We start from the raw sequence: 144,179 nt of genomic DNA on the forward strand, positions 1-144,179 counted from the left end.
TTTATAGAATCTCTTATTAATTGAAATTGGATTTTAATGGCTCACTCTGCCATGGGTGTGGAAGCAGTTTGTCGGGGAAAATTTTTTTGCATTGCTAATGTAATTTCCATGCTTGCTATTGCATTTCTTGCTATTACTGTGAAGGGTTCTGAAAATAGATTCTGTGTAAAGCTTGTGTGCTTTATTTTTCTTTGCTTTAGAGCACATGTAACATTATGAGCCTACTCACGCAGCTAATTTAATTTAAAAGTCACCTGTTAGTTACATGTATAACATGAATACAATATAAAACAGTCTCAATAAAAGAAAATAATTGAATAAATATAAATGACATAGGGTTTGCTATATCTGTAGTAATAAACAATAAAAGCCATTTTTAGTAGTAGAACACAACTACACTACTATATTACAAATTACTTATTGCATGCATGTTACTAGCGTATTTGCTGTTTATTAGTACTTATTAGGCACTTATTAATGCCTCCAAAATTCCCTTTACCACATCTGGCGGGGGGGGGCGTGGTTTAGCGAAGTCTGCAGCGGGAGAGAGAATCAGGAGACGAGCGGTAAGTGAGTGGTTTGGGCAAAAACTATCAACACCTGTTCCTTGTTTCAGTAATTGGCGCGGAGAGAGTATAAAACGCCAGGAGAGACAGAAGCAGTCGAGAGAGAGACGGACTGCTGACGTGAACCGGAAACGGAACCGGAACCGGAACGAGTAAACCGAAGTGTTGTGCGATCGTGTCTGTGTTGATGTCAGAGTAAAAGTCACCATTGGTGTTTGTGATGTTTAAGTTATTTTGAGTTAATAAATTCGTCAGCAGTCCAGCCGACCCCTTTGTCCTCTTCCTTTCCTCCCACGAACTTACTACACTGGTGCCGAAACCCGGGAAAGGAAGAAGGAGTGACGCCGCTATGCAGAGTCCTTCCTCTACGCCATTTGCGGACGTTATTTCATCCCTCGCGGCCCCATCGGCTCGCTGCTGGACTTAATAAAGGATCAGGAGCGGCGATTCCACGCCATCCTTCAAGCCCAGCAGGAGGACCGCGAGAGGTTCTGGAGCTGGATCGACTGGGCGGTTCGCGCCGAGGCCACGGGACCGCCCGCGGTTCCCACTCACTTACCCCTCCACAAAATGGGACCACAAGACGACCCAGAAGTATTCCTAGAACTGTTCGAGAAATCAGCAGGAAGTGTGCGGCTGGCCCCGCGACCAATGGCCAGTCTGACTCATCCCCCTGCTCTCGGGCTAGTCCCAGGTGGCCGCACAACAGCTACCGGTGGCGAACCTCCTAGTCTTCGACGACCTAAAGAGGGCCATCATTCAGCGGGTCGGCCGGACCCCAGAGCAGCATCGCCAGCGCTTCTGTTCCCTGGACCTGGGGGAATCCGGTCGGCCCTTCGTGATGGCCCGGCAGCTCCGGGACTCCTGGCGCAAGTGGCTACTGGCCGAGGGAAGTGACGTGGAGCATGTCATCGACCTCGTGGTGCTGGAGCAATTCATCGCTCGGCTACCGAAGAAGACAGCCGAGTGGGTCCAGTGCCACCATCCCACGTCACTGGACTCGGCCATCCATCTAGCAGAGGACCACATGGTGGCGTGCCCAGGGGTCGGCGAACCATTAACATCTCTCTCTCCCTCTCCCTCTCCCTCTCCCTCTCTCTCCTCCCCGTCTCTCTCTCGACCTGTCCCTCTCCCTAGGTCCCGTCCACCCGGCCCTCCTCGTGTCCCACCTCGGGGGTTGGGCGGGATTGACCAAGGGCATTTTGTGAATCCAAGGAACTAGATTACGCAAATTTGCACCGGGAGAGAAAGTACTTGTATTACTCCCAAAGTCAAGCTCTAAATTAATGGCTAAGTGGCAGGGACCGTTTGAGGTCGCACGACAAGTCGGAGATCTCGATTATGAGGTAATACGGTCCGATAGGAACGGGTCCCGTCAGATCTATCACCTCAACCTCCTAAAAAATGGAATGAGGTGGAATCAGTGATGTTGGCAACGGTGATTGGTGGGGAGGATGATCTCGGACCAGAGGCGAATATCAAACCACAATCCCTCGCCCTGGCTCCAGGTGGAGATCACCTCTCGCCGCCCCAACTCACTGATTTAACGAAATTACAGGCAGAGTTTGCCGACGTCTTCTCGCCCCTACCGGGCCGTACTAACCTGATTCAGCACCATATCGAGACCGAGCCGGGCGTGGTAGTTCGCCGGCCGTATCGCTTACCTGAGCACAAGAAAAAAGTAGTTCAGGCTGAATTAGGTGCTATGCTTGACATGGGGGTAATAGAAGAATCCAATAGTAACTGGGCGAGCCCGATAGTTTTAGTTCCGAAAACGGACGGCTCAGTCCGGTTCTGTGTGGATTACCGCAAGGTGAATGCTGTGTTGAAATTCGACGCGTATCCAATGCCGCGGGTTGACGAGTTGCTTGATCGGCTAGGCACGGCTCATTTTTATTCGACATTGGACTTAACAAAGGGTTATTGGCAGATCCCCTTGTCTCCATTATCCAAAGAAAAGACAGCTTTCACAACGCCGTTTGGATTACACCAGTTTGTTACCCTTCCACTTGGGTTGTTCGGGGCACCAGCTACCTTTCAGCATCTCATGGATAAGATTCTGCGGCCCCATGCTGCATATGCGGCTGCCTACCTGGATGATATCATTATATTTAGTAATCACTTATTTAGTATTTAGATCACCTTGAACTTAAAAGGCTGAAGAGCTACATACCAACAAACCTTTTAACAAACAAAAAAGAAATGTTGGGAAAAGTGCAATGATACTTTAAATATGAAAAATGTTGTGCTCTTTGTTTTGATTTCTGCACATCTCTCTTTCTCTCTCTCTCTCTCTCTCTCTCTCTCTCTCTCTCCCTCTCTCTCACTCACACACACACACACACACACACACACACACACACACACACACACACACACACACACACACACACACACTCAGAATCATTCTCAGGCAAAAAAAAAAAAAAAAAAATTGTCCGCGCGAGCAAGTATATATCTCTCTCCTGCCCCTTTAAAAAATCTACTTGCCCCAGACAAGCGTTAATCGAGCCCTGTGGTTCCCCCACGGTTTACTTTGGCCCTACACATATTATAAGTTGAGAACTTCGTGTCTTCTTCACTCACAGTGAATAACTTCCACACTGACAACACATAAAGATTGTGTGCGTAGGTGTGACATCAAATCCGACCGACTGAGAATCGACAGACTGAGCCCGGTCTGGGCAAATCATGTGGAAAATTGGCTAAATCCGGGTCCTGATCGGTGGATCGGTGCATCTCATAATAGTTCACAATATTACTGTTTTTACTGTATTTGGTAAAGTAAATGAAGCATTGGTGATATACCAGTGCCTTTGGAATTTGCTGAAAAATACTGTAGAAATACATTGGTTGATCTAACAAGCAATTTAAACTTTTGTCAGATTTCCCTTACGTCTCTACCAATTGTGTTTGAAGTTCCCTTTTATTCTCATTAACGGCTTGTTAACTATTGGGAAGATTTGTACTTGTTGTGGATAAATATTTCACTATTTCTTACATACATGATAACAGATAGGCTATATAAATGCTCCCATCAGAATTGCTCTCATGCTTTATTAGCATGCATCTCAGTGTGGCGTCCAAGTTTTCGCTCCTCCAGATGTGTTTAATTTCCCACCTTATGTCTGGGAGAAATTCAATTTCTCTCTCTCTCACTCGCTTACTCTCGTCACATACTTACCAGGCTGACAGGATGATTCTAGTCAGTGTATGGGATTGCTGTGATGCCTAGTGCTCAGTCTGTGAATGGAGATCAATACTTGGTTATATGAGTCTGGTCGTGGCTCTAGAAATAGCCCTCAGCAGAGAGATGTTCCACAGAAAAAGCTTTGTTAGCCACAGTGTCAGCTGCAATCTCCAACACTGTAAAACTCCCTCTCAGGGCCAGTCGTAAAGAAGCTTCATAAAATAAAGAAAAGAATGTATCCAACTGATTGTCCAGTCCTGAAGAAGAGCCTTGAATTTTATATTGGGGAATTGTTCCTTGCAGGTTGCATTTCATACTTGTACAGCTCAATAACAAATTTTCACATTCACACAGTATAATATGGTTGTCAGTAGTGATGAAATGATTAGTCGTCATTATTGTCAACAAATAAATTTGTTTTCGAATAGTTGTTTGGTCAGAACGGTTGCCAGCAAGTTACTTTATTTAATTTTACAGCATAAATACATATCAGAGATGGGCACTTGAGTTAGTGACTTGGACTTGAGTCGCACTCGAGTCACATTTTTATAGACTTCAAACTTGACTTCGAACTTGAACTGAAATGACTTCAGACTTGATAAAACTCTAGGAAAAGGACTCATGGATATTTTAAAAGCAACTCGAGTCTTTCATCCTTAAATACTTATATAACTGATTTTTAAAAGACCACATCTGCACATTGGCATCCATCCAGACCGCAAGCCGTAACAGCAGCACCATTTTAAGTGAGCAGTGCGTCAAAACAGAGGAGCAGATCACATAACAAACGCTCAGGGTCATTTATGGTAAACATCTTTCAGCACTATATTCTCTAATATTTTTATCTAAAGCCAAACGTGCTTTGTTCATGCTCTTTAAGTTCTGTGCGCTTTCTCTCTCTCTGGACACGTGCCAGCGCCAAGTTTAAGAGCTGTGGATGACACGGTTATTTTAGCAACAACAGAAACACAAAATTATAGATTATTTTCACTAAAATAAAGCAGAATACAACAATGCTGCAAATACAGTTATTTTTCTATCTATCTATCTATCTATCTATCTATCTATCTATCTATCTATCTATCTGTCTGTCTGTCTGTCTGTCTGTCTGTCTGTCTGTCTGTCTGTCTGTCTGTCTGTCTATCCTAGGACTCAAGATGTTTCTGATCTTCAATTAGCATTATTAATCTGTAGGCTTATATATATATTAGAGCTCGACCAATATGGGTTCTTTGGGGCCTATACCGATATTAGGGAGTAAAAAAAGGCAGATACCGATATATTGGCCGATATTCTTTGGGTATATTATAGTACAATTTACAGTGTGTCCAAACATTTGACTGATACTATATATAGAATACAGTATATACACAAACAGAATATATATTTATACATCACCACATTTGAGTGTTCATTGCAAAAAATGTGTTTATCAAACAGTTATAATAACATGACAGAGATATGTAATGGAGGCAGGGCATTTAACAATTTAACAATAAACTTTACTATCCAAAATAAGTCTTACATCAGTGCACTGAACAGTAAAGTTGAAGTTTATTCAACATTAATTAAATTAAATTCCATTCAACTTTATTCCGTTGAAGTTTATTTCACTTTGGAAGATTCATTCACTTTTTTTTGTTTTGTGATATTGTCTTCACACACAGACAAAACTTACTAGAGAAGTGTGAAGTGTGACATAATATAGGGGAGCGCAGGGCACAAAGTAACGCGGGGTTAGTAATTTAAATATTTATTTTAACATAGTATCATTTAAATTCTGGCTTAAAGGATTAGTTCACCGAAAAATTTAAATTATGTCATTAATGACTCACCCTCATGTCGTTCCAATGATGGGTGGCTATCCCATCGATAATGGCTTTTTATAGTTGTGGTGCACGTGCTTAACTCAGAGTCAGTCAATTTAGAGTTGATTAAACCAACTTATTTCAGCTGTTCTGTAACCGAAAACTCAGAGTTTCCCATCTCAGGGTAAGTCAACTCAGAGTTCAAGTTTAAACTCAGAGTTGGTTGAACCTCCTTAGTGAAACGGGCCCCTGCTCCTGACCAGGTTAGGTTCATAGAGTAAGTTACCATGGTAACTGACTCTGAGTATAAGTTAGCTCTCTTTCAGAAATGGGCTTGACTTACCCTGCTTTCTCGGGTTTGACAAACCTCCCATTCTTAAAGAGAAAACCTAGAGTTTCCCTCATTTCAGGGTTAACATACTCCGAGTTTTCACTCAACCTCCTTTGTGAAACAGGACCCTGGTGTATGTGGCAGCCTGCTTAAACATATTCCAGTCAGTGGTGTCGTAACAGTCTTGAAGAGCCTCTGACGACCCTTCCGGCCACACTTGTATGTGTTTGTGAACTGGTTTGGTGACTTTAATGAGTGGTCTGTATGCAGGCATTAGCATGACGTGATGTGGCACCAAGGTGTGTGTGTGTGTGTGTGGGGGGGGGGGGGGGCTCCTCTCTGTGTGGTGTAAACGAAGTCCAAAGTGTTTTTACCTCGTGTTGGAAAGTGAATGTGTTTGTGTATTTTTGGTAACACACTCTGCATGGTTGAAATCCCCAGCTAAGATGAGAAAAGCATCAGGGTGGGCTGTCAGTTCATTTAGTGCCTCACTCCTCTTGTTGTTGTTGGAGCTGGGAGGGATGTATACAGCAACGAGCAGTATGGCTGAATATTCCCTCAGTAGATAGAACAGCCAGCACTTAATAATCATTAACTCCACCAGGGAGCAGTGTTTGCAGATCACTGCTGCTTGGCACAACGCATCATTGATGTAAACACCAAGCCTGCTGCCATGTGATTTACCTCCCGCGTAATTTACCTCTCAGAAACCTCCGCGCTTACCCTTCTTCTGCTTCCTCTCATGCCACATGTGGCACCTCCACTATGGGCGGGATGCAGCAGTGGTGGTTTGTGATTGTGAAGGCCTCTGGAGCAGACCGAGATCCCGCAGCTCTTTGGTGTGGGCAGAGTTTAACTCTAAAAAAGCGGTTCTGCCGACATCGAGCAGAAACTCACGACTGTATGCACGCTTAAAGACAGGTAGATGTGATGAAGATATACAAAAACACTGCGACTCACAAAACAAAAAACACGAAAACACCATTCTGACGGGAGAGAGAGAAGCCGCTGCGTGTGATGAGCTTTTATCTTGTCTTGTTCGACTCAAGAAGGAGAATTTTGGGCCAAGTAATGTAATCCATTACATGTAAATCCATGATAGTTCAAGTTCAAGTTCAAATTCTTTATTTGTCCCCAATGGGGCAATTCATTGTGCAACAGATAGTATGACAGATCACACACAATCACACACACAGTACCAATACAAAAATTGCCTACCATGCAGGCATGGTTAAAATAATAAGAACAATAAACAATCAATAAATAGTAAATCACTAAGTTATCTGTGGTTCTTTCTAGAATTAAGATACAGAATGGCTGCAGGCACAAAGGAGTGTTTATATCTGTTGGTTCTGAATTTTGGGAGTTTAAAGCTTAATCCCGATGGCAACATCTGAAATTCAGCCTGTAAGGGATGGGAATTATCTAACAGGATAGATTCAACCCTTCTTAACATCTGCTTCTGATAAAGTTCCTCCAAACCTTTCTGCATAGAACCTGTGATGCTGCTGCTCACCTTAACCTCGAGAGGGAATTTTTTTGTTTTAAAGTGATGGACCCATACCAGCAGATTAAGGAGAAGGTAACAACTGACTCAACAAAAGACCTATAAAAAAGGGTCAACAGGGTCTTATCCACAATAAACTTTGCCTGCTTCCTCAGGCAATACAGGCGCTTCGGGCCTTTCTTGCAAAGCAAACTGGTATTTGAGTCAAAGCACAACTTATCATAGAGACATTCAGTTCAAGAAAAGCATCCTGACACCATGTAACAAAGTGATCAATGACCAGACCTTGTGAAGTTTACTCATTGTTCAATAAGCTGACAATAACCGTATCATCAGCAAACTTCACATAGTATCGGTCCTTAATCATAGAGCGACAATCATTAGTGTACAGAATCAGGGGGCGTCATGCATTCATGATTTTTGAGGGGGCACCTTTGGGGGGGGGGGGGTATAAGTCATTCTACGAAAGCACTGTATAACTGATATAGGCTTATTTTTTTTTATTTTTTTTCCTTTTTATTCAAAACAATTCCAAACATGCTTAATATATCAGGAAATATCTTGTTTCTCAAATATGTGTAGGTAAACGCGTTTTGCACCTTTATAGATTGTTATTTTATCAATATATGGAAATGTAGTGTAATCTATTAACTACACATAAAAACCTGACTTTTTACTTAAGTGCCATATCATGCCATAAAATATTTTTAATACGACTGAATTTGCATTTAATGTAAATTTTAATAAAAATATTGTAAGTTACTTATTTTAACACTTTCATTTTACAGAGAGTAAAGAACATTTACATTATCAAAAAACATTTTCATTCAGTCTAGCCAGAGTTCAGGCACTCTGAAAAACTCCCATTCAAATCACTGAAGCACTTTACATTATGAAACGAATATCTTACTTACATTCGTACGCACATCTGCACTTTTTGTTGTTTCTGATGAGAGAATTCGCTAAATAATTCAGTCAGCGAGCAAGTGAACAAAACACTGCGTTTCAGTGATGACTCTTCTGGACGTCTCTGATTGGCCATTGCATCCATAAGCGCAACAGAATAGTTTCTGATTGGTTATCATGAAGCGTTGTACGAACGCGTCTGTCTCTGGCTCAGCGCCAGCCAGCGAACGCAGATTTGAATTTAGCAGCTGATGCTGTGCACTGAACGATCTAATCTCACCGCTGTGATTGTATCAAATAAATAAAAAAATAATATTTGGCAATTTTTTGTTGTTGTTGTTGTCGTTTGGAAGCTGCATTTAAAATCCACTTGGCTCAGAAATCTGAGGGGACACGTGCCCCCTCACTTCGAATGGGCATGACGCCTCTGTACAGAATATATAAAAGGGGGGGAAGAACACACCCTTGTGGTGAGCCAACTGATGTAAGGGCCCAGTCAGAGAGATGGGCGTTTACTCTCACTCGCTGGGATCTATTTGTAAGGAAATCTAATATCCAGCCCACAAGGTTGGCCTCCAGTTTAAACTGATGTAAGAGCTTCTCAACCAGCAGGTGGGGCTGAATGGTGTTAAAGGCTGACGAGAAATCCACAAACAGTAGTCTGGCATGATATCTATTGCCCTCAAGATGATTAAGAATGAGGTTGAGTAATGTTACAGTTGCATCCTGGACCCCTCTGTTTAGTCTATATGCAAACTGTAGTGGGTCAAGGAGGCAATTCGTCATGAGTGACAGTTCTCTTTTGAGCAGCTTTTCAAAACACTTCATCACAAGTGACGTAAGGGCAATGGGTCTGTAACCATTTAAAGTCTTAGGGTGACAGTTCTTTGCGACAGGAACTATAATTGACCTTTTGCATAATTCAGGGACCTTCTGTTGACACATAGATTGATTAAAAATATAAGTAAAAATACGGCCTAGCTGTTCCGCACAGCAAGAAAGAACCCGGCTACCAATATTGTCTGGGCCCGGACTTGTTTTGGCTTTGCAATATCTAAACTACTACCATGCTGCCGGTCGCTGCGTGCGCATGCGCCCAAGGGTTTTGGGATGGACGGCCCGGCATCCTGGCCAGTCGGCCGTGTAAACTGGTGCGGTTCTCGTCCGGACCGCGAGTCCGGCAGCTCACATCTCTGGTGGCGCGGGAGTCCCTCAATGCACCCTTCCTGGACCCACGAAGACACCAGTGTGCATGCACGGGGAAGAGACCGGTCTCTCGAGGAGAGGTGTGTTGGGCTTTTAAACAGCAGCAGTGATGAGGCTTCATTTCCTTCAGGTGTGCCCCATCACACGCTGTCAGCCATCCCATCCCCAGGGTAAGTCAACTCAGTGTTCAAGTTTAAACTCAGAGTTGGTTGAACCTCCTTAGTGAAATGGGTCTACCAGTCAGAACGTGGTTGAACCTCCTTAGTGAAACGGGCCCCAGACCTCCAAAAGTACTCTGAGGCTGTCACTGCCTACATCAACAAGTGTATTGATGATGTAACAGTCACAAAGACCATCACTGTCTGGGCCAACCAGAAGCTGTTGATGACAGGGAAGGTCTACAGACTCCTGAAGACGCAGATTGCATGCAGATTGCTGCCTTCGGAGCTGGAGATGAGGTGGGCCTGAAGACAGCTAGGGCCAACCTATATCTCGGCATCAGAGAGGCTAAGAGACAGTACTCCAGTAGGATAGCTCAACATTTCAGTGACAGCAGAGACACTTGGAGCCTGTGGCAGGGGATACAGACCATTACGGACTACAAGCCCCCACCATGGACCTGTGACAGCACCATCTCACTGCTGAACAATCTGAACGCCTTCTTTGCTCAATTTGAGGCACAAAACGGTAGCACTGCACAAAAGACTCCACCTCCTCCCGGTGACCAGGTGGTGATGCTGACCCCAGACTGCGTGAGGATATACTTCAACAGGATCAATGCATGCAAAGCTCTTGGTCCTGATAACATTTCTGGGCATGTACTGATAGATTGTGCAGTGGAACTCACTGATGTCTTTACAGACATTTTCAACATCTCGCTTAGTCTGGCTGTTTTTCTCACCTGCTTCAAAGCTTCCATTATCATTTCAGTCCCGAAGATGCCGTCTCCAATCTGCTTCAATGACTACCATCCAGTTGCACTTACCCCTATTCTCATTAAGTGCTTTGAACGGCTAGTCATGCACCACATCAAGTCTGCTCTCCCCCCTCCCTGGACCCCTTCCAGTTTGCATATCATTCCAACCGCTCGACCGATGATGCCATTGCCACTACCCTCCACTCAACACTTACACATTTGGAAAAAAAAGACTCATTCATCAGAATGCTGTTCATAGAATTCAGTTCAGCATTCAACACAATCATCCCTTAACTGCTCAATCACAAACTGGTCCAGCTGGGGCTCAGCACTTCGCTGTGCAACTGGATGTGGGACGTTCTGACTGGTAGACCTCAGGCAGTACAGGTCAGCACCAACACATCCAGCACCATCACACTGAACAATGGGGCCCCCCAAGAATGTGTGCTGAGCCCCCTCCTCTTCACTCTGCTGACCCAGTTTCCCCCCGCAAACTGAGAAGAGCCAGAGCCCTGGTCCCTATCATGTAGATTTAAACAGAGAGAGTGTGTCTGAACCCCGAACATTATCAGGAAGGCTATTCCAGAGTTTGAGAGCAAATGTGAAAAAGCTCTACCTCCTTTAGTGGACTTTGCTATCCTAAGAACTACCAAAGGTCCAGCGTTTTGTGACCTTAGGGAGCGTGATGGATTGTAACGTGGTAGAAGGCTAGTTAGGTACGCAGGAGCTAAACCATTTAGGGCATTATAGGTAAGTAATGATAATTTGTAACTGATACGGAACTTAATAGGTAGCCAGTGCAGAGACTGTAAAATTGGGGTAATATGATCATATTTCCTTGACCTGGTAAGGACTCTAGCTGCTGCATTTTGGACTACCTGTAACTTGTTTATTGAAGCAGGACAACCACCTAGAAGTGCATTACAATAGTCCAGTCTAGAGGTCATAAATGCATGAACTAGCTTTTCTGCATCAGAAACAGATAACATGTTTCGTAGCTTGCAATGTTTCTAAGATGGAAGAATGCAGTTTTTGTAACATGGGAAACATGATTTTCAAAAGACAAGTTGCTGTCTAATAGAACACTCAGATTTTTGACTGTAGAGGAAGTAACAGTACATCCGTCTAGTTATAGATTGTAATCTACAAGATTCTGTGTAGTGTTTTTTGGTCTCATAATTAATATCTCTGTCTTATCTGAATTTAATTGGAGAAATTTATTTGTCATCCAATCTTTTACATTTTTAACGCACTCTGTTAGCTTAGATAATTTAGAAGTTTCATCTGGTCTCGTTGAGATATATAGCGGAGTATCATCAGCATAGCAGAGGAAGCTAATTCCGTATTTTCTAATAATATTAACAAGGGGCAACATGTATATTGAAAATAGAAGGGGACCTAGGACGGATCCTTGTGGCACTTCATATTTTACTGATGATAAATGAGATGACTCCCCATTTAAGTAAACAAAATGGTAGCGATCGGACAGGTAGGATCTAAACCATCTTAGAGCCTGCCCTTGAATACCTGTATAGTTTTGTAATCGATCTATGAGTATGTCATGATCTATGGTGTCGAACGCAGCACTAAGATCAAGTAAGACTAGAAATGAGATGCAGCCTTGATCTGACGCAAGAAGCAGGTCATTTGTAATTTTAACAAGTGCAGTTTCTGTGCTATGGTGGGGCCTGAAACCTGAAATTCTTCATACAGATCATTTTTGTGCAGGAAGGTGCTCAATTGAGCAGACACAACTTTTTCTAAAATTTTAGACATAAATGGAAGATTTGAAATAGGCCTATAATTTGCCAGTTCACTAGGATCTAGTTTTGGTTTCTTAATAAGAGGCTTAATAACCGCCAGCTTGAATGGTTTTGGGACGTAACCTAAAGATAACGATGACTTAATGATATTGAGAAGCGGTTCTTCGGCTACAGGTAACAACTCTTTCAGTAATTTAGTGGGTACAGGATCTAATAAACATGTTGTTGGTTTAGATACAGTGATAAGTTTATTTAGCTCTTCCTGTCCTATATTTGTAAAGCACTGCAGTTTATCTTTGGGTGCGATGGATGAAACTGAAGTGTTAGATGCTGTAGAATCTACATTCGCTATTGCATTTCTAATGTTATCTATTTTATCAGTGTAAGGGAAACAGGTCAATTTTGCTCAAAGGGAATTATTTAAGATTTTAAAGGGAATTTGAACAGAATCACTGTTTCACGGCTGATCACTGAGACGCCCTGTGAGTATAGTGAAAACACTGTCAATTAGCACAGTAACAAGATAAGTAGTTTAAGACATTAACTTGTAAGCACAAAACCACAAGATACTTCTCTTTTCAATATGAATAAGGCTTTATTAGATAAATCTAAGACATATAAACTAATCTAACACATGAACGCACGGACTCACACATTCACACAAGTTGCAGGAAGATCGAAAGTTAGGGAAAGATGAGTTTAAGAGAATGGAAATGTTGAATCCCAAGCTTACAGCAATACATTAAATTGCACAGACATGAATAACCATCAATCACTTAATTAACCCTCGCATTGAGTTCCTCAATGAGGTTAAAATTATATTAGATACACCAGTACAAATGTCTGTAGGTACATTGCCTGTGTAAAGGTGTCCCTTTGTTGTCGTTGAAACTGATTGGCTGGAAGTTCAGTAGTCGTTGAAGTGACGTCTTGGGAAGCCCGTTGTTGGGCGTTGGCTGAAGATGCAGAGTTGTGTGGCTAGTTGAAGTTGAACTCGACGTTACAAAACTTAACTCAGAACACGAAACTCTCAAACGGAAAAGAAAAGAAGTAAAGTTTGACGAGACTAGGTGGTGTTTCTTCTCATCGTGGCCAAGTAGCAGCAAGCGTGCAGGCCGAAGCACGCTGGAACCGCGCTCAAAGTGATGACTAAAAGCATGGCTAAAAGCTAAAGCTAGGAAGCAAAGCTTCAACCTAAAAGCTCAAAAGCAGGCATGACTAATAGCATAAGCATAGCTGAACACTAAAAGCAGACATGACTAATAGCAGAAGCATAGCTAAAAACTAAAAGGTGGCATGACTGATAGCAAAAGCAAGGCTAGAAATAAAAGCAGGCATGACTAATAGCAGAAGCCATAGCTAAAAACTAAAAGCCAGATTTTATGGTGTCCTGAGTATTTAAACTGGCCTGTTGGCCACACCTCAAATGATGTCTTGACCAATCAGATATTGTCTTGGCTCGGGGGTATCATAAATCATATGTTATATTACCAAGCATGTGGTCCGAATTTTCCCGCTCTTGCAGGGTCTAATTTTGGACATGATTCCAAGAATATGATATATTTGACAAATAACTGATGGTCAGGACTATTTCAAGCAAGCAGATTCGATTACATAGATACTAGACATGAATATGTATCCTTAAGCTATCCCATAGTTATTAAAAGACATACACAATAAGCAGTGTTGGGGAGTAACTAGTTACATGTAACGGCGTTACGTAATTTAATTACAAAATGAATGTAACAGTAATCAGTTACAGTTACTAAGAAAAAATGAGTAATTAAATTACAGTTACTTATGAAAATTGTAACGATTACAAAGAGGATTACATTTGAATATTTACACACATCCACATACAGCTTATTTCTTTCCCAAATTGCACTAAGACATATGGCCCATAATCTCCGAGACGCGGAAAACACATTCGTAGAATCCAGTCATAAAAATGGAATTCAGCCTATAACGCGGACGCAATATGCCACATTTTGGACGAATAAATCCAAAGTAGGTAAGTACACTTGAATCAAAACCCGATATGGACTGATGTCTGTGAATATTAAGCCGCAAAAAGACTGAATATGAATCCTGCACGTTCTGCGTGTCTGTGGAAATCAGGCGCTGACTGGACATCGGGAGAACCGGGACTATTCCCGGTGGCCTGGCAGAAGATTTGGCCTTCTACTTTAATATTGTTATTGTATAATTGCAGGCCGAGTATACTAAAGCGATTATTTCCAAATCCGCCATTCAATAATTAAATCTCTAATAAATCATGAATCGGTTAGTCGTGACTGGCAATGGTTGGGCTCGCGCGCTCTCCGCGCCTCCGCCGAACGGTTTGGATCAGACTCCGAGTAATCAATGCGAGAGAGAGAGAGACCGGAGTTAACTGTGTAAGCGCACAGCTGGAGCAGAGAAGCCACACTTCTGTTCAGGGTTTCAGGTGCAGGTCAGTTTCATCTGTAAATATGCTAATGTAGTTTTGTCTTTGTTTACTTAGTCAAGCAGCAGCAGTACATTGCTCGCAATCACTCAAAATACTGTATAAACGACGTCATTATTATCTTTTGTAATGTTACAGTAGTAAGTTAGCAGACAAATCATCATATTTTATCATAGGTTTAGGGGGAGCTAGTGGATACAAAAACACAACCCTTAGGAAAATTAATGTAGCCTATGGTATATGGCACTAACCCTGGTTTAACTATGGAATTTGTAGTAAAAATAAATACAAGTGGTAATTCATTTGCCTTCAGTATTAAAGTCATGAGAGAGATGGATGGATAATGGAAGTGAAGGTGCAGTTCAGGAGAGAACTCTTAATTACGTTGCATGTCCCCAACCTAAGGAGTTAAATCTTTTTCATGTCAGGTCCAAAAAAAAAAATAGTGTTGTCCATGTTTCAGAATGGGTTGTGGGTGTATGAGTGTGAGATTTCCCAGCCTATTTTTTTCCCCAGTCCGCCCCTCATGGAAATTAATCTCTAGAACAGTCACTTCATGAGCATTTTTTACTTATTTTGAGAAACTATCATCATATCATATACAAAGAGACAGCAGTGTTTCAGAAAGACACCAATGTTTCAGGAGTTTAGTACACAAAATAGGACACATGCTTATTAGATAACCGTATTTGAGTTGATGTATATGCTTTTATTTTTTTATTAACTATTTTTCCCCAAACCATTGTTAAATGCAGTTAGATGCCTGTAGTTATGCAAAGATTTGGTTTCAAAAACAGTATCTATAAACTATTTCTTTTGATTTTAAATCTGCTTTGAACTTCAGATCAATCTCTAAGTAAAGTCTGATTGTGTGGTGGATGTGTTCAAATGTGATCATCTTAATTTAAGTGATGAAGGATGGTGAAAGTCTGACAGTATTGAGCACTACTGTTAAGGTTAAAGCTGCATGGTGTAAAATGGTTGAAGATGATTAACAGTTGCAAATTAACATTCATTAGAAATTTATAAAAGTAATCAAAATGTACTCAAAAGTAATTAGTTACATTACTTTATTAAAGTAATTAAAAAAGTTACACTACTATTACATTTTAAATAGGGTAACTTGTAATCTGTAACCTATTACATTTCCAAAGTAACCTTCCCAACACTGACAATAAGTGATTATAACATGATAGTCAAATGTGTGGGTTACATATAAATGAATATGGAGTTAAGCGATGGACTGATATTCATTTAGAAGTCATTTTGGAGTTCATTTTGGTCCATATATATGTACAAAAGACACTTTCTTTGTCATTATCTGACAAAGATTTCCGTGGAGACCAGAGGTTCAAAGGCCCTCCCCCCTTAGGAATTTCAGTCTGGTTCTGCTAGGTGGGGGAAGTGTTTCAGGAAGTGTCTAACTCTCATGGGTTTACATGTGATGTCCGACCTTGCATCTCACTTACGAACAACAAATTTGACAATCTCTTCTGCGAATTAAAATTGTCAATAATTGTTCTAGTGGTGTTAATGTTGAAAGCTGTTCTGTGAAAGCATTGGTTGGTTGGTTGGTTATCTTGCTTGGGACTTGTGGCACAGAATGTTTTATAACTTCCTGTTGCCTTACTGAGGAATTCGGCTCGTGTTTCAGCCACAGCCCTGATCGACTCTTTAATTTGTCTGGTTCGAGTCATTTCTGCTACATCAGTGAAGAAATTCATAAAGTCATTACTATTAAATGTTGGTGGAATATTTGAATCAGGTAGCGTCTGGTAATTGGTTAATTTAGCCACTGTGCTAAATAAAAACCTTGGATTGTTTTGGTTATTTTCTATGAGTTTGTGCATATGCTCTGCCCTAGCAGTTTTTAGAGCCTGTCTATAGCTTGACATTTTTCCATGCAATTCTAAAAACATCCAAGTTAGTTTTTCTCCATTTGCGTTCTAGACTACGAGTCACTTTCTTGAGAGAGTGAGTATTACTGTTATACCATGGCACAGTACGTTTCAATTTGATGGGGGCAACAGCTTCTAATGTATTAGAGAAAATAGTGCCCATGTTGTCAGTCATTTCATCTAATTCATGTGTATTTTTGGGTACAAATAGCAGTTGAGATAGATCAGGTAGGTTATTTGCGAATCTGTCTTTGGTGACTGGAACAATAGTTCTGCCCAGACGGTAGCGCTGAGACATATAGTTAATATCAGTGATACGCAGCATGCACGATACAAGGAAATGGTCTGTAACATCATCACTTTGAGGTACGATATCTATAGCAGTAAGATCAATTCCATGCAATATAATTAAATCTAGTGTATGATTAAAATGATGAGTGGGCCTGGTGACATTTTGCTTGACTCCAAAATAGTTTATTAGGTCAGTAAACGCAAGTCCTAGTGCATCATTTGTATTATCAACATGAATAGTAAAATCTCCCATGATTATCGCCTGATCAACTGTAACCAGAAGGTCTGAGAGGAAATCTACAAATTCTTTTAGGAGTTCTGTATATGGCCCTGGTGGTCTATGCACAGTAGCCAGAGCAAGAGATACATTAGATTTCTTTTGCATGTCTGACAGTGTAACATCAAGCAGAAGTATTTCAAATGAGTTAAACCTGTATCCTGTTTTCTGGGTAGCATTGAGAATAACACTATATATTGTTGCAACACCTCCGCCACGACCAGTCTGACGGGGCTCATGCTTATAACAGTAGTTTGGTGGAGTGGACTCATTTAGACCAAAATAAACATTTGGTTTTAGCCAGGTTTCAGTCAAGCAGAGTACATCAAAACTATCATCTGTGATAATTTCATTTACAATAACTGCTTTGGGTGTGAGTGATCTAATATTTATGAGCCCAAACTTTAAAAATTGTTTTTGTTCATTTACTTTAAATGTTTCTGGTTTAATCACGATAATATTTTTTCTAGATCGTACATAAAATTTATATTTTGACCTCACTATTCGGGGAACAGACACAGTCTTAATAGATTTTACAGCGCACATACTTTTATCATTTAAGCGGGTGTAGGACAAAATTCATCATAATAGTTATTTGAGAATTGTCTTACTAGTCACATGAAGCGAAGTGTCCTGGAGATGTTGTCAGAGAGCAGCTCCGCTCCGCCTCTGCTGGGGTGCTGGCCATCAGCGCGAAACAGCCTAGGACGCTCCCAGAAAAGATTCCAGTTATTAACAAATAGCAGTTTCTGTTCTTTACACCATGACAACAACCATTCATTTAAAGCAAAAAGTCTACTGAACCTTTCGTGTCCTCGTCGATACGTGGGCAGTGGTCCTGACACGATGATCATCGCCGCGGGCGTCGTGCTGCGAACCGTCTCAATCAGGCTCCTGAAGTCCCTCTTCAGCGTCTTCGTCTGCCGCAGCGTGGTGTCGTTAACCCCGGCGTGAAGCAAGACTGCTCTGGGGCTCTCGTCGGCCTTCAGGATCGTGGGTATCTGCGCAGAAACATCGAGAACACAAGCACCAGTGAAACAATGAGTGTGCACTACGGGCTAATGTAGCACGGACGTGTCGGACGATGGAGTCTCCGATGATCACAGCGTCGTGTCCCGTCTTGCGTAGGGGAGCGAAGCGGTTCCGGGTGGAGATCTCGAAAATCGGAGGGGGAGAAGTCGTCGCCCAGGGCCTGGCTTGCGTGCTCCGCTGTGGATGCTCCCAGGGTCCGTGGTGTCCTGGCGCCGGAGTGAAGACTTCTGGGAAGATCGCGTCCTGGGTGCACCGGGCCTGTGCAGGGAAACACACGGAGTAGACGTGGTGGGACTGTTAACAGCATGCTGTATACTTACCCCGGACTTGTGAGCGTCAGCCCGGGATGATTCCGCTCACTCAGCTGGGCCTGCCTCACCTCCAGGTCACGAATCTGCTTCTCCATGGCCTTGAGCTCGAGCTGCACCTGCAATCAAAGGGAGACATTCATCCGCCATTAAAGCAAGTAACAGTGAGTACCGCAATGGTAATGTGTGTGAATAGAGTATTAGCAATGTAAGAGCGTTAAGCAACAACCACACTTGCTGATGCTAACGGGCTATAAGCTAATAGCGGACCCAAGAGATCAAAATAAAAATAGTGATAATGAGGCGCTCTGATTGTTTTTGTTGTAGAATATAATATAAACGGAAACAATGGTGTATAAAATTGATTTTTAAGATAAAAATAGTTGATAAAAAGAATATAGTGACGGAGCTCAAATGCAATACAGACACCAACAACAAACATGATTGTGACAGTTCGGTCACAGGGGGTTCAGGAGGTTGGCATGGGGCAGGTAATGAGGGAGCATGGAACCAAGGTGGAGTGGATGGAGGGAGGAGCCAAGCAGGAGCCCGGAGCAGGAGAAGCCAGATGGTCATCCAGAAACCAACCAGGATGATGACCCACGGTGGAGTCGACGGCGGGAGGAGCCATGGTGGAGTAGGAGTCGACAACACCAGGGGGTTGAACCAGAGCGTGAGACTGAGGGTGAGCCGAAGGGCTGTCAGGCACCAGCAGAGATGGAGCAGAGGAACTGACTGGTCTAGGAGGAGGCAGGAGAGGGAGGCTGGGAGGTAACACAGGAGATTCAGGGTTGGACTGAACCAGTGGAGATACAGGAGATTCAGGGCTGGACAGAACCAGCGGAGACACAGGAGATTCAGGGCTGGACAGAACCAGTGGAGACACAGGAGATTCAGGGCTGGATGGAACCTCACTCACTCAGGCTGGTGTAATAGAAAGTACAGAGCAAGCGGTCTGGGAAGTTGGTAAGGCACGCCAGATCGATAAAGTCCCTGGTGTGGTCCTCCAGTGAACGGTCCAGTTGCTCCAGGCTCAGGAGTCGGACTGCCAGGATAGCCATTCATGGAGAGGGAGAAAACAAAACAAAAAAGTAAAATCACCGCTAATCACAGTTTTTGAGTCCGCTATTCTGTAAGTGCTGGTGTGTAAAACAAGGCGCACGACGAAGGAGAGATATATAAAGAGTTATTTTAATGCTCACGGAGAAAAATTAAGTCAATTAGAATCACGCACTTCCTGGGGGTCGGGCGTACTGCAGACTCAAACTGAGCTTGATGACGTAGATGTCACGTGAGCAACCTGTAAGTCTTCTAAACGTTGTGCCAAGAGAAATCTGAATCACCCACCGAATCTTGCAGAGAAGGCTAGCGTGAACATGCCTCCACGTCCACCCGATAGCCTCATTGACAGTAAAAGATTGCCTGCGAGCTTCTCCTCTTGTCCATATGGTAATTTCTCTACTGTGCGACAGAGAGTCGCTGGTTATGACACAATTGTTAGCCTATTTTTTACAAAAACTGCTTTTACAGGACCATAACGTAAGATACAAGGTAATGGAGCCTTTTATACATTTTCGTGTTTCTTTAGAAATAATTAATGGACAAATGGAGTCTTTAAACGCCTCAGGTGTAAAATTATTCGCTGTCAAAGTGACGCCAAAATGAATGGGAGTCAATGGAATGCTAACAGCAGGTGGGGGTCCGCTAGCCAATGGCGGTGCCCAGGGGTGCTTCAAAAAAATATGAAACCCTGCCCCCCTGCAAAATAAGGATTTTGGAGGTGCCGGATCTGGATCCGGCTTGTTCCGGCACATATTATACCCTGGCCTACTTGATAACTTTGATTACACATCATTACAACAACACTTACCATATTATTGCAGACAATGCTGTATATCGCACACCCAGCCTTGACTTGAGTGGAAAAGTTAAATCATCCGTGGCTTGTTTCCACATGAGCAGAGGTGTTTTTTTCGAGTCTAACTTGCAAATGCCAGAGCACTGATTCGTCAAACCTGCTTTCCTGCAATCTATGTTCTTCTGACTATTTTGTAGTTAGTAACGAATTTACTTAGGGGAAATTTATCTGAGTAAAAGTATACATTTTAATTAGGAAATGTAGTGGAGTAAAAGTAAAAGTTGCCTGAAATGTAAAAACTCAAGTAAAGTACAGATACTCCCAAATAATATTTAAGTAGCCTTCTGTAACGAAGTGTTTTTACTTTGTTACATTACAACACTGCTATTTATCATATCATACGTCTATCCACATTCCCTTGCTTAATTTTTATATAGCATATCTTTACATATACTGTTTATTTTCTTTTTGTCTAATGTGTATTGTTTTTGTATATTTAATTTTAAAATACTTGTTTTTATTTTGTTATCTGTGTCTTGTCACTTGTCATCCTGTCTGTGCACTGAAAGCTTCTGTCACCAAGACAAATTACTTGTTTGTAAGTACAATAAATCTCTTTCTTTCTGATTTCTAATGGTAGCAATGCTAGTGTTCAGGATTTTTTTTCTTATTAATGTAATAAATGGATCAAATTGGTCTTTTTTATTTTGAGTGTCACAGCTGTCCTATGATGGCGCTGTGGTCCACTCTCATGCTCTCTATCTCTTTCGCCTCTTTCTGTTTGTCACTGCTTTTGAATATTCCCTCTCCACCAAAATGGGTGAAATTGTGCAGAACACAAGACCTGTGCAATGATTAACCTGATGGATTGTACAACGAGATGAGTCATATACTGTTGCTGATGGAAATTCTTCTACATTTTCCATCTCCCTTAAGCCTTTAGCTCACCCCATGAAACTGACACAATACTCTGTCAAGATTTGTTGCCACAGAGTGAAATCAAGGTGGAGGGATATTTTATTTTTATTGCTGTGAGAACAGATGCAGGTTGGATTAAAGTGCTTTAGGTTCTAAATAAAATTTTCTCTATGGTTTAGATACTTGGATGATTGTCAAAACCAAATCAAATTTTAGTCTATAATCTGATTAGAGTTTATTTTTAACAACCACAGTGAGAAAGAATCTGGTTTTGCAAGACGTAACAGAGATATTAGAAGTTTTTTAAAATAGTCATTTTCAGCATAATTTAATTTCAGATCACTTTAGTGAGAAAGTGTGTGTGTGTGTTTGTGTATATATTAAAAAAGAGAGAATTAAATATGACATTTTAATATATGGCATTTATGTGGCCAGTCTATATTATGAATACTTGTTGTATTCAATATGATACACAGTAAAATTTCTTAGAAAAAAAAATGTAAAAGAGAGAAAAAAAGAAGATTTAGGGAGATTCAATACATTTTGAATAATTTACTGCCATTGTGTAAATAATTTGTAATCATGCAATCCATAGAAAGTAACTGTAATCTGATTAATGATCTTTTTAAAACATGTAATCTCATTACAAGTACAACATTTTTTGGAATCTGATTACATAATCCAGATTACCCATCACTATATATGTGCAAAAAAAAAAAAGTCTTTAGAGTCTTTATTGTTCGTCTCATTGCCAGAAAATAAACGTGACACCATTTGTAATATAATGATGTAACATTCCAGCAATCTATGCAATGTAGTCTTTTAGTCTGAGCTGTAATGTTTTTTTTTTTTAAATTCAACTCTTCATGTTTGATGTCTTCCTGTGAAGTGCAAACCTAAACACTCTGCCTGAGATGTTTGATGTGCCAAATTTGAGCCCCACTGGCTCAGGAAGATTTACTGACAGCCACCCTATTATTCCAGACATGATTCCATTCTAGATGACAAATTACAGGCCATCAAACTACATCAAAGAACACAGATATCCACATCTTAGCAGCGGAAGTGGGTGGTTTTGCTTTTATATATCTCTGTTGCTTGAAGAAGCATCTGTAATGTGTTACACTGCTGTACACAGATGTTGCTTAAGGGGGTCATATGATGCGATTTAATTGTTTCCTTTCTCTTTGGAGTGTTACAAGCTCTTGGTGCATAAAGAAGATATGTAAAGTTGCAAAGACTAAAGTCTCAAATCCAAAGAGATATTCTTCATAAAATTTAAAAGTCAACCACACCCTCCTAAAACGGCTCATTCTAAAATGCCCCCACGTCTACATCACGATGTAGGAAGATTTGCATAATGAAGCCCAAATGTTCACACTAAGAAAGATGGCATAACTTCTCGGTGTTGCCGCCGCCGCCGCCATGTTGTGGAGACTCTGTATGTTTCGTTGTAAAAGCGAAAAACAACTTTGTTTGCTCTTTTAAAAGATGACACAACTAGAAATTAGTGGTGAAGTTGTATTTACAACACTGTTCCAGAACAGTTCAACTCAAATATTCAGATGTGTGCAGTGCATTTTATGGGAGACTGTTTGCTAATCCTGAGAGTGAGTAAACTACAATACCTCACAGCCTGTAAGTAAGTTTATATATTTAAAGGATTTGCCACTGAGGATTCAAACACAAGTTTTGAGCTGTGCAGAGTAGCGCTTGTTGTTTGACCCAACTGGATGCAACAAATTCCTCATTTATAATGGGTCTTAATGTTTTTGACTCTGCGCTCCGGGACACATGGCATCACAGTATAGTAAAGGGTGTAACATTTCCATCACATGCTTGAGGTATTCGGCCAATCACAATGCACTGGATAGCTGGCCAAACAGAGTAGAGCTCACTTTTCAGAATGATGTCTCTATAAACAGGGTGCGATTTGTGAAAAAAACAGAGAGGGGGGGGGGTGTTTTGAAACATTTTAATTCATAAATATAAATCATGAGAACATGAACTATATGACGTCATGCGCTAATTAGTATGTTTATGACATAAGTGCGTCGTTTTGTATTGCCTCCCTATGCTCACATACTGCAATTTAATTTAGCCTTTTAATTTAATTCTTAAACTGTTTTTATTACTATATTTTAAGGTTTCTGTTGTCAGACAACGGAATGAATATTACAATGACTGAAACGCGGTCCATTAAGACTACACAACCAGCTCTCAAACATTAATCTGGACTAATGAAATCAAATATACATATACGATAAAGTCAGTGGTTGTGTTTTGACTGATGTCGGCTATACTTGCTTGTAAAATAGAGTTAGAAGCAACAGAATATCTTTTTTTTTTTTTTGAAAGTGCTGTTCCTCTCTGCGCTCGCTGAACAAAGCAGATACAGAGAGAGAGACTCGCGCTGGGAAAGAGAGACCTTGCGCTCGTACGGCAGCACCAGAGAGTCTCAGAAACTAAATAATGATTGTCCAAAATGTCGCTAGATCAAACTGGGTGGCGTCTGTACTTCCCGGTCAGAGAGCACCTGTCCATCAAAAGCTCACTATCCAATCAGAGTAGATCACTTTTAAGCCCGCCCCCATGAGAGGTTTGTGTCAAAACACCAAATGAAAAACTGCGAATCGTAAGCGAAATCTGTGGCAATGAATTCAGAATCCACGATTAGCGAAAACAAATCTTTGAAAAACATTAACAAAGAATGAAGTATATTTGAAGAGCCTGTTAAATTTGTGCGACTGAGTTCATTTCGTTTTCATTGTTTTTTTCTTCTGTTGTAATGGCATATTTTTGATATTTTCTGAAAAAGTTACGTTCAGTTTTATAAGGTTTCGTTCATTGTTATTGAAACTAATGTAATTCCATACAAATCGCACCTTGTCTATAAAAATCGACACGTTACAGAAAGGTGGGGCATAGAGGAGAAACAATAATGTATAGTATGTGGAAAATAATGTGTTTTTCGAAACTTAAACCCATTTCATTACACCAAATACACATAATATAATACATAATAATGTTCTTTTTAGCAACATCATATGACCACTTTTAAGACATGGTGCAAAAATAAGCACTTGAACTTTGAATAATTGTAATCCAGTTTCACGTTCAACGTTATGTCAGTGACTGACAAATTGGGATCTCACTAGAGAGATAAATCGCCTTCGAGTGTTAACAAAACAAGCCAATTAATGTTGGCGTGCAAGATTTGCATCGCGGGTTTATAAGGAGAGCATGTGCAGTCGCACATTCAGATTTCCGCTTCGGAGCCAAGCCTTGCAGCTTTCTGAGCAGTAGGGATGGCACTCGCGATCGGAGTGAATTTATTGTGCGGATAGTGTAGATCCCACAGCAAAACAAAACAAAAAAATAAATAAAGAAAGAAAACAATATGTACAAGTCTCTTTGTTGGATCATAGACACAACAACAAAACGTACCTCAACAAAAGCTTCTATTGCTTGTTCCCTTAACACCAAACAACCTGACCCTAATCCATGGCAAGTGATGAGCCACATGTACAACTCTGGCAGCCTTTTTATAGTCTTTTATACTCTTTATAGTCTTTTTTATACTTTTTTTTGCTTCAATTTCGATCTCTTTACTTAACATTCTGAATACTTTCGTAAATAATAGCGTAGCCTACTGTAAATGCTCGACGTTAACATAAAATGTCAATGTAAATGCATCACTTTTATATGTATAAATAATATAATAATTTCGTAATTCAAAATAAAATATGAATGAATCCATCTCTGATAATCCCGGGTTGCTATGGTCTTGTTTTTTTTTGTTTACGCATTAAACTCGTGGCCACAAGAAAAACATGTCTTTCCATACATAAGAAGTCGTGGCCATGAGAAATGGATGTTGTTCCCTCAACATAGCATCTAGAGGCCACGACATAAGGATGTCGTTACCTCGACAAAATGTTCTTGTGGCCACGACATAATATGACTTTCCCACGAGTTAATATGACGTTCCCACAAATGAATATCTCGTGGCCTCGATATAGTATCACGTTCCCACGAGTTATTATGTCGTGGCCACGACAAAACTAAGAAAACCGAGCACCGTAAGTTTGACCTCCTGAGGATTTTGACTACTCGTTTAACTAACCATTTGTAAAATAATAAATAAAAAATAATAACAACAATAATAATAAAAAATAAACAAGCACCTTTTTGACTGTGACAATGACTATTTTGTCTTAATGTTTCATCGCCACATTTTGCACATGAATCAGAAAAGCTCAATGATGCCATGCTTTCTGTTCTTCTTTCCCTTCTCACAGAAGTCATCAGTGATAGTGACCAGTTTGATCGTGGTGGTGTCTCTGTTTTTGGTGGTGATTAATTTCTCAGAGAAACCCTACTTCCTGCTGCAGCCTGTATTTGGCCAGTGCTTCAGTAGGAACTGGATGTTCTCTCACTCGCCGCACAAAGCCTTCAAACCCCACCATGGCTACCTCAGCATCCCCAACCAGGAGGTGAGACTAGAACACACTTAAAACATTCAGTGGCTCGTATGAGCTGCATTATATTTAAAAAGATACAAACAGGTTTATTTTCAGTCAAAGAGATGTGATTTCACAATCAATTGAACAATCACTGTTGATGTGAATTCATTGAAAATCATGTTTTCAGTCATTTTTCCCCCCAGTAAATATTTCATATTTGTCTCATTATCAGTATCAGTTTTATGCAGTCAAAGGTGTGTGTAATAATGTTTTACACTGCTGAATTGCTTCCTGTTTTTCCTTAAGCAATGAAATCTTTTTTGTTGGAAGGTTTACTTGCTATTACATTTTTATAAATAATATTGTAGTACACCACATAATTTATTTGCAACAAAAGTCCAGTTCTTCTATGGTCAGTCATATCATTCTGAATATACTTTGTAAGGTTTGCAGGTTATGACTTTCTCACACAAGAGTTTTATAAATAGTGATTAAAGTACTCAGTAAGCATTTTTCCACTTAAAAAGATTTTTCAGAAAATAAATAAATAATAAAAACTCTTTTTTTTATTTCTGGGTGCTAATGAGTTTGTTGTTGACGCTGAATTCTACAAGCATAAATATTTATGAGTATATTAACAATAGTTGTAGCCTATTTTGCCTCAAGATGTCAAGGATGTGTGGATGATGAAAGAAGCTGCAGTCCAAATGTTTAAGTGAAGTTTTGGCATGTCTTTTCTCTCATATTCAAGGTCGTTGGAGCGTTTTCCCTTCACACAGATGAGGCTTTGAATCCTAACTGCCAGGTTCATGTTGTTTCAATGGTTCAGGTGATTTATTGCCACAATTATTGCAGAGAGGTTTGCTTGTTTTCTTACTTACAATGGAACAATGAAAAATTACTAAAGAAATTAAAGAGAAAAATTAATTGGATTTATTGATTCAATCTGATCTCTTAAAAGCATTCAACTTTTTAAATGCAATTTAGTATGGTTGAGATGGGTTAGGAAGGTTAGACTAATTTTGCTGTTTGTGCTTTCATCCTGCTTTATGCACAAATACAGGGGAAGAGACAATCCTAATACTGAAGCTACTGTATGTTGAATGCCTTTGTCAAGGTTACAAAGTGCAGTCATGTCTGAACAAAAGATCTGTTAGTTGCTGGGCAGCCTCTCTAACCTCCAAATAATTGAGCTCTTTTAAAGTCACAAAACTCTCCTGACCAAAAAACTATTTGTTTTAGCCCATAGAAATCCAGAATTGAAGTATTAATAATAACTAAAGCTTCTCAGAATCTACACCCCTGTAATTCCACAGTAAACACCTCTGACTTTGCAGACTGCCAGAAGGCAATTTTGAAATGCCTCAGTAAATCAAATCTTAGTGAAACAGGCTTTATTATAGATTTTTTTTTTTTAAATCCTTGACTGCACTTAATAAAACTTACCTTTTCTTCTCATTGAAATTTACCCTTTCTTTTCATCTGTACTCCTCTTTGAAATCATTTAGAAAACTATTAAATGCTGGCAGTCTTTAAAAGGTTAAATATATATATATATTTTTTTTTAGTTAGCTTACATTTTGTAGTACTGTAGCTTACCTGTAGCATTTTTTTTTTTAATACTCACATATATAACTTAGAAACATGTTCTTGTCTGAAATGATGAAGTGTGGGTGTTGTTGTTAGGGGCCTCACATTCACAGAAGAGCAGGCTTACCTGTCAGATCAGTGTCTCTGTCTGTCAGCTCATAGCAAGATGAATGTCTCTTTCTGAATCTTTCTGCTGATGTTTTTGTCAATAGTTTGCTCTGAACTTCTACCATACACTAAGATTGGGTGGGTAAATCAGTTTACCATTTCTGACTTAAGGCAGGGAAAAAAGCAAGAAGTGGAGGAAAATTGAAAACATGACAGTGATAAATGATGGAGATAAGACTGACTTAAGGATAATTATAGGACAAACTAATTTTCGTTGATAATTTCATCTTATTTGTGTTTAATTATTTGTAAGATTAATTACTTGTAATAGTCCAATTACTAATATGGCTACTGGAATACAGGTTAGCTAGGGTTGCACTTATCAGCAGCATATTGTGTAGTGTTTAGCAAGTATTAATATAAGCTGCAATAGAATAGGAGGTTTCAGGAAAGATGCGCACATCACCAGCATCACTGCATGGCAAGTTTTGGTACCAGTGATGCAAACTTATCTACTTTTGGGGAAATTTGACATTTTGACTTTTCCGGATTGCTCCAGGATTAATTAAAAGTATTTTTTTATGAAATAAAAATTAAATAAAAATAAGTGTGGTTCAATTTTTTTTGAGCATTATCAACTCTGGATGATGATGGACAGTAAAGCACTTCTTTCCAAAGACACCAAAATTGTGTGTGTAGCTCATTGAAGTCAGGAACTGTTGCAATTTTACGTTAGGCAGGTCATTTTTAGTGGTGAGTCCAAAAATTGGGGTTGCAGGTAAACAATTAATTTACCATACTAGGCTGTTGGTGTCTGGGCTTGTTTATTTCTTTATTTCTAAATTCCATGAGACTTTGTGACTTCCTGCTCTTGCTATACATCATAGTCATTTTATAATAAATCCAAAAGCAAGAGGTGAAAAAAAACTAGGGAGTTGAAATGGCAACTGAGCTAATGAGTGATCCTCTGCTGCCATCTACTACTAGATATAGAGGTAACTTCATGTCATTTTCATCTTAAAGGGTGAGATCAAAACTTTAAAACGTTCCCCATAAATTACGCACCCTCAAGTCATCCTAGGTGTATATATTGTATATTATAGACTTTCTTTTTCAGACAAATGCAGTCAAAGTTATATTAAAAATGGTCTTTGATCTTTCAAACTGTTTAATGGCAATCAGCGGGCATCAAGGGCAAGGCAAGTTTATTTATATAGCACATTTTGTACACAATTGTAATTCAAAGTGCTTTACATAAAAGAAAGTAAAATAATCATGAAGAAAAATTATAACAAAAATAAAACAAGCAATTTTAAAACTTTTAAAATAATTAAAACATTTAATTAAAATTCATTTTAAAACTGTTAGAAAATGATTTTACATAAAAAATAAAATAAAATAAAAAACCATTGAAAATATAGTGCAATCAGTTCGGACATTGCACAGTGCTCATTCAATAAATGCACAACTAAACAGATGTGTTTTGAGTCTAGATTTAAATGTGACTAGTGTTTTAGCACATCTTATCTCTTCTGGAAGCTGCAGAAGCATAGTAACTGCAGCATAGTAACTAAAGGCGGACTCCCCTTGTTTTGTGTAAACCCTTGGTATTTCTAACTGACTTGATCCTAGTGATCTGAGTGCTCTGTTAGGTTTATATTCAGTGAACATATCTGCAATATATTTCGGTCCTAGGTCATTTAGTGACTTCTATACGAGTAAAAGTACTTTAAAATCAATCCTAAATGTAACTGGAAGCCAGTGTAAGGACCTGAGGACTAGTGTGATATGATCAGATTTTCTGGTTCTAGTCAGAATCCTGGCAGCAGCGTTCTGGATGAGCTTCAGCTGTCTAATGGTCTTTTTGGGAAGGCCAGTGAGGAGCCCATTACAATAGTCCACCCTGCTGGTGATAAAGGCATGAAAAAGTTTCTCCAAGTCTTGTATTGAAACAAAACATCTAATTCTTGCAATGTTTTTAAATGATAGTATGCTGATTTAGTGACTGCTTTGACATGACTACTGATACTAAGGTCTGTCTCCAGAATCACACCAAGATTCCTGACTTGATTTTAATTGTTTGACCCCTAGAGTCAAGGTATGCATTCACCTTGAAAACTTCATCTTTGTTTCCAAATGCAATGACTTCAGTGGTAACACTTTATTTTGATAGTCCACTTTAGACATTCTACTAGCAGTAAGTAACTTTGCAACTACATGTCAACTAGCAGTTAGTAGAGTATTAGTAGACTGTCTGCTTAATATTGTGATGCTAACAATGGAGGACAGGAGGCAGATGCAAGTAAATGGAGTTTATTGAAAGGAGGTGTGATGAATGAGTGCTGGAGAGTGACACAGGGACCACGACGGCAGCACAGACAGGTGAGTAGGTGATTTGAGTGCGTTGGTAGCGATGACGGTGGTGGTAGATCGGGGATCGGCGATGATAATCCGTGAGTGACTGTGATAATCCAAGGTAGACGAAACAGGAAAACGAGCAAGGACAGGAAAACAGGAGCACGAACAGACATCAACACGAGAACCACGAGAACAGGAGACGAAAGACAGGGCGTTAAATAGGCGGTTGGAATGAGACGCACCTGCCGCTGATCAGACGATCAGCGGCAACACCCACATGAACCAATCAACATGACGTAACATGAATACAGCTGGAAACGGTGCATTCACGAACCGTGACAGTACCCCTCCTCCTAAGGACGCCTCCTGGCGTCCCCAGAATCTCTTACCTGTCGATTGTAATCATCGATAAGGGAGTGATCCAGGATGTCCCTAGCAGGTACACAACTTCTCTCCTCCGGACCGTAACCCTCCCAGTCCACCAAGTACTGAAATCCGCGTCCCCTCCTTCTAGAGTCCAGAATGCGATTAACCAAATAGGTGGTCTCCCCATCTACGAGACGCGGCGGGGGAGGGACCGGGGTAGGCGGATTAATGGGAGAATGAAATACGGGCTTAATCTTAGATACGTGAAAGGCGGGATGAATTCTCCTGTACGTAGGAGGGAGTTTAAGGCGGACTGCCACCGGACTAATGATTTTGGTGACAGTAAACGGGCCAATAAATTTGGGAGCCAACTTATTAGATACGGAACGGAGAGGAATATTCTTGGTAGAAAGCCACACCCTTTGACCCACGACGTATACGGGAGGCCTAGACCGGTGGCGATCGGCCTTGGCCTTGGTGAGTGCCCCCACTTGGAGTAGAGTCTCACGGGCTCTGGTCCAAGTGCGGTGACACCTCTGGACGAAGGCGTGAGCGGAGGGGACCGCAACTTCGGATTCCATACTGGGAAAAATAGGTGGCTGGTACCCTACACTACACTCAAAAGGAGATAGGCCCGTAGCTGATACTGGTAAGGTATTGTGGGCGTACTCCACCATAGACAATTGTTGGCTCCAGGCGGAAGGATTCTTGGAGACCAAACATCGCAACACCCTTTCCAAATCTTGGTTGGCTCTCTCGGTTTGACTATTGCTCTGGGGGTGAAACCCTGAGGACAGACTTACAGTCGCTCCCAGTAGTCTACAGAATTCTCGCCAAAATTTAGCCACAAATTGGGGTCCCCTGTCGGAAACCACGTCTATCGGGAGGCCATGTAAACGAAAGAAGTGGTCTACGACGGTCAACGCTGTCTCCTTGGCTTAGGGTAATTTGGGCAAGGGAATAAAGTGGGCTGCCCTCGAGAACCGGTCCACCACGGTTAAAACTACTGTGTTGCCCTGGGAGGGCGGGAGGGCGGTAATAAAATCTAGAGCGATGTGGGACCAGGGTCTCGAAGGGACCAGCAGCGGTTGGAGTAACCCATCCGGGGGCCGATTGGAAGTCTTACCAGTAGCACAAACCGAGCAAGCCAAAACAAAACTGTGAATGTCGCAAACCATAAGTGGCCACCAGAATCGTTGCTTGACTAAAAATCTAGTTCGGTTAACCCCTGGATGGCAAGCTACATTCGAGCAATGTCCCCACTGGATACCGTTGGACCTTAATCCCTCCGGCACAAATAAACGGTTCGGTGGGCACCCGGGCGGAGGCGTTACCCCTTCTAAGGCCATTCTGACCCTCGATTCGATCTCCCATGTGAGAGTGGAGACCACTAATGTCTCAGGAAAAATACACTCGGGAGTAGACAGGCGTACGGAATGGTCAAAAATACGTGACAAGGAATCGGGTTTGATATTCTTGGAACCCGGGCGGTACAAAATAGTAAAGTCAAAACGTCCGAAAAAAAGTGCGCATCGAGGCTGCCTGGAGTTCAACCTTTTGGCGGTGCTAATGTACTCTAAATTCTTGTGGTCAGTCCATACTATAAAAGGAACCCCCGATCCTTCTAACCAGTGTCGCCATTCCTCCAATGCCATCTTAACTGCCAACAATTCTCGGTTACCAATATCGTAATTTCGTTCTGCCGGAGATAAACGATATGAAAAATACGCGCAAGGGTGGACCTTGTCGTCTAAGGGAGAACGTTGAGATAACACCGCTCCTACCCCCACCTCTGACGCGTCGACCTCCACCACGAACTGACGTGTAGGGTCAGGGGTAATCAGAATAGGGGCTGAAATGAAACGGCTCTTCAGTTTGGCAAACACAGCCTCAGCTGTATCTGACCACCTGAACGCAGTCTTGGCGGAGGTCAAAGCGGTCAGAGGCGCGGCTAGTTGGCTGAAGTTGCGAATGAAACGCCGGTAGAAGTTAGCGAACCCCAGAAACCTCTGTAGGGCCTTACGGGAATCTGGGCTTGGCCATTCTACCACAGCCTTAACCTTCTCGGGATCCATGCATATTCCCTCAGTCGACACGACATACCCCAAAAATGGAATTGACTCTGCATGAAACTCCCATTTCTCCGCCTTGACAAAAAGCCCATTCTCTACCAACCTCTGAAGCACTCGTCGGACGTGCTGCACATGTTCCTGGAGAGAGGAAGAAAAAATCAGTATGTCGTCCAGGTAGACATAAATGAACTGATCGATCATATCTCGCAGCACGTCGTTGACGAGTGCCTGGAAGACCGCTGGGGAGTTGGAGAGCCCGAAGGGCATCACCAAATATTCAAAGTGCCCTCTGGGGGTATTAAAAGCGGTCTTCTATTCATCCCCCTCCCTGATCCGAACCAAACGATATGCATTGCGTAAGTCCAGTTTTGTGAAAATTGACGCTCCCTGCAACCTCTCGAAGGCCGAAGACATCAACGGCAAAGGATAAGTATTCTTTACCGTGATGTTGTTCAGTCCCCGGTAATCAATGCAAGGTCGCAGTGATCCGTCCTTCTTTCCCACAAAAAAGAACACCGCCCCCGCAGGAGAAGAGGAAGGGCGGATGAATTTAGAAGCTAGAGAATCAGAAATATATTTCTCCATAGCCTCCCTCTCTGGAACAGAAAGTGAATAGAGTTTGCCCTTAGGCGGAGACTTACCTGATAGTAAATCTATGGCACAGTCGTAAGGACGATGCGGAGGAAGAGAATCACCCTGAGACTTACTGAACACTTCCTTCAGATGGAGGTACTCAGCGGGCACGTTAGACAAATCCACCGCCTCCTCCTGCAACACAGACACAGTGACAGACGAACAGGCAGACACTAGACAAGACTCATGACACTTTTTACACCAAGACAAAATGGAGTTAGAGGGCCAGTCAATACTAGGGTTATGGAGGAGGAGCCATGGGTGTCCGAGGACGATGGGTGCCAGGGGAAAGTCAAGTATGTGAAAAGAGATGGTATCGGAGTGATTGCCAGATGTGATGAGTGTAATGTCTTCAGTAATGTATGAGATGGCAGGGAGTTGCTGTCCAGTGAGGGCGTGGACCGTGATGTGGTGCGGAAGGGGTCTGAGGGGAATGTGGAGTTTGTGGGCTAATGTGCTGTCCATGAAGTTACCTTCTGCCCCAGAGTCCAGTAGTGCTTGACAGTGATGTGTCTGTGCTGACCACCGCAGCCTGACCGGGAGGAGAGTAGAAGATGATGGTGATGATGATGATGAGGTCTTCTCGGCGGAGATCCCACCCAATAGTAGCCTCATACGTACTACCGGGCCTGGCCTTTTACCGGACAGGCATGGGCTTGATGTCCGGCTCCCCCACAGTAAAGGCATAGGCCCAGGGACCTCCGCCTCTCCTTCTCCTCCCGGGAAAGCCGAGCTCGCCCTACCTGCATGGGCTCGTGATCGTAGACGGGGCTGACCACGTCCCTGCCGCTGAATCGCACGTCTGCCGGTCCCCTGGATGGGGTGCTGAGTAGACCCCTCCTCTCCATCCGTGCCAGACGTGCATCGACCCGTAGCGCCAGCTCAATAAGTCCATTGAGGGACGGGGGAAGATCCAGGGCGTAGATCTCTCTCTGGACGTGGTCACCCAGCCCATGCAGGAACATGTCCCACTGCGCCACCTCGTTCCAATGGCACTCCACCGCCAGGGTCCGGAACTCGATGGAATAGTCCGAGACGGATCTCTCGTGCTGGCATAACTCCGCCAGCTTCCTGGCCGCCTCCCGCCCTGCGGTGGCCCGATCAAAGACCCGTCTCATCTCGGCGGAGAGAGCCTGGAACGAGGCGCAGCATGGATCCTTGTTCTCCCACACCGCCGTTCCCCACAATGCCGCCCTCCCAGAAAGCAGGGTGAGTACAAAGGCCACCTTGGCCCTCTCACTGGCAAAGGTTCTGGGCTGGAGGGCAAAGTGCATATCACAGCGGTTAAGAAAGGCTCTACAAAAATCGGGCTCACCCGAGTACGCCTCCGGGATCGGGAGGCGTGGTTCCGGCTGGGAGGGGGCCTCAGACGGTGCTGGTGGAACAGGCGGTGTGAGTGGCGCAGTGGGAGCTCGTAATAGCTGGAACTGTAAGGTGAGCTCGGACACCTGCGTCGCCAAAGCCTGAACCGCGCGACAAGTGTCGTTAAGATTCCTCTCCTGGGAGTCCATCCTCCGAACACTGGCGCTGAGGAAATCTTCGAGGGAGGAAGGTTGATTACTCGCTGTCTCCATGTTGGTCAGATCGTTCTGTGACGCTAACAATGGAGGACAGGAGGCAGATGCAAGTAAATGGAGTTTATTGAAAGGAGGTGTGATGAATGAATGCTGGAGAGTGACGCAGGGACCACGATGGCAGCACAGACAGGTGAGTAGGTGATTTGAGTGCGTTGGTAGCGATGACGGTGGTGGTAGATCGGTGATCAGCGGTGATAATCCGTGAGTGACTGTGATAATCCAAGGTAGACGAAACAGGAAACCGAGCAAGGACAGGAACACAGGAGCACGAACAGACATCAACACAAGAACCTCAAACAACGATCTGACAAACAGGAGACGAAAGACAGGGCGTTAAATAAATTTTTCTCTAAACTTTATTGGTATCCATCTACATCCAAAGAAATAAAGCACAGTTGTTTACATGCTTGTGCTGTGCTGTTGTAGTTTGACAAAGTGAAATCGTATTCTTCTTGTTTTTCTCATCTCAGTTTTAATGAAAAAATGCTGTCTTATTTTCTCTGGGCTGTTGGACTAATGTGGTGTATCATTCATTTTCTTATACAATAGCAGTGCCATGAACATTGCCGTATTCTAACATCCAAACTGTCTGCACAACTGCCCAGAGCCCAACTAGACCTATATCAGTTTGCATTTCATTGCTTTTCTAGCCCTTAGAAACGCATGAATCACAAGTAACTGATCTGGCTTAACAGGGACCCAGTACACAATGGCCCATCAACCACGTAAACAACACAATCAGTGTTCTAAAAGCAACCCAGACTTCAGAGCGTCTTATAAAGCCGCAGGGGAGTGAGCGAAGGATTTTAGCTCTTAGAAAAATGTCCAACATCAATATATCTCTTTCCTGTCTGCAGGTAATGTAAGGCCATGTGTCAGCAAAATTCATGTTGTGTGTCCCATGAATCATTCATGGTGTTTCATGAGGTCAGAAAGGTTAAGGTTGTGGCCTTCTGTCAGGTGACATATCAGGTTGTGTGCTTTCAGAAAGGTTGCTGTCTAAGCTGTCAGTAACTCCTAAATTACCATTCTTACACATTCTTGCATGCTTTCCATGTGAATGATGGACTTACTTTGGGGGAAAAACAGGCTGACTGTAACAGAGGACAGTTGGACGACACATTTTCAGCATAAAATAAAATAAAATAAATAAATAAAATGAAAAGGATTGTTTTTCCACATTCTAAAATTAAGATACTTTTGGGTTTAGCTGTCTAAGACTAGAAATATAGTTTTTTTTCCTCTAAACTTTATTGGTATCCATCTACATCCAAAGAAATAAAGCACAGTTGTTTACATGCAGTGCTGGGTAGATTACTTGTGAAAGGTAATGAGTCACTCATTACAATTGACACAACTGCAATGCTTAGATGATACTTTTTAGGTGATATCATCTAATATCATTTATTTTAATATCTAATTGATCATTTATTTGATGTATATATATATATATTTTTTTTATCTGTGCATATTTCTCTCCTGATTCAGAAGAGACAGCTTTTTCACTGAAGCGATAGGAAAAGAGGAATCGTATTTTATTCAATAGCAACAGTTTGAAGTTAATGGGGCCATGTGATGTGTTTTCGTGTTTTCCATTTTCAAGATATGCAAAGCTACAAAGCTCGAAGTCTAACACAATTTTTTTTTTCCTATCTAAAAGAGAAGACCAGCTGAAAATGTCTCGATTGGATTTTCCCTCACATATCTACCTCAGTATATGTGAAAATATTTGCATAATACCAACCAAAAGGAGTGGAGACAAATGCGAAAACAAAAGCACTTTTTTTGGCCTTCTGAAAGCAATTCTGCATGCAATTAGGAGTCAGTGGTTAAGAAACGTAGTGTCCTCTGTTCTCTGCTTATAACTGGCGGCAAAAATACATAATTCACTACATTGTCTGCTTCTTACTGGACACTCAAGTAGAGCTGAAGAAGTATGCGCCTGTTATGATATAGTAAAACTGATGACATTATTAACTGTTTTATAATTGCTTTGGAAGCTAAAGCTCATGATTATGGTAAGGGGCATTACATTTCCGACACATGCTTGAGATGTTCGGCCAATCACAATGCACTGGGTCATGTGGCCAATCAGAGCACACTGTACTTTTCGAAGGAGGGGCTTTATAGAAATCTACACATTTTAGAAAGACTGTGCATAGAGGATCTGCAATAATGAACAGTACACGAACATTTGAACATTAAAGCATGCTAACATATTCTGTTACACCCAGTACATAAAAAATAATGAGCTTTGAAAATAGCATCATATGACCCCTTTAAAAATGTCTTTAGGGTTTTGTTTATAACAAATATGTAACTTTTTGCTTCCCAAAGCATTCTGACAGCACCCATTTTCAGTTCACCCAGTTTCAGCATATATATATATATATATAAACTACATCAAGAAAAAGAATCCCACATAAAGTCTAATCACTAATTTTAAGTGAATTAATTTCCACTGTACAATAAACTACAAACTACATCCTGTCTCCAAAGTAGAACTGTAAAATCTAGGACAAACATGCTTGTGTCTTTAATCAGATGTACTATTTTTATGATAAAAGCGCTGGTCTGCTTTGTATCACACTTATTCATTACTATTTGCATTTGGTCTCTCTCTCTCTCTCTCTCTCTCTCTTTATGACCTTGTTTTCAGTCTGATTTAACATATCCAGAGGTGCTGAACTCTGCATGGGGCTTTACATCAAAAGTGTTAATGCATGAAGCCCAGTCATAAAACAGACCTCTGAACCGATAGCATAAACATTATCCATAAAGGTATTCACTTATCAACATGTTTTATTGTGAATGTCAAAAAAACTCCTGTAACAGGCATAATTTTCTTCTGCATTTTTAGTGGAGGCTTTACTGTAGATATTTTAAGCATAATATTTTATTTGGTGCTCATAAAATAACCTTATATTTTACATGATCACCCACTGCTTAATATATTAGTGTTGCTATACAATATACTCACTATTGTAAATGTAAATATATGATATTGTTGCAGTGCATTTCATTTCATCCATTATACATCAAATCACTTTATTTATTTGCCTGCCTGTTTGTGTTTTTTTGTCTGTGCATGTATTTTTTGTTACTCTGCCCAGATTGGCATATGAAACCCAGGCACAGGCCAGATGTTCCAGAACGGTTAAATGACTACCAATGACAGTGTGTTCCTGGTTCAACCATTAAATCGATATGTGTAGATTGTGTAAGTTGTAAGAGTCCAGCATTAAGCTGAGACAAACGTTGTCTTAATAGAAGGACAAGCAAGAGTCCCACAGGTGCTCTGAAATGACTCTCAGTGTCCCCTAAATGTTTTCATGCTGGAGGGATTAGATCTAGATGTGGTGCACTGTTATATTTAATGCAGGTAACTAGTAGATTTTAAACTGATTTTCAATTGAGGTTGTAAACAGGATGCAAATTTGTAATTCACACTGAATTTAAAGAAATAGGATTAAAATGGAAATGAAGTAGAATAAATTCAAATACCTGTTGTAGTTAGTATGGGGACCAATTCTCACTGATAACTTACTATTAACTATGACCTTTGCCTTAGTAAACTACTACTTTGCTGCATATTAATTGTTAGTAAGGTAGTTAAGTTTAGGTATGGGGTTGTTATAAGGGAGTACTAATAAACTTATAGTACTAAAAAATCATAGTAATACGCATGCTAATATGTATTATAATGGTTAATAGGGAGAACTGCTCCCCAAACTAATGTTACATTTCATTTATTTATTACTTTGTTTATTATTTTAATTCAAATAAAGTTTTGGCTGGAGCAAAGGTATCCTTCAGACTGGTGAGTTTATACTTTATTTGTGTGAAAAGTAAGAAATTAAAGGCGACATATGATGCAATTTCAAGTTTTCCTTTCTCTTTGGAGTGTTACAAGCTGTTCATGAATAGATAAGATCCCTGAAGTTGCAAAGATTAGTCTCAAACCCAACAGATATTCTTTATAAAAGTTAAGACTCGTCCATGCCCTCCTAAAACGCCTCGTTTAAACAGGCCCCACATATCTAAGTCGCTGTGTGGAAGTTTTGCATAACACCACCCAAATGTTCATGCAAAGAAAGAAGGCGTAACTTTGTTTCTCGCTTTAGTATTGTTGCCGCTGCCATGTCATAGAGACGCTGTGTTTCGTGGCGAAAGCGAAAATATACATTTCAGAAAGGCGGGGCATAGAGGACAAACAATAATGTACAGTATGTAGAAAATAATGTTTTTTTTTTTTTTTTTTTACCTTAAACCGCATAAACACATTTAATTATACTAAATACACAAAATAATATACTTTTTTTGGCAAAATCATATGACCCCTATAAGACCTACAACAGAGACAGTACTTTTCAAAATAAAACACATGAAGTGAGGAAACAAAACTAATATCAGAAAAACAAAATATGGTTTGGACATAGTTTGATTTATCAAGAAGATGAGGGGGCTGAACCATGAGGCACTCCGGTGGTTAGTTGACGTGTTTTAGAAAATCTTTCAAGAAACCATAGCTATACTTATAAGGCAGGACTCAAGGTAGCTCTAAACCTCCTCCTACCCCACAGACCTGAAGTTGACTGTTTCAGATCATGAATGGCTTTTCTAAATAAATGTCATGCTTTAATATATAGTGATGCAGAAAAACAGGTGTGATTTGAAAAATGAATGAATAATAATGAACATGGTGAATACTATATTGATTAAATTAATATGGAGAGTAGTTTACGTAATTTTACTTTAATTTGCTTGATTAAATTATTCAGATTAAGCCTAGATCTGATGGCCTTCTTTAAAATACTGTAGATTGTACTGGATCTGTTTTAAATTCATATATTTCTTTCATCTGCTGATACACATAATTTCATTTCCACGTTTGGAAGCCAAATATCTATCATTTTCCAAGCACTAAGTGTGCCTGAAATCTTACTGCTGTTGTTTTTCTGCATGTCACAGCCACAGTGATTCAGTGCTTGTCTTATCAGTTCTTTGTTCCCAGGAGAATAATGTGAGTAATGTAACATTTAAAGAGGCGTAACTCAAATTACTTCCTAATTGTTACTGATCTGCTGGTCAGTCATAAGCTATTGATCGACCCTGCCACCATTATCCTGCCTTGAGCAATAGTAATTTGTGCTCAGATCGGCAGATCAGCCAAGCAGGGCAAACATGCTGTAATATATTAGGCCAATCTCTTGGCACTCAGCATCCCTTTTGTATTCTAAGTGAATAAATGGATAGACCAGGGTAATAGCTTTAATGCCATGTTGATGATAAGTCATTACACTGCTGGCTAGAAGGGGTAAGTATTTAAGGGTCCTGTCAAAGCAGAATTTCACACTCTGCATAACCACATTTTTAGTATATTTGTCAAGCAGACTAAGCAGACTATTACATCTATTAGAGTGGTTCTCAAACTTTCCAGGTCAGGTACTGCCTTTAATCAGACACTCAGTGGATTTAGTTGTTAGATCAAGGTTTAGATGAACGATTCAGCGGGAAAACAAAATTAATTGTTGCTTATGCCATAAACAGACACTAAAGAACATAAATATATCTATATATCTATCTATCTATATCTATCTATCTGTCTGTCTGTCTGTGTGTCTATCTCTGTGTGTGTGTGTGTGTATATATATATATATATATATACATATATGCATGCTACTGTGTGTTTGTCAGTGTGTGTATACATATTGCATTAAGTTGCACTAAAGTTACAATAGAGACATTTTAAATATTTCGGTTTCAAAGAAAGTCTTCCAAGAACTCACTGGAATAATATAATTTTTAAGTATAAACAGCAACAACAACAAAAAAATTGTTTCGAGCAATGGATGCTGAAAATTCAGTTTTACCATTACAGGAATAAATTACATTGTAAAATATGTAAAAAAAAAAAAAAAAAAAAAAAAAAAAAAAAAAAGCTTTTACAAATATTAAAACATCTTGTCAACCCCAGCCTTTAAACATTATTATTTACTCATTACATGAATTAATATATATTACAATAATTTTCATACATTGTTTTGTATCCATTTTGTGCCATTCGTGTTTTTACAAGCAGTGCTCACTATTGTTCACAAGTTAATGACATTATTACATATTTTCACATTTCTTGTAATGTGTGGAGTTTTGTGAAACAGTACATATTGTGAAAAGCTCTACACACATAAAACTAACTTGAACACACATACCTAATCAGGATCAATAGATTTAGTATTGTCACTGCAATGAAAAGCTGTTTGTTTAACATAATATATCAAAAATAATCTATCAAAATAGACTATAAAATAAAAGCTTGCAGTGCATGATTTAAATAAACCTCTGATGCTAATTCACCAATTTCCTTTTCTCTCCTTTAGCCGTTGAAGCTAAATTGTGAGGTTTGCAGTATAGTATCCAGCTCTGGTCAGATGCTGGGCCGTGAGGCAGGAGCTGAGATCGACCAGTCCCCCTGCATATGGAGAATGAACAGTGCACCCACCCAAGGCTTTGAGAGGGACGTGGGCCACAGAACAGACCTGAGAGTGGTGTCTCACACTAGTGTTCCTCTGCTAATCCAAAAACCCCAGCACTTCTTTGGCCAGGGGAATGAGACCATCTATGTGGTGTGGGGACCCTTGCGCAACATGAGGCAGGATGGCAAGGGCATTGTGTACAACATGCTACGGCAAACGGTGGAAAACTACCCACATGCACGCATCTACATCACCACAGAAGACCGCATGAATTACTGCGACACCGTTTTCAAGCAGGAGACGGGCAAAGACAGGTGAGAGCTCTGTAACCACTGTCACCTGTTTGAGGTGCACTGTGCATATGAAGGCAGTAGTAAATCTGGTCAGATTCGAAACATTGAACATCTTTAGTTCTAACTGTAAAACATGAACTCCCAATCTTCCAGAAAGTGGCTCGTATTTGTGGGTTGTGTGCCATTCAGAATATCTGAAATGAGAATCTCAATTAAATTTAATTAAGGATAATTAATTAACAGATAATTGCTATTCATATGAATAATTAATGGGAGTACAATTGAATTTAACTGAATTAAGCTGAAATCAAATTCACCTTGCCTAATGTTTTGGATGTAACACTCCTTTTTCTGTATTTATTTATTCAAAAATGAATAAAAAGTAATTAACATTATACTGTACATGAACTGACTGAACTGAACTGTATACACCTCATCTATGATATAAAATATTTTTCCTTTCTACATTCTAATAGAATTGTATGAAGGAAGTAAAAAATGTCAGGGTGACATATTATGATAATGTAATGAAGAAAAAATAAGTAGTCTGGCATAATTTTGTCTCTTAAAATGTATATATTTTTTATTTTAGGTTGTAAAATGTCATATTGTCACACACCTGGACTCATTTTGTGTGTTTTTTGCCCCTGTGACCCAGTTTCTGTCTTCCGTGTGTGGTTTGATTAGTTCCCAGGTGTGTCTAGTCTTTTCCGCATGTGTTCCATGTCCCTGTTAATTTAGTCATGCCATCCACCTGTGTTTCCCCATTATCCCTTGTATAAATGCCTTGTCCTTTCAGTTCTGTTTTGTCGGGTCTACTCGTTACTAGTCACTCGTCAACTCGTCTACTCGTTACTCGTCTAAATGTCAACTTGTCTACTTGTCCACTTGTCACCTGTTACTTGCCACTTGCCTCTTGCCACCTGTTATTTTGCTACTTACCATGCCATTACCATAAGTTAATAAATCCTTGTTTCGTTTATCCCTCGGCTTCGTGTTCCTTCCAGCAGCGTAAGCCGTGACAGAAGACCCGACCTAAAAAGTAAAAAACTGCGTGTTTTCCCTCCGTTTTGTTTTCCGTTTTTTCACAGTCTTTTTCTTTCCGCAGTGTGTCATGGATCCCCTCTATCGCCCCGAATACCTCCTCCTCCTGCTGGAGCAGGAGGGACTGTCTCTCGAGGACCATACCAGACGGTTTCTCTGGATAGCTAATGCCACCAGCTACCCGGACCACGCGCTCTGCACCTTTTATCATGCCAGCCTGAACTCCAGGTGCAGAGCGTTGTCGCCCGAAGATGGTCCTCGGGAGGATTTCGCCGCATTTATAGAGTGGAATCTGGTGAGAAATGGGTCACCTCTCACGGTCGGCCCAATGGAGGATCTCGCCAGGTCCACTCTGGACCCAGAGCCCAGCCTACAATCTCCCCACGGTACGAGGCATAAGCCCGAGCCCACCGATGACGGAGAGCCAGAGAGCAACCCGTCAGACCAGGTGCGAGAGCCGGCGACACTGCCCACCACGAGGGAGCAAAATGTGGAGCGCCAAATGGGTCAAAATGAGGGGGTTTCCAATTCACCTATGCCAGATCCTCCTGTAAGCCCAGGAAGGGCTCCTGATCTTACGTTAAGCCCAGGACGGGCTCCTGATCCTCCTGTAAGCCCAGGACGGGCTCCTGATCTTCCGTTAAGCCCAGGAAGGGCTCCTGATCTTCCGTTAAGCCCAGGACGGGCTCCTGATCCTCCTGTAAGCCCAGGACGGGCTCCTGATCCCCCGTTAAGCCCAGGACGGGCTCCTGTTCCCCCGTTAAGCCCAGGACGGGCTCCTGTTCCCCCGTTAAGCCCAGGACGGGCTCCTGTTCCCCCGTTAAGCCCAGGACGGGCTCCTGATCCTCTGTTAAGCCCAGGACGGGCTCCTGATCCTCTGTTAAGCCCAGGACGGGCTCCTGATCTTCCGTTAAGCCCAGGACGGGCTCCTGATCTTCCGTTAAGCCCAGGACGGGCTCCTGATCCTCCTGTAAGCCCAGGAAGGGCTCCTGTTCCCCCGTTAAGCCCAGGACGGGCTCCTGTTCCCCCGTTAAGCCCAGGACGGGCTCCTGTTCCCCCGTTAAGCCCAGGACGGGCTCCTGTTCCCCCGTTAAGCCCAGGACGGGCTCCTGATCCTCTGTTAAGCCCAGGACAGGCTCCTGATCTTCCGTTAAGCCCAGGACGGGCTCCTGATCCTCCTTTAAGCCCAGGACGGGCTCCTGAACCCCCGTTAAGCCCAGGACGGGCTCCTGAACCCCCGTTAAGCCCAGGACGGGCTCCTGAACCCCCGTTAAGCCCAGGAAGGGCTCCTGAACCCCCGTTAAGCCCAGGACGGGCTCCTGATCCCCCGTTAAGCCCAGGACGGGCTCCTGAACCCCCGTTAAGCCCAGGACGGGCTCCTGAACCCCCGTTAAGCCCAGGACGGGCTCCTGAAGCCCCGTTAAGCCCAGGACGGGCTCCTGATCTTCCGTTAAGCCCAGGACGGGCTCCTGATCCTCCTGTAAGCCCAGGAAGGGCTCCTGTTCCCCCGTTAAGCCCAGGACGGGCTCCTGTTCCCCCGTTAAGCCCAGGACGGGCTCCTGTTCCCCCGTTAAGCCCAGGACGGGCTCCTGTTCCCCCGTTAAGCCCAGGACGGGCTCCTGAACCCCCGTTAAGCCCAGGAAGGGCTCCTGAACCCCCGTTAAGCCCAGGACGGGCTCCTGATCCCCCGTTAAGCCGAGGACGGGCTCCTGAACCCCCGTTAAGCCCAGGACGGGCTCCTGAAGCCCCGTTAAGCCCAGGACGGGCTCCTGATCCTCCGTTAAGCCCAGGACGGGCTCCTGATCCTCCGTTAAGCCCAGGACGGGCTCCTGATCCTCCGTTAAGCCCAGGAAGGGCTCCAGCCCCAGAGCTTACTCCAATGCCTGCTCCTCCAAAATTCCCACCCTCCCACCCACTCCTGCCTCCTCCTCCGCTGTCGTCTGGCTGCCCCTCTGCTCGCCCTCAGCCTACCATCATTGTGGTGCGAGCTCAGCGGGACCGCCATCCTCCAGCGACGCCTTGGTCGGCGTCTCCCTCACCTCTGCCTCCAGCCTCTGAGGCCTGGACTCCGCCTCGGCCCGTTGACCCGTCGGCTCCACCATGGCTCCTAGCTCCTTCCTCTCCGCCGTGGCCCGGCAGTCCGCAGGCTCTGCCTGGCTCCCTCGTCCCTCCGGCTCCGCCTTGGTCTGGCGTCGTCCATCCTATGCCTCGGGACTCCACTCCTCCGGCTTCGCCTCATCCCTCCGTCCCTCCGGCTCCGTCAGGCTCCTTCATCCCCTCGGCTACACCTCAGTCCTCGGTCACTCTGGCCTCACCGCGGCCTTCCGGATCCACATCGCCGCGTCAGTCACCAGAGCCATCAGTTCCGCCTAGGACCTCCGGCTCCTCCCCGTCACCCTGGCTCTTCGGCTCTCCGTCTCCGCCTCGGGCTCCTCCTCCACTTGCTCCGTTGCCGTGGGTCGAGTCCCTGGAGTCGGTGACCATTCCTCCTCCATGGCTCCTTCCTCCGTCGGCCCCACCTTGGGCCGTTATGGCTGTGGCCTGGGTCCTGCCGGGTGCCTCCTGCTTCAGATCCTTCCTGTCTCCTCCCTGGCTCCTCCCTCCATCATCTCCTCCCTGGCTCCTTCCTCTGTGGTCCCTGTCTGCTGGCCCCCTCCTGGGAGGCTGTCCTCCACCGGAACCTGCTCCCAAGTTCCCACCCACGCCTCCCTTTGTTGTTTCTACGGTGCGAGGACGCACCTACCGGGAGGGGGGAGTACTGTCACACACCTGGACTCATTTTGTGTGTTTTTTGCCCCTGTGACCCAGTTTCTGTCTTCCGTGTGTGGTTTGATTAGTTCCCAGGTGTGTCTAGTCTTTTCCGCATGTGTTCCATGTCCCTGTTAATTTAGTCATGCCATCCACCTGTGTTTCCCCATTATCCCTTGTATAAATGCCTTGTCCTTTCAGTTCTGTTTTGTCGGGTCTACTCGTTACTAGTCACTCGTCAACTCGTCTACTCGTTACTCGTCTAAATGTCAACTTGTCTACTTGTCCACTTGTCACCTGTTACTTGCCACTTGCCTCTTGCCACCTGTTATTTTGCTACTTACCATGCCTATGTTTGAGTTAATAAATCCTTGTTTCGTTTATCCCTCGGCTTCGTGTTCCTTCCAGCAGCGTAAGCCGTGACACATATGGTTCAACCGCTATATATTATTTATTATTAATTAATGGTATTTAATATAAAATATAATGCTATAGTAATTGTATTTATACTATACTTATTAATTAATCAAAGGTTATGGTACTTATTCCTTATTCATATTTTTAAAACATTTGTCCACTGAGTCAAGGTCATTTGGTGCAACTTGGAAATACAGAGGGGGAAAAAGTGACCCATAACCAAAACTGTGTGTTTTGAAATAATTAAAGACATTCATGAATAGTGGCTTAGCAGGCTTTTTGTAAAATTTTATATACTCTATATACGTTTTTTTTATTGATTCAGACATGAAACCCGGAATGTCAGTTGAACATTTCATTTTATCATGTCACATCTGAAGCCAATTTGTTCATGTCCTCTTTAGATCAGCAATACAAATATCTGTAGCCTTCTGTAAAATGGCACTTAAGAAACTCTCAGGAAGGCAGAGTAAGTAAAATCTTCCTTGTGTTGTTGTCAACATCCCAGCGGTACCAAAGGTGAGATGTTGTCAGAAGAAATCAATGGACTCTCAAGGTTATTTGAGTTTCGAAGTGCACTCGCTGTGTGCTAATGAGTCTGGCACACTGTGCGCTCATAGCGCAGGAATTAATCAGCTGTTGATATTACTCATTATAGTCATCAGACCATAACATAACACCCTCATGAATGTTTCATTTGAAGTTGAGTGCTCACAAAGTCAGCAGGTTCACTGTAACTCTCTTAAAAGTCTCCAAAAAATCTTTATTTCATTGTGAGGCTTAGATTATATTTGATCAGTCCGACTGAAATGCTGTGATAGTTCTGCCTTTCAAAAGTAATCCCCACATGATAGCCCTAATGCTGTTGTGTTATAGCACAGATAAGATATATTCCTAAGGAGGGCTGAAGAGGATTATCCTTTATCCTACATCAATTTCTTTAGAGGAAATACAAGCAGATAATAATGTCTCTAACAGTGTGCTGTAGTTGGTAGGTGAGATGCGGCCATTTACCACATAGAGAAGAGTCACTAATAGTGTGAGTGAATCCATGGCCATGAGCAGATGTGTGTGTAATGTCAGTAATAAATCAGCTTTAATAGAGCAGATCGGCATGTCAGGAAACAGTTGGCAGCAAAGCCTTTGTTCTGATTCACATTTTCGGACCAGCTTCACTTCCAGACAACACTTGTGATTGAACAGTGTAGTTGAAAGGCACCAAATTATCGCTAATACAGCTTTAAATCACAGAAAGCTGTGGCAGAATTCAAAAAAGCTTAAATGCCCATGGATACGGTTATTACAGAAAACACAATAATTATGGAATCATAACAATAAAGGTTTTTTTTTATTATTATTGATATCTGTGGATGCATGAAGAACCCAACAAGTTCTTTATAGAGGAAGGAGCAATTATTTAAACACCCTTTAAACTAACAATATATATATATATATTATATTATTATATTATATTATATATATAACTTTCTCCAACTCAAAAACAGCTTTCTATTTTGGCTGATGTCACAAATCTCTCTTAATTTTTTACCCTCTCCCTCTAACCTAATGCCCCCTTTAACACTTAACAATAAATTCTTAAAAGATGAAATCAAGGTCTTTTAGTTCTTAGAAAGAAAAGAAAAATATGCCGTTTCACACAGATATCTGCCACATTACTAAAGTAAATGTCTTGGTGACTTTAATTTCCTCCAATATAAAATAAAAAAATTAATAAAAAAATTAATTCTTTAAATTATACACTGTGTATCCAAAAAAAAAAAAAAAAAAGGATTAGATGCTGAAATCCTAGCCATCTTCTTTTATTGTTACAACTGCAAAAAATAAAGTACTTAGTGCATTTAAAATCCACATTCAGTAAATCAATTATAGTACCCCCCAAAACATAAAATTGTAAACTACTTTAAGACTTAAAAATAAGATAAAGGTTTTAGCAGCTCCTAACGAGAATTTCTTTCCCGTGAATTTCATTGCAAATGAAATTTCACCAATTTCACACTCTGGTTAGGTTCTACTGAGAACTATTCAATATAGAGTAATATATGAACAGGATAGCTTGCAACCTGTCACTTTACATATTTGAATCATTTTGAGATTTTCTTAGATGGCAATGGATTTAATGGCTGTTTGATTTTTGGGGGAGTGTGAAATAAACTTTTTATTTTTTTAAATTTTTTTTATAAAGACAGATTGCTTTATCTTTTGGTGTATCAATAACTTTATTGGATTTATAACAGACTAATGTCAAATTTAGGATAATGTGTCAGGGACAATGACATGCTGCTAGACTCTTAACAGGAAGGGTAGTCTTGTACAATCTTTTCACTACATTGCCTTTTAAAAGTTTGGAGTCTGTAATATTTTTTACTGTGTTTTTTAATTTTTTATATACTGTTTTTAAATATTTTACTTATACTCACCAAGGTATATAGTCAAAATGTATTTGATTGAAATACAGCAAAAACTGTCATATTGTGAAATATTGTTACAATTCAAAATAATGGTTCTGTGCTTTATTTAATTTAATTATTTTGTTTTGTTTTTCAGTGATGGCAACATTTTTATTATTAATTATTTATCTCTGTGTATCATTCGAGTTTCAATTTTCACATTGTTCACACCTAAATCCAGTTTTAAATACCTGTCAAACACTGAATGAAATCCCAAGAGTACATGAGAACATCCATTTCTGTCACATTAGTCCAGCGTGATCCATCAATCAGAGGCTAACAGTGTGAACCAGCAGGGGAAGGGAATGAAAGACAGCCCATTATTCTGAGTGTCAGACATCCACCCATCTGATTGTGAGCAGAAATGACGTTTCAGCTATGAGTGATGACAGCTCTAATGTAGCACATGATGAATGAGAACTTAAGGGTTCCAGAGAATGATTGTGCTCAGTTTGAGCTATTGTGTTCTCTCCTGATACTGTACTGTAAGTGAAAGTAGTCTGAGGCTGATTGTCAGTTCTAACAGTAGACATTACAAAAAGGGCCAAAGTAAACTCCCTGTTTAATGAGGCTTAACACAGGAAGTACCACTTACACTAAACCCTACCCTAAATCAAACCAAAAGCAAACGTGAGATAAAAAAGCATTAATTGAAGCAACATTTTTTCTTGCTTCTAATGATCTGTGAGCTCTTCTATCACAACTTGTGTTCATAGGACTTGTACACAACTGCTCTTTTTTGGAATCACAAAAATGTATAGAGGTGCATCTTTCCAATAATTCTACTGTAGGTTGGAAATAATAAGGTTAGATTATGTTAACATTTGTGATTTTCTGTATTCAGTTGTGTAAATGAATGTGGTCAACCAATATATTTCTATGGCCAATGCATAGGCAATATTTGGATTGTATTTATTTTTTATTATTGGCATCAGCCAATAAGTTTCTCTGTTTGGCCGATGTGTCAGAAGCGGGAATTTTATTTTGGAAGCTGAGAATGCCAGTGGCAATTCTCTGTCTTCATCAGATTACTGTCACTTTTTAACAGTTCTGTCTAATAAATGATTAGTAAATGGTATTTGAGACAGTATTATAGTGTTTGTTTTTTCTGTTATTAGTAGAAAAGCAAACAGGATAAAACTCTCTCGTTTACTGTCAACATTAAGTAGATTTATATTTGGATCACTTGAAGTCTTTAAACATCCACCACTAATTGTTATTTCTAAAATATTCTGGTTCTAATCCCGTAAACCATAAATTGAACACAAATCACTTTTCTCTATTCATTTTATCTTCTTTTTTTTCTTTTACTGTGTATAGTTTTCATTTTAGATTTTAGTAAAATTTACAGTAGAGTCTGAAAATGTCTGTATAGATTACATTTAATGTTCAAAATATGATTGCTAGTGATGTTGTCATAATATTTCTATATTCGATTGTGATTCATCTTTTTACTTACATATATTTGCATACTGAATTATCATTGGTCTTGTAATCTTTCCATATACTTAGTCATATAAAGTCACCCTGGTGTGCACAATGATTCTTAAAGGTAAAACTTTAACATTATGCTTTTGCAGCCTTGCCGGAACTGATATTTCCTTTGGGAAATGCAAATTTAACTTTGTTTAAAAGGGAGTCAGGGAGTACAAGTACTGTATAAAGAAAATGCAGTGCAGTAAACAAAGATTTATGAGCATTTATGAGTTGGAGCTTCATAATAATACCAGGCATGTGCTTTGGTATATCACTGTAAGCAGGACACCATTGTATCGTTTCTTCCTTTTTCTTTTTTTTTTGTGACAGGGCATATCAGACGACTTTAATTAGCATCATTGCATTGCAGTGGAATGAGACATGCATCTGTATTACTGCAGGAACTACAGAGTCCTCTGACTCACTAATCCAAGCAATTAAATATTTGTTTTCTCACATCATGGTGTGAATGATTAAGTTCTCTCTTGTTTTGTATTGTATATGGATCAACTTATGAATTTTTCAGATTCTTAATCAGCTTAGAGTTGTAACTGCTCATTATTCTTCAGCTTAAAGAAATGACTAGTAAGATTTAGTTTAGAAGTTTTTTGAATACATATTTTAAGTCAATTTCAGTGGAATAAAATTAAGTAAAATCTGCTGAAGGGATGAATACATCTATAATAAAGTTAATTAATACATTTTAAACATTTGAATTTATAGATTAACTCTCACTTGTATCTATAATGTAAGGATGCTTAACTAACTTATACAATAATTAACATTTATACATTCATTTATGGCACATTTGCAACAGCTCACTCACTGTAAACAAACAAACTTAAACAATTATTCCTTGCTTGTTCAAGTTAGTTCACAGTGCATTAACAGAGACAAATTTTCATTAAAAAAAATGTAACTAAGATTAGTAAATGATGTATAAGTATTTTTATTGTTCATGTTAACCAATGTAGTTGAACAAATGAAAGGTTGTAAAGTGTTAGCAAGGACAGCACAGTACTAACTCTTTTCTGCAGTACTATATACTTGTATTATATCATTTTTTATTTTTATTTTTACTATGCTTCCTAGCCTCCTCCTTCTTTTATCACTTTTTATGTTCTTCTGACCTTTCTTTCTCTGCTTTCATTATCCTTTATTTCTCCCCTCCTCGACCGCCTCCTCAACCATTCTGTGTTTCCTCACAGGCTGTGTGTTAGCTTATGTGCAATCTCTGTACCTGAACAGCACCTGCAGTGCACTGGGCCAGGCAGAATCTTCCAGACTGAGTACTTTTATCTTAAATGTCACACATTTACCGGTTTGCTGTCATGCTGTGTGGGGGTGGCCTGGTAAACTATGTGCAGATAACAGCGGACAAGCCTCCTAAATCACACTGTCACATAACCTTGTTGCAATGATAGTCCTGTTGACCCCTCTGTTGACACAAACACACAGGGTTCACATTGTGTTCACGCACTCAACACATATGTCTGTGATTGGCTACAATGATCATCACTTCATACTCTTCACCGAGTGTTTACACAGATACACAAGGGAGCGTTTGAAAGCTGCATCTATAGGTGGATCCCTAATATATCTGCTCATATATGGATCCGCTGAAAGACATATCTGTTGAGTGTGTGAATACAATGGCCAGTCATAGTGGTTTAAGAATCTGCTAAATTGTGCTCAAAATGCTAGAGGGAAATGCTGGCATCATCACATTTTTTCAATTTCAGTACTGGTATCAACATCAGTACTTTTGACAACACTACATGGTACTATATGGTGGTTACCAAGCAAGACAAGTTTATTTATAAAGCATATTTCATAAAAAATTTTATTTTTATTTTTTATGAATGAATTAATAATAATGAATAATAATAATAAAAACAATAAAAGCAAAGAAAAAAGTGATTAAAAGAGAAGGATACATAGATAAGATACAGTGCAATCAGTCACGAAGCAGAGTGCTCATTCAGTAAATGAACAACTAAACAAATGTATTGGAGCACACCTGATCTCTTTTAGATGCTGGTTCCAGCTGTGGGTGGCATAATAGCTACAAGAGGACTCAGTGAGGCATTTACCACTTCAAAGAGATTTTCTAAACCGTTAAATGCACTTTAAAAAAGATTTGTGGTGTGTTAAGGGAGCAGGTTGATGTTTTAAGATGCTGTACAGTTTCTTCCAGAATGTCCGTTACACAACCATCAGTTGTCTTGATATCATACGTTGACTAATTTCTAAAGTTGTTCTGGCCAGGTCTGTGTGACATCAGTGCAACTTGAGGATGTGTTGATCACATTTGAGGTATTATCAAACTTTTCAGAAAAAAGGAAACGGTATTTCACTGGGAATGTGACTTGGGGTGGGGGGGATTGTTAGCCTCTCTATATTAGCAAAAAGAGTGCAAGTTTTGTTTAAGGTGCGGTTTATAATGTTTGAAGTGCTTCAACATTATAGTGCTTCTTTCATCTACAGATATTCTGCTTATTCTGCAGGTATATGTAATGTATGCATCTCTTTTTGACAGAGGCAGCTCTAGCTTCACTAGGAGGACAGATCAATATATTAAAGAAAATACAGAAATGATCAGATCCCGAATAACAGTGGCTGAAGGGGCTAGATCAGTGGTTCTCAATTGGTTTTGCCATAGGACCCACATTTTCCCATGGTCATCAAGCCACAACCCACTTTTTTTAGGATATATATGTGAGCATAAGTATTGGAACAGTTGCCTCACAGGTCTTTCTAAATGTTCAGCTGTGTCCTGTTGCAATGATTCTTCAGATAATAAAAGCAGGGAATATGTCTTATCAGTTATGTCTATTGCTTCTGAAAGAAAAGCAAGCAATTTGGATTCTAAAAGAAAAGAGGAAGTCAATTAGAACTATAGGAAAGAGTTTGGAAACTACCAGTGACATCAGCAACCAACGACGACCTGATCGGCTGAGAAAAACAACAGTAGTTGATGACAGACAAATGTCTTGATTCCACAGCAGAGAAAGCAATTTGGTCTTTACTGTTCCAATACTTATTGAGGGCACTGTATATGTATATTTTATATATATTACAGCTGGGCAAGTTAACGTGTTATTATTGCTTTAACACATTAAGTAACACCGACAATTATTTTATCATGCATTAACACAGTTTTTATTATTATAATTGTTATTTTGATAGTCCGATGCTCACTGGCTTTGAATACACATACAGACAAACCATGGGTCACAGGAGAGGTGGGATGTTGATCAGTACTGGTTTGGGATTGGCTTCATCATGCTTCTCAACCAAAGAAAGCATTTGGGGTGGGCCTAACACCTTGTCTACATTGAACGTGAGTGGTGTAGAGTACAATTTAAAAGTCAAGTTTTGAACGACTAGCATTAAAGTTTTGTAGCCGTGCATAGTAGTCTACAACCCGAATTCCGGAAAAGTTGGGACGTTTTTTAAATTTTAATAAAATGAAAACTAAAGGAATTTCAAATCACATGAGCCAATATTTTATTCACAATAGAACATAGATAACATAGCAAATGTTTAAACTGAGAAAGTTTACAATTTTATGCACAAAATGAGCTCATTTCAATTTTGATTTCTGCTACAGGTCTCAAAATAGTTGGGACGGGGCATGTTTACCATGGTGTAGCATCTCCTTTTCTTTTCAAAACAGTTTGAAGACGTCTGGGCATTGAGGCTATGAGTTGCTGGAGTTTTGCTGTTGGAATTTGGTCCCATTCTTGCCTTATATAGATTTCCAGCTGCTGAAGAGTTCGTGGTCGTCTTTGACGTATTTTTCGTTTAATGATGCGCCAAATGTTCTCTATAGGTGAAAGATCTGGACTGCAGGCAGGCCAGGTTAGCACCCGGACTCTTCTACGACGAAGCCATGCTGTTGTTATAGCTGCAGTATGTGGTTTTGCATTGTCCTGCTGAAATAAACAAGGCCTTCCCTGAAATAGACGTTGTTTGGAGGGAAGCATATGTTGCTCTAAAACCTTTATATACCTTTCAGCATTCACAGAGCCTTCCAAAACATGCAAGCTGCCCATACCGTATGCACTTATGCACCCCCATACCATCAGAGATGCTGGCTTTTGAACTGAACGCTGATAACATGCTGGAAGGTCTCCCTCCTCTTTAGCCCGGAGGACACGGCGTCCGTGATTTCCAACAAGAATGTCAAATTTGGACTCGTCTGACCATAAAACACTATTCCACTTTGAAAAAGTCCATTTTAAATGAGCCTTGGCCCACAGGACACGACGGCGCTTCTGGACCATGTTCACATATGGCTTCCTTTTTGCATGATAGAGCTTTAGTTGGCATCTGCTGATGGCACGGCGGATTGTGTTTACCGACAGTGGTTTCTGAAAGTATTCCTGGGCCCATTTAGTAATGTCATTGACACAATCATGCCGATGAGTGATGCAGTGTCGTCTGAGAGCCCGAAGACCACGGGCATCCAATAAAGGTCTCCGGCCTTGTCCCTTACGCACAGAGATTTCTCCAGTTTCTCTGAATCTTTTGATGATGTTATGCACTGTAGATGATGAGATTTGCAAAGCCTTTGCAATTTGACGTTGAGGAACATTGTTTTTAAAGTTTTCCACAATTTTTTTACGCAGTCTTTCACAGATTGGAGAGCCTCTGCCCATCTTTACTTCTGAGAGACTCTGCTTCTCAAAGACAAAGCTTTTATAGCTAATCATGTTACAGACCTGATATCAATTAACTTAATTAATCACTAGATGTTCTCCCAGCTGAATCTTTTCAAAACTGCTTGCTTTTTTACCCATTTGTTGCCCCCGTGCCAACTTTTTTGAGACCTGTAGCAGGCATTACATTTTAAATGAGCTAATTAAGTGGATAAAAGTATAAACTTTCTCAGTTTAAACATTTGCTACGTTATCTATGTTCTATTGTGAATAAAATATTGGCTCATGTGATTTGAAATTCCTTTAGTTTTCATTTTATTAAAATGTAAAAAACGTCCCAACTTTTCCGGAATTCGGGTTGTAAAATAAATCCTAATTTATCTTGTATCTATATTCCAAATTCCATTTCTGGCCTCCTGGCAAGCATATAGTGATGTTAAATATGATTGGGAGTCTGTGCACGTTGTTTATTTTGAAATTGACAGGTTTTTTTTTTTACTTTCATTCTGTATCTACTATGTGGCTTGGACATGGCATCCATCAAAAATAGATGAACATAATGAATTACGCCACGTATGAGCCTCCCTCAAGTGGCCCATCACAAGAAAACTAAGTGCCAATCTATGCAAATTGGCATGCAGTTATTGCATCCAGCTACAGCTGATGCATAAAAAGGCAGCAGGTGCAATGCATACCAGGTTTTCACTGAGGAGTCCAGCCAGTCACCTGGCCGCTCAGTGGTGGTACTGCAGCCATGGTGATGTGATGTCTCCGTTCCCTCCTTCAGGGAGCGAGGGTTACATACGTAACTGAGATGTTCCCTTTCAGTCAGTCACTCTCAACGTCATGTTGGTGACTGATGAATTGGGTTCCTCTACCAAAGCGGCATGGATACACTGTTACACTGAAATCAGCCAGCCCAAACTCAAGGCACGATTTGTCAGCCAAAAATGCCTGCAAGTCCCCCACCCGAAGGTTCGAAGGGGGCAGCTTGTAGGGCTCTTAGCACCAATGGCAAATCCCAAGAGGGCAGAGAGGGAGGCCTAGAATGATTTAACCTCCTGCCCCCCCCTGAGAAACCTAACAACCAGATTATGCTTCCCCACTGAATCTATGGAGTCATGATGGGGTGAAATAGCATCAACGTAAACCTTAAGGGTAAAGGGGGAGATCTTACATTCCAACCCCTGCTTCAAGAATGAAAGCACGTCTCTGATTGAACATCTCCAGCAGGGATGGAAATTTACTTTTTTGTCCACCGGCCACAGTGTCTGGTGGATTTCAAAATCTACCAGCCACTCAACGTTTTTACCAGCCACTTTCTTGTTTTTAACCGACAATCTGTAACTGCATGTGAAAATTAATACTAAAAGATCTACAATACTTAAGCAGTTTATTTAATCTCAAGTCTCAATGAAATACTGACATTTTCTCTTTCAGTGATGCTCAAAAATGCTGCCTATTTAGGCAGCTTACTAGGTTTTGAAACAGCCGACTCTTGCTGAAGCAGCTCATTCTCTCAGCTCCATAGCCCAACTGGATGATACACTGCACTGAACCTTTTTAATGCACAGAAAATTTTTTACGACTTTCTAAACAGTTTTCGTACACATGAATAATGTTGTATTTAATTCCAAAGGAAAGGATTCACCAGTATTTGTATGTGTAAGTGTATTTTTTTTTTTTTGTGGTTGAGGGAACACGTGGGGAAAAGTCCCCTGTTCAACACTGTATCACTGAAAGAAATCTTGGCTCGCAAAATTTAACACCATCGACAAACGAATGCTCAGCGATTTTAATACATTGTTTTTAAGCATCTAGTCACGCCAGAGCTGTCAAACATGTGTAGTGGTACAATGTTGTTTCTACAGGACACCTTGGCAATTGAATCGCCATTGGCTAGTAATTATTTTAGTTTACTCGCCAGTCAGTCAAGCTTTATAATAATCAAGTATCATTTAAGAATAGAACTTTAGTAATTAGAAGTAAACTTGATAACCATGTTTGAATGCTTATTAGTCGTTTTAACTGAACATTTTAACTTGACTGGTGGTGGTGCTTTTTTGGTGATTCAGTGTTTCTGTAAAAAAAAAAGAAAAAAAAAACACTGATAAGATAAAAATAATACGATTCCTACTAATAAAGACTATAAAACAAACTAAGGATTACTAAGGATTAATGAGCTGCTGGATTCATGAATATTAATCAGGTTTTGTGTGTTCGCTCGAACTGATTTGCTGAAATCAAAACAGGGACGATAATAGGTGAGCGCCAGCCAATGAAATTGCTGTTCGCGCATTAACTCCACACACTATGTCAATGTCAATGTCACCTTTATTTATATAGCGCTTTAAACAAAATACATTGCATCAAAGCAACTGAACAACATTCATTAGGAAAACAGTGTCAATAATGCAAAAATGAGAGTTAAAGGCAGTTCATCATTGGATTCAGTTATGTCATCTCTGTTCAGTTAAATAGTGTCTGTGCATTTATTTGCAATCAAGTCAACGATATCGCTGTAGATGAAGGGTCCCCAACTAAGCAAGCCAGAGGCGACAGCGGCAAGGAACCGAAACTCCATCGGTGACAGAATGGAGAAAAAAACCTTGGGAGAAACCAGGCTCAGTTGGGGGGCCAGTTCTCCTCTGACCAGACGAAACCAGTAGTTCAATTCCAGGCTGCAGCAAAGTCAGATTGTGCAGAAGAATCATCTGTTTCCTGTGGTCTTGTCCTGGTGCTCCTCTGAGACAAGGTCTTTACAGGGGATCTGTATCTGGGGCTCTAGTTGTCCTGGTCTCCGCTGTCTTTCAGGGATGTAGAGGTCCTTTCTAGGTGCTGATCCACCATCTGGTCTGGATACGTACTGGATCCGGGTGACTGCAGTGACCCTCTGATCTGGACACAGACTGGATCTGGTGGCCACGGTGACCTCGGAACAAGAGAGAAACAGACAAATATTAGCGTAGATGCCATTCTTCTAATGATGTAGCAAGTACATAGGTTGTTATGGGAAGTGTTTCCGGTTCCGGTTTACCTAATTAATGCAGCCTAAAAATCCTTTAACGGATTTGGATAATAAAAGCATATTAGTATGTTATGTGTATGCCAGGTTAAAGAGATGGGTCTTTAATCTAGATTTAAACTGCAAGAGTGTGTCTGCCTCCCGAACAATGTTAGGTAGGTTATTCCAGAGTTTGGGCGCCAAATAGGAAAAGGATCTGCCGCCTGCAGTTGATTTTGATATTCTAGGTATTATCAAATTGCCTGAGTTTTGAGAACGTAGCGGACGTAGAGGATTATAATGTAAAAGGAGCTCATTCAAATACTGAGGTGCTAAACCATTCAGGGCTTTATAAGTAATAAGCAATATTTTAAAATCTATGCGATGCTTGATAGGGAGCCAGTGCAGTGTTGACAGGACCGGGCTAATATGGTCATACTTCCTGGTTCTAGTAAGAACTCTTGCTGCTGCATTTTGGACTAGCTGTAGTTTGTTTACTAAGCGTGCAGAACAACCACCCAATAAAGCATTACAATAATCTAACCTTGAGGTCATAAATGCATGGATTAACATTTCTGCATTTGACATTGAGAGCATAGGCCGTAATTTAGATATATTTTTGAGGTTCCTAACTGATGATGAAGAATTGACAGAGCAACCATCAAGTCTTAGACAGTGTTCCAGGTTATTACAAGCAGAGTTTTTAGGTCCTATAATTAACACCTCTGTTTTTTCAGAATTTAGCAGTAAGAAATTACTCGTCATCCAGTTTTTTATATCGACTATGCAATCCATTAGTTTTTCAAATTGGTGTGTTTCACCGGGCTGCGAAGAAATATAGAGCTGAGTATCATCAGCATAACAGTGAAAGCTAACACCATGTTTCCAGATGATATCTCCCAAGGGTAACATATAAAGGGTGAAGAGTAGCGGCCCTAGTACTGAGCCTTGAGGTACTCCATACTGCACTTGTGATCGATAGGATACATCTTCATTCACTGCTACGAACTGATGGCGGTCATATAAGTACGATTTAAACCATGCTAATGCACTTCCACTGATGCCAACAAAGTATTCAAGTCTATGCAAAAGAATGTTGTGGTCAATTGTGTCAAACGCAGCACTAAGATCCAATAAAACTAATAGAGAGATACACCCACGATCAGATGATAAGAGCAGATCATTTGTAACTCTAAGAAGAGCAGTCTCAGTACTATGATACGGTCTAAATCCTGACTGGAAATCCTCACATATACCATTTTTCTCTAAGAAGGAATATAATTGTGTGGATACCACCTTTTCTAGTATCTTGGACAGAAAAGGGAGATTCGAGATTGGTCTATAATTAACTAGTTCTTTGGGGTCAAGTTGTGGTTTTTTGATGAGAGGCTTAATAACAGCCAGTTTGAAGGTTTTGGGGACATGTCCTAATGACAATGAGGAATTAATAATAGTCAGAAGAGGATCTATGACTTCTGGAAGCACCTCTTTCAGGAGCTTAGATGGTATAGGGTCTAACATACATGTTGTTGGTTTAGATGATTTAACAAGTTTATACAATTCTTCCTCTCCTATAGTAGAGAATGAGTGGAACTGTTCCTCAGGGGATCTATAGTGCACTGTCTGATGTGATACTGTAGCTGACGGCTGAATGGTTGCAATTTTATCTCTAATAGTATTGATTTTAGAAGTAAAGTAGTTCATAAAGTCATTACTGCTGTGGTGTTGGGAAATGTCAACACTTGTTGAGGCTTTATTTTTCGTTAATTTAGCCACTGTATTGAATAAATACCTGGGGTTATGTTTGTTTTCTTCTAAAAGAGAAAAAAAGTAATCGGATCTAGCAGTTTTTAATGCTTTTCTGTAGGATATGTTACTTTCCCGCCAAGCAATACGAAATACCTCTAGTTTTGTTTTCCTCCAGCTGCGCTCCATTTTTCGGGCTGCTCTCTTTAGGGTGCGAGTATGCTCATTATACCATGGTGTCAAACTGTTTTCCTTAACCTTCCTTAAGCGTAAAGGAGCAACTTTATTTAAAGTGCTAGAAAAGAGAGAGTCCATAGTTTCTGTTACATCATCAAGTTGTTCTCAGGTTTTGGATATGCTAAGGAATATGGATACATCAGGAAGATAACGTAAAAAGCAGTCTTTTGTGTTAGAAGTGATGGTTCTTCCATACTTGTAACAAGAAGTAGAATTTACAATTTTGGCTATATGAATTTTGCAAAGAACTAAATAATGATCTGAGATATCATCACTTGGCTGAATAATTTCAACACCATCAACATCAATTCCATGTGACAGTATTAAATCTAGAGTATGATTTCGACAATGAGTAGGTCCTGAAACGTGTTGTCTAACACCAATAGAGTTCAGAATGTCTATAAATGCTGATCCCAATGCATCGTTTTCATTATCAACATGGATATTAAAATCACCAACTATTAAAACTTTATCTGCAGCCAGAACTAACTCGGATGTAAAATCACCAAACTCTTTAATAAAGTCTGTATGGTGCCCTGGTGGCCTGTATACAGTAGCCAGTACAAACATAACAGGGGATTTATCATTAACATTTGTTTCTTTGGATAATGTTATATGAAGTACCATTACTTCAAATGAGTTATACTTGAAGCCTGCCCTCTGAGAAATCCTGAAAACGTTGTTATAAATTGAAGCAACACCTCCACCTTTGCCTTTTAGACGTGGCTCATGTTTATAACAGTAATCTTGGGGGGTGGACTCATTTAAAATAATGTAATCATCAGGTTTTAGCCACACTACCAGCTGCAAACATGCACTGGGAACAACGCCGCCGTTTCGAGCCCGGTTTACACCGCCTTTCTGCTTCGGATGATATTACACTTTATTGCGTGTTGTACACACACCAGGGATGGAAATAATTTTTTTTTGTCGGGTGAAACAGTATGCTATTTTTATTTACCCGCCACGGTGGCTGGTAGGTGAAGCGAGTTTACCCGCCACAACACAAAATGTCTGTGCACGCAGGCTCTCTGGGGGGAATGCATATTTGCACAGGCCCCGGGGCCAGCTGTCAAGTCAAGTCAAGTCACCTTTATTTATATAGTGCTTTAAACAAAACAGATTGTGTAAAAGCAACTGAAAAACATTAATTAGGAAAACAGTGTGTCAATAATGTAAAATGACAGTTAAAGGCAGTTTTTCATTGAATTCAATGATGTCATCATGCAGCTCAGTTCAGTTTAAATAGTATCTGCGCAATCATTTTCTATCAAGTCAACCATATCACTGTAAATTAAGTGTCCCCAACCAAGCAAGTCAGAGGCAACTGTAGCAGAAATGACTCGAACCAGACAAATTAAAGAGTCGATCAGGGCTGTGGCTTAAACACGAGCCGAATTCCTCAGGAAGTCATAAAACATTCTGTGCCACAAGTCCCAAGCAAGATAACTAACCAACTCTTCCACATAACAGCTTTCAACATTAACACCACTAGAACAATTATTGACAAGAGATTGTCAAATTTGGTGAAATTAATTGAAATGCAACGCTGGACATCACATGTAAACCCATGAGAGTTATACACCATATCCTTAAGTACTTCCCCCACCCAGCAGAACTAGACTGAAATTTCTAGGGGCGGGGGGGGGGGGCTTTGAACCTCTGGTCTCCACAGAAATCTTTGTCAAGAGAATGACAAAGAAACGGTCTTTTGTACATATATATGGACCAAAATGAACTCCAAAATGATTCTAAATGAAAATCAGCCCATCGCTTCACTCCATATTCATTTATGTGTAACCCACACATTTGACTATCATGTTATAATCACTTATTGTGTATGTCTTTTAATAACTATGGGGTAGCTTAAGGATACATATTCATGTCTAGTATCTATGTAATCGAATCTGCTTGCTTGAAATAGTCCTGACAATCAGTTATTTGTCATATGTATCATATTCTTGTTATAGGAATCATGTCCAAAATTATACCCTGCAAGAGCGGGAAAATTCGGACCACATGCTTGATAAGATAACATGATTTATGATACCCCCGAGCCAAGACAATATCGGATTGGTCAAGACAACATTTGAGGTGTGGCTAACAGGCCAGTTTAAATACTTAGGACACCATAAAATCTTGCTTTTAACTTCTAGCTTTGCTCTGCTATTAGTCATGTATGCTTTTAGTTGTTAGCTTTGCTTCTGCTACTAGTCATGCCTGCTTGTAGTTTTAGCTCTGCTTTTGCTATCAGTCATGCCTGCTTTTAGCTTTGCTTCTTAGCTTTAGCTTTTAGCCATGCTGTTTGTTTACCTCCAGACTGTGACCTTTACTGGTGTATCTAATATAATTTTTAACCTCATTGAGGAACTCAATGCGAGGGTTAATTAAGTGATTGATGGCTGTTCATGTCTATGCAATTTAACGTATTGCTGTAAACTTGGGATTCCACATTTCCATTCTCTTAAACTCATCTTTCCCTAACTTTCGATCTTCCTGCAACTTGTGTGAATGTGTGAGTGCGTGCGTTTATGTGTTAGATTAGTTTATATGTCTTAGATTCATATATATGTCTTCGTTCAGTGAATCGCAGGGCGTCTCAGTGATCAGCCGTGAAACAGTGATTCTGTTCAAATTCCCTTTAAAATCTTAAATGATTCCCTTTGAGCTAAATTGACCTGTTTCCCTTACACAACAGTGGCAAGGAACTAAAACTCCATCAATGACTGAATGGAAAAAAAACCTTGGGAGAAACCTAGCTCAGTCGGGCCAGTTCTCCTCTGACCAGACGAAACCAGCAGTTCAATTCCAGGCTGCAGCAAAGTCAGATTGTGCAGAAGAATCAACTGTTTCCTGTGGTCTTCTCCCGGTGGTCGTTTGAGACAAGGTCTTTACAGGGGATCTGTATCTGGGGCTCATCTAGTTGTCCTGGTCTCTGCTGTCTTTCAGGGCTATAGAGGCCCTTTCTACAGTAGGTGCTGATCCACCGTCTGGGCTGGATACGTACTGGATCTGGGTGACTGCATTGACCATCTGATCTGGATACAGACTGAATCTGGTGGCTTTGGTGACCTCGGAATAAGAGATAAACAGACTAATATTAGCGTAGATGCCATTCTTCTAAAAATAACAGATTTGGATATTAGAAGTGTAGTGTGTTATATGTAAGCAATGTTAAAGAGATGGGTATTTAATCTATCTAGAACTGCAACTGAGAACTGCAAGAGTGTGTCTGCCTCCCGAACAATGTTAGGTAGGTTATTCCAGAATTTAGATGCTAAGTATAAAAAGGATCTGCCGCCCACAGTTGACTTTGATATTCTAGGTAATATCCAGTATTATCCTAGTGGAGTGAGCATGCAGCTTGAGCGGGCATGGCACACCTTGTGCTTCATAGGCCAAGGTGATGGCATCCACTATCCAGTGGGCCAGCCTCTGCTTGGAGACAGCCGGCAGCTGTCTACTGTCCAACATAACAAAATTTATTTCAGTAATTCAGCTCAAGTTCTGAAACTGGTGTATTAAATAAATTAAATGCACAAACACTGAAGTAGTTAAAGTCTTTGGTTCTTTTAATTGTGATGAATTTGGCTCACATTTAACAAAAACCCACCAATTCACTATCTCAACAAATTAGAATTCAAATTAGGACAAATTAGAAGTCCTCTTTTCAGATGAGAGCAAGTTTTGTATTTCATTTGGAAACCAAGGTCCTAGAGTATGGGGGAAGGGTGGAGAAGCTTATAGCCCAAGTTGCTAGAAGTCTAGTGTTAAATTTCCACAGTTTGTGATGATTTGGGGTGCAATGTCATCTGCTGGTGTTGGTCCACTCTGTTTTTTGAAAACCAAAGTCGCTGCACCCGTTTACCAAGGCATTTTAGATCACTTCATGCTTCCTTTTCCAGACCAGCATTTTCCAGCAGGATTTGGCATCTGCCCACACTGCCAAAAGCACAAAAAGTTGGTTAAATGACCATGGTGTTGGTGTGCTTGACTGGCCAGCAAACTCACCAGACCTGAACCCCAGAGATGGGGTATTGTCAAGAGGAAAATGAGAAAGAAGAGACCAAAAAATGCAGATGAGCTGATGGCTACTGTCAAAGAAACCTGCTTCCATACCACGTCAGCAGTGCTACAAACTGATCACCTCCATGTGGCAGTAATTAAAGCAAAATGAGCCCCTACCAAATAATTGAGTACATGTACAGTAAATTAACATACTTTGTAAAAGGCAAACAATTCACTAATAATGTTTTTTTATTGGTCCTATGAAGTATTCTAATTTATTGAGAATTGGTGGGTTTTTGTTAAATGTGAGCCAAAATCATCACAATTAAAAGAACCAGAGACTTAAACTACTTCAGTCTATGTGCATTGTATTTATTTAATACATGAGTTTCACAATTTGAGTTGAATTACTGAAATAAATGAACTTTTCCTCCACATTCTAATTTATTGAGAAGCACCTGTATTTTTGAGATGGAAAAATGCAGTTTTACAAATGCTAGAAACGTGGCTTTCTAAGGAAAGATTGCTATCAAATGACAGAGGAGAGTTTTTAGGTCCTAAAAATTATCAACTCTGTTTCTTTTTTTTTTTTCTTTTTCAGAATTTAGCAGTACGAGATTACTCATCATCAAGTTATTTATATCGACTATGTATTCAGTTATTTTTTCATATTGGTATGTTTCGCTGGGCCGCGAAGGAATATAGAGCTGAGTTTCATCAGCATAACAGAAAGAGAACACATTGTTTTTCCTGTTGATATCTCCCAACGGTAAGTAACATTTGTAACTCTAATGAGAGCAGTCTCAGTACTATGATTCAGTCTAAATCCTCACTGGAAATCCTTACAGATACCATTTTTCTCTAAGAAGGAATATAATTGTAAGGATACTAGTGTCTTGGACAGAAAAGGGAGATTCGAAATCGGTCTGTAATTAACAAGCTTAATAACAGCGAGTTTGAAGGTTTTGGGGACATATCCTAATGACAATGATGAATTAATAATAGTAAGAAGAGGATATATGATTTCTGGAATCACTTTCTTTAGGAACTTAGATGGAATAGGGTCTAACATGTTGGTTTAGATGATTTAACAAGTTATACAATTCTTCCTCTCTTATAGTAGAGAATAAGTAAAACTGTTCCTCAGGGGATCTATATTGCACTGTCTGATGCAATGCAATGCATCTGTGCTGAGCCTTGCCTCGGTTAGGAAGTGAAGTAGACCCACTTGCATTGGGAAGTTTCTGGAGATGCAAATAGGTCTACCTGAGCAATTCTGAACCATTTCTATATCAGCTGAGTCTCCACTCTCCTGGAATTGCTGCTTGTGTCAACCGCCAGATTAAACACTCACGAGATGCGGATGGCACGAAGTGAGCTTGGATGCTTCTTACTCCACAGAAGGAGGTGGCAGGGCGACGGGAACGTAAACTGTCTTCCTGGTTGATATAAGCAATGGTTGCAATGTTGTCCGTGCAGACCAGGACGTCTCTGCCCCGAAGGGCCAGGCGTACTGCTAGCAACTCGAGGCAATTGATATGCCAACGCAGTTGGGGACGCATCCAAACCCCTGAAAGTATGTGCCTGTTGTACATGACCCCCCAGTCAGTGGCTGAGAAATGCTTGTATACAACAGCACTCCTGGATACCCGTTTCAGGGGCATCCCTGCCCAGAGAAGTAAGGGATCTGACACACAAAGGGGTAAGTGACTTTTCTTTTATTGTCATTTTACCCTGTGGCTGGTTGAGGCTGTCGACTAAAACCCGGTTTCTCTGTCCCTGTTCCTGTGCGGTGCGCTGCGAGAGTGAGGACGGCCCGGAGAGGAATCCCCGCCCCACCCACTCCGACCAGGATGCCGGGCCATCCATCCCCTGCAAGCGCCGTGGCTAAAAGAAGCTGCCGCCCCTCGTGACCCGGACCGAAGATGGGAGCGCGTGCGGCCGCCGGACTCCTCCCCTTACCTGGACCCTTCCTCCATGAACACTACCCGACCCTCACGAACCCCGCAGCACGACCAGGACACCAGATCCCCTGTTTATTTTGGACACTCTCTCCCTTTGGCCACGTTTATTCCCCTCTCTTTTGTTTTATTTTCTGTTAATAAAAACCTCTCTGAGGCCTGACACCCCACTCACTGTGTCTGTCATTGGCTTCTCCCGTTACAACATGAAATAATAATAAAAAAATAATAATTAACACATTTGAGTCTACCCTTATATATCCTTATCTTGGCTTTTTATGCACGGTATAAGCTATTATTACTGTCATTCAAAAACCTATAGTTTTGAATGCACTGTATGTCTAATGCAATATATTATGTGCACATATTCATGCAGCATTACAATGGGTGAGGCACTTCAGTATCTGAAAGAAGAGTTTGTATTTTCAGAGGTTCATCTGAACCAAGGTTATGTCAGCAATATTAAATGTACGCACTCCAAATGAACTCATAGGGAGCTGCTCATAATGTTTAGCTTATAATCAGAGGTGGGTAGAATACCCAAAAACTGTACTCAAGTAAAAGTAAAAGTACTTCTAGAAATATTTACTCAAGTAAAAGTAAAAGTACTAGTCTTGAATAGTTACTTGAGTAAAAGTAAAAGAGTATCGGATAAAAAATCTACTCAAGTAGTTAGTTACTAGTTACTTTGGGTCATATATACTGAGCCTATTTTTATTTAGATATATAGATAAAATGTATGTAATGTATGTGTGCGTGTATAAATGTATATATTTCATCAACCTTTACTCCAATTTATGTAATTTATTATAAAACCTTGTCTGTTTACTTAAGTAACAGATATAGGTGTCATGCCATAACATATTTTTAATACGACTGACTTTATATTAAATGTGAATTTAACATTGAAAGTTAATGTGATATAAATATTGCTACTAATCTTTCATTGTTCAGAAAGAGAGCAAATAACATTTACATTATTAAAGATCATTTTCACTGACAGTCTAGATTTCAATCACTCTCAGAAACTCCCATTAAAATCACTGAAACTGTTAACACTGTGAAATCAATATCTTAATTAAAGATTCGTACACACATCTGCACTTTGTTGTTTCTGATGAGAGAATTCGCCAGAAAGAGGTATTCAATCAGTGAGCGAGTGAAGGAAGCACCGGCATTTCAGCGATGACTCATCTGAACACCTCTGATTGGCCAATGCTTTAATAAGCTCAAAAGAATCATGTGTGATTGGTTATAATGCGCAGTGCAGTAAAAACGCGATTCATGAACCAATTCACTTGTTTGCCAATTGGTTTGATCAAGCCTTTGAACAGAATTGACTCAAAAGAATGAATCATTCGCGAATGGGCATCGCTCATTGCCCAGAGAAAAGTAGACGGCACGTTTGGAATAAACTGAAGCATTTATAACATTTATTGCATTAAGATAAAGTAACGAGAGGAGCGTCGCCCACAGTAACGAAGTAAAAGTACAGATTTTTCCCCAAAAATTTACTCAAGTAAGAGTATAAAGTACCCATCTTTAAATATACTCCGAAAAGTATTAGTTACCCCAAAAAATTACTCAAGTAAATGTAACGAAGTAAATGTAACTCGTTACTACCCACCTCTGCTTATAATGTGCATAAAATGGCCCGTTCGAGTAGCTTTCTTGTTGCCCCCCCCACCCCCCCCCCAATGTTTCATCTATTTATAATGTATCTGACAGACTTATAATAGCTGCCAAAAGTAGTTATTTTTTTTTTAAATATCATACAATTTCATACATTTAAAAAAATCCATCCAGCTGTCCGTTACGCTCCGTCTCACTCTCTGTTCAAACTGTATTGTCCAAATAAGTTAATCTTAGTACTGTTATCATTACTATTAGAATATTCATTATAATATTTATGTGGAAAATACTGTGGAAAAAATGTGAGGATTCAGAGTGCTGCGAAACTAACACTGGCATACACATAACTAGAAAATACCCCAGGTAGCACACATACTGTACGTCTGCAAGATCATTTAATCTGGAAAGCATCTGCTGTGTACAAATATCTGATAGATGTCTTTGTCAGTTTTCAGTTTTACACACATTCTAAAACATACCCATGTGTAAGTTCTTGTAAAAATCTATGTGACATCTAATAGAAAATGTCCTATAGATGTACTGCAGATGAGCAAACACTCTAAAAAAATATGTCTTGCAGATATAAATGCAGACGTAAAATAGATGTCTCCATGATGTACTGTACATGTGCTATCAGGGACTATGCTTTAAACCATACTTGTATTCTTCTTAGACAATATATGCAATTTGACACATATTAGACTAATAAATGCAAATATTTACTTACCAACTTAGTAGAGAAGCTCACCAAGACGAATGTCTTTTGTCTGCAGTGGTTTACGAATTCTTATGATGTTGTTGAGAACGGGATATTGTTATTGAATTGATTCAACACATAAGTTGACTTATTCATTATAAGTTGAGAGGGCAAATACTTGAATTCAGCAGAATTCAACATACAAACTAGCTGAGACAGTGAAAACTTTAAATGTTAAGTTGAATGAACAAATTCAGAAACTGAGTTGATAGTCTCGTGAGCAGTGCTCTGAAATGTAGCTTGTTTGTGCTTCAGACGACATGAGTTTGAGTCCTGATTAGAGGAAACTTCCCGGTCCCATCCCCCTCTCTCCGCCACTTCTATACTGTCCTTTTGCAATAAAAGCAAATAATAATAATAATTATTATTATTATTATTATAATTATTACTTATAATTTAATTATGATAACATGGATTGACAGGTTTTAGAATGGACATACCTGTACATGACATATACTGTATATCCAAAAGTTTTACACATGCATAAACATCCATACATATTTATATGCACATACATATTTACATGGTCTAGGCATAAAGACTAATATATGAAACTGTTCAAATTTCTAGGTTTCATATATATTTTACTTCATGTGATAATATATTTTATATATCAAAATGTAATATATGTACATATATATTACATTTGCAGGAGCTGCTGGCAGTGGGAGGCTGGGTGGGGTGAAAAAAAATCCCTTTTTTGTAGTAATAATGCAGTCCTGAATGTTTTGGAGCAGTGATAAAGAGTATCCAAACAGTAGGTAAACATTGCATTTGCTACTAGACACTTGCCATATTAATACAGAATTTATTTACAGTCAAATAAGCTTTCATGTTTGGATCATCCCATTTAAAATGTTAAAAAGTTTGAACTGTCCATTTTATACCATCTTTTAACAGGTGGGTTTAAATGTAGCATTTAATTGCCTAGACAGACTCTTATGGTTCTAATCAACAATTGTGAAGTAGTTACAGTTCTGCCTAGGGAAAGCATTGGTCGGCTTCCTCTCAATGCCTAATTGAATCAGACCCTTTCACCCGCTATATTAATGAGTGCACCTGCACATCATGCAATATAATGTGACAGTATAATATCATTAGAGATAATTAGATCTGCTGACTGTTTGGTTGGAAATAATCAGACTAAAGTGCATTCAAACACACTGAGTGGACTTTAAATTTAACCCTGATGATCAAGTTGCCAAGATGCAGCTCTAAAAAACAAAAGCATGTCTGAATCACTGGACACCATGGTGTCACAGTCCATTCTGCACTTTTATTAGCTAACAGTCTCAGTTCCTAATGACTCAAAGTTGATTTTGTAATAGTTTAATTGGAACAAAGTTTGGAGGCATTTAAAAAAAATTACCTAATAAAACCTCAAACCTTTCAGGCTTTGCTTGACCAATTTACTTATGGGGGATGGCAATAAAATCCATCAAGTTAGCATTCAGAAATCTGCTGCAGGCTTCATTCTTTGTATATAGTTTAACACATCTGGGATAATAAGCAGAATACCATCATTCTAATCATGACAATACCTATGATATATAATATCATATGTCACTCGAAACCTTTCCTATTTATTGAGAGCAATCAATAGCATGAGCACAATTTCTTAATGGCAGATTAAAAAATAAGTTTTTAGAAGGATTTCTAAAGTTCTGAAAAACTGCTGGGTTGAAAACAACCTAATTTGGGTTGTTTTGGCAACCTAGCACTGGGTCAAAAAGGGACGAACCTTTAGCCACTTGGGTTATTGTTTAACCTAGCATGCTGGGTTGCTTTTTTATGGTTTAAAATTACTAAATTGCAGGGTTTAAAAACCAGAGCGAGTGTTTTTTTTTATCACTGTATTTCAGAAGGAAACCTACTGTATTTAGAAAATTTAAAAATACTGATTATCTAGACTATAAATGGATAAAAAAAATTGAAAATTGAAAATATATTTATTTGTGTTGTAAAGACAGACATAAGTCTTATAGGTTTGGAATGACATGAGGGCAAGTAAATGTTTTTGTGTGTGTGTGTGTGTGTGAACTATTCCTTAAAGAGGGAAGACCAAGAATGATGACTCTCCAAATCAGACTTCACCAGTTCACCCTTACATCTAATATGAAGGCAAATAGTAGGCATATTTTGGCGTGCTGTCCTGGAGGAGGGGTCTGGGCCCGGAGCATAACCTGAACCCAAATAACTCCCCCTATCCCTATTTTGTGATAAATAGATTAGAAGTGAGGAGTTGGGGTGGAGGAGGGATGCCGAAAAACTGTCCTGGGACAGGAGGTAGGAAGACTGGATATACGCTTGTGTGCTAGTTAAGATGATTAGCTAAACGAGATGCACCTGTGCCAAATTGGATGATTATCTGATCGTGCTCCTCCCGAACTTTGTTAATAAAACCGCATTTCACGAGTTCACCCTTACATCTAATCTGAAGGCGAATAGTAGGCATATTTTGGTGTGCTATCCTGGGGGAGGGGTCCGGGCCCGGAGCATAAAATAACTCCCCAAAAGAAGCTTAAAGGCATAGGACAGCAGCCAGAGAGCTAAATTTAGTTGCCCCCCAAAATATGCGTGTTGAGATGAAAAATGCAGAGCGACCGGGAGAGCCCGTGCAGTGTTCGACGAGAGCTGCGGCTCACAACGCCTTACCGGCGAGCCCTCCGTGCCGCTTATGAGAGGAGCACAATTCCGGATATCAAAAAATGAGGGACTCTTGCTGCCTCCGAAGGGAGCTGCGTCTCTGCTGCACCGGAAAGGCGAGTCCCCCTTGCGATGCGAGGCATGGTTTGATGCGTCTGATGGAGGACTCTCACTGCGCCCGAAGGGAGCCAGCGGCTCTATTCCACCAGGAGGGAGAACCCTGTCCGCCCTTGAGCATGCAACATAACTCAGATTCACCGAAGGGAGCCGTGGGTCTGCTGCACCTGTAAAGGAGCCCCGTCCGATGCATAGTAGGCAAGAAGACGCGACAGATGGAGGGACTCTCACTGCATCCAAAGGGAGCTATGGCTCTGTTGCACCGGAAGGGAGAGTCCCCCTTGCGACTGGATATTAGGCATGATTTTAAGCGTTGGATGGAGGGCTCTCACAGCAACCAAAGGGGGCCATGTTCCTGCTGAAGGGAGAGCCCTGTCCGATCCTGAACAAGCATAAAAACGCAACAGATGGAGAGACTCTCGCCGTGTCCGAAGGGAGCTGCGGCTCTGCTGCACCGGAGGGGAGAGTCCCCCTTTCGACTGAATAAGAGGAATGGTTTGATGCATTGGATGGAGGGCTCCCACTGCAACCGAAGGGAGCCAACGTCTCTGCTGCACCGGGAGGGAGATCCCCCGTCCACCGCCGTGCATGCATCATACTCAGAACGACAGACTGAAGACTGACCCTGCAACTGAAGGGAGTTGATGGGTCTGCTGCACCGGGAGGGGAGCCCTGTCCGATGCGTAGTAGGCAAGAAAACGCGACTGATGGAGGGACTCTCACTGAGTACGAAGGGAGAGCCCTGTCTGATGCTAAATAGGTGAGGAGATTGTAACGATGGCTGGAGGGCCCTTACTTTGACCGAAGAAACGATAACTGAGAGGCTTCGATTAATCAAGTAAACAACATGATTTAAAACGCTTTTTTCTTATGTCTGATGAACAACAACCGAGGGTCTATATCTGATTTTGTGAGAGGGCCCATTTTGAGCTGCTTAAGTTTAGGGCTGAAACGATTCCTTGAGTAACTCGATTACAAAAATTATCGAGTCATGGATCAGTTAAGGTTTTTTTTATTTTTTTTTAACCAAAGTCGTTGATGAAGAGAGGGTCCAGCGCAAATTTAGATTGAGCGTTCCGGAGTTGGACATAAGAAAAGCGAGCCTGATGAGGTTGAATTGGAGAATGGACATTAAAAATTTTACATGTAGTGGCTTTTCCTTTCTTGGTCCACCTTTATTTTAATGAAGTAAGCAATAGTTTTGCTATCAAGTATAGACTTCCAGAGCAGGTAAATTTGGGATGCTGTTTTCCCGTTGTAGTATGGACTGTGGAAACAGAGGCTTTTGAAACGTTGTAGCATTTTTAGTTTTGTAAAACATTGTACCAATAGACATGTCTATAGCAGTAACGTTAATTGAAGTAATGTGATATTCAAATTCAAGCGGTTTCTAAAGGTATTTACTTTGCATGCTTTTCATATTACAGTCCTAAAAAGACAACAGAAAATTTATTCACACTTGCTGTCCTAGCAAGGGTAATTGCGTTTTAGAAAAATTCTGAGTAATCATGCCAGTAAATGGTGAAATATGTCGCTAAATAAATTGATCCTGCCAAAATAATTGCATGAAACTTATGTCTGTATCATCTCAGTGAGGTTTAAACATGCACAGTAAGACAAGTGTAATGTCTTTGCTTCGTGGTTAAAAGTGGCATCGTCATCTGACAGAGTTAAGTCATAAGGTCGTTTAACAAACTTTAGCCACGAAACCTGCATTTAGCATTTTCATAATCACATTCTATATATAAAGTCTATTTAAATTGTTCAGATGAGCAAAGCACGAGGTTTTCTTGCATAATTAGCATTTTAATTGTTTGGTCAGGCAGTTCATATATTGGCCTATATATTCACGTTCATAAATCGGGGATTAAACGTGGAATTATGTTTTGTATGCTAAATATGGAAACAAGCGTATGTGCACAGTACCTATAACTGCGCTTTTCATTTTGCAAGATTGACATGCTAACTGGCCAACTGAGCCGGTTTACTCTCATTAATTTTGTTTACGAACGAGATAAGATATGTACCAGTTCATGGCATTTACGAACGACGCATATCCGTTCATTCAACTCGACATGTGTACTGGTTCAGTCCTTTCGTTCACAAATGAGAGCTCTAGATCTCGTTCAGACTCATATGAAACTCGCTCAGTGTGGATGACAACTCCGATTCGTTCGCCTAAAAGATTCATTCAAAAAGAACGATTCGTTCACGAACGACACATCACTACAACGCACGGACTTCGCCGCTAGTGGAGGCAGCATCCAACTGTTCCACGGGCAGAAAAGCCGCGGCGAAAGGTTGAGCCGCGGTGGGAAGCGAGAGAGGCTTGCTGTGGAGAGAAGAGGGCTGGTTCAATGCCTGCTGCTGGTGCGATCCAGCATTATAAGAGAGCCCGGTCTTGGGCGGGACAATCGTGTTGTCGAGTGAGGCGAGCTCGGGGATTTGCACAATCTTTTGGCCACAACGTGTGGCTTGGCGAGAAGAGCAGCTGTCGCGAGGATGCTTGTTGGTGTTCAGCGGCCGTGTTTGGCGGGGTAGGAGTGATCATGGGTCCAGCAAAAAAGCGGCAGATCTGAAAAATCCCCGGTATAGATATCTTCGTCGGAAGGAAAATTGGGCCTGTGATAAGATGACAGACAGAGCGAACCAAATGCTGACAAACCGTCCATGCCGAAAAACTGTCATGGGACAGGAGGTAGGAAGACTGGATATATATACGCTTGTGTGCTAGTTAAGATGATTAGCTAAACGAGAGGCACCTGTGCCAAATTGGATGATTATCTGATCGTGCTCCTCCTGAACTTTGTTAATAAAACTACATAACTCCAAAGCTGATTTGAGTTCTGCAATGAAAAAACACAGACATCAATGCTCTTAATGAAATGAGCATGAAATCACACTGTTGTTGTATCAAAATGTGAAGTAAACAGGCAGCAGACAAAATAAACATTTATTTTCTAAAAATAATTTAACTTAAATTAAATTAACATAAATCTCAAAAGAATGATGCTCTCCTATGTCTCTGGCTTTCAACATCTATAGAAACAAAAAACAAACATTATTTTACTCTTAGTAAAAAAACAACTGATAACTAATAACATGAAATTATGAAGTTTACTTGCCTTAAACTATCTTTCCCTCTCTTCTGAAGAAATAGAGAAAAATCACCTCCTCCTCACACGAGCAGACTTCTGTGTCCTGCAAAGAAAGTTCTGCAAAGAAAAAAGGGACATCAATGGTTTCAATAAAATATGAACATATAATCACACTGTTGTTGCATCAAAATGTGAAGTTAACAGGGAGGACACAAAAGAAACATTAATTTTCTAAAAAAAAATAACTCACATCAGTCTTAAAAGAATCTACAAAAACAAACATTATTTTAGTCTTAATAAAAAAAGTTGATAGAATTCTGAAGTTTACTCGCCTCAAACCCATCTGTCCCTCTCTTCTGAAGAAGCTGAGAGCACCTCCTCTTCACACAGTCTTGTGACTCTCACACAAACAGCTTCTGTGTCTTTAACTCTCGGTGCAGAGTCTGAATCAGTCAACAAGTCTGAAATATTACATGTAAAACATACTTTTGACAATTACCACTTCAACAGCCTCAAATTAATCATTCTAGTCTTTATTACATAACGCGGTTTCCTTTAGGAAACTAACGTACATTTAATTTAACTGCGAAAAATAAGATAACAAATAAACATGAGTGTAACCTACAACCATATCCATAACTGTAACCATAACCGTTTATTAACACCTCAAAAAGTGCAGATATTGTCAAATATTATGTGAATATGACATAAGACACTCACCGACGTTATATTAAAAGTACCTCTTCCGTTCAGTAACGTTAAATGAGGCCATTAAGACCTCCGTTTCTGAGGTGAAAGCCGCGTCCTCGTATTTTTCTATATAATGTTAATCTCTTTTGTTTCCGCCTTTCATAAAATGGGGTAAACGATAAACGATAACTTTACTTTTTTTTTTTTATCAACATTTTTTTATTTTACATAACAAAACAACAACAGACACATACTCAACATCTCAATGTCCAGTCAAAAGGAGGGAGGAAAAAAAAACACAGAAGTCACTCCTCCATACAATCACGTATTCCAAAGAGAAAGCACTGCCAAGCATCAATGGTAGAAGACTTGGCCCCATTGATTCATGCTGTTGTATATTCACAAGACACTATTTGCAGGAGGCTACGGATCCAATACGTTTTCCCACACATATGCGGTGTAAACCAGTTCTGTATTATGGTCTTTTTAGCAGCTGTAAATCCAGCAAACAAGATTTTTTTTTTGCATCAAACTTATAAAAAGACCAGAATCATCATTAAGAAGACATAAACATGGGTTAACTGACCAATCAGTTTGCAGTAAAGCTGATAAAACCAACTTTACATGTGTCCATAGACTGACAGTGCTAGGACACTCCCAAAACATATGAAGAAAGGTACCTGATGATGTGGTATTACATATATGGCAGTTGAAATTCGATTGTAGCTTCATTTTGAATCTTTTGTAAGGAGTTATGTATGCTCTATGAATGACTTTGAAGTGAATAAGACGATGAGACAGATTTTTAGATGTTAAACTGAGATTAGACCACACCCACTCCCAGTCAACAGATAGATTAAGGTCAGATAATTCCTTGTTCCAAATAGTTTTAACAGAAAGCGGTTTTATAGTATAATCAAGAATCTTATTATATATTAAGGAAGCAGATAGCCGACCAGCAGATGATGCAATCCAGTCCCGCATAGGATGAGAGGAAACAGGAAAGGACCAAGGAACACCATACGCTTTGAGAGCAGAACGTAGTTGAAGAAAGACAAAATATGCAGATGCTGGTAGACAAAATTTGGTTCTTAACATCTGAAATGAACATAGGCCCTGGTTATCATAAATATCACCGCATGTGTTTACACCTAAAGAAGACCAAGAGGGTTGGACAAATGGGCGATTTCCACACATAAAATTAAAATTGTGCCATAAAGGTGTACTATTACTAAATTTGAAGGGTCCTCCTATCCGACGTTCAACCGTTTTCCAGAATTTAATAGAGTTGGCCACAACCGGACCAAATTTATAATTATCCCTCTTTTTTCCTGTACCAGTAAATAAAATATCTTGTAGTCTATTTGGTTTAACCTTGTCATCTTCAATCACTCTCCAAGAAACTGTAGATTGAGGATCAACCCAAGTATGAAGAGCCTTAAGCTGGAACGACCAATAATACAGTTCAAAATCTGGTACAGCCATTCCTCCTGCGCTATTAGGATGTTGTAATGTGGTAAGTTTAATTCGGGGGCATTTATCATTCCAGATAAATTTAGTAATTATGGAGTTGATCTCCTTAAAGTAACCTGGAGGGGGAGAAAGTGGTAGCATAGAGAAAAAAAAATTAAATCGAGGTAACAAGTTCATCTTAACAGTGGAGATTCTTCCTTGGAGGGAAACGTTAAGATTCTTCCATCTTTGAATGTCATTCTTGATCTTAACTAAAATATTATTAAAATTGTCACTGGCAATCTTATGAATGTTTTTAAATATAGTAATGCCCAGATAAGTGAAAGATTCCTTAATAGGGATAAATGAGGGAAGAGAAGAATTAACTTTAACATTGTTAATTGGCATTAATGCAGATTTGCTCCAATTTATTTTATATCCTGATAGACTACTAAAATTATCAAATTCCTTAATTATACTAGAGACTGAAACATCAAAGTGGTCTAAGTATAGAATAATATCATCAGCGTATAATGAAATACTATGATTATGATCATGAATCTTAATCGATACTTCAGACTTCCTGATGGCTTGTGCTAAGGGTTCAAGAGAGAGACAAAACAATAAGGGGGAAAGCGGACAGCCCTGCCTCGTTCCCCGCTGTAAAGGGAATGGGGGGGAAATAATATTACCAGTTATGACTGATGCTGCAGGTGAGCAATATAATGTCTTAATCATAGAGATGAAGTATTCACCGAAGCCGAAACATTGCAACACTGTCCACATATAATTCCACTCTAGCCTGTCAAAGGCCTTTTCTGCATCAAGTGAAAAGACCGCACAAGGGGTTGGGTGGGAGTCCGCAAAGTCAAGAATATGAAAGAGTCGACGCATATTATCAGATGCATTGCGCCCCTTGATGAAACCAGTTTGGTCCTCCTTGATCAGACTATGAATTACCTTCTCCATACGAGAAGCAATAACTTTAGCATACATTTTTAGATCACATGGGATAAGCGAAATCGGTCTGTAGCTGGAACAATCTAACGGATCTTTCCCTTTTTTAAGAAGTAATGAAATAAGTGAAGTTTTTTGATCTCTATGAAATACCCCATGTTCGATTGCAAAATTAAATGAATTTAACATAAGCGTCCCTACCGAATCCCAAATTTCTAAATATAGTTCTGGGGGGAGACCATCTAGGCCTGGCGATTTGCGCTTTTGAAGGCTTTTTAGAGAGACATGGAGTTCCTCCAAACTTAATGGGGCCTCCAAAAATTCTTTGTCCATCTGTGAGACCCGAGGCAGTTCCAATTTATCTAAATACTGCAGTCAATCTGTTCAAGCAAAGTTTTGGAAATCTGTGACAGGAATGCACTGTCTGTCTCATTCGGACCATAAATAGAGACCAAGGCTAACCTATTATTATATATTTTGCATCGGATAAAAACAAATCTACCTTTCTCATCATTACCAAGTTGTTCAATTGTTAAATTTAACTTCCGATTAACAAGAATAAGCACCCCTTTAGTTTTATTTTGGGCGCAGGAGAAAGCTGCCAGTTTGTAATACTTATTCTGGAAACGTGCCACATCAGATTGCTTTAAATGTGTCTCTTGAATTAAGGCACAAGAAATAGATTTACGATGTAAATATTCTAACACACGAGTTCGCTTAACAGCCGAATTTAAGCCATTCACATTAAGTGATAAAATATTTAGAGTATGCATTGAATATACAGCGTGTAAACGTTGATGTATATTTTAGATACCAAACCTCCTAGATGAAAAATCCCTTTAGAAATACGGTAAAATAAACAAGAGTATGAATGTCTGTTGTAAAAAGTAAAAACAACATAAAAACATGAACAATCGACAACCTTGAACAAGGAACAACTCAGACCGCACATTACCGAGAACATAGGCCTGACTAAGCAACATAAAATAGCCATGGATCGTGACCGATCCACCCCAACGCAGAACTTGTCTCCCAAAAAGCTTGCACCGCCAAAACACATTTTTTACTTAAACCAACTCTCCATTAGTCCCCTCCAAAAGAGAAAAAAGAGGGGTCAGTCTTGCCAACAACAAGAACGTTGTACCGGATATAAAGAAACAATATCTCAGTAGCAAATAGTAGAAAAGAGTAGAAAAGAAAGAATATCAGTGAGAATTTTTTTTTTCCCTTTTTTCCTTCTCTTTTCTTTTTTCCTCCTTTTTATCCAGTGTCCATGTCCATTCTGCCCTCTTCCACTCCTAAGCAGCTGGGACCATGTTCATCCCGGCCATCAAGCTCCTCCCGCCGGCCTGGAGAGACAGCGGCCGCCGTTCCCCCGCGCAGAGCCGTGGCATACGTCTTCTGCTGGGACAGGGAGCTAATGAAATCCTCCGCTTTCTGAGGGGTATCGAAGCTTTTCTGTTCCCCTTTGTGCCGTAGTTTAATTAAGGCGGATAGATGAGGAAGGGTTGGAGACCAAGTGCTGTCATCTTCTTCAAAACCGGACCAAATGCCTTTCTCCTGATCACTGTGGCTGGACTAAAGTCGGGAAAAAATAGCAGTGTGATGTTGTTCCGTGAGCATTTCACCGGATGAGCCTGCCGAGCACCCTTCAGGATATCTGATCTGTCATGCCATCTCAGTACACGGAAGATGAGAGTGCGCGGCCGATCGGAGCCCCTCATATACGCGATGTGCCCGATCAATCTCAATGTCACGGCCCTTCAGGGAAGGAATCCACTTGGAGATATTAACTCTAAGGAAACCAGCCGCGTCGGATCCCTCAGCACCCTCTGGCAGCCCCACCAATCATACGTTGTTCCTCCTGCACCTGTCCTCCATATCCGTCAACTTCTCTGTGAGTCGCTCAAGCTGATTTCTTAAGCTCGTGACTGTCCTCCTATCCTCACGTGCAGCTGCTTGGACAGAGTCAACGCGGTCACGTGTCTGCTTCGCCGCGGTATCTATGGCCTCAAACTCCTCTCTTAGCTCTTTAACAGACTTGTTGGTCGCTTGTATGTCTTCACGCAATTCGCGTAATGCTGGAATCAAAACAGAGTCCATCGCTTCTCTTACTGCCGAGTTCACAACCGAATTCAACGTGTTTTGCTGCTCTTTAAATGCTAGTTCGATGCGGCTAGCAATAGCATCGTCGAGGTCTTCTCTGGAGATGGCGGAATCTCTGAATTTTTTCTTCATTGGCGATTGCTCAATCTCTCTTTTCCGATCTCCTTTGTCTGCCTTAGCACTCATGACGGGTCCAATGCAGAGTGGTTCAAATTTTACTGACAGGATCATACAAAATATGGCAAAGTGAGCAGAGCGAAAGACTAAGCCTGCATCGCCGTCGAAGGGTCACGTGATCCCCGATAACTTCACATTTTGAATCTTTACTTACCATAATGTCTTTCACTCCTTCCCGCTAATTTCACGCTGAGAAAATGACGGCTGCTCGCACTGGAGACGTACGCTGGGTTATAATCCAGACCAATTTTCAACCCAAACTTGAGTTAAAACAACCCAATGTCCTACGCAGGTAATATGAAGTTATTATTATTAGAACAATTACATCATGATTTTCTCTACAGCCGCATTGAAACCATGTGTAAAGAAAACCATGTGACATGATTATATACTCACTTTTTATGTATAACCTAAAATACAAAATGTATGTTAATTAATATTATTTTATGAATTATTTATTTATTTATTTATTTATTTATTTTTTAGCATATTCCGCCATGAGCATTGTATTTTTAAGTTAAAAATACTTCTACTAAACTGTCTTGATTTTTTGTTAATTCCATTGTACTAGCTGTTTTGCACTTGTTAGCATGGCCCTGGTGGTAGGTACTGTAACTGCACCATCCATAGATGGACATTGTCATGACCTGGCTCTAAAGCCATGACAAAAATAGAAGGACGCAGTTTTAACCAACAAAATGGAATTTATTAACTAAACAAAAACACCAATACAACAACAAACATAACATAATACAACCATGAAGTGTGCAAGTCAGTAAGGTCAGTAGAATGAAGTGCATGTTTGGATGAATGGAAGGTATGCTGTTGAGTGTTGCATGAACAAAATAGTGCACGGGAGAGAACGGCTCCTTCTCAACAAAGAGAGTGGTAGGTTTATGAAGGCGTGAAACACCTGGACCCAGGTGTCCGCAATCTCACTGACAAATGATAGCCACGCCCCCTGCAACAGAGAATAAACCAGACGCAAGGAAACAGGCCAGACCAACAGGCCATCACAACATTCAGCCTAGCCTAGTTGTCTTTTGTGACTAAATTAATATGTTGATGTCATTTCCTTTGGCACCAATATGGACCTCTTAGAGTAAACCTTAAACTGGGTCTACAGTTATACAGGGATACTTTAGGATTAACAAGTCGAGGAGTAATCACCAACTAGTTTCTTTAGAAAATACATAGTTTTGTATATCCATACTAAAAGAGTTGCCACTGATGTGTGAAAAAAAGGTAATTAAGAGTAACTGGCACATGTTGACTCATCTGAAGTGTAATGTTGTATCTATGTACGTTAGTTAATTTATTGTAATTGATTTATATGTTAAAAATGCATAGGAAAAGCTTTGTGAGAATTGGCCTGCACCTTCATTTAAAAATGCCTTCAAAAGTCTGAAACCTACCATGTCGACATACAGCACTGACACAAATTTTAACCCTAATCATGTCATTCATACTGGAGGCACGAAGGTAATCCTTTTGATTAGTTCTTCAGTGTACTTTTTTCATTCTGGAATGTTTGAGGAGGATTTCTGAAATGTGCTTATTTTTTCATTTATTTGTTATTTTGCTCAGCTTCCCAAAGTCTCTCTGCATAATTTTAATACATATATTCTATATTGACTCCCTAGTATCTGATGTATTAATACATGCTTATGGTATTAGAAAACCATTTCCTCTTTTGTAGCAGGCCCTGTAATTTCAGCTCTTCGTAGAATTTGGCTGAATGTCAGCAAAATAGCAGAAATGACCTCCCATTATCCAAAGAGTGCTTCCCGAGGCACTGCCGTTTGTGTATTCTTGGGAAAGTTCTGTTGAATCAACCGCGTGTCGGGATGGATGGCTTTATAGTCCATGAATTCAAGCGCTGCCAGAAAACTGTATGAATAGGGTGAGGGAATAAAAGTCCTAATGCACGCGAAAGGCCTCATCATTCATATGCTATTATTACAGATCCTCGAGCCTTTGAAAGAGCCATTACCCAGATGGGATGTGAGAAGAATTCAAATATTGAAATTGTTCATTATTTTGCTCGCTCATATTCCTCCCTGCAGCAAATGCAGCTACGCCCAGATGAGATTTGTAGTTCAACAAAGTCAATTTAGCCCTTGAAGATTGATTTTAGATCTAAAATTTTCAATTCTGGCTGTCTTGGTAAAGTTATTTTGTTTTGATGTGTAAATGATAGGAAGACATTTAGCTTACGTTGAACACATACAGAACAGAAGCCTGCAGTGTGATAGATTCCCTCTAAAACGGTTTTAAACAGCATTTTACTTTTTTTATACTTCTGTTACCTTCCCCTCTTTTTTTGGTCTAGGGGGTTTCAAGGGGGAGTAACAAGTGTTTTAACAAATGTGAGAAAACTCCTTTCAGTCTATCCCAGCTCTAAATACCTCTCATCGAGTTAGATCCAAAAGGCTACACAACACCTTTTGATTCACACCTTGTAACAAAAGAAAACTGAAAAGTACGCTTCTTAAACATTTCTTTTATTTAAATAAAAAGTATCCAAATATTTATAAAGCAAACAAATGATCAACAAACAAACAAAACAAGTTTAAATAGTAACCAAATTGTCAGGAGAGGGCCAGGCCAAAATAACAAACAAAACAAGGGCTTTCTAAAGTTTAAACCCAGATAAATTACCGAACAAAAGAAAAGAAAAATAAAGACAGTCATCTTACCTCTCTCCCTGACTATCAAGACATAAACAGGAGAAAAGTTTAGGGATGGATAATCCAAATAAATTGGCGCCCGTCTCCCTACACGGTTTAAACATTTAAACTCACACAGTCTAAATGGTTGTACTCAGACAACAGGTTTCACCACATAATAGAAGTTCTCTTTTCAACAACAGTTCACACAACTCTGTCTGGGATAGCTGGAGAGGTATTTCCTCTCGATCACAGTCTCTTTGCTGCTTTATAAAGGCTGCCAGCAGAAAAGCCACGCTCCTGCTAATTAAGATCAGCTGCGGATGATTTGGAGTGCTGCATGAAATAGAGAGATAAAAGAAAAAAAAAAGTGGACACATTCACCAGCACAATACAACGGCAAGTCTACGTCACAGTACGTAACACCCCCACCGTTAAGATTATAAATAACAATAGTCATTTATAATAAAACAAGACACCAATTCACTCACATTATTGGAGAAAAAAAAAGTGGTAATCATAAATTAAACCATTTATGACCTAGACAACGCATCCGCAACAACATTTTCAGAGCCTTTTTTATAACGGATGTCAAGATTAAACTCTTGTACTGTGAGAGACCATCGCATAAGCCGTTGACTTGCATTTGACATGCGCTCAAGAAAAATTAACGGGTTATGGTCAGTGTACACTACTATTGGCTCAACACTACCACCTATACACTTCAAAGGGCTCTAGTGCCATCAACATTGCTAGCGTCTCCTTCTCAAGAACACTATAGTTCTGCTGACACTTTGAGAACTTCTTAGAAAAGAACGAAACCGGATGCTCTATACCGAAACGGTCTTCCTGCAACAGGACTGCACCAGCTCCTGTTGCGGAGGCATCAACTTCTAGCATAAACGGGGCATCAAATATAGGGGCTTTGAGTATCGGAGCACCACAGAGTAAGTCTTTTGCTGCATTAAAAGCATACTCACAACTGGGTGTCCAGATGAACCTCTTTGTAGTACTTAGCAGATCAGTTAGTGGCGAGACAATTGAGGAAAAGTTTGGGCAGAAAGCACGATAATACCCACACATCCAAAGGAACCTGCGCAATTCACGTTTGTTGGAAGGAATCTTGTACTCTAGGATAGCTGCAACTTTAGCCTCGACAGGCTTCACCATTCCCTGCCCCACTTGCTTACCCAAGTAGCTGATCATTGCTTTTGCAAACTCGCATTTGGCAAGGTTCAAGGTCAATGAGGCATCGGCAAAACACTGAAAAACATTCTCAAGGGTGGAAAGATGTTCAGTCCAGGTATGTGAATGGATAACCACCTCATCCAAATACACTTCCCAGTTTTTCACACCTGCCAACACATTATTCATTAAACATTGGAATGTGGCGGGAGCATTTCGCATCCCAAAAGCCAAGACTGAATACTGTAGAAAATTGTGTGAGTGACAAAAGCGGAGATTTCTGATGCATGTGGAGTTAAAGGTACTTGCCAGTATCCTTTCAGGAGGTCTAGCTTTGTTACAAACGTTGCATTACCCAGCCGGTCTACACAATCTTCCATTCTAGGAAGCGGGAAGGAATCAGCTTTAGTTATGGTATTGACTTTACGGACGTCAGTGCAGAAGCGATAGGTGGAGTCCAGTTTTGGCACCAGGAGGCAGGGCGAACTCCAGGGACTTTGACTGGGCACAGCGAATCCATTCTGCAGCATATACTCCACTTCAGCCTTCATTATGTTACGCTTTTGAGGATTGACTCGATAAGGATGCTGTTTGATCGGGGATGCATTTCCAACATCAATGTCATGGGAACACATTGCAGTTTTACCAGGTACATCGGAGAACCGACTAGGGTATTTATGCAGTAAATCAGTCAGTTCCTTAGCTTGATTTTCACCAAGATGAGCATGGTAACACTTGAGGTTATGCAGAATGGCAGAGTTCTGTAAACGTGTGGAAGACATTTGCACTTCTCTGCTTCACAATCAGTCTTCTTCCATGGTATAGTTGGTATCCAACGCAGCAGTGGCGGTTGGCACTTTTGCCGTCTCACAGTTAATTTCATCTGTAGGTTTATCACATTTTATTTCACTTTTATATTGTGCAGTCACATACCTTTTCAGCATGTTGATGTGGCAGGTGTCAGGTGTATCAATGACGTAATTTGTGTCACACACTTTCTTCTTGACAATGTAGGGACCACTAAACTTCGTCTGAAACACAGAACCAGGAGTGGGTAACAAAGCTAGAACCGAATCACCAGGCTGGAAAGATCTTTTAACCGACTTCTGGTCAAAACGTGCTTTCATCTTGCCTTGTGCTGTTTCAAGGTGTTTTACTGCCACTTCACAAACACTCTGAAGTCTCTGGCGGAGCGACTGGGCATAGTCAGGGATAGCTACTAGTGTTGGATGTTCAGTCAACAGCTGCTCGCTCAACAATTTTAACAGTCCACGCACCACATGACCGAAGACAAGTTCAGCTGGACCATATCCTAGAGACTCTTGTACCGTCTCTCTCACAACGAACAGAAGAAAAGGGAGACCCTCATCCCAATCTTTTCCCGTCTCAACACAGTAGCTGCGCAGCATTGTTTTAAGAGTTTTATGGAACCTCTCAATCGCACCTTGTGACTCTGGGTGGTAAGCACTAGATAATTGATTTATGTCAAGCTCCTTCAGAATCTGTTCAAACATTCTTGATGTAAAATTTGTACCACGGTATGTCTGGATTACTTTTGGCAGACCGGAAGTAGAACAGAACTTGATCAGCTCTTACAAAACTGCTTTGGCTTTCAGGTTGCGTAATGGAACTGCTTCAGGAAAGTGTGTTGCAGCACACATAATAGTCAACATATATTGATGTCCTGCCTTGGACTTGGGCAATGGGCCCACACAATCGATGATCAGTCATTCAAAGGGCTCACACATCACAGGGATTGGCGTAAGAGGAGCAACAGGAACTCGTTGGTTTGGTTTTCCAGCAAGTTGGCAAACTTTGCAAGCTTTACAAAAGGTAGATACAGCAGACTTTATACCAGGCCAGTAAAAGTATCTGTACGTGTCATCAGAAAATGGTAAGCTATGCTCGAGAATGAAGGACTGCGAAGCTCCAGTATCTCGAAGCATAACTACTGGCTTAAACTCAGCATCAGGGAATATAGAAACCATGCCCTCAAGAAGAAATGGCTGGTAACTTTCTACATCAGCTGGGGTTAATTTTGGTAAGGACTGAGCAAGTGCTACACTCTTAGTTTTCTAACCCTTCTGCTTCCACTGGTGACAGTCCGCAATCAAATGTTCAGGGCTTAGACAGTAAAAACATTCTCGTCTCTCACTATTTGCAGGTTTAAATTCACGAGCACCTTTCATGAAATTTTCAGTTCTAGCAGGGCGGGTTACATGAGGCATTGCATTCAGCGTATCGACTGCATATGGCATGGCAAATTTTGCCTGCCGTGTTGCAGCAAAAACAGTACGATGCGTTAATACAAACTCGTCAGCCAAAACAGCAGCGTTTTTGTAACGCAAGCAACTTTTTGTTCGTTCAAATAAACCACCACGTTCTCTGGCACACAATTCTTAAAGTCTTCTAGCATGATTAACTCTTTCAACTGTTCCAGAGTTGTTACCTTGCTAGAAAGACACCACTTATCAAAGAGGATTTTTTTCTCCCTTGCAAACTCTACGTAAAACTGCCTGGCGGTTTTCCTATGTCTCCAAAACTTTTGCCGGTATGCTTCAGGGACAAGTTCATATGCACGTAAAACCGCTGCCTTAATTATATCATAGTCGAGAGAAGATTCGATTGGCAGAGCAGAACAGACCTCCTGTGCTTTTCCAGTGAGGCTACATTGCAATAATAAGGCCCACATCTCTTTTGGCCAGCGTAACTTTCCTGCGACTCGCTCGAATGTGACAAAATAGGAATCTACTTCCGCTTCTCTGAACAGTGGTACTAGTTTAATATATCTACTGGGGTCAAAAGGAACTGTAGTAGACACATGGCTATCCCCCTGAGACGAAGGACTAGTTGCTGTCAATGTTGGAGAGGAAATTGAAGTGCTGGTACACAGAAAAGGGGTTGGTTGTAGAGCAGCACGCTGAGCTTCTAGAGCCAATTTTTGCAACTTAATATCCCTTTCAGTCTCTGCTGCAACGGTTCTCAATTTAATCATCTGAGCTTCACACTCTTGCCTCTTTATTTCCAGCTCTAACTTCTTTAACCTCAGTGTTAACCTAGGGTCTTGAAAAGCAATAGCCTCGGTTTCAGGTTGACCTAAACTTTCAGTTTCAGGTAAACCTCTTTAATTGCTGCGGCTTCAAGTTGTTCTACCACCTCACTATTACCACTCGGTCTCGGCAAGATTCCATCGATTACCAATTTGTCATACAACTCTTTGATGACTTGTTTGGTAGCTTCTTTGATAATGACGATGTTAAAAAAATTCAGCTATCTGAATAAGAGCTTTCTTTCTACAGCGATTAAAGACTTCAATAGTCGGCGCAAGAGTAAACGAGACCAGATCAAATTCCATTTTATAATCCCCAACACGCTTTCCTCTTTCACCCAAAGAAGAAAACAGCCAGCAATCAAAAAAAAAAAAAAAAAAAAAACACACACCTCACAAAAGTAGAATTGCTTGCAAACAAGCAACAAATCCACAATATTAGTAAGCAATAGCCAATTGTCACGGGGAAAAATTAGTAGCACTTTGAAAAAAAAAAAGACAGATAATATAACGCAATGGACGAGCCCCCAATTGTTACGTTCCCCTCTTTTTTTGGTCTAGGGGGTTTCAAGGGGGAGTAACAAGTGTTGTAACATAAATAAATGTGAGAAAACGTACTCGGTTACTAACGTAACCTCGGTTCTCTCTAGAAGAGGGAACGAGTACTGCGTCTTAGCTAAGACGCTACGGAAAAAATCTATTTTCACGAAATACTGAAGCAAAAAATTATCCTTAATTTTGAATTTTTGTAAAGCGCATTTGCAGCAGTACACAGCCATAGGCGAGACGGCTCGCTCGCTCATTGGCTTGCTCTGCGGCAAGTGCACAGCCTATCGAGCGCAGGCTGATGCAATATCAGACCAATAAGGGCGCTTCGCGCCCTTCATGCCACTTCCCGCCGAAACGGGTGTGGCCCATCCCTATAAAAGGAGCTCAAAAAGGCTGACTCACCTGATTTATATCATCGCCGAAGCGAACCAGAGTGAATCGTACGCACGGCAAAGAACGCAGTACTCGTTCACTCTTCTAGAGAGAACCGAGGTTACGTTAGTAACAGAGTACGTTCTCTTATGAGAGTTCTCTCGTACTGCATCTTAGCTAAGACGCTATGGGAGCCACATAAACTTTGAGCGTGGATGGGGCTCTGCCCTTATCCAACAGGTCCTGTAGGAAGGAGAGAACCTCCGTCACCTCACAACTAAGGGGTGAACATACCCGAGCTGTGCACCAGCTGGAGAACACCGACCACTTCGAGACATACAGCCGTCGTGCCGACGGAGCTCTAGCCTGAGTGATGGTATTTAGCACTCCCACTGAGAGATCACTGAGAGGCAACCGTTGAGCTCCCACACATGGAGGGACCACAACCCCGGTTGAGGGTGCCAAATCGAGCCCCCGGCCTGCGAGAGGAGATCCCTCCTCAACGGCACTTGCCACGGGGCAGTGTCTGCTAACTGCATCAAATCTGGGAACCATGGTTGGTTCTTCCAAAATGGTGCTACAAGCAGCATTGAACATCCTGTTTCCCTCACCTGCAGAAGGAGGGAGACGGGGGAAAGGGCATAAAGCTGGCAGCACGGCCATTTCCGTGACAGCGCGCTTTCGTTCTTGGAAAAGAACACGGGGCAGTGAGCGTTTTCGTGGGACGCGAAGAGGTCCACCTACGCCCTGCCAAATCTCGCCCACAACAGCCGGACTGTTTGCGGGTGTAGAGACCATATGCCCGTGGGAATGTTGCTTCTGGACAGCCTGTGTGAACACAGATTCTGTAGCCCAGGCACATGAACTGCCCTCAGCGAGCTCAAGTTGTGCTGAGCCCAAACCAGGAGGCGTTCTGCCAACCTTCACAGGTTTCGGGACCCGAGACTGCCCTAGCGATTTATGTAGGACACCACAGACATGTCGTCCGAACGGACTAAGACGTGGTGTCCCTTGATTCGGGGACAAAAGCGCGTCAGCGCGTTCCCCACTGCCAGCATTCCCGGACATTTGATATGTTTGAGCCTTTCCTGTTCTGACCACAGGCCAAAGGACGGTCTTCCCTCAAGCAGCGCTCCCCACCCTGAAGTGGAGGCATCCGTCGACACCATCTTCACTTTCGAGGAAGTCCCCAGGCTTACACCTGATTGGTACCAGTCGTTCGCTGTCCAGGGTTTCAGGGCTGCAACGCAGCTCTGATTGACCCCGAGACGCAGCCAACCAGATACCCGCGCTCTCAGCCAGAACTGCAGGGGGCGCATGCGGAGCAGGCCCAACCGAAGAACTGGAGATGCTGAGGCCCTGAGACCCAGCATCTTCTGAAATTCTCTGAGCGAAACAGTCGTGCCGCAGCGGAGAGAATCCGCTGCGCGCTGAATGCCCAACGTGCGCTGTGGTGACAGCCGCGCCGTCATAGAACGTGAGTCCAGAGCTATACCCAAAAACAGTCTCGTCTGGCTGGGGTTCAGTGAACTCTTCGTCCAGTTAACACTGAGACCTAGTTTCTCAAGGTGATCGAGTAAAATGGCCCCGTGTTCCACGAGCTCTGCTCGTGATTGAGTCAGAACCAGCCAGTCTCCCAAATAGTTCAGCATTCGCATGCCTCTGAGTCTGAGAGGAGCGAGCGCTGCGTCCACGCACCTCGTAAACGTACGAGGAGCCACGGACGAGCCGAACGGCAGGACTGTAAACTGGTATGCCTGGCCCTCGAAGGCGAATCTTAAGTATCGCCTGTGACGTGACGCTATCTGTATTTGAAAATACGCGTCCTTCAGATCTATTGACATGAATCAGTCTCCTCTGCGAATATGCGCGAGGAGTTTCCTGGTCGTAAGCATTTTGAAACTGCTTTTCGCCAATGCTTTGCTCAGCTGTCTTAGATTCAGTATGGGTCTGAGACCCCCGTCTTTCTTGGGCACTAGAAAGTATCTGCTGTACAGCTCCCCCTCGCTTTGAGCTTGAAAAAACAGGCTCCACAGCCCCTCTGCTCAACAGTTTTGATATTTCGGCTCGAAGTAGGTGTGCTACTTCTGTTTTGACCGTAGTTTCGACACGCACTAAAAAGCGCGGAGGGCGTCGAAAAAACTGTAGCGAGTAGCCTCCCTTTATAATGTCTAGCACCCAATCCGAAACCCCTGGAAGCGCTGACCATGCGTCTGCATGAATGGCTAGGGGTTGGATGCGAAGCGCGCTCTGTTGGCTGGGCAACGGCAGCGCTTCGATGTGCTCTAACATGGGCGTTAAGCCTGTGACATTTGAGGCGGGGAGCGCGCTGATCACAGCGGGCAGATCGCTCGTCCTCGACCCCCACGGTGCTTAACCGAGTGAGGGAGGGCTGAGCGATGCGCTGAGACAGTCACAATTCCTGGAACTGAAACAACGGCGCGCCTGGGTGAGAGCTCGGCCACAGCGGAACTTGTACACCGGCGCTTCGATGAAGCAGCAGGAGGCGGGGGTGTGACTGAGAGCTTTGCGAGGCCGGTCTAGTACGACTCGCTGCAGAACTGGAGCGCTTGCCATGTCTGAGAGCGTCAGCCCTAGATGCCTCTCAGCCACCGTAGCGGAAGCCATAACTCGTCCCATGGCTTGTGCAGCGGATTTAGTAGCGAAGCACTCCTAAAATCCGCGGGACAGATAGCCCCAGGTCCCATCTCGTCCTGTTTACAGAGGAGATCACCCTGGAATATCTGCAGCCATCGTGTGTAGTGCAGACGCAGCCTGCTCAGCAGCAGAAAAGATTCGCGCGAGCAGAGGTGACGGCATGTGGCAGGCTTTAGATGGCAACACCGCTTTCGTCCGCCGTCCAGCAGAGGGCGGACAAAGGTGCGTCGCTATCGCCTGTTCCACCGGCGGAAGTGACTGGTTGTTCCTGTTTTTAGCATCATCCAGTGTGGAGAATGCTAGTGAGACAGACGAACGAGTTCGCGCTGAATATGGAGCGTTCGAAGCCTTTGCCTCCTCTTCGTGAAGCTCAGGAAGAAATGAGGCGGGCTTTGAGAAGTACGCTCATCCGAAAGGAAACTACCATCCAGCCGGGAACGAGAGGGGGGGGGGGGCGCTGGTGCAGACCACTCGAGGCCGAGACTCGTCGCGGCCAGCGTGAGCACTCGCCCCGGCTCCTTCTCGATGTCAGCTCGTTTGCTGGGCTTCTGAGCAAAGGGCGCGAGATCCCCGGAGCTCGCCCGGCCCTCACTGCCCGAAGCTAGCAGAGAGCACGCATCCTCTTCCCCCGACGCGGCCCTGAGATCGACTTCCTCGGACGACGCGGCGGCAAACAGCGGGCGCTGCCCACCGGGAAGCGATGCAGGGGAGGCCGGTGAAGCAGGGCGAACCGGCGAGCTCGGTTAAGCTGAAGACGGTTCCGGAATCCGCTGGAAGCGGCGCTTTTACGGCGCCTCAGCGCAGCGGAGAATGCAGGCTCAGAGAAAAAGGCCAAGCGAGTCCTCAGAGTCACCATGGCAACAGCTCGCAGTGAGGGCATCCGCCGTCAGCGAGTGCGAGCGCTGCATGATCTTCACCCAGGCAGAAGACACAGATGATGTACCGGTCTCCCTCGCTGAGTGGGGCTCTGACGAGCTGCAGGAGGGCGTCTTAAAAAAGACGCAAGCTCTTTTACGAGTATGTGTCGCAGGGCGAACACACACACACGCATAAAGAACAGTTGGATATAACAGAATTGAAAGGATATGTGCGCCGGAACGTGCAGCAGGAACGGCAGTGGAAGGCGGCGTTGGCCAGCGGCTTCAGGAATAGCTCGTCCCGCTGAGATGCCTATCAGACGGCGCTTGCTTCCTTCGTGATCCAGCGATGCGTGAGCTTCGCTGAAGAGATGAAAAATCAGGTGAGTCAGCCTTTTCGAGCTCCTTTTATAGGGATGGGCCACACCTGTTTCGGCGGGAAGTGGCATGAAGGGCGCGAAGCGCCCTTATTGGTCTGATATTGCATCAGCCTGCGCTCGATAGGCTGTGCACTTGCCGCAGAGCAAGCCAATGAGCGAGCGAGCCGTCTCGCCTATGGCTGTGTACTGCTGCAAATGTGCTTTACAAAAATTCAAAATTAAGGATAATTTTTTGCTTCAGTATTTCGTGAAAAGAGACTTTTCCCGTAGCGTCTTAGCTAAGACGCAGTACGAGAGAACTCTCGTAAGAGAACTCCTTTCCGTCTATCCCAGCTCTAAATACCTCTCATAGAGTTAGATCCAGAAGGCTACACAACACCTTTTGATTCACACCTTGTAACAAAAGAAAACTGAAGAAAAGTACGCTTACTAAACGTTTCTTTTATTTAAATAAAAAGTATCCAAATATTTATAAAGCAAACAAATGATCAACAAACAAACAAGTTTAAATAATAACCAAATCGTCAGGAGATGGCCAGGCCAAAATAACAAACAAAACAAGGGCTTTCTAAAGTTTAAACCCAGATAAATTACCTAACAAAAGAAAAGAAAAATAAAGGCAGTCATCTTACCTCTCTCCCTGACTAACAAGACATAAACAGGAGAAAAATTTAGGGATGAATAATCCAAATAAATTGGCGCCTGTCTCCCTACACGGTTTAAACATTTAAACTCACACAGTCTAAATGGTTGTACTCAGACAACAGGTTTCACCACATAATATAAGTTCTCTTTTCAACAACAGTTCACACAACTCTGTCTGGGATAGCTGGAGAGGTATTTCCTCTCGATCACAGTCTCTTTGCTGCTTTATAAAGGCTGCCATCAGAAAAGCCACGCTCCTGCTAATTAAGATCAGCTGCGGATGATTTGGAGTGCTGCATGAAATAGAGAGATAAAAGAAAAAAAGTGAACACATTCACCAGCACAATACAACGGCAAGTCTACGTCACAGGACGTAACACTTTGGAGAACTTAAAAGAAATGGTGACCTGTTATATGAGCTGAAATATGCATTCATAAATATGTAAGCAAATTTAACACATTAAATTTGAACTATTATGCATCAGCAACTCACAAGTGAAAAGTAATGAACTTGTGTATTTTTTTGTTGTTATTGTTGTTGTTGTTTATTCAAGTGCAAATAAAATAATTAGAACAAAATTAACAGGAATAGCAAACCTGTAGTCAGAAAAGAAAAGAAAACCTAACATACTGTATGTATTTATTTTGCCAGAAGTTGCCTTAAACAAGTCACACACCCAATTAAAATATATAAGTTAAGTTCATAAAAACAGATATCATGTACAGATATAATTTCTAATAACAATCTTTAATCACTTTTTAATCTTTCTACCATATTAAACTGCTAATTAAGATAAGTGGACCGATATTTGAGTCTATTTCAGGTTTTGATTAATAATAAAGAAGGATCTTTGACATGTATTTATCTTAGCATGCCTTAATGCAAAAGTTTGCAAATTAATGAAATTAATCAGCTTAATCCAGAAATATTTCTCCCTACTTTAAATTCACAAACAATCCTTAGATGAGCTGAAACTGACATTAAAGACATTAGATCTATTTATAACCATAAAAGATGGCAAAATCATGCAAGGCTGTTTCTCTGAAATGATAGAGATCAGAGCATAGAGCTTTAGCTTGTCATAGATTATTGAATATTTCTTTCAGTAAGCAGTCCAATGTGTAAAAAGTGAGTAGTGTGATAAATTAGTTCATGCACTGACTCATCATATTAAAAATTTCAGAATTCTTCTTTTCGTGTACAGAAACTCGGTCAAGAATGTGAATGTATAGTAATATTTGAGGTCACCTCATTTGGGCATGTATTTCTTTAGAGGCTGTTCATTCACTGCTGAGACTGAGCTATTATGACTCATAAAGAGTTCTGGATACTTAAACCTTATGCAGCACTGTTTACAGAATGCACAAACAAAACTTATGTCTGCCTAGATTTCCTTTGAGAATTTTTTGAGGGTTCAAAACATCTAGGAATATGCAATTGCATGAAGCATGATGTTTTGATGAATGTATCTCTTGCATGAAACATCCCTTAGCTGTTTCTGCAAAGTAGGCCAAGAAATCTGTCAAGATTTAAACAGTTGACTTCCATAGTATGGGGGGGGGGGGGTACAATGGAAGTCAGTGGCTACTGGTAACTCTTTGGTTAACAACATTATTCAAAATACCTTCTTTTGTGTTTAGAAGGTGAAAGAAATTCAAACATGTTTGGAGTGAGCAAATTACAGAATTTTCAACTATTCCTTTAAAATACAAATGTATTAATTTATTTAATTCAGTTATTTGACATATTATTTGATCTATTTTGTAGGCGAGAACATGGATGCATGAATTATAGAGCACGACTAGTTGCCCTGATATAAGTTTTAGTTTTGATCAGTCAAAATTGTAGCTCTGCATCACGGCATGTTTCCTTGAATTCAAGATATACCTGTTTTTTTCAATTGGAAAATTTGACAATAAAAGACAAGACGTGTCCATGCATCTCTGTATTGTGTCTAACAACGCCTCTTAGCTGTTTTGAATTCCCTGTAAACCACAGCATTTGGGGGTTTATTGATTTATAAAGTCATACAATAAAATTGTGTGAGGAACAACATTAGATGTCAGTCATTATTAACTAGAAATATTCATTCTTCATTTAGCTTATTCAAATTGAAGGATCGTGAAACTTGAGCTCTGGCACAGGATTTCAGTAAACAGCAACTTTAATTTCTGTCTGTTTCTCATAAAAGTGTAAGCTTCAAACATAAAAGTATATTTTTTTTAGTATCAATAACAAGTTGCAGAAGCAGCCTCCAAAACGTTCCCATCTTGGTACAAAATTTAGCTGTGATTTCAATCTTTTTGAGGCCCCTCAAATTCAAGCTCCGTATGAGAGCAAAACATGTCCTTGCATGATTTTTTTTCTTATATTTGTATGATATGATATCGATAGATATTTTATACAGTAGTTAAAAAAATTTAAATGAAGTAAAATGACTGAATTACTCATTACTTGCGGCCTGATGGTTTTAGTTTCATATAGAGACTTTCATTTCATTATATATATATATATATATATATATATATATATATATATATATATATATATATATATATATATATATATATATATATATATATATTATCATTAGTTATGCAATCAACATATTTCTTTCTAAAGTTATTTTTGTATTATCTATTCAATGCTTTTCTCATCTACCACAATAATGACTTTAAATGATCTTTTGGGGGGTAATTTCTCAGCCGAAATTAATATGTGATTAATTTGTGATTCATTTTAATAATTAATCGGCACATCATGCAAGTAATTAGCTTAAAAATTGTATTCACTTGACAGCCCTACTGAAAACAGGTACGGCAGCATGAGCTTCTGCTGGATTAATTGAAGTTGTGGTGACCAAGTAAAACCATTTTAGACCAGGAGCTGGTGCACTTACTAAAGGCCTATCATTTACTAGCAACCCATTGACAGCCTTAGGGTTATTAATAGATCTTGCCTAAATGAAAGTAAACACAATCTTAGCTTTGAGGAATTGTCTGTCTTCTTTAATGTGTCAGGTAAAAATAGCCGTACTTAGTTCTCTCACAAAGATAAATTGGCACAGCCAAAGAGCGCTAGGCAACTCTAACTCTTCTCCTCTGGCTAAATTAAAAATTCATCCCAAGGGAAGAAATAGTTTAAAACATCTCAAGGAAGCACTGTTCAGCTGTATTAGTCAGCTGAATTGCACCATAAAAACATTAGCTGTTTAGATAAATAAATAAGGTAAAGAATATCAGTACTTCTCCATTTCCGCAATGTTGGTAAGCAGTTCTATCACACTAGTGTCATCGTATAATGTTGGCTAAGTCTTGTGGCTATATATTACCAATAGTGTTTATTTGAAAGTTTATTCCAGTTTCTTGTCCCATAAACTTCCATTGTAAGTGCATTAACATAAACATGATTCTTGGATGTATTTCTTTAAAAAAAAAAAAAGGATACATCTTTAAAAAAAATTGATAGTTAAAAAAAAGGCATACATTTTACTTGTAACACACAAGAAGATATTTTCAAAAATACTATAGTACTAATATTCATACAGTAAAAGTAAGTGGGATCTAGTGTTGTTTCTCATGGAATTTCATTGAATTTGTATTGTATGGCCAAAATGGTTTAAAACATTCTTGAAAATAGCTTAGCTTAACAGAAAAAAGAAAATAATACAATTTGAAAGCAATAGTGCATCCTGGCCGTAAATTTAGGTGGGGCAGATTCTGGGTCGTAGCGCTAATATTTGAAAAACATTTAAACTTTATATTCTATATGAGGTCTCAGGGACTATCTGCCAAGCTTAGTTGTTTAGGGGATTTTCACGAGTTCACGCTTACATATATTTAGCTGAGGTATGGGATGAGTATTTGGCGTGCTGTCCGGGGATGGGCTCCGAGCTCGGGAATGGCCCGAACCTAGAGTACTGTACCCCCCCCTTCCCCATCTATTTATAAAGTGAACTCAAAGTGAGGAGATGGGTTGGAGGAGGGATCCTGATAAAAGTCAATTGATAGAGGTAAATCAGCGATATTTATTCTATGGGATTAATTACTTGATTATGGTCCACCTGTGTTGTTTAGGCTAAGTATCTGACACGCTCCTCCCGAATCTTGTTAATAAAACATCATTTAATATATACTGTTTACTTTTCGACTTAAAAATCCGAAAAACATCACTGCAGAAACTTCACACTGGACTTCAAGCAGCTTGGATTATGTGACTTTCCAGTCTTCCTCCAGACTCCAGACCTTGATATCCATGCAAATGCCCCCAGTCACCTTCAAGAACTACTTACACCACAGATCCCAGCACGTTCCCTTCGCTCCACAAACACTTATCGGCTCCTTCCCCCAAGGACTAAGACTCGCACCATTGGTGACAGAGCTTTCTGTGCCGCCGCTCCTATCTTGTTGAATGTCCTCCCTGAACATCTTGAGTGCCCCTCAAAGGACTGATATTTTTTAAATGTTTTTAAAACATACCTTTTTAAAAAGTATTTTAATGTTTACATTTCTTTTAAACCTTTTCCTGTTAAAATCATTGTTTAGTTTAAATTGCCTTCTTTTATTATGTCTTACTGTAGCACATTGAGATTTTTTTTAAATGTAAAGTGCTTTATTTCTCAAGCAAAGCAAATTTTAAAACATCAACCACCAACCCCCCCAACACCAACAACATATGTTTAAGGTAAACATTATTTGGCAACATGCTCGAGCAGACTACCCTCCAGGCGGGGGGTGGGGGGGGGGGGGTGGATTGGTGTGGAGGCAGCAGCGGGCCGTGGGGGCAGAATGTGTTTAATGGCCTCAGATTGCTTCTGGGCGCCAGAGAATTGCTGGGCAAAACTATCCACTGCGTCGCTGAAGAGGCCAGCCTGGAATACCGGGGAGTTGAGGAGCTCATTCTGATCAGACTCCCTCATGTCTGCCAGGTTCAGCCATAGGTGGTGCTCCTGGATCACCAAAGTGGACATCACCTGACCCAGGGAGCACGCAGTGACCTTCATCGCCCATAGGGCAAGGTCGATAGCAATGCACGCCTCCTGCAAGACCTCTGAGTCAGCACTGCCCTTGTGCAGCTCCTTGAGCACCTTGGCCTGATAGACCTGAAGGGTGGCCATGGCATGCAGAGCGGAAGTGGCCAGACCCGCTGCTCTGTAAGCCTTAGCCACAAGCATGTATGAGAACTTACAGGCCTTGGACGGGAGCTTAGGACCACCACGCCAGGCGGAAATGCTCTGAGGACACAATTGCATCGCAACAGAGTGCTCCACTGGAGGTGACTCAATGACTCAAGCCCACCTTGTGATGCAACAATTGACATCCAGTCCTCGTCCTGAGCCCTGAATGAAATGCTGGGATCCTGCTGAGAGGGTCCAGCAAACTCATCTGGAAACTCAACCGGCTGCTGTGTTTGTGAGGGGGGTGTGGCCCGAGGAGGCCACATGCCGAGATGGTCATGTCCTCGCAATGAGAACATGAGTCATCCACAAAGGCAGTCTCAGTGTGCTGAAAGCCCAGACACATCACACAGTGATTGTGGCCATCACATTGAGCCATAAATCGACCGCACCCAGAAACACACGGGCGGAATGACATCTTTAAAAAGACACAAACTCAATCTGTATACTCTTTTAGAAAAAGCTCTTTGACGAACCGCTGAACCGCGCCATCACACCAACACCAGCTGACTCGTTTTGAAAGCAATTTGGTGAAACCAGCAGACTAGATGTGCTTAACTCCAAAGTGAAAGCTTGAATGCAAGTTATATACCCACACAGCGAAGGTGATTGGGTACTTGGGCGAGACCCAATTCGTCAGTCTCTTTCTGACTTAACGTCGAACATGACTGACTGAAAGGGAACATATTCTATTACTACTACTACACTACACTTTTCAATAAATTTTTGGTTAGAGAGTCGGACTCCCAATCGAAGGGTTGTGAGTTCGGGTCACGGGCCGGCAGGAATTGTAGGTGGGGGGAGTGCATGTACAGTTCTCTCTCCACCTTCAATACCACGACTTAGGTGCCCTTGAGCAAGGCATCGAACCCCCAACTGCTCCCCGGGCACCGCAGCATAAATGGCTGCTCACTGCTCCGGGTGTGTGTTCACTGCTCTGTGTGTGTGCACTTCGGATGGGTTAAATGTAGAGCACGAATTCTGAGTATGGGTCACCATACTTGGCTGAATATCACATCACAACATCACTTCAAACTTAATTCAATCAAGAATACTTAGGTTTATAACAGCTCTGGGGTCTCATTTATAAAACTCTCTGTAGATTTAATCTATAAGTATATGTATGCTCAAAAGCTAGATTTTGCATACGCACAAAGGTTTTTAGATTTATAAAACCATGCATACACTAGAACCTGTGCAAAAATCCCTTTATAAAATCCAGTCAGAGGAAGATTGTGCGTACGTGCTTCTCTACCCCAACTCCTCCTCAAAATGAACCATATATGGAGCTTACAACGCCTAATTTTACTATGCATAATCTCATCTGCAGATAATTACTATCCATATTCCCATCAACATTTAAAACCGTTAAAGGTACAAGACATTAAGGAAATATGAGATATGGACTATAAATGCTATTTGTGCCATACACAATTTTTCTTGCTAAAAATGATCTAGTATCCTTGTTATGTTTCAGCATAAATATATATAAATAAGAATCCCTAAAAACAAAATTGTTTAAAATCGTTCTCAGATAAATATTTTAGAATATAGTAGGTCTCATTCCTTTCCACTGGCCAAATAGTATTTCAATTGTTTTAAACAGCTCAAATCAAATTTAATCTATGCAGGTTTGCTGATAAGGTGAACATCTTTTAGTTCTTTTTAGCCTATATTTATTGCAGTGTAAATAGAATTGTCTGACTCAGCATGTCACGGACAAAGTAGCCTATTTTAAAAAGAAAACATGCAAATTACCATTTTCTTCAAGTTTTATCCTTCAAATACAGTAGCATTTTTCATAATGTTGTAGAGATGACTTCACGTGACATCATCACCTATGTGCAGCTGTGGTTGTACAGGAAGCTATTATCATTGGACCTATTCAAACCGGACAATGGACCATTCGACCACTGAATCCAGCAGTGTCCCCCATAATATAGAATTAAGTGCACATCATTGATCATTGTTCTTACTAAAATATTTTGCATAGCATGAGATCTGCATTTTAGTTTAAAGATGAATTATTGTGCATAGCACTCCTTGCTGTCATTAAAACAGCATGCAACAGGAAAAGTGATCGAGCGCATCCACTTAATATGTCTAAATTCATATAATTTTTATTTAATTTAACTTTGTTTTTTCAGTGCTTATCTCCAGTAATGAGAGTGGAATATTTAATGTAAATGTGTATTACATTAAAATTACAGATTTTAAATTCATTGCTTACTTCATTAATTTTCTCAGGCCAGGAAAAAGAGTGCATATGCATGGTCTAGAATGTCCGTAAGGTCCGTACATATTTACGGCAAGTTTATATTTTATAAATCCCGTATATTTTATATTTTACAAAATTGTGTACACAATTTCTATGCCTATTACAGTATGTGTGTACGCAACGTTTAGAAATGAGACCCCTGGTACTTACCTTATTGATGAACAGGAAATGTAGTTTGCAAAAAAAAGCTCTCGTAAAGCTGCAAGTTCAGCTGTCTCCTTAATAATTTTCTGATACATAAAAGTAAAAATCAATGCGCAGCATAAATTATAAATTAATTTTTATTAATTATTCTGCAGAATATTAGCTAAAGTGGTTTCCTCCATTATCTCATACATGACGTAAGCGTGTTCCGGCCCAGAAAGTTTAGTGCAAGTGTGAGTGCAGGCAAGCGGGGGAATGGGGAGGTTGTTTAATCGCTCTCTGGCTCGGTTCAAGGCAACCGTACCTAGTGTGAGAAAATGTTTCATGTACCCTTCATTCAAGTGCTCACTTCATGCATGCTCATATCTGCAGCTCATCAGTCTTTAGTCCAAGTCAGAACTGTTTCCTCAGTTCAGTGATGGTTGGAGGAAATGGAGCGCTGAATGAGTTGGCAAAACCTGCATCCTAGGATCATATAAGCTGGTATCTTGCATATCCCAATTGTATTGCTTCATGAGACCTCAAAATATATTAAGACCCATGAGTATTAATTTTGTCTGGCTGTTTATCCTTTTTTTGACTCTCAAATGTCAGTAGCCGCTGACTTGCATTTTATGCATCCTCAAGGACCATGGTTTCAGCTAAAAGAATCTTCTTACTTTCTACTGAACAAAAAAAAGTTAATATATATATACCTATATAAACTGATTGCCTAAGAGTAAGTAAATAACCAGCAAATTTTCATTTTTGGATAAAGTATTCCTTTAAGTTGGGGTATTTTTGTGATGTTTCCTTTTTCTGAGTTTGCCTATGGTTTTTGAGAGCTGCATGAACATTCTCTAAAATGTTGTCCATTTGTTTTTCACAGAACAAAAACACAATAAATGGGTTTGGAGCATGTATTCCCTGAATTTAAATTTTTGTCTCAACTATCCCTTTAGGTTTTCCAGTTACCAAAGAAGCCGTCATTAAGGGGTGTTGTCTTCAGCTGAACAATGTCTCTGAAACTGTATAAATGGCAATTTAAAACTTCACAGAGCAGAAGAGGTTTGATGGCTGGGAATTAATGCTTGTACTTTGAAACCAGGTCTGCTCTTTCTGATGAAACCGGTGTTCTTTACAAAGTGCCTGGGAAATGGATCTTTCCACAGTTGCCAATAGCTTCTCTAAATGGCCATGTGCTCTAATATGTCTTGATGACTGACCACTTTCCTGAGCCCTGTGTGGGGAAAGTTTCACTGGCTCAACCTGCAGGGATTATAAGTGTCAGGACTGTGTGATGGAGGTACTGAGTCTGTGGAGGTGCTTTTACACAAGTAAGAGAGCACATGTGCACTTAAAGTGTGATGGAACTTTATTTACTTTAACTTATTTCAGATTAAATCTCACACAAACTAATTATTTCTTACCTGTGAAGGGAGATGCTTCTCTTCTGTATACAGCAGCTTCTATGTTGTTAGTCCTGGTCACTCTTTCATCTATAAGGTTCACTCGGTTTATGTTCTACACACAGGTGCTTCATTTTTGTTTTGAAAGAGATATCACAGCATTTTTGGGCGCTATATTGTAGATTATTTGAATATAGATCACTCAAATGCATGTTGAAATTAAGTGATGACTTTTTGTTGGCAGGATTCAGTCGGGGTCATATCTCAGCACCGGTTGGTTCACACTCATTCTGGCCATGGACATGTGCAAGGAGATCCGTGTCTACGGCATGATCAATGACACATACTGCAAGTAAGACTGACATACAATCTATCACTTGACAATGGGCTTTAAAGAAGCTTCACCTGATTTCAAAGTGAAATAGGACATCAGAGCTGATACAAGAGCAGTGCTCTGGGTTTCATTTAAACATTGGGGGAAGTGTCCACCCTTGCATAAAACAGACATGCAAACAAATATCCGTGCTTCAGAATTCTTCACTATTTACCATTTTAGATAATGCAATGTTGCAATATGTTTTATTATATTTTTGAACCCCTCATAAAATATTTGCACCTATGAAAAATAACACAATTGCAGTATGATTTTCTGCATGATAACTAAGAGTAGCGCTACACAGTGTTGAGTACTAGAGACTCGGACTCTGTCTTGAACGAGACCGTATTCTAATGGTATTGGTCTTGTCATGGAATTGTGTGCATTTTGACTTGGTATTGACTCGGACTCCAACATTTTAGGAATCAGACTTATTCCCGAGTCCACTCGAGTCTCAATCAAAATATTTCATGATTATTACTGTATGTTAATATTTCTTTAAATTGATGTATGATTGACAAGTTCAATGATTGGTGATTTTCTTGTGACATTAGGTGTTAGCGTAACGTTAGTGTAGAGGCAGCAGGACTCGGGTCAGGATGTCTCATGAACTTAACACAATTTTTTAAAACGTCTGTTACATCATCTATTATTCAGTTTGCATATAAGAGCCACAAAGAGTTCATGTGCAGTAAGACTCTAAAAAAGAAACATTCTGTGATATGTGGCCTTTTTAACCTTAACTGATAATATTTTTTAAACCTATATCAAGTAAATAAAATACAGTGTACATGCCATGTTATATTTGATATACTGTTTGAGTATGGTACCAATTTTATTGTTTCCACCAAACATTTTACATACTCTTGAAGATTTCTTTAGGTCTTGTCTCTTGTTTCTTTAGACCCAATCTCTCTGGTCTCGGTCTTGACTCAGAAATCAACCATCTCTGAACTCAATCTTGACTTGGACTCGAATGAGCTGGTCTGGACTACAACACTGGCACTACATTCAGTTCCATTTATTGATCCTTTCATATTCAGTTCATTAATTTGAAAGTATACTCAGTAGCTGTCTCATTTTAGAAATGTAACTAGTACATTTCAAAGAAAGAAAGTAATTACAAAAATGTATAACTCACAAGGAATAACAGTTCACTTTGCAATGATTACTTTTCTGAAATGAGACATCTTGGATGAAGCATGCAGCTAACAAATGTGACCTTTGGAGGGCACAGCCTATGAAATGAGACGCAAGGAGTAGTTTTGGCTGCATCCAAAATCACATACTATATAGTATAACCAGATTCCAAAAAAAGTTGAGACACTGTACAAATTGTGAATAAAAACAGAATGCAATGATGTGGAAGCTTCAAATTTCAATATTTTATTCAGAATACAACATAGATGATATTTCAAATGTTTAATCTGAGAAAATGTATCATTTTAAGGGAAAAATAAGTTGATTTTAAATTTCATGGCATCAACACATCTCAAAAAAGTTGGGACAAGGTCATGTTTACCACTGTGTGGCATCCCCTCTTCTTTTTATAACAGTCTGCAAACATCTGGGGACTGAGGAGACAAGTTGCTCAATAGGAATGTTGTCCCATTCTTGTCTAATACAGGCTTCTAGTTGCTCAACTGTCTTAGGTCAAATGTCGCATCTTCCTCTTCATGATGCGCCAAATGTTTTCTATGGGTGACAGATCTGGACTGCAGGATGGCCATTTCAGTACCCGGATCCTTCTTCTATTCTTCTTCCATACCATCAGAGATGCAGGCTTCTGAACTGAGCGCTGATAACAACTTGGGTTGTCCTTGTCCTTTTTAGTCTGGATGACATGGGGTCCCAGTTTTTCAAAAAGAACTTCGATTTTTTATTCGTCCGACCACAGAAAAGTTTTCCTCTTTGCCACAGTCCATTTTAAATGAGCCTTGGCCCAGAGAAAATGCCCTGCACTTCTGGACCATGTTTAGATAAGGCTTCTTTTTTGACCTACGTATAGAGTTTTAGCTGGCAACTGCGAATGGCATGGTGGATTGTGTTCACCAACAATGTTTTCTGGAAGTATTCCTGAGCCCATGTTGTGATTTCCATTACAGTAGCATTCCTGTATGTGATGCAGTGCCTTCAAAGGGCCCAAAGATTATGGGCATCCAGTATGGTTTTCCGGCCGTGACCCTTATGAACAGAAATTGTTCCAGATTCTCTGAATCTTTGGATGATATTATGCACTGTAGATGATGATAACTTCAAACTCTTTGCAGTTTTTCTCTGAGAAACTTGTTTCTGATATTGGGGGCATATAGGGGACACTGCCACTCTGAGAGGCTCTTTTTATACCCAATCATGTTGCCAATTGACCTAATATGTTGCAAATTGGTCTTCCAGCTGTTCCTTATATGTACATTTAACTTTTCCAGCCTCTTATTGCTACCTGTCCCAACTTTTTTGGAATGTGAAGCTCTCATGAAATCCAAAATGAGCCAATATTTGGCATGACATTTCAAAATGTCTCATTTTAAACATTTGATATGTTATCTATGTTGTGTTGTGAATAAAATATAAGTTTATGAGATTTGTAAATTATTCCATTCCTTTTTTACTCACAATTTGTACAGTGTCCCAACGTTTTGGGAATTGGGTTTGTATTTGAAGACCAGTATGTGAAAAGTCTGGATTCACAGTATTCATAAAACAATAGCTCAAAACTTCCCAGATGATCTTCTAATTCAGATTTTAAATTGTGCATCTGATATGGAGAGATGCGGATTATAACAAGAGGTAAAACAAAAAACAAGTGTATATTCATAATAAATATAATAACATATAAACAGGTGAATAACATAATGTCCATGGCAACAAGTGAGAAGCAGGAACTAAGAAAACAGTAACGTTCTATAACGTCCATTTATTTTCGTATGGGTAGAGTAGTTCCAGGCAGGTCTTAACCACACGTATAGTTTTGAATGGGTAAAATGTAAACATCAATATGGCCGCTCTAGAAGTGAAAGTATATTTTAATGGGGAGTTAAGCAACAAGCATTCATCTGGTCATGTATCATGTAGCTAGTAATTAGCTTGATCATATTTAAAACACTCTTTTCAATAGTATTATTGTTTTATATTCTAGTATTTTCCTTAATGAGGAAAGTATAATTTCTTGTTTTACTTTAAAAACAATTTTCTTAAAAAGTATTTTGGGCTCTATAATCCTTACTGTTGTCTGGTTTCCTAACACACTGTTATGCATGTCTCCCGTCACCGTGATTCTGTTGTTCACTGGCAACATTTAAACCCCTTTACCATGAATCTCACACTATATTTCCATTTTAATGATAGTTTCTATAACTACCTCATCTCCTCTCTGCTGCAGATAGACATAAGCATAGCATGGAATGATTTGATTAGCGTGTTTATAAAGCAGCTATTATAGTCTGTTTTCCCAGCCATTTATTCATTTCACTTTCCCTTTTAAAACAATGAGCAACTTTCATTTCACAGCAGCTGGTAAAAACTGACAAATGGTAAAACAGTGGCTAGAACAAAGCCATTTTGATGAAAGGCAGTTATTCTGGGAAGTTTCTATTTTAGGATAAAGTGGTGAGCTGTTGCTGCAATTGATCTCACTGGATTTTTTATAATTAAAATTCAACAGGTGCTACTGGGAGAGAAAAATTGAATCCATTTGTGAGGAAGGAAAGAAGGCCTCCTGAATTATCATTTCTCCACAGAAATTCTCCTTACAGGCTCAGAGCACTCAGTCTTTGAATAAAAAGTAGCAATGGGTAAAAGCTTCAACTACATCAAAACTGCTACATGCTTCCTGGTCTTTATTGTGCACATTTCATCAATGCATCACAGAGAAAAACATCCTTGTTTTTTTACTTTCCAATGTTTTTTTTTTTTCTTTCTTTCTTTTTCTTTAGGTTTCACTCAGAAATACGTAATGTAGAAATAAAATAGATTGTTAATGCATTTAAATATCCTGAGAATTACACTTAATAGTATGCTTTATTGTGATGGAATAGCAAAGTAACGTTTATTTATTTTCTTATTTTAGATCGGAAGGCTACAGGAAGGTGCCATACCATTACTATGAAGCAGGAAGTCGTGACGAATGTGCCGAATACCTCTTGCACGAGAGCGCCCCTTACGGCGGACATCGATTCATCACAGAAAGTTGCAAAGTGGGCGAAGACAAACCCCATCAAGTTTTTCAGTCCGGAGTGTTGACACAACGAGCCTTGTGTTGATCCTGGTTTGATCAGATGTATATAATGTGTATTTTGCATGTTCTCATTTTATACTCATTTACAATCAAGTAGTGAATTTTTTTTCAGAGCAAACGTATTGCAGAAAAAACCTACAAAGAACGCCTTGCTTTAGCTTTCATCACCTCAAATGGGCTCAATTTAGGTCTGGCCAATATATCAAATTATTTATAAACTTTTACAGTAGGTATAGAAAAGAATCCAGGTGAAAGACAACACCAACATGTCACAAAAAATAAAATAAAATAAAAACAGAATCACTGAAGCTGTAAAAAGGATCACGCCATTGTGTCAGTATTTTGTTGAACCACCTTTTGTTTTAATTACAGCCTTTAGTCTGTTGGGATATGTCTCTACAAACTTTGCTAGACTTTGCAATATTTCCCCACTCTTCTTTGCAAAACTGTTTAAGTTCAGTTAGATTTGATGGTGACCATTTGTGACTACAGTCTTCAAGTCATTCCACAGATTTTCAGTGGGGTTTAATAATGGATTCTGACTAGGCCATAGAAGGACATTCACCTTTTTCTCCTTCAACCACTGTGTGCTCACGGTCACAGTATTGTTGGAAGGTAAACCTTCTTCCCACTGACAACTTTCGGGCAGCAGGTTTTCCTCAATAATTTGATGACTATATTTTGCCCCATCTATTTTTCCCTCTATCTTGACAAGTGCTCCAGTCCCTGCTGCAGAGAAACACTCCCATAACAGGGTATTACCACCTCCATGCCTTACTGTTATTGTTATAATGCTGCCTCAGAATCAGAAGGTGTTTTTTGGCAATGCTCAGTTGTGAAAGCATGTGGCCTTTCTTGAGGAGTGGCTTTTTTCTTGCAACCCTCCCATACAAGTCACATTTGTGGAGAATTTGTGATATTGTTGTCACAAGCACACAATGACTACTCTTTGTCTAAACTCCTGCAACTGGTTCAGAGTTGCTGTCGGCATCTTGATCGCTTCTCTGACCAGTTTCCTCCTGGCTCTTTCATCCAGTTTGGTGTGACAATGTGATCCAGGGAGGGTCTGTGTTGTACCAAATACCTTCCACTTCTTATTAATAGACTTCACTGTGATTTTAGGCATTAATAAAGCCTTAGATTTTTTATTCCTTTATTTATTTATATATTTTATTTTTTTGCATCCATCTTCTGACTTGTGCCTGTCCACAACTTTATCCTGGAAATCTTCTGACAGTGCCTTGCCACCGATAGTTGATTGTTTGCTTTAGTTGTACTACTAAGGACTGAAATGCTGCAGGAAAGCTCTTTTCATGCGGAGCTAATCAAAATGACAACAGCTGATCACAGTTGAAATTCAAATGGCTTTGTGTGCCATTGAGAAGTTGATAAGCTACGCCTGATTGAGTTTACAAGTCATTTTAAAGAGGGGGGTGATCCTTTATCCAACTTAGTGAATCTGTGTTTTTTTTTTTTTTTTCCGTTTGTTTTTCTGACATGTTAGCGTTATATCTTTCACTTGGATGTTATAACCTGGGGCCCTTTCTTCGTATGTCGCTTATTACATCCGAGATCAAATGACACATCCAAGATGATATCATCGTGCTAATCATGATCCGGCTAATTGGGTTCTTCGAACACACCTGTTGTGTATGATTAGTATCGCTAGATTGAGTTATCTGAGATAATTGCACATTCATGTGTTGGCTTAAAAGGGGATATGTATCGATACTCGAAACCATGATCAGCAGTGCGATTGGCTGGTGGCAAGACGGCAATGTAATGACGTCATATAATTTAAAATGACACCCGGCGAAAAACTTGGCAAATTTCTGGACTTTTATAAGGAAACAGCCAAGCAAACAAAACTACATAAATGTTATAATAGATACATGAAACAGATAATAGATGCATGTTTTTATTTTATTAGTATTTTTTTCATGATTCCCAATTATTTATATTCGCAATTTATAATAGTTGTGCAGTCTTTACATGTTTATTTCAATGTAGAAATTATCTATTCATTTCATTTTATATTTGGACAGATTTGTTACGTGACAGCATTAATGAAAGTTTCTTAAGGGTCAATATCATGTTATCTGCATCTCCTGCACTCCATCAAGCCACTCTTATAATAGCAGTCATCACTCAAAATAATGCACGACTCTATTATCTGTATAGCATGTGTGTAAGACTCTAATACAATTATGAAGTAATAATTTTATGACAAATAAATATTTGAGTGAGTAAAACTGGCTGTGTCTATAGTAGGCTGTTATGGACTACACAGCATTTTTATATTATTTTTAAATAATTTTTTTAATTATTATTATTTTAAATTATTGTCCCTGGATCAGTACGATACTCTTGTAATAAAGTAGCGGTGGTAGCAGACATATTTTGAGTATCAGTTCTGGTTGAAAAGAAGCGATCTAATCCTGTTTACATGAAATAAGCCTGCTCCTGAGCAGGTTTAAGCTTACGGACCTGTTGCTATGACAGCAGCTCCGGGATGAGCTTCGAAGAACCAAATGATCCAAGATCACGCCAAATCGTCAACATTCAAATCCAGCTAACTGAGTTAGCGACGTACGAAGAACGGGCCCCTGCACTGAGTAAATACAGCTGGATAAAACAAAATCTGTGTCTGTCTTCATTTCAGGCTGCAAAGCAACAAAATGTGATTATTTTAAAGGTGGGTGATTCTTTTCTTTTCTATACCCACTGTCTCTTGATATTTTTCAGCTTTTTGATTATATTTTTGATACATTTTTATTTATTTACTTGCTCTAATTATGTACTTTAAAAACTTTTTTTTTTTCAGTTTCAACAATTTCAACTTAAAATGAATCATGCAAAGTAAAGTACAGGAATCTTTTCCCCTATAAACCCAAGGAAGAATGATATTTAATCATTATAATAATTTATCTGAACCATTATTTTTTACAAACAGCCATTGTTAAACTACAATACACAATAATTCTGTGCAAACAAATAGCTGAATCAGAATTTTAAATCAATTAACCGACAAAAAATAGTTGACCTTACAATCTATAATGAAGTTTAGACTTTAGTAATGGGACTAAACCAGATAAAATGTTTGTTTAAACACTCTCATTATCAAGTTTGACACGGTCTTTAGGAAACAATTGGCAAATTAAAATCACATTAAATTATGATGATTCACAATGCTGCTTATTTTATATTGCTTGCAACATAATATTTTTCTTTTTACATAAACTTATGTTATGGTTATTTCTCATAGACAAGCTTTGGACTGAAACCAATCTAAGGAAAACTTCTGTCACTGTTAAATGTTTCACTTTTGTACAAAACCTACAAAAATCATTAGCCCAAAATCCTCAGATGTTCCACTACACCGCTGACATCACTTTGAAAACATGTAACATTCAGAGTCTCCTTTGAACTACTTAATAGGTCATTCAGCAACTTATTATTCTCCATGTTTTATTTATTCCCTGAACAAAGGAATACATGAGTAGAATCCATGTTTGTTGATCTGAGACTGTAGAATACAAAGTGATATTTTTTTGTGACATGTCGTGACAAGAAAGCAGCATTGCTTACAATATCTAGGTCTGCTGTAGACAAAAGACATGAGGAACAGTTCAGAATGACTGAATTCGGATGTCAAGACTGTGCCTGTATGAAGTGTAGCTTATGTTGACTGTGCAAAGCAAAGTATCTTCATTTTTATGCCTTATTTGGTTATTTTAAAACGACACTCCAGTCCACCACCTGTCAGTATCCTGAATTCCCATGAGATAAAGCTACACTGTCCCTGTTGTCAGATCAGGAGGTTAATTTGATCATCTACTGTAGCTAAGTATTGTAGCATCATATAAACCAGCAGACAATGCAGTGCATTTAGGGCTCCCCTCCTGCTTTGAGACATCCGCTGCGCTTGACGTCATTTTTCCCCATCAAACACTGCATGCACTCTTTTTGCATGTATATCAAAAACATACATCATTGTCGATACTGACATCCTCTGGAAGCTCAGCCTGGACAGCCTTTTCTCTTTAATGCACCACTCTGTGCATGTTTGACCAGCACTGCAACACCGTGTGAGCACCATCACAGTTTTTTCCCTGGAGAAAAGATGGACTGGATGCACTGTCAGTGTGAAGAGAGAATTATACGGCATGAGAATATGAGAGTGATACACGGAATGGGAAGTAGGCGCCAGTGCTGGAGCACTTTGATGAGATACTGCTCACTCCTCTCTGGCCAACATGTTCATTAAAACAATTGATGTCAGCTCAATTTCTCAGAGTGCTGACCGAGGATCGTCATTTCCTGGCCTCTGTATTGATTTTATTCACCATGTGACATAAAACAAAGCTGGTCAAGAAATGGCACTTCACTCTGCAATGTATTGTTGACCTTAGCTTCTGTTGTTCATGCCTCAGTTATACCTGATGTTCTCATGATATACACTTCATGACTAAAAGTATGTGGACAATACAAAAAAATAATTTTGTTTATTGTATTTTTGTCTTGTTTTCCCTAAAAAATATAGTCTAAAACAATAGAACACATACATTCACTTGAGTATTGTAAGATATTATTATTTGAATAATTTGCTTATTATTATCAGGTTTTTTAAACCCCTTCTGTGTGTGTGTGTGTGTGTGTGTGTGTGTGTGTGTGTGTGTGTGTGTGTGTGTGTGTGTGTGTGTGTGTTAGCAGCATAAACCTCAGTAAATGTGGCTGTATTTATACTTGAAGCAAGAAAATGGTAGTTTTAAGAAAATTATTTTTGTTTCTTACAACAACAACAACATTATTGTTGTTGTTGTTGTTGTTGTTGTTGTTGTTGTTGTTGTTGTTGTTGTTGTTGTTGTTGTTGTTGTTGTTGTTGATGATGTTGTTGTTAGTAATAATATTTACTTATTAATTATATAATTACTTTATAATGATAATAGTAATTATTATTATTATTATAATTATAATCATTATTATTATTATTATTATTATTATTATGATTATTAGTTGTGTGTATGATCATGTGATCTCCTATCATGTGATGCTGAAGACTGAAAATTCAGCTTTTCCTAGACAGGAATAAATTGCATTTTAAAGTATTTTAAAATAGAACACAGTTAATTTAAATTGTAATAATGATAGATAGAAGATAGAAAACATTTTTTTTTAATCTTACCGACCCCAGACTTTTGAACTATAGTGTATCTCGTGGATGTACAGATATTTTTAATAGAAAACAATACAAAAATACTAATTTAGAAAATTATTTTGAGGTACACTTGAACATCACACCTTTATGTGCTTCTTTTAAAGTCATTGCCATTAATATTGAAGTGGTTCTTCCTTTGCAGCTTTAAAATCTTCCACTCTAGGAAGGCTTTCCACCAGATGTTGGAATATAGATGCAGGGATTTGCTTCTATTCAGACACAGGAGCATCTGTGAGGTCGGGTGCTGATGGTGGGTGATGAGGTCTGGCTCACTCAGCTTTCCAAATTAATTCCAGAGGTGTTCAGTGGGATTTGTGCAAGATTTGTGAAGGCCACTCGAGTTTTTCCATTAATCTTTCTTAGCTCACAGTGACTGGAACAGAAAAATGGCACATTCTTTTAAAAATGTTCATTTTAGGAGATGGCATGATTGTAATCTTGATTTTATTCACTTCTCAATAATGGGTGTATCTAAAATAGCAACACGTGTTAATTAAAAGTGGGTGTCCACATGCTTATGGCCATGTTGTGCATATCAGAGCTATGAAAGGAGCGTTCTGTTATCTCAGTCTCATGATCTGTCTGATGCAGTCGATGCCTTTCCACTGACAGCTTTATCGCTTTAGCACAAGGATGTGAATGTTGACTCGTCACCCAGATGCCCGACTAAGTCACATTTTCTAAAATTTCACATTTCATTTTTTTTTTGTTCGTGAAAAACACAATACTGGCTTTTGCATGGAGCTTGTTCTGTTAGGTTGTTTATTTTCTAAATGTTGTACTGTAAGTGCTTTTCTTGAGCCTTTTAAAAGGGTGCAAGCTTGAGTCTTTTTTTAGTTGCTTTTAACTTTCTTTCTAGTTATTGTATTTTTGCTGCATGTCTTTTTCTTTCTCTATGTGCTCACACAATTAAGGTTTTAGACATTCACTGCAATCAGATGTGCGATGATTTGCTGAGTGTTTCCCTCCATTGTTAGTGCAATCTACTAAGAATCAAATATACAGTACTTTCCAAAGGTAACAATCCCACTAACAAGGACACAATTGCCTTACAATTGCCCTCTAACTGTGACTCGTTGAAATGACTTCCACATAAAAAAATATAAAATATATATATATATATATATATATATATATATATATATATATATATATATATATATATATATATAGAATAAAAAGGGATCATCATTCAGATCCATTATCATTCTCTTATTCCAATAGACAATATAGAGAGGAAAAAAAAGTAATTCGCTTTACAATTAAGTGAGAAAAAATGCATAAATGAGAAGGTTCACAGTAACACAAGCTATTACTTTAGCATTAGATTTTAACAGTGGTGCAAAACTTGCTATGATGCTAGGTCTTTCTAAGCTAGTGATTTTTAACATTTTGCTATTTGGTTGCCAAGTGGCCTAGGTCACAACAGCCCACCAACAATTTTTATGCTATTCAGATTGCTAGATTTTGCTTTTTCAGTATAAATTAGGTTTATAAATTACACACACACACAACATTTCATAAAAAAATTTAACTTTAAAGTTCAATTGCCTTGAATTTTTTAATAAAATCAAAGTGGTGCCAAAGTCACAACCTGCAATGAAAAGTGCAGTACGCTATGATCTGAATTAATGAGAATCACAACTAAATCAACGTTAAATTAAAAATAACAAAATGATGTGACAATTTAAACAGATGGACACAAAGATTTAGATATAATATTATGATAAAATGGTACAAACATACATGGAAGAAAAAGAAAGATGGAATATTTGAAAATACTTTTGGTAATTTAAAACCAAATCTAACACCCATATCTAATATAAACCCCTCACATTTACAGTGAAGTAAAGTCATGATAGTATCCTACTGTGGGACTGTTTGTCAAAAGCAGGGACTTGGTATCTTGTTAAAAAAAAGAAGGAAGAATGGATCATTCTGGATTATATTTTAGCTTGAAAATGATCCTACGCATGTACTCGGTTTAACAATGGAGTGGTCTACAAGGTGAATTTCCTACAATAGCACCCTCAAAGCCGTGATCTCAGTCCAATTATGAGTCTCTGGCGCAATTTGACAATCATTGGTGCGGAAGAGTCACTGACTAACCTGAAATATCAGTCTGCCTGGGGAAAATGGGACACAATTACACCCTAATGCAGCTGTGAAAAGCTGGTACATACCACAAAATACATTTATAGAGCCAGGTTTGTAGCTGGCAGTGCTTCAATGTTAGCTTTGTAATATACTCAAATGTGTAGACTGAATATTTGAATATTTTATTTTTATTAAAAATGTAAAACAAATTTTCTTTAAAATTGGATTTATACCTATAGAAGAATGAGGGAACTATTTAAGGGTCTGAATACCTTTGCAAAGCACTGTATCATCCTGTGTTGTGATCTTGATCGTGTTATGAAATTTGAAGTATTGAAGGATTCACAGTGTTGGTTTGTAAAAATGAGTCTTGTCATGTTAACTATTTTGTGGTGTGTACAAAAGATGTCTGTTCCTTATTGCAAAAGTGATGGATCCAAACTGTTTGGGCATAGTACTCTGATATAATAGAATTACATTATATTTAGTTAGTTTGTTTGCAGGTCAGTCTACTGTTCTGTAGTGTGTAATTATCAGCTATGCACAATCAAATAGGGAGCGGCTAGTTTGTCTCACATACTTTTTGATTCATTTTCATTTATTGATCAAACATATTTACCTGGATTTAACAGTACTGTGTCTTGTCATTTCATGTTCTTTCTCTTCATGCTGTCAGAGAATGTGTGAATATCATCATAACATTGATTCAGAGGTACTGATTCTGACTTATTATTATTATTATTATTATTATTATTATTATTATTATATAACATAACAAGGGGCTGTGGAATGACATGGTGAAATAATATATATATTTTTTTTTCAGAGTAAGTCATTCCTTAAAAAATGGTGTGTTGTACAATATATACACTACCGGTCAAACATTTAGAAATAATTAGGAATTAATAATTAGAAATAATTATAATTTTTTTTAAGAAGGCTCACTAAGGCTCTTTTTTTTATTATTTTTTTATTTTATTTTTTATTATTATAAAATACAGTAGAACAATAGTATTGTGAAATATTGTTACAATTTAAAATAAGTTTTCTATTTATTTTATTAATTAAAATATTAATATACATTTTTTAAATGGAATTTATTGCTGATGGCAAAGCTGAATTCTTGGCAGCCATTACTCCAGTCTTCAGTGTCACATGATCCTGCAGAAATCATTCTTATACACTGATTTGGTGCGCAATCATTGTCAACTGTTATTGGTGCCTAATTATCAATAATGGTAAATAATCAATAATTACTTTACGCATTTATTTGAAAAATAAACGTTTAGCAACGATTTAATGCATCTTTGCTTAAAAGTATTAATTTCTTTGGAAAAAGATGTATGGTAATGTATGGTAGGTTGAATTGTAACAAAAATATCATAAGGCAATCAACATGGATTCTGAAGGATCATGTGACACTGAAGTCTGCAGTAATGGATGCTAAAACTTGTGGTTGGCCATGACAATAATAAATTACATTTTATAATACAGAAAACTAAGTAAACTACGGCGCCCGTAAGGTGACTTGTTCGGTTTACTTAGTTTTGTCGTGGCCACGAAATAATCACTCGTGGGAACGTGATATTCGTGGCCACGAGATCATTTTGTAGAGGTAATGGCATCCTTATGTCGTGGCCTCGAAATGCTATGTTGAGGGAACGACAAGTTTTTCTCGTGGCCACGACTTCTTATGTTGAGGGAACAACATGTTTTTCTCGTGGCCACGAGTTTAATGTGTAAACAAACCTGCGTGACCATAGCAACCCGGGATTATCAGAGATGGATCCATTCATATTTTATTTTGAATTACGAAATTATAATATTATTTATACATATAAAATTTATGCATTTACATTATGACATTTTACGTTAATGTCAAGCATTTACAGTACGCTATTATTTACAAAAGTATTCAGAATGTTAAGTAAAGTGATCGAAATTGAAGCAAAAAAAAAGAAAGAATATAAACGAAGAAAATCATCATCAAAAAAAAACCCATTAATAATAGGCTAATAATTATAATAATGTACACATATTACGGGGGAAAGACTATCAGTTAATGGACTTACAAGACTGTAGGATGGATAAAAAAAGTTTTTATATTTTATTATGCACTTTATGTAATATTTATTTATGATAAACTTCATTTGAATGCTGACAATCGCATGTAATACAGCCCGGTAGCCAAAGCATATTGTTAATATAATTATTACTTTATTCAAGATTAAATATGAATGAATCCATCTCTGATAATCCCTGGTTGCTATGGTCACGCAGTTTTGTTTACACATTAAACTCGTGGCCACGAGAAAAACATGTCGTTCCCTCAACATAAGAAGTCGTGGCCACGAGAAATGGATGTTGTTCCCTCAACATAGCATCTCGAGGCCACAGCATAAGGATGTCGTTACCTCAACAAAATGATCTCGTGGCCACGACATAATATGACGTTCCCACGAGTTAATAAGACATTCCCACAAATTAATATCTCGTGGCCACGACATATTATCACGTTCCCACGAGTTATTATGTCGTGGCCATGACAAAACTACGTAAACGGAACAAGTCACCTTACGGGCACCGTAGTAAACAGTCATTTTAAATTGTGATAATAGTTCACAATATTATTGTTTTTACCACATTTGTAATCAAACAAATGCAGCTTTGGTGAGCATTTAAGAAAAAAAGATGAAACCACAACAAAAAAGTATATATATATGTGTGTGTGTGTGTGTGTGTGTGTGTGTGTGTGTGTGTGTTAAGTATTATTTTCTCTGTATAACTAAGAATTCTGACAGTCCAGGTTAGAAAATGACATAACAGTATATATTATTAGTTGGTGGCATGTATAAATGATGCCTTTACTATATTGGTTGGTTTGTAGCTCTGTTGTTCCCAGATTTGGCTGCATTTGAGGAGTGGAAATGATTATAAACAATGGTTACACTCCTCATTAAAATCTAAATGAACCATGGGACAGTGAGGGAAAATGAGCTTTAATTCCCCATCAGCCTTTTCGCGTTTTCTTTTGTAATTCTCAAAGTCCTGTAAGACCCCTATAAGGCTAATGCCAGTGGGCAGCGCTATGTCAATGATGTTCACTTGACATTCTGTAGTGCATCTCAAACTTTGTTGAAGTAGTTCAGACAGCTTGTAACTTCACTTATCAAATGCATAGATTTTCCTGCTAAGTAATTTCTCCTAATAGCTGTTGCCCTTCATTGAACAGATGGCATTGTCATATGTACTGTGCTCCCACCTTGGCCTCCGCTCACAGCAACAACCACTATTTCACTGCTGTTCTGTTGAATGGCTGTAAGAAAGCTATGTGAGAAAACACTTATGGAATATCTTTAAAATTATATTTTAATGACCCTGTTGGGGGGGGGGGGGGGGGTAAGGTTTGCTTTGCTGGTTTTAGAGGACCATTAGTCTGGTCAGACTGGGAGACCAACTAGCTGGCTACGTGAACACCAACTTAAACCAGCTAAGACAAGCAAACCATCTTAGGTTTGTTTTAAATGAATGGTTCACCCAAAAATATAAATCTGTAGATAGTTTACTCTCCACCCAAGATGTATATCAACATCAATTTGCATCAATTGCTCACCAATGGCTCCTCTGCTGTGAATGGGTGCCGTCATTATGAGAGCCCAAACAGCTGGTAAAAACATCACAATAATCCAGAAGTAACCCACACAACTCCAATCTCTCAATTAACATCTTCTGAAGCAAAAATCTGTGTGTTGGTAATAAATAAATCAATATGTTTTTAACTTGAAACTGTTGTTTCTGGGTAAAATACAAGTCATCTATCCTCAAACCTCAAATCTACATTTTGGACAGCTATGAACTATTGGATGAACTATTAATTGAATCCCACTTTCCAGTAGCATATATTATTATGGTAATATATTTATATTATTGAAAATTATATATTATTTTGCTTACCCATCACAGAGGTGAAAAATGACACCTTTATTATGGAGTTTACATTTTTGATGTTGTAGAAGCTGATTGTTCTGTGTTGTTTAATATTATCATTTTGTCTTTAACATCTGTAACTATGTATGCTGCTTTTTCCCCCTCTCCTCCTAATTGTCTGTTACATAGTCATAGGCGGAGCATATGTATGGCTGGGCAAGGATTAGCCTTCGCTTGGTCACAGGTCAGAAATTAATGGGGCCTCGGGGCAAAAATGCCCCTGATTTGACAGATGTCACAAATAAAAGGGAAATGAAATGAAAAGTGTTGATTACGGCATTAAAATTAGAACTTATTTTAATGTGTTTTTAAAATGTTGCTCATTATAACCAAGCACACACGATTCTGTTGAACTTATGAATGCAATAACCAATCAGAGGCATTCAGATTAGTCATCAATAAAACTACAGTTCCCTATCTGTCGGTCACTACGAGTTATGTCGAACGACATATGGGGTCTCACTTGGGAGGCCAATCATCTCTGAGTTTAAGAGAAAACGCCAATGAAAATTGGCTAGTGGATTTAACATACCTGAGCCACTCCCCGTGCCAACGGGTATAAATAGGCGACAGGTGCATCAACTCATTAGATTTTTGCTTTGGAGCCGAGTAGTTGATGTAACTTGTCACTAAAAAGCCTTTCATCTTTGTGTTCGAGCTGTCCCTGGTTGGTGTGACGGCTCGGTACAGCGGTGTCCCTGTGGCGGCGATTCCCCTGGACGCTTCGACTAAAAGAGCAGTTTCTAAAAGAGCAAATCACGGATGATTCGCGTCTTTTTCAAGATGTCGTTTCGTCCGTGTCCCTCTTGATGCGGTCGTTTCCTGTCTTCGGTTGATGGTCACGAGCATTGTCTGCGGTGTCTGGGTGTCCAACACGCTGAGGCTATGCTCGTGGATGATTCATGCATCTATTGTGGGCGTATGAACATGGCATCACTGCGATCACATCTCTTACTCCTCAAGGGGAGTGCAGCAGACCCCTCTGTCGCCACCCGTCCCGGTCTCTCTGGCTTGAGCAGTGGACCGGCGGCTGGCGCTCTGGGAGATCTGAGGATTACAGTGAGAGCTTCTCCGCCGGGTCATGCCCCACGGACTTCTCACTCCTCCCGTGCAGCTGCCGATTGATTCATGTCTTTCGGTGCACACCCCGAGGATCAAATGTTGATTGCTGCATCGGGGGATGGGTTATCGACCTCTGAGGATGAGGATTCCCGAGATGGGCATGGTGCCGCGGTACACAACGTGTCACCATCACACCGCCTATTCACCATCATGCCGTCTATTCAGCCCCTGGTCGGACCTTGCCTTTCTAGTGTGCCCTTAGAACAAGTGTCCCGGCATGTTGTTGTCACAACAGATGCCTCCAACACGGGCTGAGGCACAACATGCAACAGGCAGGCAGTTTCAGGGTCCTGGGCAGGACCTCGACTGCTTTGGCACATCAACTGTCTGGAGTTGCTGGCAGTGCATCTAGCTTTACGGCGGTTACGGCTGTTGCTGTTGCTAGACAGGCACATGTTGGTCCGCATGGACAACACTGCGGCTGTTTTGTACAGTCTACGATCATGTCGCATGTCTCACCCACAACTCACCCGCCATCTCCTCCTCTAGAGTCAGATGCGGCTCAAGTCGCTGCGCGCTATCCACACCCCGGGGGAGCTCAATCATGCAGTCAACACGCTCTCACAACAGCTCACCTTTCCTGGGGAATGGCGACTCCATCCCTAAGACGGTCCAGCTGATCTGGAGTCGATTTGGGGAAGCCCAGGTAGACCTGTTTGCTTCCCACGAGTCCTCCCACTGCCAGCTGTATTATTCCCTGTCCCAGGCCACCCTAGGCACGGATGCACTGGCACACAGCTGGCCTCGGGCTCTACTCAAGTATGCTTTTCCCCCAGTGAGCCTGCCCGCACAGATGCTGTGCAAGGACAGGGAGGACGAGGAACAGGTCCAGTTTGTTGCGCCTTACTGGCCCACCCGGACCTGGTTTTCGGAACTCATGCTCCTCGTGACAGCCCCTCCCTGGCGCATCCCCCTAAGGAGGGACCTCCTCTCTCAGGGGTTGGGCACCATTTGGCACTTGCTTCCAGATCTTTGGAACCTCCGTGGTAGACACTATCACTCAGGCTAGAGCCCCCTCTACGAGGCAGGCCTATGCTCTGAAGTGGAGTCTGAAGTGGAGTCTGAATTGTTCTGGCAGGACTTCAGAGGGGTCCACTTGAGCTGCTCTGAAGTGGAGTCTGTTCACAAACTGGAGTCCTTCTCACCAAGAAGACCCCCGAAGATGCCCGGTCAAAGTCATGCTTCTTTCCCGCAAGAAAGGTTGGGGCATAGGCTGTCACCCTCCACCCTGAAAGTGTATGTGGCTGCCATTGCAGCCCATCACGATTCAGTGGACGGTCGGTCCCTGGGGAGGCATGACCTGATGTTTAGGTTCCTGAGGGGTGCCAGAAGGTTACATCCTCCTAGGACACCCCTGATTCCATCCTGGGACCTCTCTATTGTTCTGGCAGGACTTCAGAGGGGTCCGTTTGAGCCACTGGATTCAGTCGAGCTTAAGTTCCTGTCTCTCAAGACAGCGCTTCTGGTCGCTCTCACTTCCATCAAGAGGGTTGGAGACCTCCAAGAATTTTCGGTAAGTGAAGAGTGCCTTGTGTTCGGGCCAGCCTACTCTCCTGAGACCCAGGTATGCCACGGCTTGCCGACAATAGCAGCGCCACAGGGTTGTGACGGTGTTCTGGTTGTGGCATTTTCCATAGGACCCCATATGTCGTTCAACATAACTTGTAGTGACCCGAAAGATAGGGAACGTCTCAGTTACGTACGTAACCCTCGTTACCTGATGGAGGGAACGGGGACGTTATGTCCCCATGCCACAACCTGAAACTGTTCGCTGTTGCCGGGACACGTTCTCGGCTCCTCAGCATAAAACCTAATGAGTGGATGCACCTGTCGCCTATTTATACCCGTTGGCACGGGGAGTGGCCCAGGTATGTTAAATCCACTAGCCAATTTTCATTGCCATTTTCTCCTAAACTCAGAGATGATTGGCCTCCCAAGCGAGACCCCATATGACGTTCGACATAACGTCTCCATTCCCTTCATCAGGAAACGAGGGTTACGTATGTAACCGAGACGTTTTCTTCAGTGCTTGATCTCTGTCTGAATTCTGTGTGAATTTTCTCATCAGAAAGAAACAAGTACAGATGTAAATACAATGTAATTAAGAGATTTCTGAACAGTGTAGACAGCTTCATTGATTATAACGGGAGTGTTTTTGAGAGTGCTTATACTACCACTAGACTGAAGTCAGTGATAATGTTCTTTGTTCTTTGTTCACTTTCTGTAATGTCTTTGCTATTTGAATAACAGTGGAAATGAAAGCATGGTAACTAGTAACTTGTAATGCTGCTGTTAAATTGTGATCACGTTAAATACAAATTGTTGTATTAAAATATTTTATGAAATGACACCCACAAATGGTACTTGACTAAAAAGATGGGTTTATAATGTATTTAATAGATTACACTAGGCTACTTACCCTAGAGTTGGCTCACCTTCTGCCTGGATGGTCCAGTGTTATTTTTTTTTTTATAAAAAATAAAAAAGTTGTGCATTAACATAAATGTTTGCTTTTCAAGCAATGTGATTGTGTCACACTCATTTTTGTACTTGTTGTCTGGCAGTTTGTAATAAATGAGGAAATTTTTTGTGCTTGGTAGTCACATGAAACACGTAACTGCATTCTGAAAATCTTTAATTAATGGGTCGATGACATGCTTTTTTCATCTGAGTCTATTAATTTATTCAAAAAAAATTTTTTTTTTTTACTCTGTTTTGTGTCATTATATATTTATATTTATTGTTATTATTTTTATTTTATATCTCCTGAAAAGCACTTTGGTTCACTTTGAGTGTTGTAAAGGGCTGTATAAATAAAGGTTGATTGATTGAAAATAGAATCTAATTCAATAAAATGACTTTTAATTAAAATTCATTTGGATGTTTGTCGGGGCCTAAAGTAAAAATGTAAGGGTGATACATCTGCCCTGATATTGTAGTGATTTTGCATTCGCCAGCCTATGGAGGAGAAATATTGTAGTGATTGGTATTCGTGTCACAGACAACGTTGTGATTTTTGGATCAAATTACTTAAGGTGCGGGTATGAGTACATCACATAAGGAAGATTGGTGGGCTATCTAACTTGTTGAACTTCTGACTGTATTATCAACTCAGGGAAGACACAAGTGTAATAAAATATATTTTATTAACAAAAGATAGACAAACGTAATCATCAAACTACTGAATGATGGTATTCATTCAGTAGTTTGATGATTACTTTTGTCTATCATTGTGGAATGATGGAAGGAATAAAGTGCATAAGATGCATAAAATGCAAGTGTCTAAGTTGGGTGTTGCTATGGCAGAGTTATGTTTTCCTTTAAAAAGTTAAAGAACCTTATTATGCATCAAACAAATAAATCAAAGATAAAATATTTTTAACTGATCAGCTATATAACATCTAATCTGTCACAGTGTCTGGGTTGTGTCCCTGGGTTTCCACTAGATGTCCCCCTTTCTCATGGTGTCTGTCACCTTATCACTTCCTGTTCCCTTATTTGGTCACCTTCCTCCTTGTTAGTAATTGATTGTTCCCCACCTGTCTCCTGTTCCCTGATTATCCCTCTGTGTATTTATACCCGGTCTGTCTTAGTATGTGTCACGGAGTCCTTGTCTAATGTCTTGTCATTCCGTAGTCTTGATCCTGCCTTGTGTTTTGTCCGTTCTTGTTTATTTGGATTCTCTGGTTTTGACCCTGCCTGGACTGTTTTAGTGATGGCAAAATCGAGGCCTCGTGAACCAATGAAACAGTTGAACCAAATGTGCCATATTGTTTCGAGGCTTCGAATCAATCCGACACCCGTCTCAACGGTGACACCTAGTGGTCACTTGCAGGTGTTGATCTGAAACAACCTTGACGAGCCATTAAAAAAATGTGTTGTTTTTTTATTATTATAATGTTCTAATATGTGAAGCTTGTAACCTATAGGCTCCTCACTGTGCATAATGTTATTTTGGTCATGAAAAATGAATATTAATAAAAGAAATCAAGCCACAATGTCTCACTTTTTTAGAGATTTTCATTCAAAAATATTAATTTATCTGCTGTGGAAGGACTTAGCCTACTTCTTTTTTTACAGATAATTTCTCCAGCCTTTGAAAAAATCCTCTCACAAGGGACACTTGTTGCTGGCATACAAAGATATTTTTTTGCAAGGACATACAAATGAGGAAAGATTACTGCTCTCTCTTTCCAGTAAGTTAGTGGATCATGAGTTCTGGGCAAATACGCATCGTTGATGTATTTTTTCACTTCCACTGTGGCATCAGCTGTAGCATTGTGTATCATCTTGGTTTGATGGATGCAAGTATCAAAAAGTTCCCATAAACTGTCCTGTGTTTCTACTGGTGTTGATGTTGATGGTGATGGTGATGATGATGATGATGGGTGTGATGTTGACATTTCTGGGTCTGAATAAAAATGAAAACAGCAATTAGTAACAAATCCTAAACTGACGGCATATATGAAGGATATATTATATTACATGATTCAGATTACATAACATAACACAGACTGAAACTGCTCACCAGGATTTGTGTTTGAACGCATCAGTGAAGCACACTCCAGTGTGATTGTTCAATAATGTCATAATCAATACTTGTCAGGGGAGCAGTATCATTGTTTAAGTTGGAAAGTGCAGCAGCCACTGGTTCACGTTGGTCATACAAGCGCTGTAGCATGTCAAATGTGCTGTTCCATCTCGTGTCAACCTCCTGTATCAGTTTCAGAGTTGGTCTTCCCATCAAGCTCTGCATCTCCACAAGCTTGTCCTTTGCTTTGCAGCTGGATCTGAACAACCCCACTATCTTTCTGGCCTTCTGGCGTATTTCATTGATGACTGGGGTTTGATCTAGTGCCTTTTTCACAATCAAATTTAAAGTATGAGCAAAACATGGGACATGGCGAAGGTGGAGTAGCTGGACACTTAGGATCATGTTAGATGCATTGTCAGTCACCATGCACTGAACTTTGGAGGTTATTCCCCACTCAGCCATTAGCAAGGCTTTAGCCTCCATGAGATGCTGGGCTGTCTGGGTTTGGTAAAACCTCCTTACACCCAGTACAACAGTTGCCATTTTTGCCTCTGGTGTTATGTAATGGCAAGTCACACCAAGATATCCATCCATATTAATGGAGGACCACATGTCAGCTGTAAGGCTAACAAATTCGGCCTTTTGTAGGTCCTCCATTGTCTTCTCCTTGGCTTTGTTGTACTTTTCGCTGACCATTATTTTAAGCACCTTCCGGGATGGGAGGACATAGCTTGGATCAAGCTTGTTCACAAATGCCCTGAATCCCTCATCGTCCACGATGGTGAAGGGCTGCAGATCCTTCACCACCATGTTTATAAGAGCCTCATCCAATTCCCTCTGTCTGACTTTTAAAAGAGAAGACGAAACATACTTTCAGACAAATACATTGGAAAAATACAGCTTCAATTAGTGCACATCTATTAAAAGTATAGCCTACTGGTTCATTATTTGGAAACCTTCCAGTGTTTATAATCAGTGCTTTATATAACTTATAAACTTTATAAACAGTGTCCCAAAAGGTTGTAATTATATTTCAATTATAATTATATCCCAAACAATGCATACCTTGCTTAGATGGCCCAGCAGTGTCAGTAGCAGGCCTAGGTACAGGGGGAATTCCATCCTCTGCACCCTGCAAAATGGCAGGATGAGTGCTCCTCAAATGGCGCATCATGGATGATGTATTGTTGCAGTAGGCTAGCTGCCGATCACAATACACACATCTCACTTTATTTGGGGTTTCTAAATGGAAATGCTCCCACACCACAGATGTACGGCATCTCTTCTGGGGAGCTTCCATTTTATCTATCTATCCAAATCTATCTATCTATATATGAATCGATCTATGTATCTAGATATGTATCTATAATCTATGTATCTATATATGTATCTATCTATAATATATGTATTTATATATGTATCTGTAATCTATCTATATATGTATCTATCTATAATATATGTATTTATATATGTATCTATCTGTAATCTATCTATATATGTATCTATCTATTAATCTAGCTGTCTATATATATTTATATCTATGTATCTATTAATGTGTCACTATATGTATACTATGTCTGTCTCTAGCCTCTCAGTCAATGTGTTGTGTAAATTTAAATGTAAGTCTAAATTGCCTATAACTAATCAAATCGCACTATGTCACTATATCACCAAAAATCCGCTATCTCAAAGTCAAACTCCTCTCACAAAAACCCACGAGGTCAAAATGCGTTTATTTCACTTTTATACAGATGTGCGATTGTGTGGTCTGTTCCCGACCGTTCCAATCAAACGCTGATTCGGCGGACCACACCTGATGAAACAATTAGTGAAACACTTCGAGGCTTCGTTTGGTCATAGTCACGTGACATGGGTGTTTCGAATCACGCTTCGGATCAGTGTTTCGACACATCTGCGCTTCGGGATCTCGCAAAGCTTCGGAACGACTGTTTCGCTTCAGCCATCCTTAGACTGTTTACCCTTTTGGATTGCCCCTTAATAAATATCTTACCTGCACTTGGATCTCTCCGTGTTTCTTGTATCACCGAACGTGACAGAAGGACTCCGTCAACACGAGATCCAGTGGTATGTCGTTTTTCCGTTCCCCAGCCAAGATGGCGGAGCGGCGAGCCAAGTATCTTAGGTTGACCGCCCTCCGCCAAGAGGGTAATGAAGTGGGTGCCCTGGCTCAGGTGTTCTGGTCCCTGGTCGAGAGCATGGGCTACAACGATGCGGCCCTCAAAGACTATTTCAATGGCGGGCTGGATTATCCAGTGTCTCAGGAGGAGATGGCGCAGTTAGAGACACTGGAATTCTGGGAATTCGTGCGCTACCTGCAGCATCGGCTTCGGTGGAATGCCCCAGCCACTCCTGTCTCTTCCGGCGGGGTGGTCGTCAGCCCAGCACCACTGCCCAGGATGGCTACCAGCCAAGTGCCACAGCACAAGATGGCCGCTAACCCAGCGCCAATGCCCAAATTGGCCACCGTTCCAGCGCCACAGCACAAGATGGCCCCCAACCCAGCGCCAATGCCCAAATTGGCCACCGGTCCAGCGACACAGTACAAGATGGCCGCCAGCCCAGTGTCAATGCCCACTTTGGCCACCGGTTCAGCGCCACAGCCCAAGAGGGCCGTCAGCCTAGCGCCACAGCACAAGATGGCCGCTAACCCAGCGCCAATGCCCAAATTGGCCACCGGTCCAGCGCCACAGTACAAGATGGCCGCCAGTCCAGCGCCACAACCCCAGATGGTTAAAACCTTCTGTCTCTGATAATGTTTTATTTATTGATGGTTATAGAATTTTTAGATCTGATCGTAAAGGTAGGGCTGGAGGTATTGCAGTTTATATTTCGGACAAATTTCAGTGCTCTTTTCGGCTTTCTAAATCAATTCCTAAGCGATTTGAACTTATAGCTGTGGAAATAAAAATTGGGACTATTCCACTTATTGTCATCGGTTGTTATAGGCCCCCCACTGCCATTAATGATAGTATCACTAGTCTGTCAGAGGTGATATTAAATTTTCATTCATCTGAATTAATCTTGTTGGGTGATTTGAACTGGGATTGGATGACTGAGAAATCTGAGAACATAAAGCGGGTTTGTGATTCTTTAAATCTAAAACAACTTATAAATTGTGCTACCAGGAAAAATCCTTCACAGCTAGGTAAAGATACACTCATTGATGTTATTTTAACAAATGCAGCACATAAATATGTTGCTGTTGGTGTTTTTCCAAACGATATGAGTGATCATTGTGCTATTGCATGTGTTAGGAGTACAAAATTACCCAAATCCGAAGGTCGGACTGTTCTCAGACGTTGTTTCAGGCATTTCTCGGAGCAAGCTTTCCTTCAAGATTTATCCAGAGTGAAATGGCTTCAAATAGAATTGATTCCTACTATTGAGGATGCTGTTGCTTTTTTTCAGCAACATTTCTTAAAGCTTGCAAATAAACATGCCCCTATTAGGAAGTTTAGGATAAAAAACAGAGACAACCCTTGGTTTTCTAAAGATATAGCTGACCTAATCCATGCCAGAAATAATCAATGGTCAATAGCTAGAAAAACACAGAGTGCTAACGACTGGTGTCTTTTTAGAACTCTTAGAAATCAGTGTACAGCGCTTATTAGAAAATCTAAAGCTGAATACTATTTGGCGCAAACGTCAATTAGTTTGCATGACCATTCTAAATTCTGGAAAACTATTAGAGCATTACAAAATAAGAAAGTAAATGGCTTCCCCCACCAGTTGAAAATAGAAAGTGCTGTGATAACAGAGAAGAGGGATATGCTAAATGCTTTTAATGAGCACTTTGGAAAGGCAGGTCATATTTTTGAGAGAACATTGGGTGAAACCTCTATGGTTCAATATAATTGCCAGGTAGAAACAGATGAAATTCCCCATGGCGAAACCAACATGGAGGAATCTTGGAATAATATATCCCTGGCGGAACCTTTATGCCAGTCACTACCAGGGGAAGTGGTTGATGATATTGTTTCTCCTTCAATCCTTGAGTTTACGCCATTCTTGGAAACAAAAGTTTTACATGTTTTGCAGAACATTGATTCCAAGAAGGTAGCTGGGCCAGATGGACTTGATCCGGGTTTGTTAAAAATGGCAGCAGAAATTATAGTGCAACCACTCACTTATATCTTTAACCTGTCCATTTGCACAGATACAGTGCCTACTTCGTGGAAGCAGGCTTACGTCACACCATTATTTAAATCTGGGGATCCATGTGATGCAAATAATTACAGACCTATCTCAAATCTTTCGGTTTTAGCTAAGGTTTTGGAGATTTTAGTGTCTGATCAATTAAAAACTTTTTTGGTTTCACAAAATATTCTTAACAACATGCAATCTGGTTTTAGATCTGGCCACAGCACAGTTTCTGCCTGCTTAAAAGTTATCGATGATATAAAAGCGGCAATTGATGAAAAGTTATTCTGTATGGCTGTGTTCATTGACCTTACTAAGGCATTTGACACAGTGGACCACTTCATGCTAATCAAAACCTTGTTGAATATTGGTGTGGGTCATAGAGCTGTAAATTGGTTTCAAAGCTATCTCTCTGAACGGATGCAAATTGTAAGACATGGGAATGTAACATCTGACCCTGTTATTCTAAAAAAGGGTGTCCCACAAGGTTCAGTTTTAGGTCCTTTGCTTTTTATTATCTATATAAATAATGTTTGTAGTGAATTAAAATTTTCACAGTATCATTTGTATGCCGATGACACAATTATGTATTCTTGTGCCTCTACACCTGAGGCTGCCTGTGCAAATTTGCAGTCAGATTTCACCTCACTACAATCCGCCTTGTTTGATTTGAAGCTACTTTTAAATGCAAAAAAGACAAAGGCAATGGTTTTTGCCCCCGTAGGTACTAAAGTCCCAGTTCTTGCTATTAAGACACTTCAAGATGAAGCTATTGAACTTGTTGATACTTACAAGTATTTGGGTATCTGGCTTGATAAAGGTTTTACCTTTAAAAAACACATTGAAGCTCTAGCTATGAAACTTAAGTTCACTCTGGCATTCTTATATAGATTAAAATCTTGCTTTTTTAGGACTATAAGAAAAAGACTGGTTGCAGGATTATTCCTGTCTCAGATAGATTATGGGGATATCATCTATCAATTTGCTTGTCCATCTACTCTTTCAATACTAGACCCTCTTTATCATGCGGCTCTCAGGTTCATTACAAATGCTGGCTATCAGACACATCATTGCATCTTATACAATATGGTAAATTGGCCGTCACTTAAATCGCGCAGGATGCGACATTGGTACATTTTTATTTATAAAGCGATTTTAGGTATTTTGCCGTCTTATATTTGTTTAAAATTTGTTCGTATCCAAAGTACATATCGATTAAGATCTAGTGATGTACTACTTTTTAATGTACCAAGAATGAGGACTGAAGCAGGAAAGAGGGGTCTGTCATTCTATGGTCCTTCGTCCTGGAATGAACTACAGTCTAGACTAAAGATTGGTGCGCTGATTTCATTAGCTGCTTTTAAAAAAAGAATATTGGATATGCGGACGGACATGTGTAATTGCTTTAATTAATGGTGGGTGGATATTGACTTCTAGCCACTATTTTTGTTTGTTTATATATTTTAAAGTCACTGCATCTTCACATGCAAATATATTGTAAATTTTGTGCAAATCTGCATTGTATTTTATATTTTAATTTATTGTCTTGTAACCTATGATTGCACGTGCTATACAGGACTCCCTTGTAAAAGAGACTGTGTCTCAATGGGACTTTTCCTGTTTAAATAAAGGTTATAATAATAATAAAAGATGGCCGCCAGCCCAGCACCACAGTACAAGATGGCCACCTGTCCAGAGTCATGGCCCAAGATGGCTGCTTGCCCAGCGCCGCTGCACAGGATGAGAGTCTCAGCTGACCCTCCGGAGTCGAGTCAGGTGCCAGTAGGTGCCAGTGGACCCTCCGGAGTCGAGTCAGGTGCCAGTGGACCCTCCAGAGTCGAGTCAGGTGCCAGTGGACCCTCCAGAGTCGAGTCAGGTGCCAGTGGACCCTCCAGAGTCGAGTCAGGTGCCAGTGGACCCTCCAGAGTCGAGTCAGGTGCCAGTGGACCCTCCAGAGTCGAGTCAGGTGCCAGTGAACCCTCCAGAGTCGAGTCAGGTGCCAGTTCCAGAGTCGAGTCAGGTGCCAGTGAACTCTCCAGAGTCAGGGCTAGTCACCGCTGATCCTCCAGAGTCAGGGCTAGTCACCGCGGATCCTCCAGAGACTAGACTGGTCACCGTTGACCTTTCAGAGTCAAGTCAAGTCACCGGTGATCTTCGAGGACTGAGTCAAGTCACCGGTGATCTTCAAGGACTGAGTCAAGTCACCGGTGATTTTCAAGGACTGAGTCAAGTCACCTCTGATCTTCAAGGACGGAGGCAAGTCACCTCTGATCTTCAAGGAAGGAGGCAAGTCACCTCTGATCTTCATGAACAAAGGCAAGTCACCTCCGATCTTCATGAACTAAGGCAAGTCACCTCCGATCTTCATGAACAAAGGCAAGTCACCTCCGATCTTCATGAACAAAGGCAAGTCACCTCCGATCTTCATGAACAAAGGCAAGTCACCTCCGATCTTCATGAACAAGGGCAAGTCACCTCCGATCTTCATGAACAAGGGCAAGTCACCTCCAATCTTCATGAACAAGGGCAAGTCACCTCCGATCTTCATGAACAAGGGCAAGTCACCTCCGATCTTCATGAACAAAGGCAAGTCACCTCCGATCTTCATGAACAAAGGCAAGTCACCTCCGATCTTCATGAACAAAGCCAAGTCACCTCCGATCTTCATGAACAAAGGCAAGTCACCTCCGATCTTCATGAACAAAGGCAAGTCACCTCCGATCTTCATGAACAAAGGCAAGTCACCTCCGATCTTCATGAACAAAGGCAAGTCACCTCCGATCTTCATGAACAAAGGCAAGTCACCTCCGATCTTCATGAACAAAGGCAAGTCACCATTGATCTTCATGAGCAAATGCAAGTCACCAATGATCTTCATGAGCAGTGTCAGGCCAGCACCAATCTTCTGGAGTCCAGTAAGGACACCAGGGGATTACCAGAGTTTCGTCGTCCCATTGATCCAGCCGCACGGAGTTCTGCTCCGCCCTGGGGGGCTTCCGCCCTGACCACACGGTTGTGGTGGTCTTCTGCTCCGCCCTGGGGGACTCCAGTCTCTACCACACTGACGTGGTGGCCTTCTGCTCCGCCCTGGGGGGCTTCCGCCCGGACCACACGGTTGTGGTGGTCTTCTGCTCCGCCCTGGGGGGCTTCAGGTTGTTTTTTGCTTTTTGTTTTTGTGTTCACTCCTGTCCCTGTTCCTCTCTGTTAGCCTGGCCCTCCGTCCCTCCCCCTGAACCTCCTCCAGTCCACCTCCCTCCTGGTCTCCCAGGTTTGTGTTTACACTTCTGGTGTCTGTTCCCTGTGTTTTTTTTTTCCCCTGTCCCTCCGTCCCTCCCCCTGAGCCTCCACCTGTCCGCCTCCCTCCTGGTCTCTCCCTGTCTGTCGTGGAGCGTCTGGGAGCCGCTCCCTAGAGGGGGGGTACTGTCACAGTGTCTGGGTTGTGTCCCTGGGTTTCCACTAGATGTCCCCCTTTCTCATGGTGTCTGTCACCTTATCACTTCCTGTTCCCTTATTTGGTCACCTTCCTCCTTGTTAGTAATTGATTGTTCCCCACCTGTCTCCTGTTCCCTCATTATCCTTCTGTGTATTTATACCCGGTCTGTCTTAGTATGTGTCACGGAGTCCTTGTCTAATGTCTTGTCATTCCGTAGTCTTGATCCTGCCTTGTGTTTTGTCCGTTCTTGTTTATTTGGATTCTCTGGTTTTGACCCTGCCTGGACTGTTTACCCTTTTGGATTGCCCCTTAATAAATATCTTACCTGCACTTGGATCTCTCCGTGTTTCTTGTATCACTGAACGTGACATAATCTAAATTAGAATATCACATAGTGATAAAATACAATATCCAAGGTCTCTTGAAGAGGTTTGGATAAAGATATTTACGTTCTCTGTGGTTGAGTGAGCAGTCCGGTTGTGGTGACTTCTTCCACTGGTTGTGCTGGTATCAATGCAGTGGGGAAAGGAGCACGAATCTCCTGCATTAATTTTTAATTTGAATTATCACTCAGTGGGTTATTTAACCATGAATCACACTCAGTTGAAGGCTTTTGTATTTTAAACACATTAAAACGCACAGATTCATGTTATTTATTATTTACATTTAAAAGTATGCCCAAACTTTTTTTTTCTCATTTGAACCTCTTTTGCCTAATATATTTACTTGAAGTACCCCTGAGATTTTAAGGAAATAAGTTAATTATTAAGTAACACACTTACATATTCACAGTTCTCTGACATTGGTTAATAGTCACATGAAATGCAGGTAAACAAATATAATTATTTTTTTAGTAAGTGTTTTATTTTGATTGATTTTATTCTTATTATTAAACCATTCACTTCACAAAGCCCCCTGCAGTTCATTCACAAACCTTAGTTTAGGAAACATTGACGTAATGTTAAATGCACTTCATGTTGCTAATATGAACAGAATACTTTTTCTTTTTCTTTTCAGTTTTATATCAGTATGGTACAAGATTATCTAATATAAATCAATATGATAAACAAATTAGATCAAAAGTAATCAATTTCTGATTTAATTTTTTGACAATATAATCAATCACATAGCTAGGCAATAAGAGTTAAAATTTTCTGATGATTTAACAATCCAGCTCCTGAGATCTTCCATATATTACATACTGGAGAAAATGTCACGGTGTGACAAAAATCGGAACGGGACTAAGTTCCTTGTGAATGCAGTGTTAATTAGAGATCTCCAGTGAACACCCGTCTCTATGCACTGCGAATCTGTTGCCATGGCAGCAAGGCCAATTGGCCGATTGAAAGCAGGTGTGGAGTAATTACAGGGAGCGCTGTGAGAGGGACACGTATCTTGATGGGGCTTTAAAAACAGAGAGGAAGCAGACTGTGAGGGTGGTTCTCCTTCCGTGAGATACTGTGTTTGTCGACGGGTTGTTCTTTTTATTGAGGCTGGGCTGTGGAGCGGGAGAAGATCGAAGCTGAGAAGTAGAAAGAAGAGAGTGAAGGATTTGTCAGCGAAAACCCAAGGAGCATCGTCAGCAGTGGGAAAGACGCAAAGTGATGAGTATTGGATCCGTTGTTTATATGCACTAACACTGAAGTGGTGTTGAGAGTTTGGAAAGTGTGATGCATGAGTGAATTAGTACACCGAGTGAATTGTTGATCTGTCTCCAACGTCTGTCCTCCCCTTTGCCGAATGCGACAATAGCTGCACCCGTCTTCTGCTTTCTCTGGAGAGAAGTTGAGCCCTGGCAAAAGACGAGACTTGATCTAGTGGGAGAAAGACCGGTGGGTGAGTGCTGGCCCGAATGCACGGTGTGCGAGTGGAGATGCAGTGCCTAAAGTGACGATTCACACGGTTTGTGTTATGGAGTCAAGTTTATTGTGTGGAGAAGTAATAGTCTGCTGTGCACTCTCCCCCTACAGTCTTTCACCCGCTGTCTCCAAGGAAGGGCTTCTGATACAACAAGCGCCCAACTTACTACTTCGAGACAACCCGGCTCTGTCAATGCTGAATGTTCCATGTACTGTTGAACAGATAAACCCTGGTGCTTCGTTACAGCCCACAGCCAAAGTGGAGCGTTTCGCTCAAAGTGTCTTCCCCGCTTGGTGGTCTCCACTCGCCCTATTTTAAGCCTCTGCCCTGTTCAGCAAAGAGAGAAGGTATTTCAGCTGATTGTTTCATATACTGTTGAACAGTTAAACCCTGCTACATTGTTACAGCCCACAGCCAAAGTGGAGCGTTTCGCTCAAAGTGTCTTCCCCGCCTGGTGGTCTCCACTCGCCCTATTTTAAGCCTCTGCCCTGTTCAGAGAGAGAGAAGGTATTTCAGCTGAATGTTTCATATCCTGTTGAACAGTTAAACCCTGCTACATTGTTACAGCCCACAGCCAAAGTGGAGCGTTCCGCTCAAAGTGTCTTCCCCGCTTGGTGGTCTCTACTCACCCTAATTGGAAGCCTCTGCCCTGTTCAGAAAGAGAGAAGGTATTTCCGCTGAATGTTTCATATACTGTTGAACAGTTAAACCCTGCTACATTGTTACAGCCCACAGCCAAAGTGGAGCGTTCCGCTCAAAGTGTCTTCCCCGCTTGGTGGTCTCTACTCGCCCTAATTGGAAGCCTCTGCCCTGTTCAGAAAGAAAGAAGGTATTTCAGCTGAATGTTTCATATACTGTTGAACAGTTAAACCCTGCTACATTGTTACAGCACACAGCCAAAATGGAGCATTTCGCTCAAAGTGTTCTCCCTGCCTGGTGGTCTCCCCATGCCCTCGCTGCAAGCCGCTGCCCCTGTTGAGAAGGAAAGTGTGCAGCTGAAGTAGAGCGTCTCGCTTGAAGTGTTCTTCCTGCCTGGTGGTCTCCATACGCCCTTGCTGCAAGCCTCTGCCCCTGTTGAGAAGGAAAGGTAGATAGACCTAAACGTTTTATGTACTGTTGAACAGTTGAAGTTTGCTGTATCGTCACAGTGTGCAGCTGAAGTAGAGCGTCTCGCTCGAAGTGTTCTTCCTGCCCGGTGGTCTCCACACGCCCTCACTGCAAGCCTCTGTCCCTGTTAGGAAAGGAAGGTATTATATCTGAGTGCCTCATGTACTGTTAACAGTTAGAGTCTGCTATATCGTCGCTGTGCATACCCGAAGGGGCGCTTCCGTCCGAAAGGGTTACTCCCATCTGGTGGTAACTACGGGCCTCACTCGAGTTCCGCCTCCCCCTTGAGGAAAGGGTAACTCCAACTGAGTATCCTCACCTGTTGGTGTTAGCAAACTGTGTCGTTCTAGGGAATAGCCGAAGCACGTGTCTCGATCGAAGTGTCCTCCTGCTGTCTAAAGGTCTCCTCACGCCCGGGCTAAAAACCCCCATTCTACTCCTGCCCGGCAAGAAAGAAGACACCTACCGGGGTATACTTACCTGTTTCCTCTCCTGACCCGGGCCGCTCGTCGCCTGTTCACCTGCGTCCCGTCTGAGGCAACCGTCCCCTGAATACCTACCTGGTTCCAACCCGAATGGGGTCCGTATAACCACGACCTCTTCTTGATTCCTGTAAAGAGTACTTACCCAGTGACCTACCTAGGCGGTGCGAGTACCCCCCCTGATCCCCCTTCAATGAGCCACAAGCCCGCCACGACTGTTCCCCCCACGACTGTTATGTAAGGTCCAGAAGACTACTGAACTCCCTCTGGCGGCAAGAAAGAAGATTTTAATTAGGGCTTTTCCAATTTACTGTTTTTAACTTAATAAAGAAAACTGTTATTCCTTTATTTCCTTGTCTGTCTGGTCCCTGACACATTCCTCGAGGTGGTTCCCAGGTTTCAGGGGTGGGTGCAGTCTGGCTTGGCCCACCCCGACCTGTGACAGAACTTGGCGTAGTCGGCAGGGTTACCACCTCGAGTTGAGCGATCAAGGACTTAGATGGCAGAAGAAGAAGAGCCAGCGGCCCGACAGCCAGTCATGACTTTCTTTATGGGGGCCCCATGGGCCCAGAAGTACGGAGGTCCGGGATCAGAATTGAGCCTTTCAGCATGGAAGACCCAGGTTGAATACCTGGCAGGGCTCCAAGGGCTAAGCGCCCCTCAGAAGGTACAGTTCGTGTTAAATTCGTTAGAGGGAGAAGCAAGAAGAGAAGTACAGGCAGCACCGGAAGCAACCCGAACCACAGTTCAAGCCATCTTTGATTTTCTCAAGGGGCAATACGGAGACACCACCCCGGTAGCTGTCCTAAGAACACAATTCTTTAATTGTAGGCAGGGGCCTCGACAAACTGTCCGGCCATTCGCGTTGCAACTGAGGGAACAGTTTGCCAGGCTAAAGGGAAGACAGGATCATGGCCTGGGGGACGAGGAAACCCTATTGCGAGATTAGTTTCTGTTAGGATTACGGGAGGGTCCCGTGCGTCAGAGTTTGCGGGTGCAACTGAGATGGAATCCTGACCTCACGTTCGAAGAGCTGCGGCGAGAGGCTCTAGCCCTCGAGCATGACCACACCGAAGGTGTGGATCCCCCCAGCTTTCTGGCTGCGAAAGCTGTTAGTGGGCCTTCGGCCCCTGTTACTTCCGATTGGAAGCATGCCCTCCGGGAAGAATTGAAAAGGGATATCCATGAGCAAATGTCTGATCTGTCTAAGTCTGTCGTCGAAGAACTCCGCCGAGAACGCCTCCATTCATTACCCTCACCGCGGGAGCGAGCCTACTCTGATGGGAGTCGCCCTCCAGAACGTCATTTCACCCGATCCATGGGTCCCCGATTCCAGTGGGACGAACAGGGGCGTCCTATCTGCAACGGTTGTGGAGAAGCCGCACATTACATTCGTCAGTGCCCCTCCAGACGCAATTCGCAGGGGGGTTTTTAGAGTCTCCGGCCACTGTGGGTCAAGTGGTCGGGAACCCCCTGTCAGACCCCTCGTCTTCCAAACTGTCTAAGGAACGCCTGGTGGGCCGTTGTCCGGTCATCATGGTTCAAGTCAATGGCCAGAAGGGGCAGTGTCTGTTGGACACGGGGTCGCAAGTCACTCTGTTCGCGGAGAGCCTAGTCCAGGAACTATTCGGCACCCAGGGTCAGCCGACGACCGAAGCCCCCTGGTTAACTCTGCGAGGGGCCAATGGTCTCGACATCCCGTACGTGGGATACGTGGTGACAGACCTAGAAATTCATGGCATGGTTGTACCCCAGAAGGGAGTGGTGGTGGTTCGCAACACGTGCCTGGGGTCTCATCGTGCCCTGCTGGGCATGAATGTCATTTCCGAATGCTGGGAGGGGCTGTTCCTGGCCAGGCCGGCCCGAGCAACTGCGACACCTGAGGGCAGAGAATGGGATCGCATTAGAGCTGACTGTCGCCGAGTTTGCCTGACTGAACAGCAGGGGGACCGGGAGAGCACTGGAAGAGTGGCTTGCCGCTATGCTTTGTCCATCCCGGCTCGAAGTGAGGCGATGGTCTGGGTCAGGGTGCCCCCTAGACTTTACCCTAAGGTGCAGGTGGCCAGAGGACTGGCATCCGCCCAAGGAGGCCGAATACGGGTGAGAGTCCGGAACACGAACCCTTTCCCGATCCAACTGTATCGTCATCAGTGTCTAGCCCGAGTTACCTCGGTGAAACCCCAGCAAGTACAAGAGCCAGGAGGAGTCAAGTTCTGCCAAGTAGGCCCAACCGTAGTGGAGGTTGCTTTGGCGTAGACGGGGATTCACAGAAGAGAAGCTGGAGAAGGACTGCCGGCTCACCTCGGAGGTGAGTCCCTACGGGTAGAAGGGCTGGAGGAGGATCAGACAAGACGACTCAAGGCTTTTCTATCAAAATGGCCACAGTTGTTCTCCACTCATGATGAGGACTACAGGTGTACTAACATCGTTAAACATCAAATTCCCACTGGAGAAGCCACACCTAGTAGAGAGCGCTACCGACCGGTACCCCCTACATTATACTCTGAGGTTCGTGCTCTTCTGCGAGGGATGCTGGATAGAGGGATCATCCGTGAGAGCAGCAGCCCGTGGGCGGCCCCGATTGTTCTGGTGAGGAAGAAGACAGGCGCATGGAGATTCTGTGTGGATTATCGGAGGTTGAACCGAGTGACGAAGCGGGATGCTTTTCCATTGCCTCGAGTCGAGGATTCCCTTACAAGTCTCACACGAGCGGCCTGGTATTCCACACTAGACTTGGCGAGCGGGTACTGGCAGGTAAAGGTGGACTAGCGGGACCGGGAGAAGACGGCCTTCACGACCCCCTTTGGGTTATATGAGTGGGACCGGATGCCATTCGGCCTCTGCAACGCCCCTGCCACTTTCCAACGGCTAATGCAGCGCTGTCTAGGGGGCCATCTGATGGATACCACTCTTGTGTACCTGGATGATGAGATTATCTATTCTCCCGACTTTGAGTCTCACCTTCAGCACCTTGAGCAGGTGTTCCACTCTCTCGAGAAATATGGTCAAAAGCTCCAACCGGATAAATGTCAACTTTTCCGGAAGGAGGTAAAGTTCCTGGGCCATATTGTGAGCGCTGCAGGAATCGCTGTGGACCCAGAGAAGGTGCCGGCTGTGCAGGGGTGGGCTGCCCCAAAGACCGTGCGCCAGGTTCGATCCTTCCTTGGCTTTGTAGGGTACTACAGGCGATTCATTATAGATTTCTCTAAGATCGCCAAACCCATGAACCAGCTGCTGGGTGGAACGGGACACGCCAGGGGCCGAGGGTCCCCACTGATTCAGTGGGATCCGGCATGCGAGACCGCCTTCCAGAGGCTCAAGCGGGAGTTGTTACAAGCACCCATTCTGGCATATGCCGACTTCACACAGCCCTACATTCTTTACACTGACGCTAGCCATCTGGGCTTTGGGGCTGTCTTAGCTCAGAAACAACAGGAGGAAGAGAGAGTTATTGCCTATGCTAGTTGGAGTCTACATCCCGCGGAGAGGAACGATGCCAACTATAGTTCCTTCAAGCTCGAGTTACTGGCCATGAAGTGGGCGCTCAGCGAGAAGTTCAAAGACTATCTATGGGGAGCAAAGGTAACCGTGGTGACTGACAACAATCCATTGGTGCACCTGCAAACCGCCAAGCTGGGGGTGGTGGAACAGAGGTGGGTGGGGCAATTGGCCAACTTCGATTATCAGCTTCAGTACCGGCCAGGAAGGGAACATACCAACGCTGACGTGCTGTCTAGGTGGCCCGAAGAAGGGCCGGAGGATCTGAGACCCATGCTTGAGGCAGGCCACGACGAGGGAATGATGGTGGGCATTGTGGATGCACCGGGACAACCACCGGAGGAGCCGCCCGCAAGTTGGGGATGGGACCCACAGTGCTGGAGGATGTTGCAGGGCGAGGATGAGGACCTGTCACTGGTCCGGGTCTGGTTGGAACAGGACAATTGGCCGGAGGGTGCGGAACGCCGGGCTCAAACCCGAATTGTGAGAGGCCTGCTGGGCCAGAAGGAGAGGCTCCACCTGAAGGAGGGGGTGATCTGTCGGTCCCTCCAGGACTCACACTCGGGTGACCCGGTCTGTCAAGTGGTGGTCCCCGAGGGAAGGTGTCACGCTCTGCTGGAGGCTTATCACACCAGGCTTGGTCATCAAGGGCAGGAAAGGACGACGGCACTCTTGCGACGCCACTTCTACTGGCCTGGGATGGAGGGGACTACGAGGGCTTACCTGCAGGGTTGCCCGTGCTGCACCTTGTTTAAAGCCAGGAAAGAGACACGAGCTCCATTGGTCCCAATTCGAGCCAAAGCACCGATGCATATCATCGCCATGGATTATCTGACGCTGGGTCGGCCAGTCGACCACATTCAAAACATCCTAGTGGTCACTGACCTGTTCACTAAATATGCCTGGGCCATCCCAACTCTGGACCAAACCACCATCACCACCGCTAATGCCCTGTGGAGGTACGTCATCCAGCCATTCGGGTGTCCCGAAGTGTTCCACTCTGATCAAGGGCAAAATTTTGAATCCAGGGTAGTGCATGAGTTGTGCCAATTGTATGGATGTAAGAAGACCCATACGACGCCCTATCATCCTCAAGGGAACGGAGGGTGCGAGAGGTTTAACCAGACACTGCTCGGTCTCTTGGGGACCTTGGAAGACGACCAACAGGGGCATTGGGCTGACAGCCTCCCGGCGATGCTCCAGGCGTACAACAATAGCATTCACAGCACGACCGGTTACGCACCGACCTACCTGATGTTCGGAAGGCATGTGAGACTACCAGTTGACCTACTGCTGGGGACTGCGGCAGCTGAAGAGGGAGGCAGCATAACGGAGTGGGCGACCAGACACCATCAACGCCTTCAACTGGCCTATGAGCGGGTCTCGGACCGAATTAATCAAGCCGCAGCCAAGAACAAAAGGTTGTATGACCGTACGGCTCGAAGTGCACCGCTACTGCCTGGCGAAAGAGTTCTGGTGCGAGATAACCGGCGACAAGGAAAGGGTAAACTCAGTGATCGGTGGGAGCCCCAGCCGTATGTGGTCCAACGACAGCCGCACCTCGATCAGCCTGTGTATGCCATCCGTCCCGAAGGGAGAGAAGGTCCAGAGTGGGTGCTCCACCGAAACCTGATGCGCCCTTGTCCAAATTACCCCAAACCAGCTGTAGAGAGACCTCCGACTGAACCAACGTGGATGCCTCCCTTGGTGGGATGGGCTGTGGTCCCTCGGAGACTGGGTATAGGGCCAAGGCCCGAGGAGCCTAACTCCCCACCGAGACTATCCCAACGGGAGAACTGGGGGCAACCCCCAGCCAGGTATGGAGACTGGGTGTCCGGATCCCATTCTAGGGACTAGAACGTTTTGGCAGGGGGGTATGTCACGGTGTGACAAAAATCGGAACGGGACTAAGTTCCTTGTGAATGCAGTGTTATTTAGAGATCTCCAGTGAACACCCGTCTCTATGCACTGCGAATCTGTTGCCATGGCAGCAAGGCCAATTGGCCGATTGACAGCAGGTGTGGAGTAATTACAGGGAGCGCTGTGAGAGGGACACTTATCTTGATGGGGCTTTAAAAACAGAGAGGAAGCAGACTGTGAGGGTGGTTCTCCTTCTGTGATATACTGTGTTTGTCGACGGGTTGTTCTTTTTATTGAGGCTGGGCTGTGGAGCGGGAGAAGATCCAAGCTGAGAAGTAGAAAGAAGAGAGTGAAGGATTTGTCAGCGAAAACCCAAGGAGCATCGTCAGCAGTGGGAAAGACGCAAAGTGATGAGTATTGGATCCGTTGTTTATATGCACTAACACTGAAGTGGTGTTGAGAGTTTGGAAAGTGTGATGCACGAGTGAATTAGTACACCGAGTGAATTGTTGATCTGTGTCCTACGTCTGTCCTCCCCTTTGCCGAATGCGACAATAGCTGCACCCGTCTTCTGCTTTCTCTGGAGAGAAGTTGAGCCCTGGCAAAAGACAAGACTTGATCTGGTGGGAGAAAGACCGATGGGTGAGTGCTGGCCTGAATGCACGGTGTGCGAGTGGAGATGCAGTGCCTGAAGTGACGATTCACACGGTTTGTGTTATGGAGTGAAGTTTATTGTGTGGAGAAGTAATAGTAGTCTGCTGTGCACTCTCCCCCCTACAGTCTTTCACCCGCTGTCTCCAAGGAAGGGCTTCTGATACAACAAGCGCCCAACTTACTACTTCGAGACAACCCGGCTCTGTCAATGCTGAATGTTCCATGTACTGTTGAACAGATAAACCCTGGTGCTTCGTTACAGCCAAAGTGGAGCGTTTCGCTCAAAGTGTCTTCCCCGCCTGGTGGTCTCCACTCGCCCTATTTTAAGCCTCTGCCCTGTTCAGAAAGAGAGAAGGTATTTCAGCTGAATGTTTCATATACTGTTGAACAGTTAAACCCTGCTACATTGTTACAGCCCACAGCCAAAGTGGAGCGTTTCCCTCAAAGTGTCTTCCCCGCCTGGTGGTCTCCACTCGCCCTATTTTAAGCCTCTGCCCTGTTCAGAAAGAGAGAAGGTATTTCAGCTGAATGTTTCATATACTGTTGAACAGTTAAACCCTGCTACATTGTTACAGCCCACAGCTAAAGTGGAGCGTTCCGCTCAAAGTGTCTTCCCCGCTTGGTGGTCTCTACTCGCCCTAATTGGAAGCCTCTGCCCGGTTCAGAAAGAAAGAAGGTATTTCAGCTGAATGTTTCATATACTGTTGAACAGTTAAACCCTGCCACATTGTTACAGCCCACAGCCAAAGTGGAGCGTTCCGCTCAAAGTGTCTTCCCCGCTTGGTGGTCTCTACTCGCCCTAATTGGAAGCCTCTGCCCTGTTCAGAAAGAAAGAAGGTATTTCAGCTGAATGTTTCATATACTGTTGAACAGTTAAACCCTGCTACATTGTTACAGCCAAAGTGGAGCGTTTCGCTCAAAGTGTTCTCCATGCCTGGTGGTCTCCCCATGCCCTCGCTGCAAGCCGCTGCCCCTGTTGAGAAGGAAAGTGCACAGCTGAAGTAGAGCGTCTCGCTTGAAGTGTTCTTCCTGCCTGGTGGTCTCCACATGCCCTCGCTGGAAGCCTCTGTCCCTGTTCGGAAAGGAAGGTATTATATCTGAGTGCCTCATGTACTGTTAGAGTTTGCTGTATCGTTGCAGTGCATACCCGTAGGGGCGCTTCCGTCCGAAAGGGTTACTCCCATCTGGTGGTTCCTACGGGCCTCACTCGAGTTCCGCCTCCCCCTTGTAGAAAGGGTAACTCCACCGGAGTATCCTCACCTGTTGGTGTCAGCTAACTGTGTCGTTCTAGGGAATAGCCGAAGCACGTGTCTCGATCGAAGTGTCCTCCTGCTGTCTAAAGGTCTCCTCACGCCCGGGCTAAAAACCCCCATTCTACTCCTGCCCGGCAAGAAAGAAGACACCTACCGGGGTATACTTACCTGTTTCCTCTCCTGACCCGGGCCGCTCGTCACCTGTTCACCTGCGTCCCGTCTGAGGCAACCATCCCCTGAATACCTACCTGGTTCCAACCCGAATGGGGTCCGTATAACCACGACCTCTTCTTGAGTCCTGTAAAGAGTACTTACCCAGTGACCTACCTAGGCGGTGCGAGTACCCCCCCCCCCTGATCCCCCTTCAATGAGCCACAAGCCCGCCACGACTGTTCCCCCCTCTAAGGTCCAGAAGACTACTGAACTCCATCTGGCGGCAAGAAAGAAGATTTTAATTAGGGCTTTTCCAATTTACTGTTTTTAACTTAATAAAGAAAACTGTTATTCCTTTATTTCCTTGTCTGTCTGGTCCCTGACACGTTCCTCGAGGTGGTTCCCGGGTTTCAGGGGTGGGTGCAGTCTGGCTTGGCCCACCCCGACCTGTGACAAAAATGTCATTGTGCAACTCCACAAAAATGACATTTATGAATAATTTATGAAATTCTGCAGGTACGAGCATCTGCTGGTAAAATAGTTTTTACCTTGGAAAATATATTTAAAAACCTTTTTGAAAATAATGATGTGCATGCTTACATATTCTAGCTGTAAGGAAAATATTATATTTTATTTGATGGTTACACCACATGATATTTTTATAGAATCATTAAATTAATCCTTCTCAGTAAGGGGCGTAAAGGTTTCTTAAAACTAAATGAAACCAACATAAATGCAAACTATATTTGCCTCGTTCTTTATTAAGGACACTTTTATTTGTCATTGACCATAATACATACTTAACATATAGTTACTTAACTCTATAATCAAGTAGATGCATAGTAGTGACATCAGTGGTGTTGAACAGACCAAGAAAACAAATAAAATGGGGCATATTTGAGGATCGCTGTTTGACTTGTATCTGGTGAGTTTCTAAAAAATAATGCTGTGATTGAAGGTTTCCTTGGCAGGGGACTTGAATCACATAAGCTGTCTTTTTTCCTGCCACAACCCAATTAACTATAGCTTCCTGCCTGCTGCAACGGATTGGTTCAAAGATATTCTGAAGCAGATGCTGTACAATCACATTCTCCTGTACAATGTTTACAATAAATGAAATCCTCCCCATTAAAGTTGTTATATCTTTTCATTGACTCCAGCCCCAGATAAAGATTTTTTGTTTTCCCATTTAAAGATAGAACCACATGAGCCAAATGGATCAACGATAAGCAGGCTGAAAAATAGACTCCCAGAGCCAAAGCCTCCGGGTTCAGTGCTGCTGTGGTGGTCTGTATGATGATAAATAGCCTGATTTTTACCTGCAGCTGCTGGTAATGATGACCACATGGGTTTATGAGAAAATGTGTATTGTAAATATGCCATGTTAAGCTTCTGCTAGAGAGAGTCTTCCCAGAGAACAATGTTTTTGCTCTGATGTCATTCTTTCATTTAATGGAGTTTCTGACTTTCTCTTTTTAAAATTGAGATGAGGCACGTGTGAGAATAATCAAATCTTTTTCTCATAGTAACATTTACAGTATGTTTATTTGCTAGTATCCGAAATTCTCAGAATATAATACTAACGGAGATGGTGAAAGTTATTGTTACACTTTATTTTAAGGTGTCCTTGTTACAGTGTAATTATGCATTTAAGTACTGAGAAATTGTAATCAGCTATATGGTTAGGATTTGTTTTGGCTTAGGGTTACTTGTATGTAATTATGCATAATTCATTGTTATTATAATAGTAAATACATTTAACATGTATAACAAGGACATCTTCAAATAAAGTGTTACCAAAGTAAAGCTAGAATGCCTACAGGGCCGGACCCTTCCCTCACCTGGGACAGTCAGATCATTGTTCACTGCTTCTTCTCCCAGCAGAGAACACTCCACAGAGAAAAAAAAACAAAACCGGTCAAAAAGATAATACAATCTTGGCCTGAGGAATCTCTCTCTCAGCTGCAGGACTGCTTTGAATGACCAGACTGGGAGGTATCTGAACATCAGGGCATGGAACAATACACAGAATCTGCTTTGTTCTACATTAAAAACTGGATGGAAAATTTCACTGTCAACAAAAAGATTCGGGTGTTTCCCAACCAGAAAGCCAAGATGACATGTAAAGTGCAGTCATTACTCCACGTGACTCCACCTTCAGGTCTGGTGACAAAGCTTCATAGAGCACTGCTAGATCTAACTTAAAGAGAGGCATCAAACTTGCCAAAGAAGATTATAAAAAAGAAAATTGAGGACATCCTTGCAGACAAAAATCCAATAAGAGTGTGACAGGGTATTCGGAGCATTACCAATTACAAGAAAAATAACCACAGCACTGTTAACACTGATGCTTCACTGGCTGGAGAACTTAACCGTTTCTTTGCCCGCTTTGAGGTTAAGCAACCCACAACAAATTCAGCACCTTCACCAACCTCTGACACCTGCCATCTCACCCTACAGGAATATGAGGTGGGAAGAGTACTCAAAACTGTATACACAAGAAAGGCTGCTCGTCCGGATGGGGTATATAGCAAAGTACTCAAAGCCAACCAGCTTGCTGGAGTCTTTACAAAGATCTTCAGCCTTTCACTGACATCAGCCATCATACCACCCTGCTTAAAATCAGCCATTATCATCCCTCTTCCTAAAACAAAACAGTCTGGTTACAGGTCTGATTACAGACCAGTTGCACTAACACCAGTAATCATGAAGTGCTTTTAGAGATTGGTTTTACAGCGCATTAAACCCAGCCTTCCCCCCACCTTTCACCCACACCAGTACAGAGCAAATAGGTCTTCAGATGATGCCATCACCATAGCCCTTCATACTCTACACCATCATCAAATTTGCAGATGATACACAGTGATTGTACTCATCTCAGGAGATGATGAATCAGCCTACAGAGATGAAGTCCAGACACTCGAGGAGAGGTGCTCTGTAAATAACTTGTCCCTGAACACTTCAGGAGGCGCCATACTGAACAAGCCCCACTCTACATAAATGGGGACTGTGTTGAAAGGGTCCACACCTTCAAATTCCTGGGAGTACACATATCCAATGACATGTCTTGGTTTGCCTACACCTTAGCAACTATCAAAAAGGCACATTAACATCTACACCTCCTCATAGTGCTCAGGAAGAACAACCTAGAGCAGGGGTAGGCAACGTCGGTCCTGGGCAATGTCATGCAGAGTGTGCTACCTAGAGTGTGCTGCTGGTGTCCTTTTACTGCTCTACCACAGAGAGTGTGTTAGTGTACTGCATTTCAGTGTGGTAATCCAGTTCCACTGCAGCAAACAAGAAAGCCCTCCAAAGAATAATTAACACAGTCCCAAAACAGAACAGTTTCTTCCCCAACTCATAAATGCACTAATGTTAAAATACTATTCCAACCATGTTATTGTTTTTACATTTATTTCATTCAAATCTCTTCTTTCAATACTGCTGCTATACAACATTCAATATACAATATTGTACAATATTCTTCTGTATAATAATCTGAAACACTTTATTTATCAGAACTTCAAACAAATGCACTAAACAGTATGTCAAGGTGAAATAATATTTCTGGCTTCTAAATGTGAAACACTATATCTGCAGTAAAGGTGCAATAATATATTTGCAATAATATACACTATATGTCAATGTACAATACTATATATAGTCACTAAATCATTACAGTTACTCATTCCATTTAAATGTATCTTTTTTTATAAACTTACTGTGCATATCAATGTGATGGCCAACATGCAATACTATAAATGGTCACTTTTACTCAGACTGCTCAATGTGAATATCATGACTCAGTCACTTGTTGTATTTACTTATAAAATTGTACTGTACAGTCTTATATTCTTATGTATTGTCTGTGGTTTTATGTTTGTTTGTCTAACATTAGTTAACACTTAATTTCGTTGTATGCAGAAAAATGCAATGACAAATAAAGGTGTTCAATTCAATTCAAAAGTAATGCATTACAATATTGAATTGCTCCCTAAAAATTTACTAATTGCATAAATCTTTTTAGAATGTAATTTGTTGCATTACTTTTGTGTTACCTTCTCTCATTTGGGCTTGTGCATTTTTTATATAAAAGAGTACTATTTTTGGCGAAAGTAAAAGTGCTTGTAATTTTCAAGTAAAACATTACTTGAAAAAGTAATCTGATGGCGTAATTTGCATTTGCAACATAGGTTACACTCAACACTGACTACTAGATAGTTAAATGCTAAAA

At 41.3% G+C, this 144,179-nt stretch overlaps 1 pseudogene; it reads left to right on the forward strand.

Annotated features, from left to right (window-relative positions):
- Positions 1-18,949: 18,949 nt before the first annotated feature.
- LOC132154360 (alpha-N-acetylgalactosaminide alpha-2,6-sialyltransferase 3-like) lies at positions 18,950-104,531 on the forward strand (annotated as a pseudogene).
- Positions 104,532-144,179: the final 39,648 nt, after the last annotated feature.

The sequence above is a fragment of the Carassius carassius genome, chromosome 12 (genome assembly GCF_963082965.1).
Source record: "Carassius carassius chromosome 12, fCarCar2.1, whole genome shotgun sequence".
Taxonomy (NCBI): Eukaryota; Metazoa; Chordata; class Actinopteri; order Cypriniformes; family Cyprinidae; genus Carassius; species Carassius carassius.